This window comes from Oryctolagus cuniculus, chromosome 9 (genome assembly GCF_964237555.1).
Source record: "Oryctolagus cuniculus chromosome 9, mOryCun1.1, whole genome shotgun sequence".
In the NCBI taxonomy this organism is placed as follows: domain Eukaryota; kingdom Metazoa; phylum Chordata; class Mammalia; order Lagomorpha; family Leporidae; genus Oryctolagus; species Oryctolagus cuniculus.
In genome coordinates, this window is record NC_091440.1 from 129,318,682 (window position 1) to 129,462,860 (window position 144,179).

General features: G+C 44.2%; 1 protein-coding gene, 1 long non-coding RNA gene and 1 pseudogene across 2 annotated transcripts; 1 reads left to right on the plus strand and 2 right to left on the minus strand.

Annotated features, from left to right (window-relative positions):
- The first annotated feature begins 25,445 nt into the window (after positions 1-25,445).
- LOC138843904 (uncharacterized) lies at positions 25,446-37,920 on the plus strand. The gene is made up of 6 exons (XR_011379073.1): positions 25,446-25,557; positions 30,031-30,098; positions 31,022-31,108; positions 33,256-36,268; positions 36,761-36,998; positions 37,446-37,920. It is a non-coding gene; the product is annotated as an uncharacterized lncRNA (long non-coding RNA).
- SYT10 (synaptotagmin 10) lies at positions 34,259-104,475 on the minus strand. The gene is made up of 7 exons (XM_051850929.2): positions 104,008-104,475; positions 85,502-85,859; positions 69,079-69,646; positions 44,178-44,298; positions 40,238-40,409; positions 38,443-38,572; positions 34,259-36,272 (listed from the first exon to the last, which is right to left on the minus strand). Exons 1-7 carry the CDS (start codon positions 104,156-104,158, stop codon positions 36,201-36,203), a joined length of 1,572 nt encoding a protein of 523 aa, XP_051706889.1. The 5' UTR covers positions 104,159-104,475; the 3' UTR covers positions 34,259-36,200.
- A 39,652-nt stretch (positions 104,476-144,127) lies between these two features.
- The window catches only part of LOC100346967 (C-terminal-binding protein 2 pseudogene), a 1,068-nt pseudogene continuing 1,016 nt past the window's right edge, over positions 144,128-144,179 (minus strand).

The window sequence follows — 144,179 nt, forward strand, 5'->3', positions numbered from 1 at the left end:
ACTGGTGTGATGAGCTTCTCAGGTGCGGGGAGCCAGCCTTGCTGATGTTGTACGTGTGCCCGGCTTGTAGATTCCCAGCCAGTGTCTGAGTCATGCACTGGAGATGTGAACTCAGTGCAGGCTCCAAGAGCTGATTAAATTAAGAGCCTGTAGCTGCTGCCCAGGCCCAGAGCTCCATGAGTTGCTCTAATGTTGAGACAGTGGTTGGATATGTGTGAGTCACTTTAGCTCTATACCAGCAGGACAAATTTTCTGAGGCCACTCTCTGCTGCTCAGTGGTTTGCATTGGGTGCAGGCGCAAGTATCAAGTGAGGAACAACTCTGGCAGCTTCCATGGGAGGGGCTGAGCCCCTCTTTGTACCTGGACCAAGCGAGGCTTCTGCAGGCCAGAGAACCCAGGAAGCTGCATTAGCCTTAGCACAAAAAGCCCTGTTGGAAATCCTGCAGAGTGAGGTATTTCTGGGCCAGGCAGAACAACCAAGGAGTGCCCAGGCTCCAGGAGTATGTGCTGGATGGGGGCAGGGAGACCTGGCCACTGTTTTGGGTGGAGCAGCAGTGCAGAGTGACACCAGAGGGGGCATGGCGGGGCATCTCCAACTAGAGTCAGCTGTGGGGTGTGATGTTGGAGCCTGGTGGTGGTGTCTGGAATCCCACCTTTTCCTTGTGCCAAGGTGAACTGGTTGAGTCATAGCTCAGATTGAGCTCATGGCGTCAGTGTACTTCATCCACCCAGATGTGCCGACAGTCCGGGAGCACTGACACTCCATAGTGTGCCCTCTTGCCCCACTGTGAGAGCTGTCCCCAGGGTGTAGGGATCCCTCAGCCTCTGTGGTCAGACTGGGGAGTGCAGGGCAGTACACAGGAACCCAGCTGCAGCCTGACTTTTCAGCTCCTAGGGGCTCAGTTGCCCTGCCCCAATGACTGCCCAGCATAGAATTTTTGTGGGTCTGGGTTGACAGAGTTGCCTCGCTGAGCTGAGGTAGACTGGCCCTGCTCAGCCTGGCCTGATAAAATGCAGGGATGTCTCTTGGACCACCAGAAGGAAGACAGGCATGATTTTCTCGTGTGCTGGTTCCATCCCACGATGGTGCCTCCCCACCACTTCTTCTGCTCCGAGGAGTGCAGGGGGTCCTGCGCAGGTTTCCCGTCTGAAATCCGGGAGCCCAGAGTTTTGTAGGTAGCGCTCCTCACTGTGCTGCCGGTCTCTGGCTGCTGTCTGCCTCTCCAGACAGGATTGCCTGGGTAAGCAGTCTGTGCCATGGGCTCTACCCATGTTCTGCAGCTCACTGTCTCCCTGGCAACAGGAAATCCCCTGAGCCAGGGCCTCAAAGGCGGTGGGGAGGGACTTGTTCGTCTCCTCTCTTCAAGGTGCTGTGCTTGTTACGGATGTCTCCTTGTATTCCTGCTTCGGTCCTACTGCCCTTAGAGCTGTTGTTGCAGCACTCAGCTGCAGACATAGCTGCTTTGCAGTATCTTGATGAAGGAGGAGGCAAACACGATGCTTCCTCCACTTCCTCCACTTCCTCCTCCCCTTCCCCTCTTCTCTCCTTCTCCCCCCTCTTCTCCCAGTCCTCCTCCTCCCCTCCCTCTTTCTCCTCTCCTCCTCTTCCTCTCTCCCCCTCCTCCTCCCCTCCCCTTCTTCTCTCCTTCTCTTCCCCCTTCTCCTCTTCCTCCCCCTCTTCTCCTCCCTCTCTTCCTCTTCCTTCGCCTACTCTCCCTTCTCCTTCTCCCCCTTCTCCTCCCCTTCCTCCCCTTCTCCTCCCTCTCTTCCTCTTCCTTCCCCTACTCTCCCTCCTCCCCTTCTCCTCCTCCCTCCTCCCTCCCCCTCCTCCTTCCTCTCTTAGTCTCCCTCCCCCCTCCTCCCCATCCTCTTCTCTCTTCTCCTCTCCCTTTCTCCTCCTCTTCCTCCCTCATCCTCCGTCCCTCCACCTCTCCCTACTCCTCCCGCTCCCCCTCCTCACCTCCTCTCCTCCCCCCTTCTCCTCCTCCCCAATCTCCTCCTCCCCCTTCTCCTCCCCCTCCCTTCTCCTCCCCCTCCTCCTCTCCCCTTCCCCTTCCTCCTTCCTCTCTTAGTCTCCCTCCCCCTCCTCCTCCCCCATCCTCCCCTTTCTCTTCCTTTCCTCTTCTCCTCCTCTTCCTCCCCATCCTCCTCACCTCTTCTCCTCCCCCCTCTTCCTCTCCCCTTCCCCTCATCTTCCTTCTCTTAGTCTCCCTCCTCCTCCTTTCCTTCCCCCCTCAGGTGGTTGTTGGTTTTTGAGCTTGTGTATGAATAACGTGTTTTCTCACTCAGACAGGACCCCTGGTTGTTACTGAACAGCACCCTGACCAGCTTTTGAACCTGTCCCCCCGTGGCAGGTGGCAAAGGATCGGGCTTCACATTCGTCTTTCGAAGGTGCTAGTTCCAAGTCCAGGCTCTGAAAATTGCTCAGGAGAATTATTTACTATGGAAGCTTAGTGGTAACAGCTGTCCCTTTAAGTGCAACCTTACAGCTCTGTTCAGTTCCTCACATCCACCGCTCCCCCCATCAGCACCCCCATCGCGTTCTCCCGGTCTGCTTTTCACCTCCAGGGTTGCACCTCTGCCACCAGGGCAATTCCAGACCCCACGTCTCTTTTTCACCTGTGTCACGAGGATACTGCGTGGCTTTTCTTGCTTTAAATGTTTTATTTATTGGAGAGGGAGACAGAGTAGGTGAGCAAGGTCATTGTGATCCACTCCCCAAGTGGCTGAAGCAGAAGCCAGGAACCCAGTTCAGGGCTCCCATGTGGGTGCTGGGACCCAGTGACTGGAGCTCCCAGCACTGCTTTTCAGGGTCTGGATCAGCAGAAAGCTGGGATGAGGAACTAGACCCGGGCTGGAAAGGAGACAGTCACATGTGGGACGCAGGTGTCTTAATTGCTAGGCTAAATGCCCCCTCCCTGAGTTCTAATTTTAATTCTCATTCTCTTTTATTTATATTTTGTTATGCTTAGTACCATCTTCAAGAAAAATGCTTAATGTTAAAATGTCTGGGGCCCCCAATACACCATTTCAATCTTGGCAGACTGTTGGTGGTTCCAAAACCGGCAGCCTGTAGGAATATAAGCTGCTGAGCATTTTCAAAGCTGCCTGCGGGGAAAAATTGCAACGTCTTTGCTGGGCAGTCAGATCCATGCTTCGGATCGAACTTTCTTTTCTCTTTGCTTAAAATGCTGACCCACACTGTGATAGAAACAACTTTCCAACCAGTTGACAGCACTTGATAGAGATTTTGGCTTCCCTTTAAATACAGATCGGCAGGTGTAACCCTGCTGGAGAGCCATCAGCTGTAGCTAAGTAGTCCCTGACCTCTTTAGCTGGGTCAGTGCTATGGGGTTTAGCACAGTCCCTGGCTGACCATTTCAATCACTTATTTGCCCTGCCTGGGCCCTGTAGCCACTTGAATTTCTGACCCCCGCCATAAGGGCTGGGAAGCAGCCAGCTGGGGCGGTGTAGGACCAGTCACATGACGTGGTAACTGTGTTAAAAGGATAGAAGATTCCAGAGTTTGCACTGTGGCTCCATAGCCTTGTTCGATGCTGTGCAGGGCACTGTGTTGGACGTGACTGATGGATTACACCTGTCAAAAATCCCTACTTTACAAGCTTCTGGAACTCAGAACTGGTGTGCAGTTGGCTTCCCTAGACATCGACAGCTGTGAGGGAGGAGGCAGAGGTCTTTCTTAATCATTGTGTTTTCACATGTGGCCTGGGCTTAGCGGTTTTCCTTGTTGACTCAGTGTTCCATCCTCGCACTGCCGTTGGATTGGCCATGCTCTAGGGGGTGGTCTTTAGTGATAAGGAAGAAACGTGGAGGCCACTGCAGTTGATCAAGTGATCAAATGTACAAATGGCATCCTGCTGCCATCTTTCTTAGAACCTTCTTTGGATTCCCCGTGGGACCTCCACAGCCCTCATCTTGGCTCCTGCTGTTCCTCACCCCCACCAGCAGCTCACAGGATGGCAGCCAGAGATCTGATCTCCTGCGTGTTTTTCGCAGCCTGTTTGGGAGGTAGAGAACAGGGTTGTTGTCAAGGTAATCATGTGTCCTAGAAGGACACCTGGACCCTTCATGTCCCTCCAGCACAGTCTCTGGGGCCGCAGGGATTGGCATTTGGCATCTGTCTGCTTTCATCTGAGCTGTCTCTTGATTGGTTCCTCTCCCATCTTTCGGGCCTCAGAGGCACTGTTCTCAGCAGGGCTGCTCCGATTACCTTATTCAAAGTAGATCCACTGGTTTTCTCTTCATTACGTCACTATGTAATCTTAGTATTTACCATAATCAGGCATTATCTTTTTAATTGTCTCTCTTGACCTCAGAAATGAGTATTCTCTCTCTGACCTCTTGATCTGTCCACTTACTGATACATTTCCACCTCCTAAGCAGTGTCTGGTTGTAGAAGCCATTTGACAAAGGTGAGAAGATAAATACATATGTTCACATGTTCAGTCTTGTGACTTTGCTGTTTGTCTTCAGTAATACAGTTTGTAGACATACATTACGGCCAGCGCCGTGGCTCACTAGGCTAATCCTCCGCCTTGCGGTGCCAGCACACCAGGTTCTAGTCCCAGTCAGGGCGCCGGATTCTGTCCCGGTTGCCCCTCTTCCAGGCCAGCTCTCTGCTATGGCCCGGGAGTGCAGTGGAGGATGGCCCAAGTCCTTGGGTCCTGCACCCGCGTGGGAGACCAGGAAAAGCACCTGGCTCCTGGCTTCGGATCAGCATGATGTGCCGGCCGCGGCGGCCATTGGAGGGTGAACCAATGGCAAAAGGAAGACCTTTCTCTCTCTCTCTCTCTCACTGTCCACTCTGCCTATCAAAAAAAAAAAAGATATACATTACATTATTGGAGCATATTATGTTAATTATTTTCACCACACGTGTTAACTAACCCAAGAATGCTATAGTATCAAGAACAAGTATCATTTAATTAGATAGTTATATAATTTTCTTCAAATATGAATCAGCAGTGTCATGCACTTTGATTTCTGATAACCTCTCATGATTCTGTTTAGAGGTGACAGTAAGTTTAAAACCCACAAGAGTAACCTTTTTGGATAAGGTTGTGTCAAAACAATTTAATTTTAAGCTTGCTTATTTCAGAATTACTGTACTGTGTTAGTCGCATGAACTATAGCTTCTCAAACAACTTTTAATATATAACTAAAATTGCTTTAACTCAGTGGACTCTTAGATTATGAGGACCAATGTTTTATTTCTCTACCTTGATAGGAATTTTATATTCTAGAATTCCCAGATGCCAAGTTTATTTTTTAAATATCTCAGCCAGTTACATGTTCAGAGGATGTAAAAGCTCCTGCAGTGGCCACCTCCACTCTTCTGTAAGCACTGAGTGTGAGAGCCCCGTGACTCCACCGGGAGGGAGCTTTGCCGGCTGTGCCAGCTGCACACGCCCTCAGCAGGGAGCCAGTTGTCAGCATCATTCCCCACAGGCCCAGAGGCCCCCACGCCACTGTGGTGACAGTTGCAGCGCTCCGGGGGCTGTAGAACCCCTCAGCTGTAGCCCATCCAGCCTGTGTTTGGTGGTCCAGCCATCTCGCTGGGCCCTCCTTTGGTTGCCTTGCCCATCCTTGTTCATGCGCTGGCACTGCTGTGCGTAGTTACATGAAATGCATCCTAACCCAATTGGGCATGCAGCGCTGTCCCTAAGAAAGTTGTTCTCAATATATTGGCCCTCTGGAGTCACTATCGCATGCCTCACATTTCTCTGAAAAACACTGCAGAGGGAGACTATCAGACTCATTCTCTTTCTATTATTCACTTTGATTTTGAATCTGATTCAGAAATACAGCAGTGGAAGCTTTAGGTGCTGGTATGTTGATTTCGGTCTTCTTGTTGAGTGACTTCAGTCATTTCACCTCTAACTGACTTTCCTTCTCATTTCTGATTTTCCTAAGTCCTCAGAAATGTCATTACTGTCCTTATTTACACTCACATTGTCCAATGCAAGTTCCACGGGGGATCTGGGCTGAAATCAGACCAATACTGTCACTCCCCGTCTTCGCGGAGGAACAACACAGGACCCTGCGCTGTTCTTTTGTCTGCTCGGCCCTTCCCGGGTTTGCTGCTGGTTCTTCCCGGGTTGGCTACCGTCCCTTCCACCTCCGTGGAAGGGCAGTTCCCCCTGCCACTTTCCCCACTTCCACGGGGGAGCGGCACACCGCCGGCCGGCTCTCTCGGGGGCTTCTCAGGTGTTCCTCTTAGATGTTCCTGGTGCATGTTGTCTCTCTCCTCCTTTATAGTCCTCTTCCACCAATCCCAACTCTGCTACCCACACGCCGAGTACGCTGCTCTCCTCCAATCAGGAGCAAGTCCTACAGTTTATTAGTTGAACTGGAGGCAGCTGTGTAGAAGCTGTTTGCTCCTCTCCCAGCGCCATATTGTGGGAGAGCAGATGCATAGAATAAGTCTTAATTCCAGTAACTTAGTCTAGTCCGAGTTGCTCCCCACAAATACCAGTGCTCTCCTATGTCACAGTATCCACCTCACTTCATTACTGGTTAACTTTGGTTTCCAGTTTAGCAAATATCTACTCCTTGTGATGGTGCTATCAAGCTGGGGAGGTTATTTCTGTGATTAAAATTCCATGGCTTTTTTTTTTTTTTGCATTTACATTTTTTGCTAGAGAGAACATTGAATAGTCCCTGGAGGAAAAAAATACAGCATAACAATGTTGTGTTGCCGAAACTGGCCATTATAAATTCCAGGGAGTGCTCTTTCATTAGCTCTTTCCAGGAGAAATTGAGTCACAAGCTGCATAGCAAGAACCAGATTTGACAATTTACATTTATGACAATGAAATAATATCTGATACATACAGGATTGTTTTTAACACTGATTTTTTATATTCAGGACCAACTATAAAGCAAAAAATATGTTGACAAGTAATGTACTATGTGAAACTTTAAATCCTACATTGGGGGCCGGCACTATGGCATAGTGGGTAAAGCCACTACCTGCATCCCAAATGGGTACCGGTTCGAGTCCTGGCTGCTCCACTTCTGATCCAGCTCTCTCTGCTGTGGCCTCGGAAAGCAGTAGAAGATGGCCCACGTCTTTGGGCCCCTGCACCCATGTGGGAGACCCAGAAGAAGCTCCTGGCTTTGGATCAGTGCAGCTTCAGCTGTTGCAGCCATTTGGTAAGTGAACCAGTGGATATAAAAGCAATCTCTCTCCCTCCCCCTCGCTATAATTCTGCCTTTTAAATAAATGAGATTCAAACAGGTGCGTGGATGGGATGTTGGCCCCACATACGGTGCTTTTACCCTCTACACCATAGTGCCAGCCCCATCCATGCTTTCTTGGTCCTGCTAATACAATCATATTCTTCTTTGTTTTAAAAATAAATCATAGATTTTTGTGTGTAACTAAGAATCTTTATGTCAGTTCTTTAAGAATTGACCATACCAAATTAAGCAAACCACATTTCCTGCAACCTTGATGTGTGGCTGGTTGTATGCTGTGTTCTATGAAGAGACCATTTTGCAGTCTTGTCGAAGAAATATATAGAAACAACTTTGCAGTATATATGTGCTTAAATTCTAGTTTTTGGCTTAAAAGCTCAGACACTGAAAAACAGTTCTGTAGGTTGGAGTCTAAGGGAACACTAATCAAGAAGTGTGAGATTTTTGATTGCCCTTTAAGAGAGTCTGGGAGTTAAATTAGTGAGTGGGTGAATGTGGGAGAGGAAGAAATAGCCAAGGAGAGGTCAGCATCCATCACAGGACCTGTAAGCCCTCCCAGGGGCAGGATGTTTTTGTCCAACCTTTATATTTCCTCCTTCCTTCCTTCCTTCCTTCCTTCCTTCCTTCCTTCCTTCCTTCCTTTCTTCTTTCCTTTTTTTTTTTTTTTTCAGTTTTGATTAATTTGAGAGGTGGTACGGGGTGGAGGGAGGGGGAGAGACAGAGACTGAGAGAGCTCTCATCTGCATCACTTCCTAAGCACCGGCAGTAGCTGGGACTGAGGCAACACTGAGGCCGGTAGCCAGGAACTCAGTCCAGATCTACCTCTTAGGGCTGGAAGGAACCCAACTACTTCAGCCATCAGCTACTGACTCCCAGAGTCTACACTGGCCGGAAACTGGTGTCAGGAGCTAGATAGGGGAAACCAACGTGATTTGGGACACAGTCATCTCAACTCTCATCTTAATCACTGCACCAACACTTGCTCTGTAACTCTCTAATTTCACTGGGCCAACTCAGGACAGTGTGAGCTCTTCTCTTGAGAAATCCAGGACTCTCAGGTTTCTGGCTGTTCATAGGAATGGACAAGCTTGCTGAGGCGATGGACAGAAAGTGAGTTAGATCCAAGTCCCATTTTGCTGTTGGTGTAGCCACAGTCATAGCTCTATTATTCAGATTTTATTTCAATAATGGGAGGTTAACTGGTAAGGTCACTTTGTGATTCAGAATACGAAGACAAAATGTTCTAAGCCAGATGATGAAATACAGCTGGGCACGTGACTAAGCTGGGACTCGGGTGCTAGAATCTGAAATGTGTTTATGTTGGACAAAAACAACAACAGAATCAGGTGAAATACATCACAGACAAGAATCAACTCTGGACCTCAAGGAACAGCAAAGAATAAGGGATTATTTTTAGTATTGAGTGAAAATATTTAATGTCAGGTACCTTTGGGGCAGCCAAGAAAATTATTTTAGGCCTTTCTTATTTTGGAATTTGTTACCTCTTCACCAAAATTCCAGAGCTATGGATCCTTTCTTCTGCTACAGTGTAGATGAGAAAGAAAATGCACAATAGAAGTACAGAGGTACAAAGAAGATGCAGCTGTTAGCAGGAAGTCAGAAAAACAGAGCCAATAGGCCAATGAGGATGGGACAGGCGGGGCCGGCACCATGGTGAAGTAGGTTAATCCTCCACCTGTGGTGCCGGCATCCCATGTGGGCACCAGTTCTGCTCTCAGCTGCTCCTCTTCCGATCTGGCTGTCTGCTGTGGCCTGGGAAGGCAGTGGAGGATGGCCCCTGCGTCCACATGGGAGACCCGGAAGAAGCTCCTGGCTTCGGGTTGGCGCAGCTCTGACCGTTGCAGCTATTTGGGAAGTGAACCAATGGAAGGAAGACCTCTCTCTCTGTCTCTCCATCTCACTGTCTGTAACTCTAACTCTCAAGTAAAATAAAGAAAATCCTTAAAATAAAAAAAAAGATGATACTGGAGAGATGTAGACTGTCAGTCCCTGCCTGGGGCCAGGACCAGGGCCAGGGCTTGGATGGAATTGTGCTTCCTCCCATTAACATTCTGAGTCCTGTCTTTGTCTGTACTCTGCCACTTTCCCTGAACACCACAGATGTGGTATTTATCAAGAAAAGAGATTGATGTCTTACAATTCTGGAGGCTGGGAAACCCAAGGTCAGGGAGCCATGCCTGGTGAGAGGCTTCTAGCTGGTGGGGATCTCAGGAGAGTCCCAGGTGGATGGAGCAAGCTAGCCAGAGAAGACCAGTTCCTCAGTTACCCATTGATCCATTATTTTGTCCATCTATGAATGAATGAATCCATGTATGAGGGCAACTCTGAAAGGTCCCACATTTTTTATTTGACAGATAGAGTTAGTGAGAGAGAGAGAGAGAAAGGTCTTCTTTTCATTGTCTCACCCCCCAAATGGCCACTACGTCCGGCACTGCGCCAATCTGAAGCCAGGAGCCACATGCCTCCTCCTGGTCTCTCATGTGGTCTCCCTGGTGGCCCAAGCATTTGAGCCATCCTCCACTGCCTTCCCAGGCCACAGCCACAGCCACAGCCACAGCCACAGCCACAGCCACAGCCACAGCCACAGCCACAGCAGAGAGTTGGACTGGAAAAGGAGCAACCGGGGCTAGAACCTGGCGTCCATATGGGATGCTGGCACCGCAGGTGGAGGATTAACCAAGAGAGCCACAGCGCCAGCCCAGTCCTACATCTTAATATCTCATGCTGGGTTAAATTCCAATGTGAGTTTCAGTGGGGTTCAAGCCACAGTAAGGTCCTAATCCTCAACATGATTACATTTTTGTATACTTTGAAGGCAGAGCAATGGACACAAATGCATGTACACACACACACACACAGAGAGAGAAACTTCCATCTATTGATTCCTCAAACGCCCCGGCAGCCAGGGTTGGGCCAGCTGGAGCTGGAAGCTTGGAACTCCGTCTGTGTCCCCCTGGTGGGTGGTCAGGTCCCAGCCACTTCAGCTGTCACCTGCTGCATCCCAGGATCTAGTGGAAGCAGAGCAGCCGGGACCTGAGCTGGCATTCTGATGTGTGATGTGGACACTCCAAGTGGCAGCTTACCTGCTGTACTATAACACCTGCCTCAACAGCACTTTTACATTGTAGTCCTGTTGTAGCTAACCTAGAGATTCTTTGAAACATAAAGGAGGAGGTGTGTAGTTTTATGCAAAACTATTCCATTTTCTGTAAGGGACTTGAACATCTGTAAATTCTGATACCTTTTGGTGGATGTGAGGAGGGGTAGCGTCCTGGAACCAGTCCTCCACACATGTGGAGAGATGACTGTGGTATCATTTGAGAATTGGCTATCAACAATGGCATTGAGCCTCCGGATGTCACGTTGGGTATTTGATGGGAAAGGAGCAAGGGTGGAAAATGTTTTGTAATATTCCAAGCACAACAAGCAAATGAATTTTGTTTTAATTTTTTTAAAGAAATTTAAGTTGAAAACTAAAATATATGCCCAACATTGTCCAGTAGGTAAATAAAGCTAATTAACATCTGTATTAACACATATACTTATCTTGTGGTGATAACATGAAATCTGTTCTGCAATTGTAAATATGCAAATTATCATTAACTGCAGTCACCGTGATGTACAATAGATTTCTTCAGCTTATTCGTCCTCTTTTATGAAAATTTGTTATTGGTGCTCAGAAAATGATGAACAATACTCTGAAGTATGGCACCTTGGCGTTCTGGATGCTTTGAAATGAGGGACACGGCAGAGGACGGAGAAACAAAGTCTCTGTCTGATCTTCTGCCCTCCCTCCCCTGCTTCTCTCTTTGTCCCTTACTGCATGCCACAGCCACTACAAGTCCCATTGACTGAGCTCAGTCATGGAAAGTTGAAGCCTACTTGCCCAAATTCATCCCCGAAGCCTAGACGTAACTCTCAAGATCCTCCTTGCCCCCTTCCAACTTCCGCAGAACTGTGTTAGATCCACACATGTGAGATCATGTGATACTTATCTTTAAGTGCCTGGCTTCTTTCATTGAATATAATGGTCTCTAGGTTCATCCATGTTGCTGCAACTGACAGGATGTCCTTCTTTTAAAAGGCTAAGCTGTATCCTATTGTATATGCATACACCATTACCTTTATTCATTTCCCATTTCCATGTGTTGGCTATCATGCATCATGTGGCAAGAAATATGGGAGCACAGGCATCTGTTGGAGAGTCCGATTTCAATTCTGTTGGATGAATACCCAGAAGTGGGGTTGCCAGGTCATATAGTAGGTCCACTTTAATTGTTTTGAGAAAACCCCACATTCTTTTCTAAAATGACTGCTCTAATTGACATTTCTACCAGAGTGTACAAGGGTATTCCCTATGCAACATGGATCTTTGATTTTTTTTTTACAACAGCTAACGTTTTCTATAGGATCGTGTTGTTTCCAACAACATGTAGTCCTGCCAAACATTGAGGGATGTATCCTAAGAAATCTCAGAGATGCTTAAAACAAACCCTGCATAAGCTAGGATAAAGTTTAATTTATAAATTAGGCACAGCAAGAGATTAATAACAACTACTAATAAATTAATTGTAACATAAAATAAAATGTATGTGACTGCAGGCTCTGTCTCCCTCAGAATATTTTACTCCACTGTCTTCACCCTTCTTGGGTGATGTGAGTTGCTGCAATGCCTACCTGATGCGTGAAGTGCACTGTAGGTGTCGTGAAACAGTGTTCACTACTATGTAAGGGTCACTTGAACACAAGCAGTATGATATCATGGCAGTCAATCTAATACCTGAGATGGCCTGTAAGTGGCTATGGGCAGACAGCACACAGAATGTGGATATGCTGGACAGAGGGACCAAGTCAGTTCCTCAGGCCATGCAGAAGGGCACAGAATTTAAAACTTAGGAATTGTATATTTCTGCAATTGTCCATTTAACATTTAATATTTTAGACTGCAGTTGACTGTAAGTAACTGGAACCATAGAAAGCAAAACTGCATATAAAGGAAGCCTGCTTCTTACTTTGAGGCCTTTAGGTTTATTTCTCTTCCCTAATTGCTCTGACTAGGTCTTCTACTAGTGCGTGTGACAGCAGTGAGTCTGGGACATCCTTATCTTGTCCCTAACTTTCTTAGTGTCTTGCCATTGAATATGAATTAGCTGTAGATGGTTGTATATAATCTTTGTTGTGTTGAGGTACATTACTTCTGCAACTAATTTTTATTTATTTATTTATTTATTTAGACAGGCAGAGTGGACAGTGAGAGAGAGAGAGAGAGAAAGGTCTTCCTTTGCCATTGGTTCACCCTCCAATGGCCGCCGTGGCCGGCGCACCGCGCTGATCCGATGGCAAGAGCCAGGTACTTCTCCTGGTCTCCCATGGGGTGCAGGGCCCAAGCACTTGGGCCATCCATCCTCCACTGCATTCCTGGGCCACAGCAGAGAGCTGGACTGGAAGAGGGGCAACCGAGACAGAATCCAGCGCCCCAACCAGGACTAAAACCTGGTGTGCCGGCGCCGCAAGGCGGAGGATTAGCCTAGTGAGCCACGGCGCCGGCCTCTGCAACTCATTTGATGGGAAGTTTTTTCATGAGTAGATGTTGAAGTCAACCAGGTTATTTTTGGACATCTATTGAGAGGATTGTACTGTCCTTGATTCTGCTGGCACATCATATGTCATGACTTGTGTACTCTGAACCATCCTTGAATGAGAGGGATAAACTCCAGTTCCTTTTGATCAATGATCTTTTCAACATGCTGATGGGTTTGATTTGCTAGTATTTTGACATGAATGTTTGCCTATTGATATAAAGGGTATTGGCCTGGGATTCTTTTTTCTTAGAGTATCTGTGTCTTGCTTCAACAGCAGGGCAATTCTGGCTTTGTAACATGAGTGTGGAGTGATTTCCTGTTCAGTTTTCTAGCAGTGCTTGAGAGACTGGGCACTGGTTCTTCTATAAATGTTGAGGAGAAATCATCAGTGATGCCTTAAGGTTCTGGGTTCTTTGTTGATGGGAAACATTTTATTACTAATTGTATATGCTTATTCATTGATGACCTGATCAGATTTTTTATTTCTTCGAGATTCTGTTTTAGTAGGTTGTATGTTTCAAGGAATTTACCCATTTCTTCTTGGATGTACACTTTGGCAGTTAATAGAACATAACTTTCAATGATCAACAGAATACTCATGTCAGTAACTGACTCATCAGTGCCTGAAAGTACAACTTCTTTTTATAAAAAAATGCAGTTTTTCCATGGGTTTGAAATATATTCAGTTCTGGAAATAGCATTATTGAGGAAAGAGTTACCTTAGTTTGTTTGGAAATTGACTAAGAGTTGTCAACTACCAGGGAAATTGAGTCCTTAAGAGTAATTCTGCCAGCTGGTTTTCACCTCAGTCCAAGCTTCTGACTGCTTTATTGTATGTTATGGTCATGCCCAAACAATCCCATAGCTAAAAGACAATTCCTTTATAATAAGTAACTATCTATTGTATACTTTTATATTATAAGGGGAAGGTATTAGATAGATTTTTAAAAATACATTTCAAGAAGTTAGAGTATTTATAAGCCATGATGGGGGGAGGGAGGCATCTTAAGACCATTGTCAGGTGCAGTGATTCCCCAGAACACTGTGAACTCAGAGAAGCCGCAGGGCACAAATTAAAATCAGCAAAGACACACGGAGCAGAAGGCAGGAGGATCCAGACAGATCAGACACTCGCCTCAGTTGGTCCTTGCCCAGTGGAGGCATATGGACGGAGCTGCATTTTCCCAGTCACAGTTTGTGATAGTATGTGTGAAGTAGTGTGCCCACTGTTTTAGCTGGAGCTTGGTCATGTATCGGTGTGTGTGTGGCTGGCCGCTGTGTTTGAATGTCTGCATCCTTCCAAACTCAAGGTGAAACTTAACCCCTTTGTGGAGCTGGGCACTTTGGGGAAGCCATTAACTCTTGAAGGCTGTATCCTTTGGAATAGAATTAATGTCCTTTTAAAAGAGGCTTCCAGGAGCTGCCTGGCCCCTCTCTCCCTTCCACGGTGAGAGGAGACAAAGATACGGTATCATCGTGGAGGGAAGAGCAGGCTGTCGGAGATGCTGCATCCACTGGTGCCTCCAGTTTGCACTTCCCAGCCTCCAGGACTGAAAAATGAACTTGCGTTTACATCTTACACACTCTGGCATGTTCTGTTACAGTAGCACAGGCATGCTCGGACACTGACCTCAGCTACTCAGTCTGAATGTCCTGTGGAGCTCCGTTGGTACTGGTTGACCCAGACCTCTACCACATGTCACTGTTGTCAGCACAAACCAGCTGTTGTGGCCCCAGGCCCCAGGCAGACCAAAACACTCTAAGCAGGCCCAGTATTCCAGATGCTTCGAGATCATCTTCTTGAAACTGATCAAGGACCAAATCTGGTTAGAATGTGCAGGGTCTGGACCAGCTGAATCTATTCAGTTGATCCCTTACTGCATGCTGGGATTTATTTCAAAATACAAAAGAGGGTATTAGAAACAGTAGTTAGGAGAGGCATCAGTGGATATGTGGCAGTTAAGGATCACCCTCTTAAGACGTGAAGTGGGGTTGTGAGGCAACTGCAGCCTCCTGAAGATCTAGTGGAGTGAAATTTGTGAGATGGAATTCCTTGAGACTTGGCTGTCTGCATGAAAATCTGGCCCTACTATTTGCTGAGTATCTGATTCCGAGTGGGCTGCTGAGAGATGTTTCTTTACCTGTTTGTAATGTAGGGTTGTGAATGCCCCTACGCAGGATATAGTAAGCAATGAAGGGTTCTCCTTAAGCCCTTTATGTCTGTTAGTATTACTAACACTGTTACCTTTTCTAAGAGAAGAAATGAGGTTTCCAAAGGAGGAAAAGGAGGAGGGTTCAAGACCACTGGAAGTTTTAGATGGTGGTACTTTGTTCAGGTTTGGGCTGTAGACCACTCTGATTCTTTCAGTTTGTTGCAGGGATGGACAACTTTGAGATGCATTCTGAATGTGGAGAAAGGCCAGCTGTGTTCTCAGAGCCTTTCTGTGCTTCTAATTTAAGAACAGTAAAGCCTGGTGCGGATGGCTGGCCTAGCGGTTATAGCAGCAGTAAAGATGTTCTCATGCCACAGGGAGGGCTAGGGTTCGGTTCCCAGCTCTGGCTCCTGATTCCAGCTTCTTCCTAGTGGAGACCCCTAGAGGCAGCAGATGATGGCTTGAACAGAGGGGTCCCTGCCAGCCACATGGGAGACCTGCGTGGAGTTCCAGGCTCCTGGCTTCTGCCTGGCCTCATACCAGCCAATGAGGGCATCTGGGGAGTGAACCAGTAGACAGAGGTGTGTTTCTGTATCTCTCTCTCTCTCTTTCTCTCTCTCTCTCTCTCAAAAAGCCTAAATCAAACTTCTTTTTTATTCTTAAATTATACAAACCTGTCTGTCAAGACACAGAGGAAAGACAGACTCGGAGCAGCAGCTGGGTCCAGCGAGCAACATCTGGGCTGGAGATTTTTGGATGTTGCTGACCTTGAGGCCTGAAGGGACCACCTTTGCGAAGCTCCCCCCACAGCTCAGCAGTTACAGTCAAACTCAGCAACCGTTCTCATCCAGGGTGAGCCCGTCACCGTGGGCAAAGTGACTCAAGTGTTTTAGTCATTGCATTCCTGTTGAAGGTCAAAGTGTGGAGTGTGTGAGTGACTCATTTAGCCAAAATGGGCTGCATGAATGGACTTTGATCACAAAGCACTTGAAGGAAGAGTATCGGCTAATTGAAGACTGCACAGTGCCTGCACCGAAGGGTCTCCAGCGATGGCAGGAGGCTGCAGCACTTAGTCCACAGTGCCGTCAAGTAGCAGAGAATGAAAATGCGTAGTTTACACTGGAGAGTTTGGTTCCTGGTCCACGGGGCACAGGAGTGGCCCTTGGGAATGAAGTGCCTTACGCTCCAATCAGACAAAGCCTCTGCAAGCTGTTACCTGTTTAAGAGACTTGCAGGACAGCTGACCGTGCTGGACAATGCCCCTGGGAAACAAGCTCCCTAGGCGCTGCCCGCAGCTGTCAGATTCAGAGACTCTTCCTCTGCCCTGCTCAAAGCGCCAGGCATCCTCTCCAGACCGGGGCCTGCCCCTCGGCAGCACCCAGGGGAAATCTGCCGCCTAGCGTCCTGCCATCCTCAGACCCACCAGTCAGCCAACACTGGGGAAGCCAGGGCCCTGCCCCCGACTGCCCTTCTGCTGTACCGTGTGGTGCTCCTGTCTGCAGTCACCGCTCTCACACAGCCCCAGCCTCCCGCAAAGACTTGCCTGACGGAACGTCTTCCCGCAGCGTCTCTGCAGCAGAGGGGGTTCACCTGCTCACACCCGCTTGTCTCTGCGTCAGGAAGTGGGAAACGGCAGGATGTTAGTACCTGGGCCAGTGTGTGAGCGGGGTTTCCCAAGTGCTGGCGATTCTCCCTTCCATTGCTACATCTCGTACCTTCTGTCACTCCAAACTGCTTCGCCTCAAAATGGGCAATGCAGATGTTAGACTGAAAGGTCACAGCTTCCTACGTGTCTTGTTGGCTTATGTAGTCTATTAGCATATTGTTTTATTTTTATACTTCTGCTTTTCAGTGTCAATCTCAACTCAAGTAGCTTTCTTAAAACTGTTTCAGAATTCTCTCCATGCTCGATGCCAAATCTCCTTCTTTATCCCTTACTCTTAGCAAGCGATCTGGACTTCCCGCTGTATCTGTTTGATGTAAGAGTTTAGATGTCTCAGTTGCCTTAAAGTTAGCATGTAGAAAAATGTCTTGAACCCTCTCCTATGAAAAATGCCTTCCTTCTGTGTTCTCTACTTCTCTTTGACTCTTTGCTATCTCTGATTTGGTCACTCAGTATATTGAAACTGAAAACCTAAAGCCGTTCTGTTTGCAGGCAGCCCATAGTCCCTGTAAGAAGGCCCAGTGCTTAGCAGGCACACTGCTGCATGACCTGGGTGCTCCTTGTCTGTCTCCCCAAACTTGGCCTGTGCTGCTCCTGGCTCTGCCCATCTGTTTGCACAGCCCATACTCAGCATCTTTCTTTTCTTTAATGCACGCAGGTCTCAGAACAGACGATTGTTTTAAACATACATCTTTTAGATGCATGTTAAATCTTTCTATAATCTTTTTACATACATCTATTTAACATACAGTAACGAGCTTAGACCGTCTCATTCTTCATGCTAGAGAAACTTTACTGTCTCAGCTCTCTGCTAGAACAGGTTAGGTCTTTCTGTTACATAGCGGACTAGAAGATTGCACGTCTCAGAATAATTGATTACTGTCTCTTGCCTACCCTCAAAGTCAGTTTGTAATGTGGGTCTGGGTTCATGGCTACCACTTGGACATTCTCTGTGATACCCCTGGGAAAAGTGAAGGAATGACTTTGTGTCATTGTGTGCACTGTGTTTTACAGTCTGTAATCGTAATCTAGGTCTGTGACTCACAGTGGTATGATGGTCTCTCCTCACAGAAGACGTAAATGCAACCCACCTATTACCGTAATTTTTCCACTCTGCCTTGGATCACTGCCCCTGACCGGTACAGCTCACTCTAAGACTTCTGCTCCACTAAAACTGTGTGCCTGTGGCCCTGAAGCTGAGATCGCCTGGAGGAAACCATGTGACCAGACGGGGCGGTTCCCTCTTGGGATTCAGGGTCACAAACCACAGTTAGTAGTGACTAAGTGCCGAGGCTGCTCCCATGTGTGCTCTCTTGGTAGGGGTTCACATCTCTTCCATTTCAGACCAGGAACACTGCTCTGTTGCAAATTAAAACTCGAGTTTTGGGACACTTAGTGAAGTTATTTTATCCATCCTAAAGGCAATTTACAATGGGAAAAATGGCGCCCTACTTTTACGCTCACCATTTGAAAACTTGATCCAGACATTCTGCACCCTCTCTCTGTATCAAACTGAATAGATTCTAAACAGCAAAACAGCAAGCAATACATAGAATTAAAAAAGCAGCTTAAGGACAAGAAGAGCAATTTTTTCAAACTACATGTCTGATAAAGTTTTAAGAACTCTTAGAACTCCATAACAGAAACACAGATAATGTGATTTTTTTTTTTTTAATTTTTGACAGGCAGAGTGGACAGTGAGAGAGAGAGACAGAGAGAAAGGTCTTCCTTTTGCCGTTGGTTCACCCTCCAATGGCCGCCACGGCTGGCGCGCTGCGGCTGGCGCACCACGCTGATCCGATGGCAGGAGCCAGGAGCCAGGTGCTTTTCCTGGTCTCCCATGGGGTGCAGGGCCCAAGCACCTGGGCCATCCTCCACTGCACTCCCTGGCCACAGCAGAGGGCTGGCCTGGAAGAGGGGCAACCGGGACAGAATCCGGCGCCCCGACCGGGACTAGAACCCGGTGTGCCGGCGCCGCTAGGCGGAGGATTAGCCTAGTGAGCCACGGCGCCGGCCCCAGATAATGTGATTTTAAAAATGGGCAAATACTTGAACTGCTCCTGAGAAGTTACAAGGATACTTCAAAAGGTTTGTAGGAAATGGAATTAAAAAATACTGTTTCATTGTGTGACATTTTTGAACTTGATGCATTTGAGTATTGTGGGGAGCAACCCGGACTAGACTGTTACTGGAATTAAGACTTATTCTATGCATCTGCTCTCCCACAATATGGCGCTGGGAGAGGAGAAAACAGCTTCTACGCAGCTGCCTCTTGCCAACTTGAGTGATGACCTCCAGGAGCTGATCCTGCTCCTGATTGGAGGAGAGCAGCATACTCGGCGTGTGGGCAGCCGAGTTAGGATTGGCGGAGGAGGACTATAAAGGAGGAGAGAGAGAACATGCACCAGGAACATCTAAGGGGAACATCTATCTGAAGGAACACCTGTGCAGCCCCCGAGAGAGCCGGCCGGCGGTGTGCTGCTCCCCCGCGGAAGTGGGGAAAGTGGCAGGGGGAACTGCCCTTCCACGGAGGTGGAAGGGACAGTAGCCAACCCGGGAAGAACCAGCAGCAAACCCGGGGAGGGCCGAGCAGACAAAAGAACAGCGCAGGGTCCTGTGTCGTTCCTCCACGAAGACGGGGAGCGACAGAGTATAAAAGTTCCCAACGGGTTGATGAAAAGATGCTCAGTAGCATTAATTATCAGGGAAATGTACATTAAGGCCATGTAGGCACTGCCCCACACCTGTGAGGATGGCTGTGGTCAAAAGACAGGAGTAGGATCCGGGAGGAGGTGCAGAAAAGGCAGCCTCAACACACTACCAATGGAAATGTGGATGGGTGCAGCTCCTGTGGAAACCAATGTAGGGGTTTCTACATGCTAAGAACTAGGACCTTGTGTTAGCCAGCAGTCTCTCCTCTGGCCACGGGCCCAGGGCAGATGCAATCAGCACTGATGGTGATGGCAGCACTCCTCAGTCACTGCAGCCATCTTCACGTCAGGAGGCTAAGGACACCCCCTGGGTGTCTGCAGGAATGGACAGAGAAATGCGGCGTACCTGTATACGTCATAGTGACTTCTGAACAAGACAGCTCACCACTTACTTGGCCAAAGTCCTGCTGCTGAACATAGATGATAACTGTTTGATCTGATAGTATTTTATATAAATGTGTGGAGTTTTATCCTTCCTTTATGGTCTTATCTAATAATTGAACTTATATTTTGTCAGTTTCTAAAGTAGTTTCTGATTGTCTTTTTATGTTCTTTCTATTTATATGATTTATTTTCCCTCATCAATTTAAATGTAGTATATTTAAGTTTCATTCCATTAATACCTGTTTTTCAGTAAATATAACACTTCAGTATTGGTGTCTATTGTCTCTATGCATCATAATAATTTATTTTTTACTTCCACCTGTTTCCAGTTTCCTGTTTTAGTTGGAGAAGTGTGGAATTTAAGGCCATTGTATTTCATATTTTTACATTGTGTTTTCTCTATGTATTTTATGCTATATTAATTTTTGTTATGAATTAGTGTTTATAAAATTAATTTACTTGAAAAGTTTTATTGGAAGTAATTCTGTCATGTTATGGAATTCTCTATTTTAAAAATCTTTGAATTTTGATCCTTTGAAATATTTCTTCAAATGTATTTTACTGTGTATGCATATCCTATAATTTCTGCAAACCTGCACATCTAAAAATACTTCTTGTCCTTATAGTTGAATGCAAATTTAGCTTTGTAGAGAGTCCTTTGGATACAACTTCTTTTTGTTGTTGTTTACAACTCCATGACTACTGTTTAATTTCTTAGAATAAGGTCAGTGAGATTAGGGTTTTGGATTCTCAAACCATCCCCAAGTCAAAAGGGGGAGAAGGTGCACCTGTTGAAATGTGGTAAATTTTTCAAAAAAGTAGAAAAGCAAGGTTGAAGAGGAACCATGTTTCTCTGTACCTTGTGACAGGGTAAATAACACCATTTTCAGCCTGAAAGCAAATGGGAACAGCACAAGTGGTTCTGCGACGTCAGTCTCACTCTGGGTCACACCTGCTCAGGATGACACTGCACAGTGTTGTCAGGCAGGGTATGCAGAATCCCCTATTTTCCAGCTGTTACACGGTAGAGTTTATTCCTTGATAGTTGCAATTAGTTTTAAACAGTACAAAGGAAAAGACTATGCTAATATTTTATAATAATTTCTGGCCAGCACCATGGCTCACTTGGCTAATCCTCCGTCTGCGGCACCAGCACCCTGGGTTCTAGTCCCCGTTGGGGCACTGATTCTGTCCCGGTTGCTCCTCTTCCAGGCCAGCTCTCTGCTGTGGCCCAGCAGTGCAGTGGAGGATGGCCCAAGTGCTTGGGCCCTACACCTGTGTCAGAGACCAGGAGAAGCACCTGGCTCCTGGCTTTGCATCGGCACAGTGCCAGCCATGGTTGCCATTGGGGGAGTGAACCAACGGAAGGAAGACCTTTCTCTCTCTCTCTCACTGTCTATAACTCTCTCTATGTCTCTCTGACTGTCTAACTCTTCCTGGTAATAAATAAATAAATAAATAAATAAATAAATAACTTCTGTGAAGTCAACTCATGTGAAGCATGGGAAACCACTAAATATTTTATTATCGAAAAGTTTGCCTGTGGTTCCAATATTAAAAGGATGTATTGAACAATTTCAAGTTGTAACCATGCCTGGGATTTTAAAGTTATGGAGTAAGTACAAAATTATTTTTTTAAAGATTTATTTATTTGTTTGTAAGTCAGAATTAGACACACAGAAAGAGAGAGGTCTTCCTTCCGCTGGTTCTCTCTCCAGATGGCCACAACAGCTGGAGCTGCACTGATCCAAAGACAGGAGCCAGGAACTTCTTCTGGGTCTCCCATGTGGGATGCTGTCACTCACTGCAGGTAGTGGCTTTAGGTGATAAGCCACAGAGCCAGCCCCTGGACAAAATTGTATCAACAAAAATTTACCTCTAGAGCTGGAAATCAGAACTTAAAAATTAAAATCTTGGTTCAGATTTTTCTCATCATTTTATACACAAGAAGGGGCATTCTATTATTTATGCAATTTGTTCTAACAACAAAAATCTATTCACGAGGCCAGCACTGTGGTGCAGGGTGTTAACGCCCTGGGGTGAAGCGCTGGCATCCTGCATGGGCGCCGGTTCCAGTCCTGGCTGCTCCACTTCTGATCCAGCTCTCTGCTATGGCCTGGGAAAAGCAGTAGAAGATGGCCCAAGTTGTTGGGCCCCTGCCCCCACATGGGGGACTGGAAGAAGCTCGTGGCTCCTAGCTTCGGATCGCCACAGCTCCGGCCGTCGCAGCCAATTGGGGAGTGGACTATTGCATTGAACACCTCTCTCTCATTGGCTCTCCTCTCTCTGTGTATCTCTGACTTTTAAATAAACAAATGAATCTTTTGCAAAGAATCCATTCACAAAGAATGGTTATGAGCAACAAAAATGTGTCTGATTTAAGCAACACAGTAACAGCAACACAGCAAAAATAAGGCAGTGGATACAACTGAAGCCATCACAGTTGAGGACTGAGTGCCAGTTTCATGGGAAAGCTGTTACTGATAATTACAATCGCATAATTACAATTATAATTACATTAACCAATCGCTTACAATAGGTGAGATAAATAGAGTACATCTGAAATTCATGGGGAGCTGTATTTACTTTGACTGCCAGGTCTAATCTGTGTCGCTGTGAATACAGTCCATCGAAGCAAAACCTTTCCAAAGTCTTAATACATAATAAAAAATTTCTGCAACATTATGCAAAGTCAAAATGGAATCATAAGGATTATGCTGCTATATGACATTGGTAACTAGATCCTTTATGGTTTTTTAGCTTATGATAGAAGTATTGATTCGGGTTGGCATGATGGCTCACTTGGTTAATCCTCCACCTATGGTGCCAGCATCCCATATGGGCACCAGGTTCCAGTCCCGGTTGCTCCTTTTCCAATCCAGCTCTCTGCTGTGACCTGGGAGGGCAGTGGAGGATGGCCCAAGTGCTTGGGCACCTGCACCTGTGTCGGAGACCAGGAGGAAGCACCCGGCTCCTGGCTTTGGATCGGTGCAGCGCTGGCTGTAGTGACCATTTGGGGAGTGAACCAACGGAAGGAAGACCTTTCTCTCTGTCTCTTGCACTAACTCTGTCAAATAAATAAATAAATAAATAAAGAAGGATTGATGCATAAATGACAACTGGCAGTTCATGGAACATGGCTGGATTAAACACTGAAATACCTTTTTAAAACAAATCTTTTTAAGAGCATCTTAAATTTTAATATTGATAAACACAATGGGTGATTGCAACAGCCTAAATAGATTCTTATGATGACCTTTAAGAAACAAACACAATATTGAATAAAATCTGTACTTAAAACACTGACAAGTTTAGACTGTAAAGGTAATATAGAAAAATGCATCTTTTGGATTGAACAGAGGTGATCATTTCAATATGCACAGACTGTTGAATGTGTGTATGACACTACGCATGTTAGTGGCATTTTGTTTGCCAAATATCGGAAGAAGTCAAATACGTAACATGTAGGAAAGGATATTTGTTGAAAACACATTAAACTCTTTCTAACGCTGGGTTATTTGAAATGTTTGGGAATGCAGTGTGGCTAAGATTGGCTTCTAGATCTGGATTTTATCTTTCCCTTGAAACGTGTGTATCTCATATTCAGGGTTTGGTACTTTTCCCAAGGGTGCCCAAGTGGAAGGACTCTGAGTCCTCTCAATCCTCCCCAGATAAATATATATATATATATATATATATATATATATATATATATTTGGACAGCCAGAATGGACAGTGAGAGAGAAGGAGGTCTTCCTTTTTACTGTTGGTTCATCCTCCAATGGCCGCTGCGGCTGGCGTGCTGTGGCCGGCGCACTGCGCTGATCTGAACCCAGGAGCCAGGTACTTCCTCCTACTCTCCCATGTGGGTGCAGGACCCAAGGAGCTGGGCCATCCTCCACTGCACTCCCGGGCCATAGCAGAGAGCTGGACTGGAAGAGGAGCAACCAGGACAGAATCCGGTGCCCCAGCTGGGACTAGAACCCAGGGTACCGGCGCCACAGCAGAGGACTAGCCTATTGAGTCGCGGCACTGGCCCACATAAATAATATTTTACAATATAAGAACACGGTCCCCTATCTCTTCTCCACTCTGGTCTTGATACTATGGCTCAGCCCCTTGGCAACAACACTACTGTCACCACCTTTTTACTCCCTTGAAATGACTGAGACAGTGGTGTTGACTGAAAATAGACCAGCTGTGTCCAAAAGGGACATGAGCATGGGGTAGAGGACAGTGGGGCAGTGACCATGAACATTGGTCTGGATCCTGGCCGAAGGGAGATGTTAAGGATATCAACTCTTGTTAATGTTTGCTTTTACCACTTTTTATTTGAAAAACTCATTTATGTGCTTGAAAGGTGGTAGGTGGGGGCTGAGAGAGAGAGAGAGATCTTTGCCAAGTGCCAGTATACTCCCTAAATGCCTACTGTGGTTACACTGGGCCAGGTCAAAGCTGGGAACCAAGAACTCGGTTCAGCTCTCTGATGTGGGTGGCGGGGACCCAACTACTTGAGCTGGTGCCTACCACTGTTCAGGGGGTGCATCAGCAGGAAACTGCAGCCAGAGGTGGCAGGTGGAACTGTTACTTGAGCCTTGGCGCCAGGAGATGGGATGCTGACATTCCAAGTGGAGCCTGACTCTATGTCAAATACCCAACCCAAACATTACGATTTTTGTATTTTTAATTTTTCTAGGATACGTGTTTAGGATTTTGGAGTGGAATTACTGGTTATATGGTAACTTTATGTGTAACATTTCGAGGAAATGCCAGATAAAATTTCCTTCTTTTTTAAAGACTTATTTATTCTTATTTGAAAATCAGAGTTACAGAGAGAGAGATGGAGAGGCAGAGAGAGAGGTCTTCCATCTGCTGGTTCCCTGCCCAATTGGCCACAACAGCCAGAGTTGCACTGATCTGAAGCCAGGAGCCAGGAACCTCCTCCAGGCCTCCTACGTGGGTGCAGGGGCCCAAGCACTTGGGTCATCTTCTTCTGCTTTTCCAGGCCATAGCAGAGAGCTGGATCAGAAGTGGAACAGCTGGGACTCAAACCAGTGCCCACATGAGATGCTGGCACTGCAGGTGGCAGCTTGCAGATAGAATTTCAAAGAGGCTGCACCATTTTATATTTTTAGCAATAGTTTTTGATGGCTCAAATTTTCCACATACTTGCTGACAACTTTTATTATATAGTTTTAAAAATATATATTTATTATTTAAAAGTTAGAGCTTTGGCGAGAGGCTGATTCACTCCTCAGATGTCCTCAACAGCCAGGGCTGGGCCATACTGAAGCCAGGAGCCAGGAGCCAGGAGCTTCACTGGGGTCTCCCATATGGTTGGCAGGGGCCCAAGCATTTGGGCCATCTCCTAATACTTTTCTCAGGGCATTAGCAGGGAGCCGGATCAGAAGTGGAACAGCTGAGGCATGAATGGGCACCCATATGGGATGCTAGTGTTACAGGTGGTGGCTTCACCCGCTACACCACAGCCTCATTTGTGGTTTTTGATGTGCATTACCCTGATGACTAATGATGTTAGAAACTTTTTCCTGTGCTTTTTGGCTACCTGTACATCATTTTGGAGAAATGTCCTTCCATGTCGTTTTCTCTTTTAAACTTGCTTTGTCTTTTTATTACTGGCTTAGAAAAGTTCTTTATGTATGTAAGCACTAGTTACTCACCTGATACATGACTTGCATATATTCTTTCCCATCCAGTGGCAAGTCTTCTCACTTTGCTGATGGTATGCACTGAAGAACAAAGGTTTCTAATGCTGTTGAAGTCCTGCTTATTAGCGAGTGAAATTGCTGCTGAATCCAAGGTAATGATTTTTCCCTGGTGTTGTCCTCTAAGAGCGTTATGAGTCTAGCTTATATACTTAGGTATGTGACTTACGCGGAGCTGCTGCTTATAATTGGTGTTAGGTAGGGATGAAGCTTTATTCAGTTGTAAATGTGTATCTAGGCCGGTGCCACGGCGGTTCACTAGGCTAATCCCCCGCCTTCGGCGCCGGCACACCGGGTTCTAGTCCCGGTTGGGGCGCCGATTCTGTCCTGGTTGCTCCCTTCCAGTCCAGCTCTGGGCTGTGGCCCGGGAAGGCAGTGGAGGATGGCCCAAGTGCTTGGGCCCTGCACCCGCATGGGAGACCAGGAGAAGTACCTGACTCCTGGCTTTGGATCAGCGCAGCACAAGTGGCCACTTGGGGGGGTGAACCAATGGAAAAGGAAAACCTTTCTCTCTCTCTCTCTCTGTCTAACTCTGCCTGTCAAAAAAAAAAAAAAAAAAAAAATGTGTATCTAGCTGTCCCAGACCATGGCTGGGAAGTGTTCATTCCCCTTCAAAGTTCTTTTGACCCCTTCATCTATAAAAGTGAGCAGCTGACTTTGGGCTGCAGTTCCATGCTTTGTTCTGTGTCTCTTTTCGGTTATCACAGTCCTTGCCCCTTTCTATTTTAGTTATTTTAAATTTAAAAAATTATGTGAGGGTATAACCATATGGATCCTTTAGGGATTCAGTGGTTTCAGTCTGCATCTTCAGAAATTAATTACGAGCCGGCGCCGTGGCTCAATAGGCTAATCCTCCACCTTGCGGCGCCGGCACACCGGGTTCTAGTCCCGGTCGGGGCGCCGGATTCTGTCCCGGTTGCCCCTCTTCCAGGCCAGCTCTCTGCTATGGCCAGGGAGTGCAGTGGAGGATGGCCCAGGTGCTTGGGCCCTGCACCCCATGGGAGACCAGGAAAAGCACCTGGCTCCTGGCTCCTGCCATTGGATCAGCGCGGTGCGCCGGCTGCAGCGGCGGCCATTGGAGGGTGAACCAACGGCAAAGGAAGACCTTTCTCTCTCTGTCTCTCTCTCTCACTGTCCACTCTGCCTATCAAAAAAAAAAAAAAAAAGAAATTAATTACTACAATTTACCCATGTTGTAGGTAGTGATAATTCACTCATTCACTACTGTGTAATATTTTGTTGTAAATACCAGACTTTATTAACTCCATTTCTGTAGGACTGTGAGTCATTTTGTCAAATCATCCCCATTTTGTCCAAGTTTTTATGTAAAGTTTGCACACCTCTTTGGAGTTGGTGTTGTGAGACTGATTTCATTGATGCTAAGTAACATTATCTCACTGAAACTTTCACATTTTCTTTATTATGAGCAGAATATTTACTTATGATTCATACACATTTCCCCTTCATAAAAAATTTTGTTTTTACTCAAGATTTTAAGTTCTTCTAAATTTGTTTGCTACTAGTTTTCTTTACTAGTTATATATATTATAAATATTACCAGTTTCTAGGTTTTTCACTTTCAAAATTGTTTTGATAATCACATTTTAAGGCAATTTATTTTAGTGATATTTTGTGCTTGAACACACTTTGTGTTCTAAGAAAACATTCTGGCTGGCGCCGCGGCTCACTAGACTAATCCTCCGCCTTGCAGCGCCGGCACACCGGATTCTGTCCTGGTTGCCCCTCTTCCAGGCCAGCTCTCTGCTGTGGCCAGGGAGTGCAGTGGAGGATGGCCCAGGTGCTTGGGCCCTGCACCCCATGGGAGACCAGGAGAAGCACCTGGCTCCTGCCATCGGATCAGCGCGGTGCACTGGCTGCAGCGCGCCGGCCATGGTGGCCGTTGGAGGGTGAACCAACGGCAAAAGGAAGATCTTTCTCTCTGTCTCTCTCTCTCACTGTCCACTCTGCCTGTCAAAAAAAAAAAAAATTCTATTTATACTTCACAGAATTCTCGAAGTTTTCATCTGACCTCTGCCATGTGAGGGGAGTTTAGTACATGGACTGAAACGGTTCCCCATGTTGATACTTTTCCTGTGGTTGACTTCCAAGATTTATAGGTTTTAGATTTACGTGTAAGTTTGATATTTATACATGAAAATAAGCTTGTATATGAGGCAGCAGTGAAATCCTTTTGTGTTTTCTTACGGGTTTCCAGTGCTTCCAGTGTCAGTTTCATTTGGGGTTTCTCAGTGCAGCCGTGGGATGTTCAGATGCGCATTACCTAGAGATGGATCCGTGTAGAAGGGAGCGGCTTCTCTAAGAATCAGGAGGTTTTTAAACCACTTGGCAAGATACATAAAATGCAGGAAGAGCTTCCATAGCCCAGTCTAGAGGACAGGCAATGAGAAGACGATTCCAGATTGGGATGTGGTCAACGGGAGTCTGTAGGATCCTGCCCCTCTCTGCTTGTTGGCTCTGCTGCATCATGGGCTACCTTAGCCCCCTGGTCAGCACAGACCCTGTCTCAGGGATTTTTAAAAATATCCCAACTGTGAATTTCACTATTAGTGATGGGAAGCATAATGGTATAAAAACCAGCACTTAGTATTTGCATAAGGATTTACATATCACATAAATGGCACTGACAACTAACTGGTAGGCCAGGCAGACATAACTAAATCACTTTACTGATGAGTAGCCAGCATCAATGAGGCTTCTATTTCTTTCATCCTGGGGACTCGCCTAGAGAGGCACAGATGCCTTAAATCTCCTGTGTGACAGCATGTTGTATGCTGAGAACACATTAGTCATAAATGCACATAAATGCAATTAGTCATAAAATGCACGTGCCGTTTGCAGGCCCAAGACCAAGATTTTGAGGCTCAGCCCTACCCGACATGGCCCTGGCCTTTGATGTAGTGTCTCTTCATCACCATCACTATCTTCATTAAAAGGGGTGGTGAAATCCACATGAGTTCTACTAAGAATGTGGGGATGTAAAACAGTGTATATGAAAACAGTTTAAATTGTAGAGCTACTTATTATTTTTATATTTCATGATCTATAAAGCACAGAAGCCTAGAGTTTGGCACAAATGATCTGTGTAGGCACAGCTGTGCTCTGCCATGAACTAGCCGTGGAACCAGAGTTTTGTTTCTCTATCTTGAAAGCAGGATACGCCCCAGAGACATTACACAGATCACAGCTGAGTGTGCAAGGAGCACACTATGCGTTCTACGCATTGTAGGCAGTCTGTCCAGTTTAAAAAAAATTCCGTTCTTGACTCCAGCGTTCAGTCCCTGTTGCTGATGAAGTTAAGTGGATAGCTTTCAGTAGTGTGTAGGCCTTGTTATAGGACCAGTTAGATTGGTGTTTTGCTGGTGGTAGCATTTACTCAGACCACGGGGTGACTGATGCCTCCTGGAGCTGTGTTCTGTGGCCCGTTTGTGTCTTGTGTCCTTGGTATGACTCTACCTACTCCTTCCCTTTCTGGTTTGAGTTCCTAACACTGGATTGGGTCTAACTTCCCACTGAAGGTCACATTTTTCGTCACATACATCCTACAATTTATTTAATGACAACAACCAAAAAAAAAAAAAAGTAATTCACAACAATACAATCTAATCAGTTAAACACCAAATGCATCCGTAAGGGGAAGTATTTTTGTTCATATAATTTAAACTCACATTTGAAGCTTTAGTTTTACCTGTTTAGAGAAAAGTGGATTTTGAAAAAATCTCTAACTGAATCATGAAAATGGTATCAGTTTGTCAAGTGTCCTCTTTGTGGTTTTTCTTTAGTTTTTTTTATTTTATTCTCTGTGGAAATTAATGGATACAGCTTCCTTTTGTTTTGCTTATTCTGTGAGTGGAAAGAAAACTGTTCCAATGTGTCACCAAAAGGTTTTTGAACAATAGCATAAATAATGGATTATCCACAAAGAGGATTATTTGTACTTCTATCAGACACAGCAGTGGTTACAGCCCAAAGTCATTTTGGAAATTCTCAAGACAATTGATGCTTTTCTACAAATGATTGTTGCTTGCACTTTGCTGTACATTTATCCACACATATATTATACATAAATTCACTCATGTCTAAATTACCTATATGGATTGTAACCTAATATTATGCCTTCTGCTGTGCATAGTTTGAGAAGTAATCACAGGGAGAATTTATCTGAATTTAAAAAATCAAGAAGGCAGAAAATTCCAACAGGATAGAGGGAAAAAGACTTGAACAGTGAGACCCAAATTGCCCATAAGTATGCAAAAACTGATCAATTCCACTAGAGGGGAAAAGGAAATAGAAATTCAAACACTGATAAGTCATCATTTTTGTCACGTTAATGTTGGCAGAGATTCAAGTAATAATGCCAACTCTTCACCGGGACATTTGGAAACTGATCTGTCATTAGTGGGTATAAAAATCTTCAGTCAGTGCATGTGAATATAAACACTTTACAGGGAGAAATTTGGTGATACTACTAAGTTTGGAAAAGTGGCAACTTGATTGCTTTTTAAGATGCACGCTGGAATGCATTGAGGTTCCTTGCTTTCTGTATGCAGGGACTCAGACAAGGACACGAAAGGCGGACCCTGGGCTCTGTCCTACACTCCAGGAAGAAGAGGCACAGGTTCATTTTCTTGTTTTCTCTTAGGAGCTGTATTGTTTTTATAAGCAATTACTCCAAGTACACAGCATGTGGTTGTCAATGTCTGTGATTTCTTTGTCACTGTTTGGCTGATTGCCTAAGACTAGTTCCTATGCCTGTATTTCTTATAAAAATAACTTTGACACAAACAAGTAACCCAACTATCTGGTTTAACAGCTAAGAGCTGGATCCCCTGCTAAGCCTAGGGGTTTAGGGGCCTGGAATTCTTCTTCTTGCGGGGAGGGGGATGAGCATCAGGTAAAGCACATTTGAGTATTACGAAAGTTACATGGATTGCAAAATATTTTGCACAAAAACCTAAAGTACCACTTTGCATGAACTTTTACATGTATCTTAATTTATGTGAATACTATTGACTGCTTTTAACACTTGTTGCCTTACCTCTTAATGGAAATAATTCCAGTAATTTGATTAACTGTGACACAGACGGCTCATATAAAATGACACCCTGCAGCAGGGCACTGGGGCGTGCTCAGGGAGAGTGTCTGCAAGGGGCTCCCACGCAAAGCCTCTTCCTGACCTTCCTTCTCGTGTGCCCCCACGCAGGTCCTGCAAACCAGAACCTCACTCCTCCCGTGCCCACCCCAGGGACACAGCGAACCCTGTGTAGGAGCCGGCCACCCAGAAGCCTGCTGCTCCACCTTGTCTGTGGGTGGTCGGACCGTCCAGAGGGGCTTGCTCTGTACCACTCAGCCAGCTTGGGCTGGGTCTCCCTTGCAGTGAGTCAGCATGGCATTAGCCCCTTGTGACGAATGCCATGTGCTGTCCATCTAAGCGTCAAAGCAATGCTCTCTGGGTCTAGCAGTCTTTGTATGTGAAGCTACTCTGTCACAGTTCTTAATGAAATGAATGTCTTACATTTTCTCATTAAGCTTTCGTTACAGGAGGGCTAAGCACGATGCTTACGAAGTTACCCATCATGAAGACAGCTTCCCCTCCCTGGGCTGGATGTATCATAGGAGAGCTTTAAGGTAGATTGAGTGCTTCAGTTCAACTATTGATGAATGATTAAATCTACACAAGTAATGACTGCCAACACAAGGTCTGGCCAAGAAAAAATAACAGACCTTTCACACATAAATCAAAAACAAACAGAATTTATAATCACTTTATTTCTTTTCAAAATACATATGAAACAGTAAAATTATTTCAAGTGCTTTTCCATTTTCTTTTACAAAAGTAATCATAAACTATGCTTCTTAACAGCTTTGAGGTTTCATTGTTACATAATTCATCTGAACCTGACAAATATGTTCACACATTCTAAAGAAGACATTGTAAAAATTCTGCAGTGTGTAACATCTTTTACAGGTGGCTGCAAAAACATTTGTTCTAAGTAATACAATTATATGCTGTCAAGTTTCGCAAATGGCTGGTTACCACATACAAAAGCCAGAAACACGGATTTCAAAAGATTTTTAGAATTCTATAATACTGAAGTCAAAGATATCGATTTGAACAATGGTCAAGTATGAAGTCACAAACTGCAGTTAAAAAATCACTTTATGAACAATGAAGAGTACCAAAAATGATCAAATATTATGGACCCAAATTGTTCAGTGTGGGAAGTGAAGAAGAATTTCAGTGGCTCCTGCCAGGTAGGGAGGATGCTTCCTTTTACCACAGGACACAGTTCTGCTCTACTCGGACTTAGCTTTTGGTTCTGATGAAGGCTCCCTTCCTCGTAGTCGGTAGCTTCTCGGTATTTGGCAGTTGAGCCAGTTGCTTCTCTCAGTTGGATGGGTAATGACCAATGAATGGGAATGACCAACTGGGTTTGGAGTCTGTTCAGTACACAAACTACAAGTGTCGGTATTTAACACTAGAATTGGTCTACCTGCTTATTTTATCAAGTGACAGAATTTATGACACTATTCCTACAGGAGGGTACTGCGTTCAGTAGAAAGTTTAAGGGATATGTTGAAAGGAAAAAAAAAAAAAAATCTACAACAAGTTACACAATAATCTACATTGATTTAAACCATGCAGTTTGTACAGAGAATGAGTCTGTGACCACTTTGTACATGCAGATGATAGCTACTCATGGGTCCACAAACGTTATTCTACGGACAAATCAAAGTCAAGTGTAACTCCCGGCACTGATCTTTAGGTTAGGAGATGAACAAATTAGAAAGGGATGATCATCCAACACACTCACCTAATAATCCTGAGATTTTTTCTTAATTTTTGACACATGTCCAGAATATGCACTGATACTCAGTAAATTGTGTTAACCAAAACAATGTTCAATTGGGTAACTGAAACTTGACACTCTGAACGGTAAATAGCAGGTTCTTTCCACAGCAGGAGTAGCTCACCCTCACATTTTTGCAGAAAACTCTGTTCACATGATCAGACATAGTTCTGTTCTGTGCAGTGCTTCTATGGTTCCTTGAGTCTAGAAGTCATTTCTGATGGATCGGTGTAGGTGAACATGCAACTACGGCAGGTGCTTCCTCCTGACAGGAGTACACTGAAATCGTTGCAGGCATGAGGAAGCCTGGCTTTCCTGCTCATCAACTTCCGCTTAGCTCTTCTGTCTGCATTCAGCAAGTCATTACAGCCCCCACCCCCTGCTCCAGAGCTGGCGCTTTCTTTCCCTGTAGCATAACCCAAGCCTGCGTTATCTTCACGGTGAACAGAGTGACAATGAACCAAAGTTTTTACTCTGATGAGAAGAAAAGGTGAATTTTAATTAACTGCCACTGTTCAAATACATATCTTTTGGATTAACCATTAACGGCAGACAAGTAATTAACTTACCATTCACTTTAATTAACATTGAGTAAATATAGCAGTATCTGAATGAACGATTTCTCATCTAAAAGGGCATCGATAATGTATTGGAAACAGCATTAGGTTTAATTACTAAATTTTCCACCTGAAATATAAATTCATCTTTACAGCAGGTTCAGATGAATTGTATCCTGAGCCGTGTCGCTGAGTGTTAACTGTTCTGTACTGGGGTTTTTGAGCCAAGCAAGAGGAGTTACTTTGATTTTGCTTCTCAATAACTTTATTTCCACATGCTTCAACATGTTGGTTTCATTGTCACCTAACTATGTGGATTTTACTTCTTTATTTTACTTTGTTCTTCTGAAGCATTTTTTATTGACAGCAATTTTTTGTTAGTCTGAAGATCATGAAAGTCACCACCCTTTGGAGTACCCCAGAACACGGGCAGTTGCTACAAGAACTATTCCTTTAGATTTAGTGGGGACTGAAGGACTTTCCTAAATCCTTATTGCCCCCAGTGTTTTCCAGGTAATTAAATTACCTGGTTATAATCATAATGAAGGTGGCCCACAAGGAAAAGAAAACCTCAATTCCATGATATGCATTCTTTTAATCATAAGTAAAAGAAAAAAAGGGCCACGTGTTGAGTGTTTAGCGTATTGGGGTCCATTAAAGTTAAGACAAGAATGGAAATTTGATTTTTTTTTCATTTTTGCAGCAACTATTTATTAACTGAGAGCTATAAGAGACTGATAGCACTTTAGTCTGCAAAAAATTTTAAGTAATAACCATTTCTGGAGAATACAGTTGGAAATGTCAATCAAATTTCAAAGTTCAAAGCTATTTGCTCTGATAGAAAACCTGAGTCAGAATTGATCAGCGGTGATCTCCCTGCAGTGAGTAGAACGTGCACGCACTTGCCACAACTGCATGACAAAGTGTGTGCCTGGCTTTGCATCCCCAAATCCCCATCCAAGATCCCCTGGCACTGTTCCTATGGGTATCTGTGACTGCACAGGAGATGAATTGGATTTACATGGTGACTTGTACATAGAAAGTGTAGTACAGGAAACAGGGCTCTACAAAATTAATGTTCTTTTCATATTAACTTTGTTCATTTCTGTGCTTCTTAGTGAATGGGGCAACAATTCAGCCACTACTCCTCCAGAAAAAAAGGAAAAGAAGAGCAGTATGTTAAGTCTATAAAGCAACCCTGGCTGTTTTTGCTTAGCTCACGTTTGGGAAGTCCCTGCAGAGGACCGCACACGCTGCCAGGCCTGTGATTAACGCATAGCTGCGTCCAGCATCGCATCCTGTTTCAAATACTGCCACTAACAACACTTCTCTTCAGTCAGGAGCAGAGGAAGACTGCTCGTAAGGGTATGGACGAAGAGGAGCTGTGAAGAGTGAAGTGGTGAATTAATAGGCCCTACTAACCTTTTTAAAATATCCATGATCTGGTTTAACATTCCTGCTTGGTCATTCTTAAAAGAACGATGAGTAGGTGTGAATCTCCTTCCCTTTCTCTTTCTGGGATTAACATATATCCTGGCAGGATGAGTTTGCTCAAATTCCTAGCAGACAAATTTGTAGTTCTTTAAACTTTTAAAAATATTTATAAATATCTACAGTCTTCATATTAAATTCCCCCCATGGGCTGATGGTTCCCATTTTTCCATCACAAGCCCTGGCTTTTCCTAGTTATGAAACAGACACTTCTAGAGATGAGTAAGGTCTTTAAAATGTGTGTTGGGGTAAAAATAATTAGTACACTTTAACTTTGGTCCTCCCAATCGGCAGAGGAGTGTCACTCCCTGATGCTGCCCGGCCCAGTGGCAGCCACGTACCTGCAGACAGCTTCCTCCTATAGTTTTATGGAAGAGAGGGTAGCGAGGAATACTTGTCTTCACCAAGATGCTAGAGGAGGTTTGAAAACTCTGAAGGAGAACTGTTTGCCTTCCAGATGTTCACCAATAAAATATTTGCATGTTTACAACAGTAATTCCATCACTGTAAGCCATGCCGACAGATACAATTTCAAGGCTTAAATTTTGTTAATGTTTAGAAAGAGGGCATTTTATGAAAAATGCGTAATTTCCAGTAACATTTTCTGTTCCTGATTGCACGTGTTTCTATATTCTAAATCTTCTGGCCTTTTTGTTAACTTTGTATCTTAGCTCATGCCTGTTTCAAGCATATTCTATGTACCACACATCTCAAAAGTTAACACTATAGTAACTTGAGATTTTTTCCAACAGGGCCTGGACCGGAAATGATACAAAGTTCTGCCTCTTGAAAATATTTGCATAGTTTGACAGCGTGGGGCCGGTCCCTGTCTTCATAAAGACTGCTGCCTTCCCTGGGGGCAGACAGAGTTTGCTGATATTCCTTAAATGTTGCAGCTGCACTACGTACTGGGCCTTCCTGTAGTCTCTCATCCTTTGCTGAAAAAAACAGCCAGTTGCAGGGATGAGCATCTGACGTGGTCTGAGTCACCATTCCCACGTACAATGAAAAAGAGGCGCACAGTTCTGTGTACCTTTGGTGTAGAATATAAAACATAGCATACACGTGATGGCTCGTGTCACAACACGCACACGCCACACTACAATCATGCAAAAATGAACTTCTGTTTCAGTTCACTTAGAAATATCAATGCTACACTGGAAATTAACTGGCATTTTTAAACTTGCGAATAAACTGCAACAGGTATCTGAGCTCATGTAAGTGAGAGTATAAAAAACTGTAGCCAAAATGGCTCAACCCGTTTTTCCCAGCTGCTAAACACCACTCCTTTAAGTTAGTATTCAAAGTGATTCTGTAAGTTTATAGTTCTCCCTGTGAGTTTTAAAAACCAAGCTTCAGAGAGTTCTGAGTTTGGCAGAACCAAATTTCATCTAGGAAAGAATGCGCAAGGATTTAACACTGTGTAAGTTAAGTTCAAAGTCTCCACTAATGATTATGTATAACCATGGGCACAACTGGAAATACACACACTTGTAACAAAATCAAAACAGCAGCATGAGCATGGATTCCTTAAAAAAGACTTCTTTGTGCAAAGATTTACACCATCTTCAAACACTGTGCTAATAGGCAAATGCCATGAAAGATAAAACGCCTTAGCTAACTAAGGACTACCTGTATTCAAGTAAAAATGTATACAATGTTCAAAGTGACACACACACACACACACACACTCCCATGGAAAAACTGCACAATAAGATTGTTCATCGACATATGTAAATGAGCAAATCAAACCTCCCATTCATTTTCTCGTCCAGTGAGCGCACAATCGCCGGTTCCTGTTTCAAGGTCTTGCTGGAGGCATTACGGTGTGGAAGGTGGTTTGGGAGAAGAACAGGATCCTTGACTATCAAAACTGGTGGCCCGGCCAGGTAACTGAAAGACAGTATTTTCACAGTAACCGATCGGCCACAGTGGGGAACGGCTGCTCCCTTGCAGTAGGGTTCACGTACCCACAATATTCAGGTTGCTGAAGAGAACACACGGCCCCCACCCCTCACAGCTGAGCCTCCCAGGGAGCAGGAGCGGACAGGGCACGGCAGGCGTGTGCAGAGATGGCACCGATGCCTGCTTGGGACTGAAGCAGTCACTGGTGAGCAGCACTAAGCAGCTCTGGACATCAGCTACTGCACCCCAGCTGCACCAAGGCAGGTGTTGAGTTGTAGGACAGTTAATGGGAGGAGGAAGATTGCGATAGGTGGAGAGTTTTAAAATACTTGAGTTACAGGAAAACAAACTCTCCTTATGCAGTAGTACCTGCTTTAGGTTCAACTTACCTTGTCTCCAACGATGCATCCCTTCCCTAGCAAGTACAGACAATGACAGATGTTTTTCCTACACTTAAAAACCTAACGAATTCCTAGGTTTCCAGTCCAATATGCTATTTGGCTACAAGGATAATGCGGCAGGGGTGAGAGACTGTATTTTCTCCAGCAAAGAGTTTTCTGAGACGCACCTGGACCTTGCTGCTCGTCTCCAGGAAGCATCTGGGATCTTGGGCTGCTGCCCACACGGTGGCTGATGTGCTTTTGCATCTTGTGACTGAAACATGCTCACAGGTTCTCACAGACACCTACCTCCTCCTCAGCTCCTCTCCATCAGGTAAGTCCCTAACTGCTTCCTAAGTGTAGCTATAAATACACCCTGACCCACACAGCATCTTCCCTCTCCCAGTTAGTTTCTTCCTCCCATGATGTCACCCCTGGACGTCACAGGTGCAGCCAGTCATATTTCTACTACACACGAGAAGTGCTGTTGTCTACAGCAAGTGACCTGTGCAGGATTAGCTCAGGGAGCAGGGGTTAGAGCCCACAGGTCTGGTCAGTCTAGCACAACTTTATTTCTAAGAATCTGGAAAGAAGAGTAAAGTTTCCTTTTCAAACTTCAATAGAAAAAAAGCTGGGAAAATATACAGTAAGAAGTAGGGTATATTTTACACAGTACCACTGTGAATAAAAGTTTCCAGGACTTGTTGAGTGTTTAGAACTGGTGTTTGTACTTCTTCAATACTCATGGGTATCTCTATCTTGTACGATTTATATTACAAAGTCCGACAGAGAGTTGGAACACGCTTCTGTCAACAGTCACACAGCCAAGTCAGCCCTTCTGTCATCTGAACAAGCAGCGTCCACGCACCCAGTTACTCCAGCGTTCAGGTAACAGTGAAGGTCACGTTTTTGCAACTAAGCCGAGATCAGAGTCTGGTACCCCTGATACTTAGTGAATTGCACTACGCAACCTCTCCCATTCTTCACGCCGAGCCCTGGTACCAGGACCAAAAGCGGAGTCTTATCTGCATGGCAGACGAATCATTCAATGACCATGCAGTAACACTGCTCTTTTTATTGGTTTGCCAAAAACCCACTTGTTACACGTCCTTTTGTGAACTGCATTATCTTTTAACAAATGACGTCACATAAATCATGTACTCAGACTCTGCGAGGGGCCCTAGCAATTGCCTTTGGGAGATAACAACTAGCAAGCTGCAGTGTGCCCAGTGGGCTGACACCTGCCTACCTCCTCTGGCTACTGCAATCATTAGCAATGGTTATGTTAACAGCAAACATTGTCCCATGACCTGCTGAACACCTAATAGCTGGCAATTATTAGTTTTTGTGATGTGTTGGCTACGATTGTACAGTCTTCAGGGAGAAGGGATTTGCTGCAGAATGCATAACATCTCAAGAGTTCGATTTCCCAAGCAGTGTTCAGGGACACAGACCTGACCCCTCTGACGGAAGAGCTGTACTGGGGGACGGCAGCTCTAAAGAAGGCAGCTGTAGCAGAAGAGAAGCACTGAAATCCAGTTTCAAGTTAGTAATAAACTCACTAGATTGCTCCACAACTCCCTGATGGGAGGTTCCAGGCTCAGTGAAATAGACAGACTTGCAGGTTTTATGGGCATACTGTCTGAAGAGGTATGAAACCCAGAAGTCTGGTGGCTTTTGAAAATCCCACGGGGCAGAAAGAAGGTTGAACACTCCAAGATGCTAGAGACAAAAGTGAGAGCAACTGTTGGCAAAGTGCAACAGAGCCGCACACTCACCTCCAGCAAGGGGTGCCAGTGGGTGATTGGTTTCCGGTGATAGGCCAGCATCTCGTTCCAGTGGTCTCGGCCGAGGCCCTCGGCATCCAGGCCGGTGCGACACACGCCTATGACCTCGTTGTGCCCCACCCTGCAAGTGACAGAGAGGGCAACGGAAATGCACACCACGTGGAGTTTTCAACACTAGAATCTGCCTGCCAGGATTAAGTCCCTCCTCACCCCCGGCTTTGCTTTCTGTGGTTTTGGGTATCCATGGTCAACCACAGCCCCTGGCTGTTAAATAAGAAATTGTAGAAGTAAGCAATAACGACGTTAATAATTTGTTCCAGGACATTGCTGTCATGGTTCTGTTTATCATTATAGATCAAGGACAGAAGACAACAATAGCTGAACTTCACCACAGGTATACGTGTGAAGGAGTAACACAGGAGATGCGAGGCTTCAGTTCTCTCTCCGGTCTCGGGCACACCTGTGTGCTGTGCAGGGCAGACTACTGGACAGTGCTTCTGATCACCTGGCCATGCTCACCCCAGTGGAACCTGACTAGCAGCAGCATGCAGAAGTCAGCGTGTTCCAGGAGCCCACGCAAACCACTCTGATACTGTGCAACTTGCAGACAGCTCTGCACAGGGGGGATGGGGAGGCATGTGATGCACTCAGATTTGAGGGGTGCCAGTCTGATCCTGCCCTTATCATACAGCTTACTGCTTTATCGTGGTGTTTGCATTCCCACCCAGAGCACATGATTTACTACTGTGTGGCACAGAGGAGGGCAGATGACATGCCTGTTTCCTATTTGGGTCCTGCTCTCTCAGCAACCAATCAAAAGATTAACAGTAACTGTGAGCTCACTGTGTGCCACTATTTTAAGTAGCTGAAATGCACAGGCCCACTTCACCCTCACAGCTGGAGCAGGAGTAACTGTCACCCTTTTATGGATACCTAAGCCAGATGCCCCGATATTAGGAACTGGCCTGACTTCCCCTGGTTACTGAGCAGGAGGCATACGCCAACTCCCGGCAGCGCTAAGAGGCTTCCCGCGAACAGAAAGCAGTCCGAAGGGATTTCCATAGGGTTGCTGGGACATTATCTTTAAAGAAACTTCAGGAACATTTCAGCTACTTGAAAGGAAGAGTGAGAGGGAGGGAGAGAGAGACTGATCCATCTTCCACCCACTGGTTCACTCCCCAGACCACCACAGCAGCTGGGAATACGACCGAAGTCCCCCATGTGGGCAGCAGGGACCCAAGTGCTTGAGCCGCCATCTGCTGCCCAGAGTTTGTGATGGCAGGAAGTCAGAACTGAGGGTGGACCAGGGACTACAAACCAGGCATCCCAAGTGCAGTCTTAAGTGCTGCACAGAATGCCTGATCCTCTTGCAAGCAAACCACACTGTCACCCAGGACACAGATTTGTGAATGAAGCATTTCTCCCTCCCAGTTAAAAGGAAAACCGTCACAGCAGTAAATAACCTGAAAAGCTGATCGGGACCTGCACCTGGCTGGACATGGCTGCTGCTTTCCATTTTTTACTTTCATATTTTATTTAAAATGCAGAGAGAGAGGGAGAGACAGAGATCTCCCGTCTGGTGGTTCACTTCCCCAGAAGTCTCCCATCACTGGGGCTGGCCCAGGTCAAAGGCAGGATGGCAGGTGCTTGCGCCATCTGCTGCCTCCCAGGGTACACATCAGAGGGAGCAGAGTGCGCACTTGCACCCAGGCCTCCCAGAGGTGTCCCTGCCACACCACAGGCCAGCCCGACTGTTCTGCAGAGAGTGAAGAGACCCCGCACGTACCTGTCGTAATCCATGACCGCAATGGAGAGGCTGACCTGATCCACGTTCTCCGGAGGGATGTCAAAAATGATGGCCTCGTTGTATACGGGGTTCAGCGTGTTCTTCTTGGTGGTGGTTTTGCGCTTCTTTAGCCTCCGACCCTCACACATCAGGGACACTTTGACGTAAGGGTCTAGGAGTGCGAAAATAATTTTAAAGATCAAGGCATTCATTCAAAGCCTAAAGAGAACTCGTTCGTTTTCACTTTATATGGAAAGGAGCGTATTGAACATCGTTACTGAATTATCTGGGAGCAAGATTCAAGACTTCTTATGTTAAACAATTTATATGGAATAAACTGGAAAAGGATGAACTTGATTTCACTAGTAAAATCTTTAAAGATTTATTTGAAAGAGTTACATAGAGAAGGAGAGGAAGAGAGACGTCTTCTAACCCAGTTGGCCACAATGGCTGCAGCTGTGCCCATCCAAAACCAGGAGCCAGGAGCTTCCTCCTGGTCTCCCACATGGGTGCAGGGGCCTAAGGACGTGGGCCATCTTCCACTGTTTTCCCAGGCCACAGCAGAGCTACATGGGAAGTGGAGCAGCCAGGACTCAAACCAGCACCCACGTGGCATGCCAGCTCTGCAGGCAGAGGCTTAACTCACTATGCCACAGTGCCAGTCCCAACTTTAAAAAGTGATACCAGTGAGCACGAACTCCCATCTGCTTGTTCATTCATGCAATGTCCCCATGGCCAGGGCTGGGGCAGTGTGGAAGCTGGGAGCAGGGAACTCAATCCAGGTCTCCCACGTGGGTGGTAAGGATCCACTCACATGCGCCATCACTGCTGCTTCCCAGAGTCTGTTTTAGCAGGAAGCTGGAGTCAGGAGCCAGAGCCAGGAACCCAACTGAGGTACTTGGATGTAAAACACAGCTACCTTAACAGCCAGGCTGAACACTCACTCCCTGACTTCACTATCTTAACAAGGGAGTGTATCCAAAAGTTCATGAAAATTAGAAATGCAAGCTAAGTTTGTTTTGGTGCAAAACAAAAGTTGAAATTCAAGGACTTTTTTTTCTTCATAATTGGTGTCTGCCTCAGACTGTGGAGAAGTCACTGTAAAGGGGAAACACAGAGCCTGCTGAGGCTCTTCATCCCAGGACGCTTTTCACTCCAAGTGTTTTGTAGGAAAGGCACCGTAACGGGCTCCGTACATTAGGATTAGCATCCTTCGGAAGACTCAGACAAAACTTGTGAAAGATTTAGGAACACACTATCTGGACAACTACATATAATCAGGGTGGGTAGAAATCAACCAACATCTACGTTCTCCTTGGAATTGTTGGCAGCTACTGGGAAAGGTGCTAAAATGGGAAGTATCATGCTATTGGTTAAGGAGTGAGGTTTGAGGATACGGTCACAGTCATTTACTACACACTCGGCAATGTATGGTAAACAGGTGATGTTTTGTTTACAGACGGCCACAGGAAGACTGCTGATGCGACTGTCAGTACGATGCTAGCTGCACCCAGAGAAGTCTGTCAAGGCTGTAGCTCCTGGGCCAAAGGGATCAAATCACTACCAAGTTCTGCCCCAGCTGATGTGGTCCTTGCCCTCCCACCCCACCCATGACTTTATTATCAACAATTATACCAGCTTCTATAAAGCTCCACAGTTGAATCTGTTCATTCAAAGGAGGCATAGCCTGGAAGGTAGTGTTGACATCCGGTGACCAAGTGACAGTGGAAATCATATCTGCTCTGTCATTTTCCTTCAGGTCAAGCTCCAACTGCACCATCACCACCTCTTATGCTTTGCTTCCATATGATAAATTAATTTCCTTAGAAGAAGCCCAAAATGATGTCCAATTATATTTGAGCAGGTGCAATTATATTTGCAATTGAGGAAGCATATGAAGGAGTGTATTTCAGAAAACATAAAAGAACAAGGCAGAGGGAGACAAAGTTACAAGGTAACCTGGAGCATGTTTCACAAATACTTTTGAATTTTCTGGTGTTTTCTAGAATGTTGTCAGTAAGAACTGTGATGCACTTTTGTGTTTGAGCCACAGGCCCAGGCCTTCTTGTCAGCACCATGAGGAAGCACACTTTATCCTGTGTGATCCCCACATCTTGGCTGCATGGCTCTGCCTGTGACAAGGATAATTTACGGGCTCCTTGGCTGATTCGCAGCCTGTTGTGAGGATTAATGAGGAGGTGCTCCCAAAGCCTGCGCTCCTCCGATGAAAAGCCCAGAGAAAGAAAAAGAAATCTCGCACTTAATTACAACTCGGAGGCTGTTTGCTTGTCTCAGGATCTGATCTCTCTTCATACATGGTAGAAAGTGTACAATAAATAGTAATTTGCAGAGTGCATTGTTTACCCTGAGTTCTTCAACACTTATTGACCCTGGAGTTTTTCACTTGCTCTTCAACCTTCATATCACATCATGTGATATAAAGGGGGGAAAAAGGGGCGGGATATGACAGAGTTCAAAAGTCACGATGTTGAGAGATACAGCAAGGAGCCACCTGGTCCTCATGCCTCTTAGCCCTTCGTTTTCCTGCACCCTCCCATCCTTTCTGTGCAAACTTTGGCAACACAAGTGTACGTTCTCAAATTCCCCATGCTTACACAGTTGTGAGCACACTATCCATATTTGGTTTTATGCCTTCTAGAAAGATTTATTGATGTAGTTATTGGAAAGGAAGTGTAACAGAGTGAGGAAGGGGAGGTCAGGGAGAGAAAAAGCACAGGCATTAGATCTTCCATCTGCTGATTCCCTCCCTAAATGGCTATGACAGTCAGAATGGGGCTGGGCCAAAGCCAGGAGCCTGCAACTCCTTCCTGGTCTCCCATATGGGCAGCAGGTGCATTAGCAAGGAGCAGAAGTGGAGAAGCCAGGACTCAAACTGGCACTCTGATGTTAAGTGTTGGCATTGCAGGCACAGGTTTAACCTGCCATGCTGGTTTTGTTTTTGTTTGTTTTTTTTTGACAGGCAGAGTGGACAGTGAGAGAGAGACAGAGAGAAAGGTCTTCCTTTTCCATTGGTTCACCCCACAATGGCCACTGCGGCTGGTGCACCGTGCTCATCCAAAGCCAGGAGCCAGGTGCTTCTCCTGGTCTCCCATGCGGGTGCAGGGCCCAAGCACCTGGGCCATCCTCCACTGCACTCCTGGGCCACAGCAGAGAGCTGAACTGGAAGAGGGGCAACTGGGACAGAATCCGGCACCTTGACCAGGACTAGCACCTGGTGTGCCGGCACTGCAAGCGAAGGATTAGCCATGGCACCGGCCAACCTGCCATACTGTTAACACTGGTCCCTTGTGTCTTTTATGGTTTGTCTGCTTTAATTGACTTGTGTGTTCTAGAGCTCATTCCATACCAGAATTAAGACCTTCTTCCTCTTTCTGAAATGCTATTTGCTTTTTTTCCTGAGGAACTGCAAACTATGGATGCCTCCACTGTGATACTCTTTACTCTCTCTCAACTTATTTCTCATTTGCATTTAATTCAACAGGCAGTTACTGATCTCCCCACTCTTACCATTTGTCTCCCACATCCTTTTCTGCCAACAGTCACCTATCAGGTTATAAATCATCTCCCAGAACTGCAGTGACTTAAGGAGTAAAGGAGTGTGGTATGGCTCATCTCTCTCTGCTGTCACAGTACAAGAGAAATGTCCTTCGAGAATTTCTTCAAGAACTCCAGGAAGCAATGCTATACTTCATTAGTTCCTCCAGTCCCTCAGGCAGCCGGCAAGGATGCAAGTTCAAGTCTAACAGTGATTAGTGATTTAGTGATTTCATAGTGATAATGAGAACAGAGAGGTGACTGGGACACTGCACTTGGTCACCTCTCTACTTTTAAAAAAACAAGTTACTGATCATTCAATAGCCAAATATAATTTTACACACAGGCTAGTTTATTTGGGAATGTGCCCTTGATGTGAGCTTACCTGACGAGCCCGTGACATCCATGGCCTTGAGGTTTCTGCACTTGATGACCGTCAGTGTCATGCGCCCAGCAGTGGGTAGGTAACACAGGGAGAACATGATTTCCCCCAGGTCTACGCTCTCCTGGAACAGCAACAGGGAACGTTAATACCAACGTCACTTCAAACTGTTTTGTGCAGCATGCAGGAAACGTGGAGGACAGCTGTCCCAGATGAGGCAGTGGGCAAAGGACACCTCCAGCTACTCACCTGGCACCCGCGCTTGTGTTAGTAACAGCCTCAGGCTCAGCACAAGGAAATCCAGACTGACTCCACCCATTTTCCATCACGTTCAAATGCCATTCCACAGTGGCATCACAACTTACCCAGAAAAGCAAAGCTGAACACTGATCAGTCATTTCTGTTCTTCCATTTCCTTCACTCCTGCAGGCAACCCCCTTGAGGGTCTTGTCCACAAGATCTACAGAATGTACCCTACATCATAGCTTTCTTTGCTCTCTCCTACTTCCATTCAACCATCTCTTCTTCCCAGGACCATTCCATTGGCCTCTAAAACTGATCTCCGACTCCAGATGTTAATGTTCACAAAGCTGTCACTTCAGGAGACATCCATGAAGCTTAAATCGTATCATACCATTCTCCTACTTAAGACTATCTGAGGGCTCACAGCAGTCCTGGAATAAAACTCACACATCTTACCTTGGTGGTGGAATAACTACACCTGCTGTCCTGCTGTCCTTAAGAACAGCACCCCCTCTGCTCTTGAAACTGTCTGTGTCTGGGCAGTGCCCACAAGGCCATGCACCTGACACTCACCTCATCTGGACCTGACCTCTTGAACTTCATCCCCTAACTCCCATACCCAGCTCTCATGCACACACAAAAGCAGTCTTTCTTTATTCAAACAAATGACATTTTTATCTTGCTTTTGGAACTTTGTGTTTTCTCTTCTCTTCGACAGTGCTTCTCCCCCTTCATTTTCTGGCTTCTTCTTGTCCAGGGAACTCAGCCTGACAGCATCTCTTCAGAGAGGTCTGCCCAGTCATGTCATTTGAAGCTAGCACCTTGTTCCTACTGTAGACCTACCCTCTCCTATCTACACCTACACACACACACGTGTATACATACCTGCATATACCCACAGGTACATCCGACTCCCGTAGCAGTGACCACTGTCTGAAATCTTCCTTAGTAATCTTTTCACTTGTTCTATTATGTTTTTCTCATGCTCATGCAGGGCTCCTGGCTGTCTGGCTTTCCACATCCTCCTCACATGCTTGGTGAACATGTATTTATTGAAAGAATAAATTAACCTGCACAGAAACCAACATGTTTTCTTTTGTAAAGTGGAACTGTCCGTGGTACTGGACACAGATTTCTGCATTGCCTTTGCGTGGGTGGTAGACAAAAGAAAACGAATGCAGGCAATGGATGGCTTAGGATGCTTCTCAGAGAGCTGGTCACAGGGTTCCATAAATCATTCCTGGTCAGACATCTGTGTTAGGTTTAATTCAGGGAGGGGGAGAAGAGCTGCTGAGCGTGCACTCAGGCCCACAGAACAAGTCATTACAAGTTCATGACAGGATAGGTATCTGGTGCAGCAGCTAAGATGCTCCTTGGGATGTCTACATCCCACTCTGGAGTGCCTGATTCCAGCTTCTTGCTAATGCACACAGACTGTAGGTGATGGTCTAGTACTTGGGTCCCAGTCACCCACATGGGGGACCCAGATTAAGTTCCAGAATCCTGGTTTCTGCCTTGCCCAATTCTGGCTATTGTAGGCACTTATGGGATCAACCAGTGGATAGGAAACTCTGTATTTGTTTCTCTGCCCTTCAAATAAAAACTTCTTCATGATGAACTATTAGCATTTAACAATGACTGGATTTATTCACACAGCTCACATTCTGATATATGTAATTTCTATTTCTTTATTCATGGACTAGAAGTAGAAGAGCACAGTAATTAAGAGCACAGACTATGGAGTTAAACTTGAACTTGACTTTGAATTTTCTACTTCTAAGCTGTGAGATCCTGGAAAATTTAATCTTTGCATCTCTGAAACTTCATTTTCCAATTTAGGACAACACCCACTCCAGAGGTATTGTGAGCACTGAAGTTCTGTGATAAGAGATGTTTGTTCACAGTTGCGTGGCTGGCATATGGAGCCAAATTTTACACATATAAGTATGGGGTAAGTGAAAAAAATCACTAAATGGGGGCAGTTATTTTTCTAAGACAATTAATGAAAGTAAGTGCTATTACACAGAGGTCTATCTATCCAACTACATCTCCTCGGGGCAGTTGCATTGCTGCAGACTGAAAACAGTTACCAGGAGTCCACAGAAGAGGACTAAGTAAAAGCAGGGTGAGGACAGCCTCCTGCTGGGATGATGTCACCCTTGTCACCATGGCTGAGCACTATTTGCTGGGCGAGGATGAAGGAGCTGCACACAATGAAACACACAAGTGTGTGTGAGTGTGCCCTTGCAGCCTTCAGTACAGCAGGAAGACAGCAGGGTAACAGGGCTAAGAAAATAAATCCCAAATGCACAGTTACCCCTTTCTTACTCTTTCTCCCAGGATTCCTTTAGGTTCAGCCTAAGGGCTGTTGTTTTCCATCTGACAGCCATGTCTCCTTCCATCTCTGCTATTTCTCCTTTCAGTTGCTATCAGAAAATGTAGGCATTTTTGTTTGTTTCCAGTTGGCCAAATTAAGAGACCTCTCCAAGAACGTAGGACAGTATACAAAGTTCCGCTATTAATATGGGTGGGTTCGGAGGTTGATGAAGAATCCAGGAAGAAAATGGGAGACAGGACCTTAGGTAGGTCAAGCTTAGAACCCTACAGCAAATGTCCCAAATGGACACAGGAAGAAAGCACATAGAGTCATCTAAAAGTATTAAACTATTTTAACCTGAATCATACAATTTTACCTTTATGTATTAATCTGTGAATGTTTCATTTCCATTTCTCATATGCTTGTTGCCAGCAAGTTCCAATCAGCTGTCATTACTCAAAGACATCCTGTGGACTCAGTTTCCACAGAACGGTAGCCGTCTCTTACTATAACAAGTTCATGAGCATAGACAAGGTAAACTAAGGAGCTGACCAAGCATCAACCCAATAAACTAAAATCAAAGGGCATCTTCCAGCACCTGGGTTCTAAGCTAGTTGAGGTGGCACAGAAGGATAAGACACCACCTACAACACTGGCATCCCCTCCTGGATCACTGGTTTGAGTTCTGGTTCTCTGCTTCCAAACCAGCTCCCCACTGATGCACCTGGGAAAGGGGCAGGTGATAATTCAAGTACTCAGGCCCCTGCCACCCACTTGGGAGACCCAAATGGAGTCCCTGGCTCCTGGCTTTGGCCTGGCCCAGCCTCGGCCATTGTGGCCATGTAGGAAGTGAACCACGAGATGGAAGATCTCTGTCTCTCCCTTTCTCTGTCACCCTGCTTTCCAAATAAATAAAATCTTTAAAAATGAAAGACAATTGGGGCTGGTGCTGTGGCATAGTGGGTAAAGCTGCCACCTGCAGTGCCGGCATCCCATATGGACATTGGTTTGAGTCCTGGCTGCTCTACTTCCAATCCAGTGGCTGCTATGGCCTGGGAAAGCAGTAGAAGATGGCCCAAGGCCTTGGGCCCCTGCACCTGCATGGGAGACCTGGATGAGGCTCCTGGCTTCCGATGGGTGCAGCTCTGGCTGTTGCAGCCATTTGGTGAGTGAACCAGTGGATGGAAGACAGACCTCCCTCCCTCCCTCCCTCTCTCTTTCTCTCTTTCTCTCTCTCTCTGCCTCTCCTTTTCTCTGTGTAACTCTGACTTTCAAACAAATCAATGAATCTTAAAAAAAAATGAAGACAGTTGGCTCTCTGCCTACTGCAGCGGTAAGAACTCACTTCAGTACTGACTTACCACATGGCATGGCATCTTAAGGAAACTGGAATGAACTGGGAGGTAAGAGTCAATGCATGTATGTACACGCGGCAACTGCACTGAGGTTGACTTTCTCTTAGACTATGGTTTTCTCTCAGGAGGTATGTACATGAATACACACAGAAAATGGCAGGATGCTCTCTAAGGTGAACACCAATAATCTTCAACTTTTGAATTCTGGAAGTGATGTGAGAGGTCCAAGTGAGAAAATGAACTTAATGAAGGCGAGTGGTCCAATGACCTTAACAAAGGTCTCGGAACAGATGTGATGCACAACTCCGGGCTTAGCTACAGCGCTCTGAGCTGCAAGTCCTCAACACTAACTCTGTCTCCGTCCTTGGCACACAACTCAAATGAATAAATACAGATTTTGTTTTTAAAGTATTTCTTTACTTGAAATGCAGAGTTAGGGAGAGAGGGAGATAGAGACAGAAACAGATCTTCCATCCACTGGTTCACTCTCCAAATGGTCACAAACCCTGGGGCTCGGCCAGACCAAAGCCAGGAGGCTAGAACTCTGTCTGGGTCCTCCAAGTGACTGATGGCAGCCCAGACACTTGAGCCACCTTCCGCTGCTTTCCCAGGCTCATTAGCAGGGAACTTTGGAAGAAGCACAGCCAGGTCTCAAACTGCCACTCACATGGGATTCTGGCATCTCAGGCAGTGGCTTACCCATCTGGGCCAGGACGCCAGCCTCATTGTTTGAAAGATTAGGTAGGGTTTTAACTGCTTCCTCTTTGCCATCTGCCCCATCCCACTCAGCTACACTCAGCACTGCAAATAGGAATTCTTAGCTACCAGCTAAGAAACAGCAAACAAGGTGAAAGGCCTCTGAACATAAAATAGTCAGAAAATTAGACACTAAAGTTCTTTTGTCTTCAGAAGACTTTGTCATTTCTTACTTAACACTATTATTTTTAACAACATTGTAACAAGAATGCTTGTTTGCTCTATTGATCCACAGGAGGCCAGAGGCACACATGAAATGAAAAGAGAAATTAACAGCATGTCTCGGGAAGGCAGCGGTAAATGGCAGTTACAGAAACACAAGGCAGAGAAGAGAGAACCAACTATTACAACAGGGATGGCCAACTGCAATTGTTCTGCGCTAAGGAGAATTAACCCTAATAATGCCTCAGTAACTCACAATCGAACAGTCTGCACAGATGTGAATAGTAATTAATGCTCAAACCTTGAGTCATCAAGATAAAGAATTCCATCCTTTATGTTCTCTTCAAGGAGCTGGAGAACTATCCACTGTTGTTCCAGGTTATTTGTATCCAAAAGGCTTAAAATATTTTTTGACAGGCAGAGTGGACAGAGAGAGACACAGAGACAGAAAGTTTTCCCTTTACCATTGGTTCACCCTCCAATGGCCGCTGCGGCCGGCGCACTGCGCTGATCCAATGGCAGGAGCCAGGTACTTCTCCTGGTCTCCCATGGGGTGCAGGGCCCAAGCACCTGGGCCATCCTCCACTGCACTCCCGGGCCACAGCAGAGAGCTGGCCTGGAAGAGGGGCAACCAGGACAGAATCCAGTGCCCCGACCGGGACTAGAACCCGGTGTGCCGGCGCCGCAGGTGGAGGATTAGCCTATTGAGCCACGGTACTGGCCTGGCTTAAAATATTTAAAGTGGTCATTTTGGCTTCTGAGGTTCTGAAAATGTTCCTCATGTGTGAATCAGGTTCTACCATTTTACATGCACACAAGTTTCTTGTATTACCCTCTGAAAACCTCTTTTATCATTGGGCAGAGTGCCAGTGGAAGGGCTACTCTGAAGCCCTGGATACACTGACCCTCAGGCTTTCTGTAAGGGGCACAGTCTTCACATCACACACGCTAACTGATTTGCCTGAGCATCAGGAATGAGGGCCACGTGAGTCCACCCTTGGAAAAGGGGCACAGGAACACAGGCTGCCTGGAGACGGGGTCAGCAGTCGCACACGTGACTGCTTCACTAATACGTAGACAAGTAAAGGCAATTTTCTGATAAATGGCCACAATCACCTCACAGACAGTCACAGTTATAAACTCTCTCCCATGTACACTTCTCCAAAAATAAAAACAGGAGGCATGGGAAACATGCAATGGTCAACATCCCACATCAGGGCTACTTGAACCAGAAGTCAAAGTAAGCTGTAGTAATGGGGTGTAAGGGATGGACGGGGCACAGTAAAGGCCCCCTGACCACGGGGGTCAGCACCAAGGACAGCACTCCTGGAGAGAAATGACCACTGTGCAGGGGCTTCCAGCACTGCAGACATGGGGCTCCCCCAGAGAAGAAAAGGAATGGTGTTGGATGGAGTGCTGTGTTAAGTTCCAGACATAACAGAAGGAAATGATGTCGAGAGGGATTCTGGTCACATGTTAAAGGGGGTTCAGCCGGATGCACTGCGGTGGCTTCCATGGGCAACAGAGATCCACAGGTCCTGGTGGCTCGAAGAAGTCTGGCCAAGAGGCGAGAGCACGGCATATTGGGTTAGAGCAACTGGAGTGCAAACCCCGTGTTCCACATAGTAGCTCCCAGGCACACAGCACCAACATGGACCTCCCTCAACCTCCTCTTCATCTCAGGAGAAGTGGCATGTCTACCTTGCACCCAGAACGTCTGGCATACACGGACACCCCGAATTACAACGGTGTGGATGGAAACAGGCTGTGAGAAACACTTCTTCCGCTAGAGTAGGCTGGATGAGGGTGGCAAAGACACAACGCAGGTAATGCGGTAAAGCAGGTGTGGGGCGGTGCTGGTGGAGAGGCGGCTGGGAGCCAGGGCACACTGGAACTGAGAATCATTAAGACTTACTAAAAAAGAGAGCAGCTGAAACACGCGGTCGGTTGCTGTGGTGACGGCAGTCACCACTTCCACTTAGCACCCTAAATGCAGCCTGCCTCCCCCATTTCCTCGAGGGTAAGAAAACAGATGGTTTTCTTCACACTGAAGAAAAGCAAGAGGGGTTATTCGAGCAGAGGAGCTGCGGCATAGACTTCCTGGGCCCTCGCCCGCTGCTCACGCAAGGTAGCAGAGGAAGACGCAGGCTCAGAGCGGGTCTGCACCGTCGGGAGAGCAGCACCGTCTGTCTTCCTCCCTGACCCACGCCCCTCAGTCCCCGGGGAAATCACTGAGTTCAACCCTGAGCTATCCACGGAGCCTTACTTGACCATTTATCAAAGACATGAACCTGCCTGTCTTTCGAGTGTGAGGTCTTGTACTTTGTACTTTGAAGCACTGGTAACAGTGAGATCTGCATTGGGGCTGCCATGGCTGGGCTTCCAGGCCAAGGACAGATGGTCACAGACAATGGCTATCACTGAAACTCTCCAGTAACGCGCGAGAGGTCCATGAGCCCCGTTCTCGGGGCACCGAGCATCAGGGTTGAAATAACTGGGGATTCCCAAGGGAAGGCCACAAGGGATCGTGTCTTTGATGCTATCTCCTGGTTCTGCTTAAAATCTCCAAAGCTTCTCTGATGCATGTGGGACACACAGGCTTACACGCGAAGCTGCAACTGTGACATGACACATGTGGGACACATACACACATGCAGCTGCAACTGTGACACGACACATGTGGAACACACAGGCTTACACGTGAAGCCACAACTCTGACATGACACATGTGGGACACACAGGCCTAACATGCAAAGTCACAAATCTGACATGACACATGTGGGACACACAGGCTTACACATGGAACTGCGACTCTGACAGGACACACGTGGCTCCTAGTAATCTAGTGCCTTCATACTTTGCTACCTTCGTTTCATAAATTTCTTGTTGTGCTCCTGGAACCCCCAAACTCCAGCTCTATCAAATGCCATATCACGCTCCAACCATTCACTCCTTCCCGAGCGTGCTCCTGCCCCTAACACAGGGCAGCCTTCTGGTCCCTGGGGAACACTGCTGACCGGCACACACGTTTCTCCCCCAGGGGGCCCATAGGCAGTGTACTTTAAAGGGGATACATCCTGATCTGGTGTTTTAAGAACTTCTGCAGGGATTCTTGGGTTTTAATTATGGCACCAGTGATGAAAGGCATCTTATTCTTCCCCGAGTAGCTACAGGGCTCAGCGATGAGTCAGGGTTAAACTCACCCTTTAAGACTGAGAACAGGTGCAACTGCAACTAAAGAGGCTGAGAGCCAAGGCCTGCAAAGGCCCACAACTCACTGGGCCCGCGAGGCCGGGTGTAATCTGAATGGCAACACAGTGACCTCATCCTGAACAGCCCTGATCACGCTAACCTCCTCTGTTGACAGGAGACGGAAGCCAGGGTCACAGCTCAGAATGATGATCAGAAGGGGCTGCAGCTTGACTTAAAAGGGATTATAGAAATGTATGCTATGTGCCGGTTTATAGCCTGACATGGTAGATGCTAAAAAATAGGTTTTTTTTCCATAAAAATTCCTCCTGGGGTCCATTGACTGGCATAGGACAGATGCTTAACTAAAATCTCATGGAATGAATAAATGATTAAATCCCATCTGGAATGCATCAGCCAGGCCATGGTTTCAGTTGCAGATGAGGCACAGACTGCTCAAGGGAGTGAGGACCACCCAGTAAGCAGAGAACAAGTGAGCCAAGATGCCCCTGATGGCGTCCTGGTTGGTGTGCGTGAAGCCCCTTCCAGTAGCACAGGGGCTGGCCCACGTACGGTGGCTCAGAGGATACAGTGAACGAACGGCCCTAACACTTTTGAGCCATTTAGAGATACGTATAGTGTTTCAGGAGTGACAGTTATAACTACTTCCTAGTTTTATTCAACTTTATACATTTTGCTAGTCCAGTGTGATCATGTTAGCCACTGAAATTTCAAAGTCAAGGGTGTCCAGGTCTATGAATTGCTTTTCTCTGTGCACACCTGGCCATCACCCCCAGCCAGCCAGCATGAGCACCCTGGTGACTACACGGACAAGGATGGGGCAGCCGGTGATGGGAGACAGTCAGGCCCCGTCATTAACACTACAATCCTCCAGCTGCTGGCCCACTTCCGCCCTTTCCTTTCAAAGAACCACAATTTCTCCTACTGCGTCCTCACTGCCCTTCCTCCTCCTCCCAGTCATTTTAATTAAAGCCAGATTTCATCACTTTCAGAAAGAAGTATGAGAAAGCAAAGCGAGGGAAAGCCTCTACCACAAAATGTAGTAAGATTCCTGGAACTTCACAGCCTCTTCTCACTGTGGATTCTGTCTTGCTATACTTGCAGACAGAAAATGCTCACAAGGTGCGCTCAGAGGACGACCCTGCACTTCTGCACGGAGGGCGGAATACATTCTCTATTAAGCACATTTTTTTTTACTTTGCTAAGTTTTTATTTTTAAAATAAATTTCACCATGTATTTTGTGATTTGATTTGATTTGGTCTACATATTGATAGACAGGGATTAGGCACATATTTTTTTTAAGATTTATTTTATTTGAAAGGCAGAGTTACATAAACACAGAAAGATCTTACATCTGCTGGTTCATTCCGCAAATGGCTGCAACACCTGAAGCTGAGCCGATCTGAATCCAGGAGCTTCTTCTGGGTCTCCCACATGGGTACAGGGGCCCAAATACTTGAGCCATCCTCTGCTGCTTTCCCAGGCACATTAGCAGGAGCTGGGTTGGAAGTAGAGCAGCCAGGACTTGAACCGGCGCCCACAGAGGACGCTGGCACTGCAGGCAGCAGCTTTATTCACTACGCCACAGCACTTGCCCCTAGGCACATAATCTTAAGTGCTGAGCTTGACAGTGGCACAAAACCCAGGTGAAAATTGACTAAGGTCAGAGCAGCAACAGGGCATGGTTAGGACAGTCACAAGCCCCACTGGAAACTGTGATTTTTTTAAGATTTATTTTATTTATCTGAAAGAGTTACACACAGAGAGAAGGAGAGGCAGAGAGAGACAGAGACACAGAGAGAGAGAGAACGGAAGCCTTAAAACAACAAATGCAATCTGCAAACAACTGTGTACTAAGCTTGCCGGAGCCCAGAGGGAATGATCCAAACATGCTGGGACAAGAGCAACTTGGGAAGGGAAAAGAAAATACAAACTTGGTGAGGACTTAGCTCCCCATCAGACTGGTTAGAAATATTATCAGAAGTGAAAACGAATCGTGATGAAGAATGGGATGGGAGAGGGAGTGGGAGATGGGATGATTGCAGGTGGGAGGGAGGTTATGGGGGGAAAAGCTGCTAGAATTCAAAAGTTGTACTTTGGAAATTTATATTCATTAAATAAAAGCTGAAAAAAAAAAGTATTACAGTTTTTTTTTGTTTTTTTTGTTTTTGTTTTTGTTTTTTTTTGGTTTTTTTTTTTTTTTGGACAGGCAGTTAGAGAGAGAGAGAGAGAGAGAGAGAGAGAGAGAGAGAGAGAGAGAGAGGAGAAAGGTCTTCCTTTGTCGTTGGTTCACCCCTCCAATGGCCGCTGCGGCCGGTGCACCGCACTGATCCAAAGCCAGGAACCAGGTGCTTCTCCTGGTCTCCCATGCGGGTGCAGGGCCCAAGCACCTGGGCCATCCTCCACTGCACTCCTAGGCCACAACAGAGAGCTGGACTGGAAGAGGAACAACTGGGACAGAATCCGACGCCCCAACCAGGAGTAGAACCCATTGTGCTGGTGCCGCAGGCCGAGGATTAGCCAAGTGAGCCGCAGCACCGGCCTTTATTATCAGCTTTTTACTGAAAAGAACGGAAGACTTAATTCTGGGAAGGAGACAGAAACCTGTGCAACACATTGTACGTAGCTTGCGTCTGAATGTTTGTGCTCTTAAATACTCTTACAAAACTCCTATTTAAATATTCCTGCAGGTAGACACGGTGACGCCAAGAGCATGGCTTCAGTACTTTAAGTACTTCCTTACATTAATTCACACAGTTCTACTCCAGCCCCTCAGAGTGTAATGTCCATCTGATGGGCAGAGATCACACTCAGTCTGTCAGTGACTGGGGCTCACTGCTGAACACCATCACTGGCCTCTTTTTTTTTTTTTTTGACATGTAGAGTTATAGATAGTGAGAAAGAGACAGAAAGGTCTTCCTTCCGTTGGTTCACTCCCCCAAATGGCCACTATGGCCGGCACTTTGCTGATCCAAAGCCAGGAGCCAGGCATCTCCTCCTGGTCTCCCATGCAGGTGCAGGGGCCCAAGCACTTGGACCATCCTCCACTGCCCTCCCGGGCCACAGCAGAGAGCTGGACTGGAAGAGGAGCAACCCGGACTAGTACCCAGCGCCACATGGGATGCTAGCACCACAGGCAGAGGATTAACCAAGTGAGCCATAGCGCCAGTCCCATGAACACCATCAATGGTCTCTTAAATCACTCAGTGTAAAACCCAAAGTTCTTTCTATGGCCTGTAGGCACTAGATGGTCTGACCCTCAGCTCCGATTCTTATTCACTGAAAGGTGGCAATCAAAAATGGCAGCCAAATCTACACTGTGGACCAAACAGATCTAACTAATACTTACAGAACCTTTCATCCCACAGTTGCAGAATACACATTCTTTTAATCAGTGCATGCAAGTTTTTCCAGACTATGCCAGGACATAAAGCAAGTCTCAGAAAATAAAAAAAAAAAAATGAAATACATCTTTTCTGACCACCATGGAATGAAGCTGGAAATTAACAGAAGAACAATCTCTAGAAAATATGCAAACACATGGATACCAAACAACACGCTCCTGAATGAATACTGAGTCATAGAAGAAATCACAAGGGAAATAAAAATTGCTGGAAACAGAAGAAGATGACAACACAACATATCAAAACTTAGGGGATACCACAAATGCAATGTTAGAGGGAAGTTTATAGCAATTGGTACCTACGTCAAGAAACTGGAAAGACACCAAATAAATTAACAATGTGTGTCCAAGACTTAGAAAAACAACAACAACAAATAAGACCCAAAATTAGTAGAAGGGAAGAAATAATTAAAATTAGAGAAGAAATAAAATTGAAACAACAACAACAAAAAAACACACAAAAGCAAAGTGAAGGGGCCAGTGCTGTGGTATAGTAGGTTAAGCCTCTGCCTGTAGCACCAACATCCCATATGGGCACCAGTTAATGACCCCATTGTTCCTCTTACAATCCAGCTCTCTGCTTATTGCCTGGGACAGCAGTGGAAGATGGTCCAAGGGCTTAGCCCCTGCAGTCACATGGGAGACTTGGAAGAAGCTCCTGCCTTCAGATCAGCCCAGCTTCAGCTGTTGCAGCCATTTCAGGAGTGAACCAGCAGATGAAAACTTTCTCTCTGTCTCTCCCTCTGTCTTCAACTCTGTCTCTCAAATTAATAAATTTTTTTTTTTTTTTTTTTTTTTTTTGACAGGCAGAGTGGACAGTGAGAGAGAGACAGAGAGAGAAAGGTCTTCCTTTGCCGCTGGTTCACCCTCCAATGGCCGCCGCTGCAGCCGGCGCACCGCGCTGATCCTGGCAGGAGCCAGGAGCCAGGTGCTTTTCCTGGTCTCCCATGGGGTGCAGGGCCCAAGCACCTGGGCCATCCTCCACTGCACTCCCTGGCCATAGCAGAGAGCTGGCCTGGAAGAGGGGCAACCGGGACAGAATCCGGCGCCCCAACCGGGACTAGAACCCGGTGTGCCGGCGCCGCAAGGTGGAGGATTAGCCTATTGAGCCACGGCGCCGGCTTCAAATTAATAAATATTTTTTTAAAAACGTGAAATGAAGAGCTGTTTTTTCAAAAAATAAAAAAACTGGCATGCCACTGGCCCAACTAACCATAAAAACAAAAGAGGGAGAAAACAGAGAGCAATAAAATTACAGATGATAAAGTAAAAGTAACAACAGTTATCACAGAAATAAAAGAAATCATCAGAAATTGGTACAAAGAGCTGTATGTCAACAAACTGGGAAACCTAGAAGAAATGGATGGATTCCGGACACACACAACCTACCTAAAGTGAGCCATGAAGACAGAAAACCTAAACAGACCAACAACCAAGATGAAACTGAATCAGTAGTAAAGATCCTCCCAACAAAGAAAAACCCAGGACCAGACGGCTTCACTGCTGAATTCCACCAGACATTTAAAGAACCAACTCTAATTCTTCTCAAGCTATCCCAAACAACTGAAAGTGAGGGAATCCTCCCAAACTCCTTCTAGGAAGCCAGCCTCACCTCAATTCCTAAACCTGAAAAAGATACAACAGAGAAAGAGAACCACAGACCAATTTCTCTGATGAACATAGATGCAAAAATCCTCAACAAAGTATTAGTCAATTGAAACCAACATCTCAGAAAGATCATTCATGTGGACCAAGTGGGGTTTATCCCTGGTATGAAGGGAAGGCTCAATATCTGCAAATCAATCAATGTGATACATCACATTAAAACCAAACAAAATATATGATTATTTTAATAGACACAAACAAAGCACTTGATAAAATTCAACATCTTTTCCATTAGCCAAATTGGGTATAGAAGGAACATTCCTCAACACAATCAAGGCTATTTATGATAAACTCAAGGCCAGCATCTTATTGAATGGGGAAAAGTTGGAAGCATTCCCACCGAGATCAGGAACCAAACAAGGAGGTTCACTGTCACCAATGCTATTCAATATAGTCCTGCAGTTTCAGCCAGAGACATTAGGGAAGAAAAAGCCATCAAAGGGGTAGAAATCAGAGAGAATGAAGTCAAATCATCCCTATTAGCGGATGACATGATTCTATATAAGGGGGAACTGAAAGACTCCACTAAGAGACTATTGGAACCCATAGAACAGTTTAGTAAAATGGCAGGATATAAAATCAATACACAAAAATCAATAGCCTTTGTATATTCAAGACAATGCCATGGTTGAGAAAACAACTTCTAATATCAATTCTATTCAAAATTGCTACAAAAAATTAATTACCTTGGAATACATTTATCCAAGGAGGTAGAAGAGATCTATGATGAAAATTTCAAAACATTAAGAATTCAATAGAAGAAGATATAAAAAATGGAAGAGTCCTGCAGGTTTGCAGATTGGAAGAATTAATAAAATGTCCACACTATTGAAAGCAATTTACAGATGCAATGTGATTCCAATCAAAATACCAGTGATATTATTCTCCAATCCAGAAAAAAACTATGCTAAAATTCCTATGCAAGCAGAAGAGACCTGGAGAGCTAAAGCAATCTTAAACAATAAAAACGAAGCCATAGGCATTACAATACCAGATTTCAAGACATTTCACAGGCAGTTATAATCACAACAGCCTGGTACTGACACAAAAATAGACATGCAGAACACCAATCCATCCATGCATCTACAACCAACTGATCTTTGACAAAGGAGGTAAAATCACACCCTGGGGAAAACACAGTCTCTTCAACAAATGGCACCGGGGCAACTAGATCTCCACATGCAAAAATATGAAACAAAACCCCTACCTTACACCTCGTGCAAAAATCAGCTCAAAATGGATCAAGGATCTAAACCTATGACCTGATGCCATCAAATTACTAGAGGCGAACACAGTAAACTCTGCAAACATGGGCACAAAGGCTTCTTGGAGCTGGCCCCAAAAGCACAGGTAATTCAAGCCACTGCACTATTTTAATAGGTAATTTACCTGTGAAATGCAAATGCTATGACAATGGGCTTAAAAGACAATAAAATCTTGTTTTCTAAATGTATATAATGTTTTCCTAATTAAAATATAATAAACTATGGTGATGATAAACAATTTCTTCTGACAGTCTGAATTGGGTACGAGTCAGGCCAAGAAGAATACACTTTGAGAACTCTTATACTCTTCTAAAAATCTATGATAGACTATCATTTTAAGCGTAATTTCAATTTAACAGAATTTTGTATGGCAGTATAGATGTGAACTATCAATTTTTGCAAAATGGCTTAAAGGCCATACAGATAGGTTGTGGCATTCACTTGTATAATTGGGGTTAATCAATAATTAAACCACAGTTGTCCCTTAGCAGACACACAATCTGTAACACCCCAGGGCCAGTATTACTAAAGAGATGAAACAGAAAACCAGGACTGCTCAGAAGGGAGAAGACATGGTTCATGATCCCAATCTCCAACCGATGGCCACAGCATGCCCTGCTACACCCTGGGAACATCTGTGAGACAGGCAGCCCCCTACTTGAGACATCTGCCCCCTACTTGCCCTGCCTTCCATCATACCTTTTTCTTTATAATGAGGTTGGAATTTTGCCATTCTTTAAAACATTCCTAGCTAACACAATATTCCACATTTAACAGACTTCAGAATTCACTGACACTTAAATAAATAAATAAAAAAAGGTATTACTTTGTTCCTGAAATAGATTCAGGACAATTATGGGCAGAATTAAAGTATGTCACTAAAAATAAAAAAAATAAATTCAGAAATTGTTAAATGCAGACATTTTAGTAATGCACAATAAGATAACTCACATTACTTCAGAGCCAGCAGGGATTTTTGGCCATGTGAATGACACACATTGAATCCAGCAGCTCCTTTGTGTTTTTCATGTCAAGGCCTACCCTTTCCAACACTTGAAAGAGACTTAGTAAAAAAATAGATAAAAATTTTTACAGCTGTAAAACAGGTCAACATCATATGCACACACACAACTTCCTTTCTTGTGAAAACCTTTAAGTGTCTAAAACAAAGTTGCTAAATAAAGATGGAAAATGAAGTTTTCTTCAGATCAAAACAGGGCCATCTTTTGGTATCTCATACTTCCAGTGGTTGCTGGTCTTTAGACATTACTTTCTGAATAAAAGGCAAAGCTCTGAAAAACAATAGAGACATGCTTTAAAAAAAATTAAAGTAGTACGTTACAACACGTTTCCTTCCCAAATCAGTGTCAACTACTTTGCCAACAGGTAACTAGTCACTATTAAGTTCTTGTGTGTGATGACACAGATTCTTCATATGCATGGACTAGAATGTGAATATATATTCCCTTTCCCATGACAGGAGGAGCAGCATAGGGAACACACAGTACAACGTCTTCAGTGTGCTTATTTCCTAAGTTGGGGACATTGCTGCTACTCCAAGAAATGATTTGCTTCCCTTATTTCTGATGTAAAAAGTAATCCTAAAGTGAAAATTATATTTTTGTGCATCATAAAGATACAGCCTTGTTTCTGTCATTCAACCTTAATTCTTAAAAAGTGGTCATTTTCTGATAAAATATTAATTTTTACAGAAATATAAATAATTTAATAAAATCATGAATGTAAAATGTGTGACTTATTTCAACCAGATGTAACTATTAATACAGAGGATTCCAAGGTGGGGGAACAGGGAGGGAGCTTATTGCTCTAGTCCAGGGAAGAAAGTTAAAGCAAAACAAACAAAAAGGTGGAGAGAGTCCAATTTCTGCGAACAGTTAGGGAGAAAGTGGCAGAGGAAACTCCATGCAAATTAGAAGGACACTGTGGACCTATGTGCAGAGTGTGGACACGTACAACTCAGGACCCCAGCAGCCGAAAGCCTCAGCACCAGCTTTGGAGAGTGACATGAGACCAGACTGCAGCAGCCCAAGACACTGGCAATCAAACTTCAGAAACAGACTGGCCTGAGTCAGAGGACTATGTGCCTGCCACCCTAGAGGGAAAAAGAGGGGACCTATTTCTCTCTCCCCAAACACCTGGTACCTGCATCCTTAACTAGCCATGAGAGGTCTGGCACCATTTTGGACATATGTAACAGCTGCCCTAGCTCAAGTCTACATGCCCAGCTACCAACCAAGAAACACCTGAGTCTGGCTTGGAGAACTGACCAGAGAATGGGTTCTGATGATGGAGGGAGCCTTGTAAGGTAAGACTCTGAAAACGATGTGGCAGTGGGTGTGACTGGGTCTTTGGGCAGTCACTGTGGCTGGCTCCACATGCTTGGAGATCTCTCATTCTCTGGTGAGGGTCATTGCTGCATGGTATGTGCTCACACCAAGGACTGACCTGATCCTTTGTGCAGCTCTTGTGGCAGTGTGGATAAATACCGTATCCACTCAGGCTAGCACCCAGACAGTGGTCTCCTCAGAGGAGAGGAGGTGACCATGAGACTATGCCAACAAAGCTGATCAAACCTCCTTGTGATTAAAAAAAAAAAAAAAAAAGTTACCATGCCCAACGTGGGTGTCAGCTTGGACACTCCCCTCACCCTGGAGCACTGAGCAGAGCTCCCTGCCCACAGCCAGCACAAGCCTCTAGGTATTCACTGAAGGAGCAGACACACCGCTAAGCCACAGAAACATAGTCCAAAGAGAAAAGCCACCACAAGGGGAAAAAACAAGTATCTCCACAAACACCTAAAAATAAATGCAGAAATTCCAGAAGCAATAAGGAAGACAACATGAAGCCCCCAAAGGAACACTTCAATACTACAGTGTGAAGGTGAAGAGACTGAAGAAATGCCAGAAATGGAATTCAGAAAATAGATTGCAGGATTACCAAAAAGTAATCAGAAGCAAATCCACAAATTAAAGAAATCCGTACATGACAGGAATGAAAATTTTTCCCATGAAATTAACATTTTAAAGAAAAATCAAAATGAAATATTGGAAATGAAGAATAGATTAAATAAAAACTGCTGTGGAAAGCCTCAACAGCAGAGTTGATGATGCAGAACAAAAAATATCTGAGTCAGAGAGCAAATCTCTGGAAATTTTACCATCAGGCCAAAAAAAAAAAAAAAAAAAAGGAAGAAAAAATTAGAAAACTAAAATATAGTGTTGAAGACTTAAGGGATACTATCAACTGTCCTAATATAAGGGCCTTAGGGGTTTCTGAAGGTATGGAAAGAGAATGGGAAAATTCCCTAGTTTGGAGAAATCATCACAGAAAAATTCCATAATTTGGAGAAATAAAGGGATATCCAAGTACAGGAAGCACACATGACCAGAAAAGATCACCTCAACACATTGTAATCAAACTCTCCATGATACAACATCAAGAAAAGATTCTAAAATATGCACAAGACAAATGCCAGATTACTTTCAGAGGATCTCCAATTAGACTCACAGCTGATTTCTCATTAGAAAGTCTACAGACTAGAAGAGAATGGTAAGATATAGTCCAAGTTTCAAGAGGAAAAAAAAACCTGTCAATCCAGAATATTGCACCCTGCAAAGCTCTCATTTATTAATGAAGATGAAATAAAGAACTTCCATAACAAACAAAGTGAAAGAATTTGTCACCACTCATCCAGCATTACAAAAGATGATTAAGGATGTGCTACACACAGAAACACAGAAACATGGTCATCAATATGAAAGAAGGTGAAGGCAGAAAATCTCCCAGTAAGAGTACAAAGGAAATCTGAAGTAAATTATAGGAATATTTATGGAAAAATGGCAGGGCCAATTCATTACTTATCAATAGTCACCATGAATGTAAATGGCCTTGGCTCTCCAGTTAAGATACAGACTGGCTGAATGGATTAAAGAACAAACCCCATCTATTTTCTGCCTACAAGAAACACATCTCACCAGCAAAGATGCATGCAGAATTGAAGTGAAAGGATGGAAAAAGATATTACATGCTAACAGAAACCAAAAATTGGCCGGTGTAGCCATCCTAATATCAGACACAAAAACTGTTAAAAGAGACAAAGAAAGGAACTATGTAATGATTACGGTATCAGTTCAACAGGAAGATGTAACTATTATAAATGTGCACCTAATTACAGGGCACTGGCTATTTAAAAGAAATGTTAATAGATCTAAAGGGAGGCATAAACTCCATTTAATAGTAATGGGGGACTTCAATACCCCACTTTCATCAATGGACAGATCAACCAGACAAGTCAGCAGGGAAACACAGCATTAATCAACACTACAGACAAAATGGACCTAATGGCTATCTATAGAACTTTGCATCCCACAGTTGAAGAATACACACTGTTCTCACCAAAGAATGGAACTTTCTCTAGAACAGACCACATGCTAGGCCATAATAAAATTAAATCCTGTCATTTGCGACAAAATGGATGAAACTGGTAAACATCCTACTTAGTGAAATCAGCCAGTACCAACAACATCACATGTTCTCCCCAATCTGTGGTAACTAACAGAACATCTAAAAGCTAATCTATAGAAGTGAAATTGACACTTTGAGATACATTGACTTGGAACAGCCATTGTTTCTACTGTTAATAGGTTATTTTTCATGTGTATTTATTGAACCTTTACTTAGCATAGAGTTAATCTTAAGTGTATGAAGTTAATTGAAAGTGGATCTTAGTAAAAAAAAAAAAAGAAAGGGAATAGGAGAGGGAAGAAAAAGAAGGGTGGGAGTATGGGTACAGTGGCAAAAATCACCACATTCCACTAGTTGTACTTATGAAATGCATAAAGCTTTAATATATTAAATAAAAGGTTTCTGGGGGAAAAAGGAATTACTGACAGCAAACTTACAATATCCCTGATTGATTCTACATATGACTGTATAAATTTTTTTTGTTTGTTTACAGAAAGTAGCCAATGCTAACAAAACGTAACCAAGCATATACTACTGGGTACTGCTCTCAGGCAGTGGTAGATTTGTATGTAAATGGATTCTACACTTGGCCTGATAAAAAAAATTCTTTAAGTTATTCATTCAATAGTATTTGCTGACTGACTACTAAGCACTCCTATGCTATGGAGCACGCAGGAGGTCACAAGGTAGTTTCTGCCTTCCAGAAGCTCAGAGGCAAGGGGCAGACACAGAAGTCCAGTGTTTGCAGCACATTTAAATAAAGCAACAGACAATGCTTCCTTGGCATGCATTCCCTCCCTTCCATTCCCATCACTGCAGACTCAACCAGGCTTCCAATCACTTCAGTGGATGGGGGTGTCACAGGCCTATCTGGGGGTGGGTTTTGTGGCACAGGTGAAGCTGCTGCCTGCAACGTCAGCATCCTCTATCAGGAAGTGCTTCAAGTTCCAGTTTCTCTGCTTCCCATCTGCCTTCCAGCTAATGTGCCCGGGAAAGCAGCAGATAAAGGCCCAAGTGCTTGGAGCTCTGCTACCCCTATGGGCAGCCTCGATAGAATTCCAGGTCCCTGGACTCAACCTGGCCCAGCCCTGGTCATTGCAGCCCTTTAGGAAGTGAACCTGGGGATAGAGGACCTCTGTGTCTCTCCCTCTGTCACTCTGCCTTTCAAATAGCTAAATAAATCTTTTTTTAAAAAACTAAGAATCCTATCTGACTCCTCCATTTCACAGTCCTCCACTCCATCCACTGCACACATCAAGGTATCAGGAGATCATAGTTCCAGCAATTTTGGTATCCTGATAAAAACAAGTGAAGCGGATTTTCCTGGCACTGAACACTCTCCTGACTGCAGCTTACACACAGCCTTCTAGTTTGGGTTTCCTGTGCTCTCTTCTGCACCTTACGTTTTCATGGACAACACTTTACAGCCTTCTTTCCTCTCTCATGATGCCTTATAGTCCAAGACCCCTCAACCCTCCCCAATTCCCTCATCCAAAGCCAACCTCAAACACTATGTTCACATGACATACAGTCTACACCATGAACTCCAAGACCACATCTCAGGAGTTTATCACAAATACACAGTAGTTTATACCCTAACATAAACTTAGTTATTTCCCCTGTGAGACTGAAGCCCTTGACTAAAATTTGCATTTTTTAAAGATTTATTTATTTGTTTGAAAGGTAGGTACAGACAGGGAGAGGCAAAGGCAGAGGCAGAGAGAAGTCATCCATCCATTGTTTCACTCCCCAAATGTCCACAATGGCCAGGGTTGGGTCAGACCAGTCAGGTGCCAATAACTGCTTCTGGGCTTGCCATGTGGATTCAGGGGACCAAGGATTTTGGCAATCTTCTGCCACTTTCCCAGGTGCATTAGCAAGGAGCTGGATCATATGCGGAAAAGCCAGGACCCAAACTGGCACCCACTTTGAGATACATTGACGCCGGCACTGCAGACAGTGGCTTAACCTGCTGTGCCACAGCACCGGCCCCTAAAACTAGGATTTTACTTGTTTACTTTTTCTAGTAGACTAGTCTTTCCTCCACTTGACAAGTAAATATAAACCCTGAACACACAAAGTTCACAGTAAATATTTTTTTTTAATCAAGTGCTATAGGGGGAAAAAGTCAATTTCACGGTGTGAGCTGGCCAGGAAGAATTTTTGGATGAGGCTTGGACATCAGGCCTTCAAGTGTATGTAACACATATGAGAGAGACTGCGTGATAGAAACTGCTTCAGATGAGACACTTAGACACAGGCCTTGTGGCACGGTGGGCTGAGTACTGCTTGGGACACCCATACCCCATAATAGAATGCCTGAGCCTTGCTCCTGTGCTGCTGATCCAGATCCCTGAAAACACACCCTAGGAGGCAGCAGGTGTTGGCTCAAGTATCTGGGTCCCTGCCACCAACGTGGAACACCAGGATTGCATTTTGGGCTCCTGGTTCCAACCTGGTCCAGCTCTGGTTGTTGAAGGCATTTGGGCATGAACAAGTAGAAGATCTCTGTCTCTGTCTCCTTCACTTGTCTTTCAAGTAGATGAAAATAAGTGCACAATAAAAAATAAAAAATGAAGAACAGAAAACAGCAAAGTCCTATCTCCAACAATTTTAAGATTAATTGGCATTAGAGAGTAAAAAATTCAGACATTTACATAAAAATGACAGTAAACAAACACTTAATGAAGCCGAAAGAATCACTAAATATCAGAAGTCCACCAGCTAGTGGTTTTCACACTGCTAAAAAAATGCTCTTTATCCCATTAGATGCTGGACTAAACAACATTGGACATTTGCAGTTGGTTATATAAAAGCATTTTTTAAAACTCATATATGCTCAATTCAAATAAAAACCTTAAATTACTAGGATTCTCATAAATATTAAATTATATAATTACACACTTTTATAAGTATAAAATTACATGTGATTATAAAAATGTAACAATTGTAACAATATTTGTCTTTGTCATGCATCTCTTCTAATAGGATAGCTAATCTTTATTTTTTTATTTGAAAGGCAGAATGACAGAGAAAGGCAGAAAAACAGAGAAAAGAGATCTTGCATCCACTGGTTCACTCCCTAAACTGCTACAACAGACTGGTTGCACCAGGCCAAAGCCAGGAGCCAGAACCCCCATTCAGGGCTCCCACATGGGTGCAAGGGCCCAAGTACTTGGGCCATCTTCTGCTGCTTTCCCAGACACATTACCAGGGAACTGGATCAGAAGGGGAGCAGCTGGGACTCAAACCAGCACTCCCATAAAGGAGGCTGGTGATGTAGGTGGCAGCTTACCCAGCAGTGCCACAACCCCATAACCCTGATAGCTAATCTTTTAATTAATTGTTTTAACTGTTACATAAAATGTTTTTTCAAATCTGTGTTTGCACAGATGGACCACCTGGAAAGTTTTTGTAGCCCTTATTTAAATGAGAGCCTATGCATGGACCTCAAAATTGCTCCAAAACAAACATCTTTCAATTCTACTTCCATGAAATTCTAAAGTACATCCAAATACTGTATTTCTATTTAGTTCTTTTCTATAAAACTATAATTTCTATTTAACATTAAAGATGTGTGAATAGGAAACAGTTTCCCAAGAGAATTTCAACCCACATCATTTGCATTGTTACAAGAAAACAAAAATTGCTTAATGCTCACTCAAAAGCTGAGTGGAGGTTTTAATTGCATATTACTCAGCCAGAAAGATGGCACTAGTGTACTCTGTGAGCTCTGCCGAAACAGTCTAGAAATGCAAGTTTCAGCACTATGTTCCCCCGAGTAGCCTTCAGTATCTTGAGAGAGTGTGACTCCACAGTTGAGTTAAAGGCAAGTTACCACTTTACTGCAATCACTCCGTAATGAACTCCATTTTCCCCTACTTTTCTGTTGTGAGTTGAAAATGTCCACATGTGTGGGAGGCAGAAGGAAGTCACTGTCCCCGGAGACGGCACCTGCTATTGCCCCGACTCTGTGGATGGACTCCTAAGATTGCTCAAAAGCCTTCATAGACACTGAGATGTGAAGAGTTTCCTGATTCCCCACAGGGGCCCAATCCAGGCCCAGGGAGCACTGCAGCCTCTGGAACCCAGCAAAGCTGGGAAGGAATGGGGGTCGCCAAGAGCGCCAGGGAGCAGTACAGGTCTACCACACTAGGTCAGCTCCCGAGACCCACATCAGACTCCTGACCCAACCGTGCGATGCTTCAGTTGCTGTAAGACACTGCACATGTAATTATGCAGAAGTAGACAACACACCAGGCATGTGAACGAGTTGAAAATCAAACAGAATTAATATTTAGCAAGTGAGGCTGTATTATCAGCAATCCACAGGGATTCCTACTCCTCTCTAAACAGTAAGTTAGAATAAAAAAAAGTATGAATGTTAGATTAAAAAAAAATTCTGCTAATCTCCTAGCAATTCATACTACGTTTTATATTTCATTTGTGGATTACTGACCTCTGAATCTTACTACTAAAATAGAACACGTTTCAAAACACTTTTCAATGCAATGTGCTTGTTCTATCCCTAATACCTAGAGCATACCAAAAACCTAGCAGGCAGTCGCTAAATATTTGCTGAAATCAATTAAAGAAGTAATCACACAAGACTGAGCAATCAAGAGAACCAGCAAGTAGCTCCTGTTTGCATTTACAGATTCCTCACTGTTGTATTTTTAAACACAGTAAAAACCACTGCCAACCACATTTCCCATTTAGAAATATAAACCTCAGAGTAAAAACTAAGGTGAAATCAAAGTAACTCATCAACATGAAAGCTGACCCCATCTCACAACTCCTTCTCAGTTCCCTTGCAGAACACAGCAGTGACTATGAATTGAAAACCCAGGAACTGAAAACGTTATGATGCTGTATGTTAATATGATGACATATATCTTCTTAAGATTCTCAGAATTTATAATGACAGTATGAGCATCCTAAATATGGACTATAATTAGCAAAATATCGACAAGGGAGAAAATAAAAAATGAGCCAATATGAGTCGAAAAAAAATTTTTTTAAATATGTCCTTATCTATTCAAGGGTTATCTATATGCAACATGTAAAACTTATAATTTTTAGTTTAACAAAAGTTCATAAATACACATACACCTAGTGGTAAAGAATCTAATGCATCTATCTAAAAACTCATAAACTCAAACAACTTTTCAGTCTAACCTAAGAGACCAGTTCTTAATTTTCTCTCTCTACCCAGGATGAATCATCTGTAAGTTTTTTTAAAAAATTTTATGAAAAACCTCAATTTTTACTATAACAGAATATGAGCCCAATATGCCTAACAATAAGATGAGGTTAAGTGGATCATGCATTTAAGCATACTGGACTACAACAAATACACCACCAAAGAAACTCAGTGTGAAAACAGACCGTAACTGTTTTAAGACATGCATAGCAAAAAACTGGAAAATATGCCAAAATATATACAACAGCATTGTTAGCCATTTTCGTTTTGTGCTACGATTTCCCTCTACTCCAAATTTTCAACACTGCAGTTGACATCTGGATCAGAAGGAGCATTGGCAGTAAGCAAGCTCTGCTATGAATAGTCTCTTCCTGATGACACATCTCACTCTCCTCCCCTCACTGTGCACGCGCCTCCACGGCTTCTGGAGTAATGGGCTGCCTCCCATCAAAGCCACGGCTTTCCCAGATAGCATCAAAGCTCACTTTGGGTTTGATCTGAGGACAAACTCACCTTAAATAATCAGTCAATATAGACCAAGAAGACCAAGAAGCTGAGTGCTGTAGATGGGTTCCAGATAATATTTAACAAGAGAGAGAACTAAGTTATCTCAGTAACTTATTTTCCCCCTTTGACTATAACCACTAACGCTATCTTACAGTGTAAAGTTTCCAAATTATTACCAAAAAATCAAATCCTACCTTTTTGCAGGTTCTTAGGACGTCAGTTCCAGAACTCCGTAGAATTTATTCTGATTATCTGGGTAATATCTAGCCTTATATACCACTGCAGGTCAAATAAAAAAAAAAAAACAATATATTGGTGGGATTACTACTTACTGTAGTGGCACAGTGAATGTCTTTCCACACCGTGGCTTCTCTGGAGAGATCAGAGACTTCAAACAAATTATCCAGGATCACTTCTCCAATCATGTCGTGTCTAGAAAATCTGTCAAAGTCATACAGGCTGAAGTGCAGCTTCCGGTTGCTCAGCTGGTCATATGCTACTGGAAACTGGAACGTTTCCTCAAACAGCGGATTCAAGGTCTTTCTGTGCACACGGGTCTGGAACTTCTTCTTCCTGTCCGGCAGCAGATACATCTTGACATAAGGGTCAGAGGTCCCTGTGAAGTCTTTAGCGGGGAGGTCTAAGGCCTTGATGATTTTCACCACGAGAAGTTCATTTTCGTAATCGTACTGCAGGGTGAAGTTCAGCTTCCCGCAGGTTTTGACATCTTCCTGTCTGTTTCCCTCCGAGTCGACGGATTTCTGTTTGTAGAGCTCTGGTTTGATCCTCCCGATGCTGGTGGTGGTTTCGCCTCTTTGTAACACGGGCTCTGCGCCCATGCTGAAATCCACACTGGAGACCTGCATCTGCCGTGGCAGATGCCTCCGGAAGGAATTGTGGCTGCACACACACACACACACACACACACACAGAGTCATTTAAGCAGGCCATCCTCCCGACAGTGACACCCATGGGCAGCAAGCCCTCCCCGACTCCCAGGGTAATAAAACAATATCCGTACCTATTCCCTATGTATCGATACAAACACGCACACCCCACAGCCAAAGATCCACTTTGGACAACAACAGGAATGTGATACAAGAGTACGTCTATTTCTACAAGACAAATGCCTCGAATAAAAAGTGAAGTTTAGTTTGGTGCCTCAACTTTGAACTCTATTCATGGTTGTTTCCTGAATGGACATTTTCAAGGCACTTTTTTTGAATACTGAAGACCTGTCATCTGGATGGGCTTTAAATTTCTTCTGAACCAAAATAAGCCTAGCTTTTAATGCCATTTTACACAAACTTCCTGAAGTACACTTGTATTGAAATAAAAATGTCTAAAACTCCAGAAACACCTGAAACACAGAAAACATAAATTTTCACAAACTTTTAGAATTCTATAATCTCAAGCCTAAGTGTATAATTACACACAATTGTAGATAAACAGGATCCCGGGTATTCCAGAAACCACTATGAACGTCACTGCTGTAGTCTGGGTATGTTTCGGGTGTCCCACAGGGTCCCAGTGTTGGCAGCTTGGTGCCCACAGTGGTGGTCTAGGAGGTGGTGGGACCTTTAAGAGGTGGGGTCTGATGGAAAGCCAAGGCTCAGTGGCAAAAATGGTTTTCCATGAAGGATCTCTGTGAGTGAGACCCCAGTGCAAAGAAGCGGCCATCAAAGAAGGAGGTACTTTTCTCTGAAGGGAGGAGAGAACTTCTATTTTGCTTATGGCCTTGTCTAAAAACTGATGGAGTTTGTGAACTCAAAAGGCTTCCACCTTGGCAGCTCATGACAAAAGCCTTGGGTGATTACTGACATCATAAATAAGAGTGTCAGTTGTTAATTCAACATCAGGAGTCACTGTGCACCTACTCCCCATGTAGGACCTCTGTCCTTAATGAGTTGTACTATGAGAATTAATGGTAAAACTTGTCTTCAAACAGTACTTTATACTTTGTGTGTCTGTGTGGGTGCAAACAGTTGAAATCTCTCTTTAGTATAAAGTTTGTCTTTTCTATATAAAGACAATTAAAAATGAATCTTAAAGAAGAATGGGATGAGAGAGGGAGTAGGAGGTGGGATGGAAGGACGAGAATGGGTGGAAGAAACACTATCACTAAAAGCTGTATATAAGAAAATTTGTATTCATTAAGTAAAAACCTTCAAAAAAATGAATAAAACCATGGTGCTGCTTGGCTGGGCTCCCTGATCCTGCAACATTGGTCGGCCTTCAGAACATCTGAACCTGCTTTCCTTTGCTCATTCTAAATAAATATGTAAATTTTAGCCCCCTCAAAAAAAAGAGGTGTGGCCTGGCAGGAGGTTCTTTTATCTTGCTGAAGGCACCACCCACAGAGGAGATTAAGGGCCTTGTCCCAAGACTCCTTGGGGGATCTCCAGAGACAACTGCTATAAAAGGGGCAAGACCCTCCTCAAGACACAGTCCCTTCCCCCATAGACATTCCCACCATGAGGTGACACACCCACTGCCGGGCCCCCATCCAGAGGATGCCCCAGAACTATGAACCAAACCGACCTCCTGTCCTCCTACGTGAGCCTGTCTCAGACACTGTGTTACAGCAACGCAAAGCTGACTAACACAGTTATCACGTGGGTATGCCTAGGTGTGAGCATTACACCAGGGTTTCGTGAATTCCATGTTTTGGCCATCACATCATTAAAATAAAATACGACAGTCCCTGCATTTTTAGAATCTATTAATTACTTCTAATACTCAAGGTAACCAAACGAGGAAGGACTTTTAAAGATACTGGTTCTGACAGTCAAAATGAGTACAGCTTCCTTTTTCCAGCATATATTGGGCCTCAGAAGCTCTAAAGGTTAAAAAACAAAAAGCAGAATTTTAGAACCGGGGGCCAACACCGGGTTTTATAATTCAAGCTGAACTGCCTGTGTTCACGGTTACTATTCACCTAAGTCAACATTTCCTGAAGATAAGCACCATCAGTTCTCTCATGTCTCCTAAATGGGTCGCCATGAAGTTACGCTACTTTCTATACTTTCTCCATCAGCTCTGGAATGAGCTCCGCCCACCTCTATGTGTTTCCCAGCCTCAGTGCCAACACTTGTTCCTGTTCCTCTGCATCAGGCCATCAGTCTGGTTCTTGGGATGTAATTATTATTACATTATTATTACCCCAAATATGCCACAGCTATGGAGACTTTTAGTCCAACACCTGCCAGACTCTGAGAAAGATTTCTAAACAGGTGTCCTATTTTTACCCCAAACTCAAGCAAATTCATTGTATTTTCTCCCATTTAGTCTTCAGCCAACTCTCTCTCCCACAGTCTGTGACCACAGGGCCAGCCTTTTCACCTGTCACTCATGCTTGGCAATACTCATGGACTTTGTTCCTTCCCTTCATCCATGAGACTTGCTCCATTTCCTACAACCTGCTTATGCTTCCTTTGAAACCTCTAACGTAATTATCCATTCTGCTCCTGGTCCACAGCCTCACAGTCCAGACCCGCATCACTGCAGGCTTTGCTTTCTCCGGCAACCTACAGCTGTCTTCCCATCTTCTGGTTTTTACATTCACTCAGAACACTGTCAAGGCACTCACTTCAAAAATCCCTTACTCACTCTGTTGTCCACTGCATCGGGTCTGCACCTTCTGTGGCATAAAGTAATACTTGAGGACACTGCTTAGTTAGTATCAGATTCACTGGTGCCCATATGAAGATTTAATAGGGATGAAAAAAATCTAGCGAACATCCAAGAGTGGCACGCCTACGCACAACAGCACTCAAGGGGCAGGTAGGGGACTCACTCTACATGGTTCTTCAAGGGATCTTTTTGGGTCTAAATGTTCATAATGGCATTACAATGTGCATTAATAAAGTGAAGTCTGTTGAAATCAGAATTATAATCTGAAGTGTTTCTAAGTTCATTCTCTTACAATTAGCTTATTTTCCCAACCTGGAGTGAAATATTAAAGTTATTCAGTGAGTAGCATATAACATTCTTAAGAACTATACTGAAACAAATTAAGCCTCTCTAAATATTCCCCTTTTCTAAATTTAAGAAAGATAATTCAAAACACATTGTGGGAAAGTGTACCTGACATGTTCAGGTTACTAAAACATACATTTTAAAAGAAATAATAGTTCAGTACTTATTATATTCAAGAGAAAGATGGAGACAGGCAAATTTGTGGGGCAGGAGCAGTGCCTTGTGTAGACCAACACCACGGAGGTCCAAAGCCTCTTCCTCTGCCCAGACACTGCAGCAGCTTGGGAGGCCACCCTGGCTGGCACAGAGAATTTTCTGGAGGAAAAAGACAGCTCACGGACGAAAGCAATAGTCCAGGTTCATGTCCGTGCTATGAAACATCCGGAGTTAGAATAGGAGGGAAGATCATGCCATGGTAACTTTGGATAATAGAAAAGAGGAGAATAAATCAAAACACACAATGTCACATTTTCACAGTGAACAGATGTAGTAGGTCCCTGATCCTCGGGTTTTGCCCGTCAAGGCTAACAATGAGAATTTAGGATGTGCCAGGAACATGTTAGGCGGTACCTACCACTGTGCTCTCCAGTTCACCACGGAGGGCAACGAAGTCTCAAAGGATGTAACTTAGCCAGACCCTAAACCCGAGAGCTCTGACAAGAGTCTGGGTTTAGTGGCCACACTCTGGACCACTGTTCTGCACTGCTGTGTTCATGGTTATCCCACTTAATGAAGTCGTCTCATAATGTACTCCTTGTGCTGACCATTCAAATATTTAGAATTATGTATATATTCCTTTATATAACTTTTCCCACTGAAATGTTATCTGCAACATAATTTTCATTTCCTAAGATCCAAACTCTACTCGGGGGCCCCAGCTTGACATATGTTTTTATGGATGTTTTAACTTGTTTGACTCATTATCAAGAACTGAAAGGGAGCAAAGATGCTTGCTGGTAAAATTATTATCAAGCATCATGTACAAGATTTTTTTTTTTTTTTTGACAGGCAGAGTTAGACAGTGAGAGAGAGAGACAGAGAGAAAGGTCTTCCTTTTTCCTTTAGTTCACCCCCCAAATGTCTGCCACAGCCTGCGCGCTGCGCCGATCCGAAGCCAGGTGCCAAGTGCTTCCTCCTAGTCTCCCATGTGGGTGCAGGGCCCAAGGACCTGGGACATCCTTCACTGCCTTCCCAGGCCACAGCAGAGAGCTAGACTAGAAGAGCAATGGGACAGAATCCGCTGCCCCAACCGGGACTAGAACCTGGGGTGCCGGAGCCGCAGGTGGAGGATTAGCCTTGTGAGCTGCAGCGCCAGCTGATGTACAAGATTCTAATACCTAGTTAGAATAATTTTATAGGGGCCAGTGCTATAGCGCAGTGGGTTAAAGCCCTGGCCTGAAGCACCAGCATCCTATATGGGCGCCAGTTCTAGTCGCAGCTGCTCCTCTTCCAATCCAGCTCTCTGCTATGGCCTGGGAAAACAGTAGAAGATGACCCAAGTCCTTGGGCCCTTGCACCCATGTGGGAGACCCAGAAGAAACTCCTGGCTTCAGATGAGTGAAGCTCTGGTCATTGCAGCCATCTGGGGAGTGAACCAGTGGATGGAAGACCTCTATCTGTCTCTGCCTCTCTCTGTAACTCTTTCAAATAAATAAAATACATCTTTAAAAAAAATTTTATAGAAAAGGACATGGTTTGAAAATAATAAGTAGAAAAGTAAAATTTGTAATTCAATTCATGCTATATTCTATATAGTCCCAAACCATTAAAATTTGACTACAAAAACACCATTTCTGTATAAACATGCCAGGACTGTTTTTATCCCAGGTCAGAAAATTGACTCCTAATGAAAACTATACCAGAGAGGGAAGAGCAAGAGGGGCTGAAGTATGGGTAGGAGGACAGGCACTGTGGCAGCATCACCATGTTCCTAAAGTTAGAATTATGAAGTGTATGAAGTTTGTAACTGTAAAGCTGTATGGTTCTGCTTACACTTCTATGGACTTACTTCTAAGGGTACAGTTTAAATACTTGCCATGGGACCCCAAATCCCTTTAAGCTGGGTGGTAAAAATACCATATTAAGTGTTAAAGTGATCATATGGATAGGATAAAGTGTCTGATAATAACAGATAGAGGGGGCCAGCACGCGGCCCGGGAGGTTAAAGCCCCAATCTGCAGTGCATCCCATATGGGTTCCAGTTAGAGTTCCAGCTGCTCCACTTCCAATCCAGCTGTTATGGCATGGGAAAGCAGCTAATGATGGCCCAAGTCTTTCAGCCTAGGCACCCACATGGGAGACCCAGAAGAAGCTCCTGGTTCCTGGCTTTGGATCAGCTCAGCTCTGGCCATTGCAGCCATCTGAGGAGAGAATCAGCAAATGGAAGACCTCTCTCTCTCTCTCTCTCTCTCTCTCTCTCTCTCTCTCTCTGCCTCTGCCTCTCTGTAACTCTGCCTCTCAAATATTTTTAAAAAACAAAATTAAAAAGGAGTGAATCCTCCAACAAGGAAAGCAGTCCACGTAGCAGACTCAAAGAACAACAATCACTTTAAGTAGCACTCTGCCTTCAGAATCAGCCCTTAAGGCATTCTGGTCTGGCTGAAAAGTCCACAAGAGCATTTCAGGCATGAAAAGCCAAGACACTCTGGCACCCCAGTGGATACAAGTGGTCATCAAAGGAGGCAGTACTTTCCTCTGAAGGGAAGAGAGAACTTCCATTTTGCTTATGGCCTTGTCTAAATACTGACAGACTTTGTAGATTCAAAAGCCTTCCATAGCCTAGACAGCTCATGTCAAGAGCCTCAGGTGATCACTGATGTCATACCTAAGAGTGTTAATTGTTAAATTAACAACAGGAGTCACTGTGCACTAACTCCCCATGCAGGACTCCGTCCTCAATGAGTTGTATTATAATTATACCTAAGTGCTTGCAAAAGATGTATCATTCTTGGGTGCTTCTTTAAAGTTAAGTAAGTGAAATTAACTTCCAGATACAATGACTTTCAACAGCCCTCATCTGGACTGTTGAGGAACAGGTTTTTGTTTTTGTTTTTGTTTTTGTTTTTGTTTTTTTTCCATGAAAATTGTGGCACTCTTAGTATAGAGTTGGAATTCTGTGTATAAAGTTAATTGAAAATGGATCTTAGTGGAGAATGGGACTAGGAATAGGAGAGGGAGTAGGAGGAGGGGTGTCAGTGTGGGTGGGAGAGTGGATATGGTGAGAACAATCACTATATTCCTAAAGTTGTACTTATGCAATACATGAAGTTCATAAAAGGCTTCTTTGGGGGGAAAAATAAGGTTCATTGAAAATTAAAAAAAAAAACAAAAAAACAAAAAAAAAACCTGTACTGAGTCTAGAACTCAGTGTTGTGGAGTGTGTACCTGTGAGAATCCCTGTAAGAGCTTTTACTAACTTAGCTCTTGATTTGGTCTCTTCCTCAATCGGTCCCATCGCCTTACACGAAGCAGGACCTGAGCTGTGCTCTGACTCTTCTTCCACCCTAGATCTACAGAGCTAGAAGCACCAAGTAGGGTCAAGAAAGGTCTGAGGGAATTTATGAAAATGGCAAGGACTTTTAAGAAGGAATCCAGGTAATAAACGTCATTATGAAGTATTAAAGGATTCTGGTATAATCCAGTTTGTGTATTATGTGTTCCTGTAGGAATCACTGTGACACATGAATCCCTGAGAAGTTAGTCCTATTATTTAAAACAGAATCATTCTACAATTTCACTTAGGCTTTTAAATACTAATTTTAATCTTCCTTTCCTCCCCTCCAAATTAGCAACGTCTCCATGTGCCTCTGAATGTAATTTGTGCAGCTGTAAAGAGCCCCTTCTAACAGAAATCAAACATCGTAGTGCTTTTCTTCTTGTAAGCCAGTGTCCTAATTACAGGGTAAACAGTGCATACTCTATGCCACACTTTATCTCGTCAGTTAAGAAGAACTTATTTATTACAATGTTAAGCTATTGCCATGGCAACAGAGATCTTCTTTTCCTTGTTTTTTTCTCCTTCAGAATGACAGTGATTAGTGGCTATATGGTCTCACACAAACACCCAGCCAATCACAGTACAAGCCATCTGCCTGTTACTAATCCCATTCTTATCCTGCATCCTTGAAGGACCGCAGCCAGGCTTGGGCTCCGGGAAAGGCACTGCAATCCGTCTGGTCCCAAGGTCCCTGGGTAGTGAGGGCAGCAGTGGACAACTCACCCCACCTGAGATTTACTCTCGTCACCCTTTTTAGGACCAAATCAGATCCCGTAGGTAACTTTGAACACCTGTTTTTTTATACTGGTATTAATAGTTGCCTGTAGTACTCAGGACACAAGGAGTTGCAGTGCAACGTCACAATGAGCTCTTTTCTACCAGTTCAGATCCAGGACAGCTTCTGCAGAGTCATCCCTACACGAGCTGAGCTGCACCACTGCCCTGGACCAGGGAGAAGTTCTGACTCCCCTGCATCTCTCTGTCCTCAAGTGGGAAACCTACCTACGTGTGCAGTGTCTTCCCCAGCCATTAAGCTCATCTTAACAATGTAATGTTACTTAGCTAAGTAAGATTCTGGTCAACAAAGTGTCCATTCTCTGTTTCCTATTTTCTTCCATCCAATTTGCAGCAAGGACAAGAGTGATTCATTCATTACCACTAAAGCTGAGTGTACACAAGTAAGGCACTATATATATCGTGGCCTTACTGCTCTGCAGAGACCTGGACGGTCTCCAGGATTTCAGCCATGACCCAGTTGCGACTCAACACCTCCACTGAGATTACTCAAATTCAACAGGACCAGAACTTACTAACTCCAGACTACAGGGCTCCACTCCACTCTGGATCCTCAGGACCACATCTTGAGGTCACCTCTCCCCCATTTACCACTCACATGCCCCAGTGAAAGTGTCCGGGAATTCTGCTTGCTCTACTTGTAAAACAGACCCTGGGTCCAGTCAGTCCTCGCTTCCCTTAACTCTGACGCACCACTGCCTCCTGCCTAGGTGACTGCCTGCTCTGTGATCTCTCACTGCGTCTCCCTCAATGTCCATTCTCAAAACAACACATGAAGCTGTGGTCAACACACATGCCACTCTGAAACCCTCAGAGGCTTCCAGTGTTACTCAAAGCCAAAAGCAGTTCAGCACCCACCACCTCGCCCCTTCCTCCTGGAATTCTCCTTCACTCTCTCCTGGCTGCACCTGTGCTGGGAACACGTGATGCAGGCTGTGCCTTCAGGTGCATTGCGACCTTCTCCCCCGACACTGCATGGTCCAACATGCTGCTTGCTGACTTCGCTCAGCTGTCACCTTAGCAAGACCCACCCCAACCACCATGCTTGAAACTGCAACACTGCCCCCACCCAGACCTGCCAGTTCTACAGAGCTTACGACATGCTACTACACCATATATTTACTTGCTAATGTATTATCTAATCTACAGGAACGTAGGTGTGGATTTTTGACAGTTCTATCACATGTGTCAAGAGTTCAGTAAGTACTGCTGAAGAAATAAATGAGTATTTTCCCTTGAAAAACTTGGGCTCTATGACTAAATAAAAATCCAGTAATAAGAATCAATAAGACAAATGGTTCTCTTCTCAGATATGCAATGCTATGGTTCAAGACCACTTAAGTGACACCTCTTCTATTCTTCAAATAATTTGCAGGCAATTTGGTCTTGAGTAGATGCTAATGAAAAATAAGTTATTCTGAAAGTACTTCCCTTGACCTCTCTCTACGTTAAAAAGGTACAAATTTCATAAAAAGGAGCGACAAGCAATAACTTTTGATCTAGCAGAGACAAAAAGGAATGCATATGAAGTAATTAGGTTGGAAAATATTCCTTGGTAGTATTTGATGTGCAAATAAATTCCGAGAACATATTACTTATTATAAGAAAATGCAGAATGAGCACTAAATAACTTCTTAAATACAACTGGTAAAAAACGGCAAGTCTACAGGCTTATTCTTTAGTATGACTAGATCCCTAACAGGTCATCTGACTGTGACATTTAAGTTCCTTCTACATTTCTATTCTTGGTGTGCCACTCTAACTCCCTTTACTTTGGATTGTTTCTGACCATGGTGAGCGCACCCTCTGGTGAGCTCAGCTAGGTTTTGGAGAAAAATGCTGATGTCCCTGCACGTGAGCTCCCCTGTACCTTCAGTGACCCTTGTGTGCGTCCACACAGGCGTGAGCAAAAGTGCACTGAAATTCTGTTCCAGACCTGTCATCTCTTCCCAGCCCTTTCACCAGGTTGTGGTCTACATGATGCATACAGCAAGTGTGATTCATGTTTTCATGCACTGTATCACAAACATACATGGGACAAAGGAAATGTCAGAGTTCCCATGAAAACAACTTATGATCCCAACATCAAACGTCCAAAGCACTATTAGTACTGTTGAAAAAAGGGGCCCAATCAATTTACAATTAGTACTTCTATTGATAATATTTCTAAGTACAGAAAACAAAACTCTTCATGTCTGAATCTACTTTGTAAGGTTTTGTCTTTGGCCTTGTTCAAAGAAGCGCCCCATTTAGTTCAAAGAAGTATCCTACTTCCAAAAGCAATCAAGTGTACACATCAAATACACATCCTTCATAAAGGGGATCATTTAATGACCCTAAGTTCCTGCAAACATGTTTTATATACTTTTAAGGAGAGAGAACTAGTTTTTCGATTCTTCTGGGTAAGCACTGATTCATGATATCCTAGATAGTAATGGAAAAGGTATACAGCTAACAGTAAGATTTTAAATTCTGCTGTCTTTTGAAAGGGATGTAATTTTTACAAAGTTTTTACAGTGAACAAAAGCAAGCAATCCCATTTTATGTATTTTCATATATTCACTTTTCTTATAATAATGTACATTGAAAATTCTTTGAGAGTGCTCATGATGGTTTTAAGAATTACTTTTCTAACCAACCAAAGCTAATGGAAAATACTATGAATCCATCAGCACAGAGGAGTTGATAACTCCTTCCATGGGTCTCCTCCTCCTCCAGTTCACGTTCCATGGGGTCTGCCCTCAAGTGTCTATTTTCAGTGGGCACTTGGGATCCTAACAGAGGCAAACCTGCACGAGTCCTCCTCAGCAAATTATTTTGCCACTACTCATCTCATCTTTCTAACATTAACAGAAGCAAAGAAAATTAGCTCTCACATTGATCCTTGTGACTGTACCACCATCAGCCTTCTAGGCACAATGCAATGTTGAGGGAGGCAGGCATATAGGCTAAAATCGATTAGGTTTGAGAGCTGGAAGTCCACGCCTTCGTCATGCCCCTGTGTGACCTCAAGCCCTACCTGATACCTTTGCCACGCCCTTGTGTGACCTCATGCCCCTACCTGGCCACACCTGGGTGCCCACCAGCCAATCAGGTTAATTAACCACTCCCCTTTGGAAGTGGGTTAAAAGCAGGGGACTTGGTGTGTCCGGCCCTTCTCTTTTCCTTGGCCTCTCGCCAGGAGGGGGCTGGCTGCAGCCTTGTGCCTCCAGGGCTCATGGCCTTCGGGCCACCTGCCCTAGGCTTCCTGGCCAAGATGCTCCTCCACATGGCTGGTTCCTGGTGCTCAGTATGAACCAAGATTTACCTCTCTCTCAGATAAAGCTCACTCTCCTGTGCATCTTTCTCACTAAATAAAAGCCTAAAATGTTCCATGCTGCCTTGTTTATCTGTGCCGGTATTTAGAATTCTTCTCTAAGTATTAGGCAAGATTGGGCTTATTAATATTGGCAATTTATTAATAAGCATATGGTGATATCATATGGCACCCCAGATGGGACTTCTGGGGAACTCTAAGGGGCCACATTTCCGTATAGCTTTTAGGGGGTCATCTCCGATATCAATGTCACTCTCTGTTGATGTCTTCAGCCAGAGAACAATGAAGCGAGCAGACCAACCAATCAACAGCATTCACTGCACACTTGCTATGCACCTGCTCAGCCTGGAAATTAAAAGGGCATACAAGTAGGTTATCTGCCTTATTCTCTGAGAATGTAGTGTTTAGCCTGGCAAACAGCCAGAGGTCAATATGAAGATCATTAACTGCTGGGTTCTAAGTACAGTTTATGAATAACAAAGGTCAACAGCTTATACTTGGATTGAGAAAGTAGACGCTCAGATGTATTTTCCTTAAAGATTTACTCAATAGAAATGAAGTCATCATTCTGGACAAAGGAATCCATGGGAGTAAATGCACAGAGAGCCAGTGTTCAGATCTTCGCTGGAGGGTAGGGGCATAACCAGACCAGGCACTCATCCAGTGGGCAACACAAAAGACCCATGTGGGTAGGAACAACAACAAGTGTGCCCTAAGTTTCTCTAGTGCTTTGTCAATGCATCAAAAAGCAATATAGATGTAAACCTAGCAGATTTTCTGTTTAAGGAAACAGCATAGAGCTATCTGTGTGGCCACAAATGGTGCCAAAAAGGCTAAAATGTTACCTTTGTACAGTTAGTTTATAACAGCCTTGAATTGGGTTTTTGCAAAGGCTTGGATTAACACAGAAAGACAGATGTGCCACTTCATCAAGAATTCTTAGGTCTTCCTGTACCATCTTCCTTAGGTTCCTTTCTCTGGTTGTTGTTTGCTGCCTGATTTTTGTTATGCCAAAGCATTACATTAATTTCAAAATAGATGTCATCCCCTACAGTCTGGCCTGTAAGTTTTGCCAAGTTAATTATCGCCAAACAGCACTGTTTCCCAAAGGACTCTCCTGCTACAATATTCTTGAACACCTTCACTGTGATTTCAAGGCCTCCCTACTCTTCAATTTCAGCATCCTTTATCTTCCTAAACAAGGTAGCGTACCTGCTATTTTCCTAGCAAGACTTCCTGTGTTGCGATTTTCACATCAAGTGTTTCTCTCTGGGGTGCCCATCTTTCCCCAACTGCCATGTGCGTGAATTCCTCGTTTTCTTTCGTCTCTGGTTAACAACTCTTCTCTGTGGCTCAGCTGCAAATATTCTCCTCCACACAGTGGTTACCTACAATTCCTTATAGCTGGCACGCACGTCTTACTGCCACACTGCTTCTTCTATTTCTTCACAGCTTCTTGGAGCTTCAGAGTGGGGAGAGTGTGCAGAACACAGTGACCACATCCAGAGAGCAACATATGTTGATTCCAGTTATCGTAATAACTGTAATGGCCAGCTCATCAAGAGGGGTCCCATAAGAACAGCAGTAATGAGGACATGCACAATTGGTAGCACATTCGGCTGCCTGGCAGACGGATGCTGTCAAACGTCCATGTATTTCAAAAAGGAGATGAGAATGTGGGAAAGGGGGCAGCTCCCCATAAGACTGCCCCCTTCTGGACCTATCAGGATGTTAGTTACGCACAGAGACAGATAAAGCCTGAGAAGGTATTGTGTTACCTATCACTGACATCCCAACAGCAGACTAAAGGAGGTGTTTAGCAGACTAAAGCAACACCCAAAAGAGGTGGCAACCAAGTCAAACCTTTTTCTTTGTGTGTGCATCCGTTGTACATGTAGACTTGACTTTGCCATAGCTCAGAGAAACGCTCACCTCTGAGAACAATGTGATTTCTAATAATGCACCCTCGATCTCCGTGTCCCAGTGGATTACATAATGAACTCTGCAACTTTTTCTTCCTCTCCAAATAAAGGTAATTTCTAGTATAAAGGTAATTCATGTGGGAATGATTTTTCAAACTAGGAGTAACTATGTTTTGTGCAAAGAATTCATCCCAAGGCCAAACAGATTAAAATCCTGACTCCAGTCATTCACATGAACGAGACAGCTCCCAACTTCTAACTGAGTAGATTGAGCAGGAAGATGCTCCAACCCCCCCAACTCCCAACTAGCTGTCCTCAGCCAACTGCAGCCAACCAACAGCTCTGTTTGCAAAACAACCACATCCCCTTGGCTTCCACGTATGAATCCAGGTAAATTCAAACTCTTTTGCCAGCTGCATGACTTCAGGCAATTCTTTAAATCTCTCTGGGTTTCATTTGACTCACAAGTAATGGGGACAATTAATACTAGCAGGTTCATGCCAGTTAGTGGCTTGCCACAGGACTCAATGCCAAGAGCTCAAAAACAATCCATTTGTTCTTCCTTCCCCAGCCACTAGTGCGTGCAAGGCAACTCAAAGAGGCAGGTGAAATGGTATCAAAGCTGTAGCAAAACTGTCAGTTTGTGTTGTACTTTTTCTCTTAGAGAACACTGAGTATAAACCAATTTTTATTTTTCAGGTTGAGATAAAACATTTTCTTCCCTACTGAATTCACTTGATACGTGATAAATCCAGGATGGGAATGCTATCTATTATTTCCAGAAACCAGGTCTGCATCCAAAGCGAACTCTGCATACCTGTGTTTTCAGGCTTTGGTCTGTCATCCTCCCCTAAAGAAGTTAGTGATCTCTTTGTAGTCAATAGCTAACATTTTGGAGACAGAATTTTTTTTTTTTAATCTGTGGTTTCCAAAACATGCAGATCACTTCAATTTGTCTCCATGAATTGAGTGTTTGAATGTTTCGCATACTTATCAACTCACAGAGTTGAACAATTCTGTATCTTGAGCTGATGTATATTCATAGCTGTTGCTCTGGTCCCCACTGTCTTATGACTTTGCTGTCAGGAGTTCCAGTTACCTGTGGTCAACCAGTGTCTGACAACTTTTCCAGAAACAAACAATTCACATGTTTTAGATTGTGCACCAAACTGAGAAGTGTGATGAAATCATGCATAGTCCGGCTCCATTCTACGCTGGACAGGAGTCGTTACTCCATCTGGTGTATCCACACTGTACTACTTGGCCCCTCAGTTGTGGAGTCAACACCTGGGTTATCTGGTCAACCATCACAGTAGGCAGCTTATCTTCAAGTAACCCTGAGGCAATATGTAGCCTAACATCACATAACAATAGCCATGACATTCACCTCACTTCATCAATATCATCAATGAAGGATGTAAATAGTATAGTGAAATATTTTGTGAGAGATAGAGAATGTGTAAAAGTGAGTTCTCTATCACTGTTTCATCTTATTAGTCATTATTGTTAATCTCTTACTGTGTCTAATTTTCAATTAAACTTTATCATAGTTATGTATGTATAGGATTAAACACAGTATACCTGAACACAGTGTCAGGTACCACACACAGTTGCTGGCATGCACTTGGAGTTCTACAATTAAGTAGGATCCTCTTGTATTTTAAAAGGTTTTACAGAATGCCTGAACATTTTTCGTCCATCTCTTGAGTATCTCAAGGCCTCATACACATTAAATATCATATCTGGCCACAGTTTTCTGAGATGGTTCTAGTGATAACCAAGTGACATATCACATCAATTTAAAGCAGTTTTCCCTATAGATACACTAGGACCAATGGTATAGGGGCAAGAAAAAAGAAGTTCCATGAAAGGCATTTTTTTCCATTTTTAAAAAAAATGTAAAAAAGAAGTCTATTGGGTATTTATTTTACAGCTAAATACCCAGAATAAATTAAAAGTTAAAATGAATATTGCATTATCTTACATAAAAATCACAAATAAGGAAATTTAAAATGACCCCAAATTCCACTGCTTAGGAAATCTCTTCAAAATGCTAATGAACGTGAGGCACAACTTGGCTGTCAAGATTTAAGTAGCAGGGAACACTGTCAATGCGGAAGATGCCGGCACCCTGCCTCTGTCCTGGGCCTGCTAATCACAAAGCTGACAGGTACTCCTGCTCACACTGGAACATACTTCACGAAGAGGTGGACTTTGCAGACACACCCTGTCTACTTTCACCAACAGTGTCTTCAACAGTTGTCTTGTCATGTCTCAATCCTAGTGCAAACATGACCCCGTTTTTCAATCTGAAAGTTTTCTGAACTCACAGAAGTGTGTCTAGGCACAAAGCACAGATGCACCCTACAGAAGTGGGAAGGTGAGATCAGGAGGTAAACCAGTTGCCTGCGCGAAGAGCCGGTACTTCCCAGAATTACTGAATCCACCCTGTTGTAGTCTAAGATTCAGGGTCACTTAAGGGGACCAGAGAGAAACTGCTACCATCATTCATCATTTGTTTCAAGAACTGATGACTCCACTTAACAGAACAAAAGCCTCTCCATGACAGTCTCTTTTTCCTGCAGCTAATGTAATGTGAACATGCTGGGGCAAGCTATTTTATTCAACCTGTCACTCACTTCCCCAGGCTTAGCCAAGATGTGTTTCCTCAAAGAAGCCTGTTCCCCTGGGTGGGTGAACACCCCGTGATGTGAAACTCACAGGGTGAAGCTCTTGTGAAACTCACCTGACCGTGACACACTTGAGGATTTGGGGTATCTGGGGACAAAGTAACCAAATCCCCCAGTGGCTGCACACTTATGGCGTAGGCGCTAAACAACTGTCACTGTGAACTTGGAGGTGATGCCCGATACTCTGTGCCTGCATCCCACACGTTCATGTGGCTGTTTCTCCTTCAGTGGCTGGATTACACCAAACCCAAACACTACAGGCAGCCGCTTTCAGGCAAGGACATTTCAAAGCATTGAGTCCAGAGTGACGCACAGTTGTGCGATTTTAATGAGACTGCAGACCCCACTGTGCCCCCACGATGGGACCTCTCCCTGTCTCGCTTCTTGGTCCTCAACTTCCCTCTCCCTGTCTTCACATAAGGACATTTCCCCCGTCTTTCCCACCCCGCCATTTCTCTTTTCTGCTCCCTCTTCTCCTCTAAGCTTCGCTGTCCTGTGAAACCACACCACACACACATTCACACACGTATCAGCTTTACTGACGCGATCTCTCCTTACCGGGATGAAGACGTGGGCTCCGTGGTTTGTCTCTGCACGCGTGCATGCTTAATTAAATGTTCCTTCAAGGCAGTCTGGACTTCTGCCGGGATGTCTGGGGAAGTGTGGCTGATTTTTATCGCGGGCTCCATAGCTTTGAGAGCTGGCTTTCCGTTCTCTTTAACCTCTTTTTTCTCTTCAGCCTCAAAGACTTCAGTGGGAGCACTGGAAACGCTCTGGGGAACGGCAGTGACATTGGGGGTCACGGGTTTGCTCTTCCAGCACGGCCAGCACAGCTTCCAGAAAACAAAAAGCGAGACGACCAGCAAGGCCAGCCCACAAAAGCTCACGACGACCGCCAACAGGCTGACGGAAATATCTGGAAGAAAGGTCAAGGTAGAGAGATCTTACTATGTCACGTCTAAGGGCAGGAAGGAGAATTTCATACTATGTCTCATTTACAGTTTCCTGATTTAGTTGCAAAAAATCACTTTTCAGTTATCTTTATTGGGAGGAAAGATGGAAAACCACGTCTGGAAATTCACACATGACACACGTGCCAAGTTCCACTCCAGGGCAATCGTACAGCTCCGAGGAAAAGCACGATGCAGACGTGTCGCTTCTCAGCACAGCCCAGATGGCTCACATGCCGCAGATGAGGCCACAGCCTGCACTCTGCTGAGAACCCAGGAACCTCGGAAACTCCCTCCACAGGAAGTGCTCCTGTGGCTCAACTCCGACCTAACGAATGTAGCCCTCTCCCTCTCCAAGCAGGGCTCAACCTCAAATACTGGTGTTGCCCGCTTTCTGTAATCTTCGGGAAAATAAAACATGGCTATTTGACAATGGCTGCTGTCAGTGACATCTGCGAACTCATGAGGTGCTGATAACTTGGCATGTTCCTAATTTCTTCAGTCCTTAATGAGTCTACATATTCTGGAGTGGTGTCAAAATGTGTGTGTCCTCAAACTCTGATGCCGAGGTTCTCACGCCTACCATGACGGCACTGGGGCCCCTGGGAAGATGACCAGGTCACAAGGGTGGCACCTCCATGGATGGGATTAGTGCTCCTGCAAAGGACATCAGAGGGGCTCTCCTGCCCTTCCACCAAGTGACGACACAGCAAGGCGGTGTCATCTGTGACCCAGGAAATGCAACCTCACCCAACTCCGAAAACCACATTTGTTATTTGTAACCTATCCTGTTTATAGTATTTTGAGACAGCAACTCAAATAGTCTGAATTCTTATCCAGACAATGGTCAATGCTAATATGCTTATTACATAAAATTATTCAAAAGACTATGACTCAAAAGTTGGTCAGACGGAGGTAGCATGTAATGGGCAGCAGTGACATTGTCCCTTCAGCTGGTTCTAGGTAAGGCAGGCAGATCCTGCACCCTGAGCAGGGGGTGTGCAACTCCCCGCTTCTGAGCACACTCAGACCTGGTGCACAGCAACGTCCTGCCCAGGAGCTCCGTGCCCAGTGGGCTGCCTTCACAACGGAAGCACCACGGTGACACCCAGGCGGCGAGCCACGGCGGGAGCGTGCATGCTTAGGACTGTGTACTGAAACACCAGACTGTGCTGTTCTTCCCCTCCAAACCATAAACCCAAACTACTCACCAGCAAGTATCAGGAAAGATTTCAACAGGGCGACATTTTACAAAATACCCAACCAGTACTCAAAGCTGCCCAAGTCTTCCCAAAAAGGCCAAGTCTGAAAAACTGTCACATTCAGTAAGTGCCTACGGAGACAACTACAGACACCAGGCTGGCACCCTGGCCGGGAACTTAAACACCAGAAGGCTATGAGGGGGAAAACTAAAGCTATATGAACAGGCGCATGAGTTGTGGTGCAGCAGGTGAAGCCCGCCAGGGCAGGAGTTAGTTTCCTGGCTGTTCCACTACCTCCACCCCCCTGCTAATGGCCTGGGACCAGCAGCAGAGGATGGCCCAAGTACTTGGAAGACCCAGCCAGAGTTCCTGGCTCCTAGCTTCAAGCTAGCCCCGCTCCAGCCATCGTGGCCATCGGGGGAGTGAACCAGTGGACAGAAGAGAGCTCTCATTTTTCTCTTTCAAATCAATAAATCAATCTTTAAAAAGAAGAAAATCTGAAGAAATTGTGGACTTTAATAATGTACCAATAGTGGTGTATGCATGATAACGAACGTAAGATACATAAATACGAGGAGAAACGGGGTACTGGGTTTCTGGGAATACTGTGGTAGTTAATTTTTCTAGTAAATCTGAAACTGCTCTAAGAAGTCAGTAAAAAGGGTAATAATGTCTCCCTGTCCACTTCCATTTCTACCACCATAACATAACCAGTGTGATCAATATGGTACCACAAAATTATTCAAGATCTGAATAACAAGTAGATTTCATGTGGAAAACCCCTTTATATTTGAATTACCTTTGAATTTTCTGTTACAACTCTGTTTAACATCAAATTTGAATCCAGCTTCTTTTGCCTGTCAAAATAAACATGCTGTGAGCATGTTACAGGCTTGACAGTGCCCGTTTCTCTCCTCCTCTCCCAATTCGCATTCTGAAGTCCTTTCCTGCACCTGGAACGTGAGTGCACTTGGCAATAAGCCCTTTAGATGCGTAAATAAGATACAGTGAGGTCACACAGGGTTGGCCCTCACCCAAAGAAATGGGTGTCCTGCAGAAGAGCCAATGAGGGCACAGCCTGGCACAGAGGAAAACCCCGGGAGGACCCAGGGAGAAGACGGCGACTGCCATAGAGGGCAGGGGCAGTGGAAGCCCCAGCCTGGCCAGCGCTTGGACCCCCTCCCCATCCCTATCTCCCACTCCCCATCCCACCATCTGTGCTCCAGAACTGCAAGCGGCAAAGTTTTGTTGTGTAAGCCACTGGTCGTGGGTACGTTGTTATGGCAGCTTCTGCACACCCACAGAGGGTAAGCCTAATTTCCTGTAACTACCGTTCTAAATCTCGGAGTCCTACCCCTCCCCAGAGATGAGCATGGGTACCAGCTGAGTATAGGCGTATCTGTCCAGCCCTGGTACTACACCAAAAAATGTCTTAAAAATCCATATGCATATGCAGTGGCTCACTGCATATTTCTTCCTTCAGTTTGCTTTTTTTTTTTTTTTTCATTCAATGGTATTTGAAGTTTTTTTTTTAATTTTATTTATTTGAAAGGCAGTTACAGAGAGATGTAAGGAGGGAGGGAGGGAGGCAGGGAGACAGACAGAGAGATAGGTCTTCCATCTGCTGGTTCACTCCCCAATTGGCTGCAATGGCCGGAGCTGGACCAATCTGAAGTCAGGAGCTTCCTCCAGGTCTCCCACTCAGGTACAGGGGCCAAGGACTTGCACCATCTTCTACTGCTTTCCCGGGCCATAGCAGAGAGCTGGATCGGCAGTGGAATCGCCGGGACTCAAACCGACGCCCATGTGGGATGCTGGTGCTGCAGGTGGAGGCTTTACCTGCTATGCCACGGCACTGGCTCCTGAAGTTTAGCTTCATGCCACAGCATATTCCCCAGTACCCCATCATGATGCATATGGCCAATCTCAGACTGCAGCATAGCGACCCTGAGCATCCTGGCACCATTCTTCATGTGCTTGTATTTGTGATTGTTCCTCCAAGACAGATATCAAGAATAGAACTGCTGGGGCCGGCGCTGCAGCGCAGCAGGTTAACGCCTCGGCCTGAAGCGCCAGCATCCCATATCGGCGCCGGTTCTAGTCCCAACTGCTCTTCTTCCCATCCAGCTCTCTGCTATAGCCTGGGAGAGCAGGAGAAGATGGCACAAGTTCTTGGGCCCCTGCACCCACATAGGAGACCTTGAAGAAACTCCTGGCTCCTGGCTTTGGATCAGTGCAGCTCCGGCTGTTGCAGCCATGTCGGGGAGTGAACCAGCGGATGGAAGACCCCTCTCTCTGTCTCTACCTCTCTCTGTAACTCTGTTTTTCAAGTAAATAAAATAAATCTTGTAGCAGTTCTATTCCTTTTTTTTTTGAAAGGGTACAAGTTGTATACATATTTAGGTTTCCACATTTATGAACAAAAACATCCTATGCATTTGCCAATCTCTTCCATTTCACAGAAATGTTATGCTATAATTTTCATTCGTCTAATGGGGAAATGATCCCTCATTTTAATTTCCACTTTCCACTCAGAAATTTAAGTAATTCCAAGTTTTTATTTGAAAGAGAGAGAGAGAAATAGAGAGATTGACTAGGATCTCATCCCCCAGTTCACTCCCCAAATCCCTGAGCAGCCAGGACTGGAGTGGGCTGAAGCCAGAAGCTGGGAGCCCAATCCATGTCTCTCACAAGGTTGGAAGGGACCCATCTACTTGAGCCATCACCACTGCTTCCCAGGGCCTAGTAGGAGCTGGGGTCAGGAGCCGGAGCCAGAACCAGGAATCGAACCCAGGGACTCCACTGTGGGATGTGGGCGTCTCAACCACTAGGCTAAGCTACCAGCTCCTTTTGTTTTTTTTTTTTACTTTTTATTATTCATTGTAACTAACTTGAGAAGAGAAAAAGTTAATATGCGCGCTGGACTACTATGTAAAAATGGGTAAGTACAACTGTAGCTTTCACTATGGTCTGAATGTGTTACTCCAAATTTTATGGGTTGGAAACTTCCTTCCAATGCCCTAGTGTGGCGCTGTGGGGCCCAGGGAGATGTGATTAAATACAGGAGCTTGACCCCTGTTTATGGCTAGGCTGAGGGTTGTCAGGACGGTATCGAGTCCAGCCTCTCCTGATCTCCTCTGGCCCTCCTGCCTTCTGTCATGCAATGCCCCAACGGGAAGGTCCTCTCCGGAAGCCAGCACCTTCAAAGTGGGCTTCCCGACTTCACAAACTGGGAGAAATCACTTCCTTTGATCAGTTATGCCGTTTATAGTATCCTGCTACAGCCACGCTGAATAGGCTAGGATAACACCACAGTTTGCAGTCCCTGTCCCTGTTTCTTTTCTGTGTATTTTAACTCCGCTTCCTCAACAGGGTGCGTCCACCAGTTGGAGGGCAAAGCCAAGACTAAGAAAACAGCAGGGCGGTGTGAGATAGGGGGAGGACGCAGGCAGTTTCCAGTCTCCAGCTTTTCAGTCTCAGGGGTCAGCCTTGATAGAAACCTCTGCCACATCCGCAGCGTTTTAGACAACTCCTCATGGCACTACTGCTACACAGCCGCCGACATCTCACCAAGGAGCCCCCTGGAAATCTCTAAGCCTGTTTCTACTTTCTCCACTGGTAAAAATTCTCTTTTTGACGTTGGCATCTCGTCCTACCATTTCATCCAAATCAAGACATGTGTGAAAGGGAAAGGTCATGCCATGAGTAACAGCAGCGTAGCAGGAGAAACCGACTCCCCACAGTGCTCAGCCATTCCTACCTTGTGGGGCACTGCTAGACACCTCTGTGACTTGAGCCCCGCTGCTGGTGCAGCTTCCCTCTCCAGCCACCCGTCCCCTATGTGCCCTCCTCTCCTGTGACTGTTACACCTAGCTCTAGGGCAGCTTCTCCTCCTGTTTGGCTCCCTAGCAAATCTGTATTCAACCTTCAACCATCAGGTCTGAGCACAGCTCTCCTCAGAAGCCCTCTCCGCCTCTTCCATTCATCCCATAAGATTCCTGAAGACCACTCCCCCCTTGAACACAGCATTGTGCCCGATGCACCTGTCACCCTTTTACCCCATCTCTGGAGACACGATGTGTTGCAAGGCTCGAATATGATAAAGCTAACATGGTACCCATTATCGGGGCTGACAGCCACTATCCAAATACATCACTCTATGTAACTGAATGCACACACTGGTCATACTCCATGTGATCACTGAATGGCAATAGTAACATACGCTCATAGTTATTTCATTTTAAAAATAATTTTATTTTATTGGAGAGGGAAGGGGAAAGACAGTGTGGGAGAGCACAAGAGAGCTCCAATCCACGGGTTCACTCCAACAAATAGCTACAATGAGTCAAACTGTGTTTGTCTAAGAAATAATTGTTTGCTAGAAACATTTGCTAAAGTACAAAGTAGTCTATAATGACAACTGTTCGGTACATTTGTATTTTTGGTTACAGCCCACTTTTTGTAAATATTCTCAAAGAAGCTAGATAATAAAATGTATTTCTACATACAAAAAAAAAAAAAACCATGTCTACAATGGCCAAGTTTGGGCCAGGGACAGAACCAAACACTGGAATCCAATCCAGGTCTCACACATGGTGGGGGGGGGGGGCAGAAACCCAACCACTGGAGTCATCACTACTGCCTCCCAGGGTCCACATTAGGGGAAGCTGGAATCAGTAACCAGAACCAGGAATCAAATCCAGACACTTTGACAGTGTTGGCCCCAAACTGCCACAATTTACAAAATAACCTGCAGTTTTCGGAGGGTTTGGAGTTTCATCACAGTGTGTAAGGGGTAATGGAATTGATGGTCACCTCTTACTCATGCACTCAACTCCCTGATCCTTCAGAGCAGGAACAAAATTCACTCACCATTTTACTGTCTACCATAGAGTTCACATGGCAAGGCACATTTGTGGATCCAATGATCACATATTTTTGTAGTTATTTCGAATGATATTGAAATGTCTAATGAAAAGTTGGTGATTTGAAGAATCTGCAGAAAGCCTACAAGGAAGACAGCAAATCCTGGAGTGGAACCATTTAGGTCCGGGTTCAAATGTTAACTCCAACACAGGGACTCTGAGAAGTTGTTTACATCGTTAAGAGTCTCAGTAAATCAAGAGTAGTTACATTTACAACAATACTACAACAAGTTCCTTTTGGTGCAAGAAATGCATGGAAAACATATAGAAGTTTTTTTCCTAATATGTGTTTCCATGGGCCATTCTGAAGGCTCCATCTTTCATAGAACCATGGCAAGTCACAAATAAGGAAGACAATGTTGAGTATGCAGTTGGCAAGGAGTGGCTACCACTATCAACCATTTTTCAGGCAGTGCGTCTAGGAGAGGAGAGGCATAGGTAAGGACTAGGAAAAACTGAATGGTAGTTGTACAGATGGGCAGGTACCCTCTGATGATATTTAATACTCAAAGGACTGTATTTATAACAGAAACTAAAATTTCTGTATTCAATTTAAACAAGCGCTCACAAGTGAAAAATAACAAGTAGGTCCTCGGCAAACTGGTAAGACAACTGAAGCAGAGGCTGTGTTGACCGGCTTAATGTGGTGTAACAAAGGAGTGGGAGTGAGCAAGTAGGCTCTGTGAGTGTAGCTAATCTCCAGAAACTATCCTTAGGTAGCAGGAAGGGAGCAATAAATTGAATATTATCAATGGACTTAATGAAGCTTTTTAAGAATTAAAATACACAATATTTCAGCAGGCTTGAGGCAATTCATGAACAGGAACAGATACAAAGTAAACCCTAACCCTAACCCTAACCAAAGGTGACAGCAGACATGTCTGAAGCAAAGGTCCAAGCACTGAAGTACTTTCTCTTTTCTAAGCAAAGGAGGATCATTCCGGATGCTGGTGAATTTACAAATCTGGGGGCAGAAGGTCAAGGGGACTCTCACTTATGACTGGCATTTGTTTTCCCCAAAGGAGGACACTTTCAGTCAAAAATCACCTGTCCATTACTTTGGGGAATAGTTTGTATTTTTTAAAAGCTGCAATCTTTAAAAGTTTGTTAAATTTTAAAAGAGGAAGTCTGAAATAGGAACTGTATAAAACAGAAGAAAATTGAATAGGAAAACACAGGATGCAGTGGTAATAGTGGACTGGGGTTAAAAATCTTCTCCAAAATGCTCAGTGCTTTGGCGTAGGCACAGGAATAGATGGACTTATCCATGAGGGATGCTGGTTGTTTTTTTCTCCAGGAGAAAATGGCAAAGCACAAAGAAAGTGAAGGCAGTGAGGAAATGGTACATCTCAGGCATGGGACTCCCCTTACTGACGGCCGTTACAGCCAAGAGCAAAAGTTAACAGACTGGAGTTCCCAAGACGGAATGAACACACGGAGTTTTGGTTGGGGATTGCAATGTCCAGGCTGAGAAATCCAAGACAGCATCACTGACCAGAACGACAACTGCCTAGGCCAGTTCATGCCAGAGAGGAGGCAGAGAATTGCACTCCAAGGGCCAGGGGTCACTGATATGAACAGCTGCCCTGTGCTACAGACTCCCAAGCTACCCAGCACAATGGGCAAAGTGATGACTAGCATTGCTAGCTCAAGCTTTCAGTGGAAAATTAATTTTTTTTTTAACATTCTTTGTATCTAGGTAAGATTAGGAGTTAATGAATTTTCAGAAGTTATACCCTCAGCTGTTTCAATTTGCTCACAAAATGCAGGCACATTGCTGTACCACTATCTCATCTGCATATCTTTTTTTTTTTTTTTTTTTTTTTTGACAAGCAGAGTGGACAGTGAGAGAGAGAGAGAGAGAAAGGTCTTCCTTTGCCGTTGGTTCACCCTCCAATGGCTGCCACGGCTGTTGCGCTGCGGCCGGCACACCACGCTGATCTGATGGCAGGAGCCAGGTACTTATCCTGGTCTCCCATGGGGTGCAGGGCCCAAGCACTTGGGCCATCCTCCACTGCACTCCCGGGCCACAGCAGAGAGCTGGCCTGGAAGAGGGGCAACCGGGACTAGAACCCGGTGTGCTGGTGCCGCAAGGAGGAGGATTAGCTTAGTGAGTCGCAGCGCCGGCTCATCTGTATATCTTTAACTCTTTTCTGCTACGTGAATTTTCCTCTTGTATCATGTCTTAACATCAACATAAAACAACCTCATTCTTAAACCTGAGCAAAGATCACTCTTGTCAGAAGACACAGTAATCCCTAAAATGCTAATTTCTCAGAAACTTTTAGAAACTCATCTTTGCTGAAGTCTGTGTCACCAGACCGTAGCACCTGCATGATCCCATTCTCTGCAGCTTCCGGGTACTGCTGACTCTCATTACCACCACCCCTCCTGTCCACTGCTCACTCTCATTACCACCACCCCTGCAGTGGAGCCCAGAGCAAGCATTAGGATCTCCACTCCAATTACCACCGCCTCCACGGAGAACTGTCACTTCCATATTATTATGGTAACATTCTGGTTCATGTTTCATTTTCCAAAATGTACCAGAGTAATTTCTCATCATTAATAAATTACAACAGGGTTCACTGATATTCTAAACCTTTTGTTTCCTTGGTTCCTCCTGTTGCTGCTGACCACAGACTGAAATTCTGTTCATGGCACCATTCTGTAGAGGAAGAGGGGAAACACACTCACACCAGGAACTCTGGCTCAAAGACAGCCGAGGTGCCTGCCTCTAAGATGAAAACGTGGGATCATCTTTGAAGCTAACTTACTTATATGACCTTGACAGAGTTAGGAAATAGCTCTCGTGGTCACAACAAGACATCAAATTAACGGTGACCTTAACAACACAGCCGACTTCTTTCTCACGTAGATCAAGACTTTCCCGGCATGCTCAGGGCCGATATATCAGCTCCAAGGTGCCTGATATTTTGGTTACTTCTACATTTTTGCTCCTATATTCAAAGTATTTTGCTGCTTCTTAAAATTCTGAGCTGGTAAGCTACCACGTCCATGTTCCAGGGACCAGGATGGACTATAACAACATGAGCAAAGGGAAGGGTGCTCTGTTCTTACCACAGATCAGGGAGGACATAGGGTATTTGTGCTTTAGGGTCTGGGTTAGTTCACTAACTATATGGTTTCCAGTTGCATCCATTTTGTTGCAAATAACAGGATTTCATTTTTTTTCAACCACTCTAGTATTCCATGGCGTACATATCCCATAATTTCTTTTTAGTCTTCAGTTGATAAACATTTGGGTTGATGCTATAACTGTAAGTAATAGAGCACCTAAAAGCTCATCTATAGAAGTCAAATTGACACTTTGAGATGCAATGACTTTGAACAGACCTGTCTTGACTGTTGAGGAACAACTTTTTTTGGCTTTCAAAGTACTTGAATTCTTACTTAGTATAGTCTTATGTGTATAAAGTTAATTGAAAATAGATCTTAGTTGGGACCAGTGCTGTGGTGTAGTGGGTAAAGCCACCACGTGCGGTGCAGGCATCCCATATGGGCACTGGTTGAAGTCTCGGCTGCTCCACTTTTGATCCAGCTCTCCACCATTACCTAGGAAAGCAGTAGAAGATGGCCCAAGACCTTTGGTCCCTGCACCTGCATGGGAGACCTGTAAGAAGCTCCTGGCTTTGGATTAGTGCAGCTCTGGCCTTGTTGTCAACTGGGGAGTGAGCCAGCAGATGGAAGACCTCTTTCTCTCTGCCTCTCCTTCTCTGTCTAACTCTTTCAAATAAATAAATAAATCTTAAAAAATAAAACAAATATATAAGCATCATAGTAAAAAGTAAAAATGGGAACAGGAGAGGGAGGAGTAAGATGGGTAGTAGTGTGGGCAGAGTGGGAGGAATCACTCTGTTCCTAAAATTGAATTTATGAAATGCATGGAGTTTGTATTCCATAACTAAAAGGTTTCTGGGGGTAAAAGCCAAGGCCAAGAGGAACACAGACTGGTCCATTTTAAGGGCACCATCCTAAAGCTGCATACATTCCAGCTGTCAACTCCAAGAGGCAAGAGCTCAGTCACGTGTCCACACCACATTGAAAACAGACAGAAAAGGCTAAGGTTCTTGAGAATTCCTTGTTAGTACCTTGGTATTTACTATGGACTGTAATTCTCAGATAAATGACTACAAAACCTGCAAGAGAAGCCCATGTCAGATTCAATGAAAATGAGAATCCTGCAGAGGGTCTTGCCTGAAGTTGACTGACAGGTGCTTGCAGTTTCAGTGTACTGTGATGTAACAAGGACAAGGTGCTCTTTAACTTCCATCTCTTTGGTCCATATTGCTTTTCTCCAACTTGACTAATGGATCCACATGAAATTGTCTGTCTGAATATTAATTTAATGAACTTGTTACCTATTTTTGCTAGAAATGTTATTAATGTAATACATGTCAATGTGGGGGATTAAAAAATACAAATATCATCCTTTTCTTTAAATGTTATTTTATGCTGCCACACACCCCACTAAAAGATCTTACTGCTGTGCAGAAGGGGGAATGAACACTGGGACGAAGCTAGCAGTTCTACTGCAAATCCAATATACAACATCCCCCCAGCTGCAGGCCCACTCCCCAGATAACTCCAGTGGCCATGGCTGGGTTGAATGGAAGCCAGGAAAACAACCCAAGTCTCCCACATAACTGGCAGGAAATCTACTTCTTGAGCCATCGCCAATTCCTCCCAGGGTCTGCATTAGCACGAAGCTGGAGTCAGGAGCCTGGGCTAGGAACCAACACAAAGCACTTCCAAGTGGGACAGAGGTGTCTCAACTGGTGTCTTAGCCACTAACCCAAGTATCTGCTCCCAAATGCATATTTAAGAACATTTTATGTTCCTTAAATCAGCATCCATCTTAGTATCAATGGTTTATTACAATCATGGATAGCCAGGCAGTAACTGTGTCACCTTTCCCCTGCTGGTTTATCACCTTAAAGCAAACTGACAACACCCAAATGCATAGTGCAGTCCAAGTGGCTTGAAGAAAACGCTGCAGCACACCCTTAACCCTGTAAGCCACAGCTGTGATGGGAACGGCTGGGGACGGTAGTGAGGCCACTGGGTCTGGTGACAATGCCAGCACTCCAGCGCCAATGGTCTTTTCACCTTTTCTGAAGTCTTTGAGGGAAGCAAACACAGAACATTAATTTTCTCGACGGTAGAGTCTGACAACAAAGCAAAGTCAAAGGCATCGTCAATTCTGAATCAAAAAATCCTAAGAACCAAACTCCACATTTTTTTCTATGTTTTCCTTTTTAATGATATTCCAGAGTAACCTATGATTTTTAAAACTGTGTCTACTTAGGCCAGTGCTGCGGCTCACTAGGCTAATCCTCCGCCTTGCAGCGCCGGCACACCGGGTTCTAGTCCCGGTCGGGGCGCCGGATTCTATCCCGGTTGCCCCTCTTCCAGGCCAGCTCTCTGCTGTGGCCAGGGAGTGCAGTGGAGGATGGCCCAAGTGCTTGGGCCCTGCACCCCATGGGAGACCAGGAGAAGCACCTGGCTCCTGCCATCGGATCAGCATGGTGCGCCGGCCACAGCTCACCGGCCGCAGTGGCCATTGGAGGGTGAACCAATGGCAAAGGAAGACCTTTCTCTCTGTCTCTCTCTCTCACTGTCCACTCTGCCTGTCAAAAAAATAATAAAAAATAAATTAAAAAACTGTGTCTACTTAAGTTTTAAAGAGATCTTTCCATGAGCACAACATGTTCCTTCTTCTTGGCTCCACCCACGGCAAAGGTGCACCTCATCAACAGTGACAAACTGCAGTCAACCAAATGAGCAACCAATACGGAATTCAAATATCCAAATTGATTTAAAATGGGTATTAACTCAACATTTATGTTAGCTCAAACAACCACACAAATAATGGCTTCCACTTAGGAAGTCCCAATAAACATCTTGAATAAAAGCATAATCTAAAGCCGCCTCCAGACACATTAACACCCCACAATGTCACAGAAGCACTAATAAGCTTCAGAATTCCATTCTGTCCATCACTTCTGTAAATCTCTAACTACTCAAAGTGTCCGTATTTAACAGTGGAGTAACGCACTAGAGAACAGACCCTACCGAACCTCAAGATCTACCTAAAGGGAAAAAAACATAGTGCTATCAGTCCCTTTCTTCCCCCCACTAGAGCAATTCCACCCTTCTGACTCCAACGCCATCACAGCACAATTCTATGTGTGTAAAATATTTTATTTTTCCTGCTAATCATTTTAATACCATTTTAATACCAGCTCTTACAGCTTCTGAGCTCCTTAAGGTACAGCAAGCATTATGAAGAGAAAGAAACCACCCTGCAAGATAAAGCCAGGAAGCCACCTCTTCCTTGGGGATTCTCTAAGCTTACTAAGCACTGGGTACTCCTGCAACAGGATAAATCGGCCTTGACAAGTCAGAGCTCTCAGCTCTTCTCCACTGTCATATGTGGTTATCCAATGCTTCATAGTACCGATTCTTAACAAAACAGGCTGTCAATTGTTTAACTTAGCCAAAATATGGGAGAAATATAAGAAAACCAATTTTTTAAAACGTAATTACAAATCAACACAAACAACTCAACTGGTGCATTAATATCAATTTTCAGTGTAGGCTAATTTACGAACTACGTAACAGGAGTTGTATCTGGGATCATAGGAGTTTAAAGCTGCACATTTCAAACTAGAATCTCAGTTGATTGCTGCAATGTCAATTTAATATGGCCAGGAATTTGAGTTAACAAATACTTGTGAACACTTCAGTGTACATGCACGCATAAACTCATCTAAGAGAACATGTAAGAGAAAGGAACATTGCATGTGATGTTTGGATAACAGCAAATCTAGTAAATGACTGAGGATTTGGGTCACAATTGTGCACTGGTAAGTTTTACTGACTTCATCCAATATGCCAGTAATGAGGGCAGACAGTACTCAGAGTTCAGAGCTGGGCTTCACAATCACTAGTTCCAGCGTGCTACAGCACTAAGGAGGTCATTTTTTTTAAAAAAAAAAAAAAAGATATATTTATTATGAAAAAGACATAAAGAGAGAGAATGAACCTTTCAACCACTGGTTCACTCCCCAGATGGCCTCATTGGCCAGCAGTGGGCCAGGTTAAAGCCAGGAGCTTTTTCCGAATCTCCAACATGAGCAGCAGGGGCCCAAACACTTGGTGCATCCTCCCATGCTTTCCCAGGCCATTAGCAGGGAGCAGGGTCAGAAGCCGAGCAGCTGGGACGTGAGCAGTGTCCACATGCGATGCAGCAGTCACAGGTGGTAGCTTTGAGCCCTTCACCACAACCTTGGCCCCTGGAGGCCACTTCTTATCCCTACTCTTCAACCAAACTCATCCCAGTGCCATCACCAACAAGCTGTGATTTGGGGGAGGCAAATACCTACCAGACAGTGTTTACCACTGGGTCTCTGGAGTGAGCTACTGCAATCTGAATAATGCTGGTTTGTTTTTTTTTTTCCCCATGCCACTTTCTGCTTAAACAAATTAAGATGTTTTCCTTTTACTGCCATAAATGAATGTATTCAACATTATTTTCCCATTTTGTAGAACTTCAAAAAACTCACTGCTTTTAAGGCAACACTTGTAAATGCAGCATGGAGTCACAGGTCTACCCAAACACACTCTCAGATCAACATGGGCAGCATTCACACACTGTTAAGTGCTTTTAAATCCCCTAAACGCTATAATTTCTGTCATTGCGTTAATTCAGGCCTTTCTTACGCCAACCTACTTTGATACAGTATCAAACAGTAGAGACACAAACATACAAGTATAATGGGGTCTTCAAAAGTACATGGAAAATATGAATTTTTTTTGACAGGCATAGTGGACAGTGAGAGAGACAGACAGACAGAGAGAAAGGTCTTCCTTTACCACTGGTTCACCCTCTAATGGCCTCCGCAGCTGGCGCACTACGCCCATCTGAAGCCAGGAGCCAGGTGCTTCCTCCTGGTCTTCCTTGCAGGTGCAGGGCCCAAGGACTTGGGCCATCCTCCACTGCACTCCCGGGCCACAGCAGAGAGCTGGCCTGGAAGAGGGGCAACCGGGACAGAATCTAGCACCCCACCCAGGACTAGAACCTGGGGTGCTGGCGCCGCAGGCGGAGGATTAGCCTATTGAGCCACAGTGCTGGCCAAATGTGAATTATTTTAAAAAGATGTGCAGACTTCTATTTTTGGGAGATACCAAATTAAACTTATAATTCTACTTTTCCATGAACTTCTTGAAGACCTCCCCTCCTCATATACAATTCATTTTTGCATCAGACTTTGAGATTATTAAGTAGAGCTCATTATTTCACAAAGAAGGAAGCTAAGAGTTCTAGAGGACAGATTCTCTGGGCCATTTATATATTCACTCAATCAACAAACATTCTCTGAGCCTCTAGGAGGGCTCTCAGGTTTTCTAGGCACTGAGAACAAAATGGTATCAAGCCCAACCTTCCAGGAACTTCTATTCTATTAATGTAATATGCTCAGCATTGGTGGAATAAAATGTAGATCAGGAAAAAGCCAATTCTATTTTCTATATATAGATAATGTCTTCTGCCAGAATTTTATATCAAAAAATCTTTTGAAATAAATGCAGAAAGATCTCCCCAAAACAGACAGTTTTGTTCATACAATCAAAATTAAAATGAAGTCTGTAATTTGAATGAAATGGACAGGTATATATTTGTAAGTAGTTAATACAAAGAAGTGCAGATCTTTCCAACAATAAAAATTGAAAGGTTAAGACAAACCAAGCAACCAGCCACTATCCTGCCAGTTCTGCCAAACACAGTGATGTCCAGAATGAAGAAAAACAGATGTTTGTCAGGAACTGCTTGACCTTTAAAGATAATCGCCCCTGCCCCTGGGAGCCAAGCAACACTGAACTGATGAGCATGGACAGTACGAATGGAAACACAAGCTGGCCACTCCTCAAACTGGGACCAGATGGAGCGAGGAATACATCTTCCTTCACATCCTGAGTTCACTGTGTTTCAGCGACTCTTGTTCAGACCTACAAATCTCAAGGGAAAACTTCCACTGTATCATCTGGATGTGTAAAACCCCAAAATAACCACATACAAAAATCGTTACTCAAATAACTGGGGAGTGTTTCATCTGTACCTGGAGAGAAAAACCTATGAAGTCCCCCCTCTGACTTTAAGCCCTTAGCACAGAATCAAAACGCCATTTAACTCAGACCACGACTGAGCAATTTTATTTGGTACTCCCTTTCCTTATTAGGTAAGTACTCCAACGAAATTTTTTTACCATATATCTACTCATTGTCCCTACTACTAAGAAACTGAAGAAAGTTTTACAATTTTTGATTCTAGAGTTTTTAGTGGGAATTGTTCAAAAGTGCAAAATTAAGACACTGTGAATTAAATGCTTGTTAAAATATCTGCTATAATTAGGGTTATATAACTGTGACATGAGTTGAAGTACCTGCAAACTGAAGTGGGTAGTTGCTGTTGGTGAGGTCTGCCTTCAAAGCATCCTATCAGTTATCTTGATGAGCATTTGAGCAGTGATTAAAAAAACAGACACCTGAAAACAGGTTCAAGACTGAATGCATATTCAATTAGGCATACTGTATCTGAAAAGTAACATCTGAGAACATTATACTGCTATTTGTTCTCTCTGAACATTTTAGTATTAAATTTTACTGTATGTTCAATGAATTCAGTGGTTAGCATACTGATTCTGGGAAGAGGAGGAAGAAAAGCAATTTTCTACAAACTGCACACCACGACGTTTCTAGTGTACCAGCAGTGTTGATGCGTATAATGGCTGGAATACACTACCTCAAAAAAAAGTCATGCAGTGTTAGCAGCTGCAGGCACAAAATTTTACTCAGAGACCGGTCAACTGGATTAAAAAACAGTAGGATAACACTTCCATGTGTGATTCTCAGCTCAGTTCGGACGCTTGTACTTGTCCCAGCAGTGCTGGAAAAACTGACAGTACCTGGGCTGTGCTGGGTAACTCAGGACCTCCCTAAGCCCTGGACCACTCAACATGGCGGATGCGCTCCGCCAAGGGCTTCTCAGCCATCAAGCAGCAGGGTGTCAGGAGGGGCTTTTCAGCTTGGAGCTGACAGTACAGGGCACGAGGGGGCAGGTGGCAAGAAAACCGACTCCGAAAAACCACGTGAAGCTGAGGGGGCACTTAATACAACCGAGGATCCAGTAAGCAGTCTCTGAGCCCAGTTCACAGCTATCTACCAACAGCGGGAATCTATCTGCGCGTTGATGAATTTCACTTCTGACTGTCCCAAGGATTTGCCAAGGGCAAACATGAACCAATCTTGCTCATCTTTCTAAGCCATACGCAGTCTAGAAGATGATCTTCCCACTGCAATACACGCACATCCATTTACTAAGTCAAATATCTTACTTGAATACTACGTATTTTTGCTCAACAGCATGCGATTCTTTAAACTGTCCCCCTATTTTTGTTCCCAAGGGACCATCCGAAAGGGATTAGGAGGCCAACTTCAAGCGCTCAGCAAAAGCCGGCGGACAGCGTTTTCACCTTGGGCTACCCCAGGATGGATGGATTTGGAAGCTGTTACCATATTTAGTTTCCAATCTGCACATTACCAGCCAACATGACACCTAGGAAACCATCATTTGAAATTTCCTGACAGGAAGCGGGAAGAGCCGGTAGGGCAATGCACAGTACCTTGAAATCACCAAAACGCAGGTCTTTAAGCATAACGCCCCCTCCTCTCCTGCTCCGCACGCGTCCCCTCCTCCGACCTCCAACGGCGGGTCACCAGGGCCCCAGCAGAGGCGACCGCTCAGGACCACCCGGCCCACGCAGGCCATGCTGTCCTGGTGCGCACCTCCCGGGGGGCAGCCACATCCGGCAAGGGCTGTTCCCCCAACGCCTCCCCGTTCGCTGCGTTGCACACCCGCCGAGGAATTGCACAACCGCTGCGAACAGGGAAAAGAGCTGTGTTCACGCGTTCTGGGAACGCTCACACAATGCCAAGCGCGCAGGGCCGGAGCGGCTCCAAGTCCTCGGTGGTGCTCCGGGCGCAGACAGAAGCCCCTCTAGACTCATGCTACCAGGATCAGAGAATCCGAAATACCTGTCCATGGTCCGTGGAGACCACCGCGGGCGAGCGGGTCCGCCGCCACCCGCGCCCTTCGCCGCCGGCTCCCCACGTGCGCGCGCGCTCGCGCCTTCCCCGCGCGCTCCGCTTCCACTCGCGCGCGTTGTCCTGGCGACCTCCAGCCCCGAAACCCCGCGGGCCACCGTGCCAACAAACCCTACCGGGGACCCCATGCTTTCGGGCCCGATCCCAGATCCGCCGCGAATCCAGCGTCTGCTCCTGGCGCAACAGGTGCCGGCGGCGCCGCAGCCGGACCACCCAACACCTTTGCTCTGGGGCTGACCCAACGGGTCTGATTTCGTCTCCAGCACCCGAGCCTGCAGAGAAAGCAGTGTCCTTTGGGACACTGTCCATGGCCACAAACCTGATGGCCGGAGCCCTCTTGCGCCCCCAACTCCATTTTCTTCCAAGTTTCGTATACGCTCAGGGAGGGTTGGGAAAGGGTCCTCTCCCCTCTCCTCCGCTTCCTCCCCGTGAGCCCCGGGCCTTGGGTGTGGCCCAGGCACCCACGCGGTCCCGCACAATCGCCCCGATTATGTGGGCTCGAAAACTCAAACGCACCACCAGTTGCGGCCGCCGGGCAGCCCCGCGGGGACGGTGCACCACAGCCCTCAAGTGCGTGGCGGCTCGTGGCGTCCACGCACGGGTTCCGCGCCGGACCCGTGGGCCAACGAGGGCAGCCAGGGCCCACGGAAGAAGCGAACCCCAAACTCCGCACGCTCCAAGTCCCGGGGCGCCTGGCGGGAGGAAAGGCGCGCCTCCCCGAACGTGCCCCGGAGCTGTCCGCCCGGCGCGGCGCAGCGCCGCGGGCGCACGACCCGAGTTCGCAGCGGAGCGCGCCGCCCTACCTGTGCTGCCTCCGCCCGGGGTGCGGCGGTCCGGAGGGAAGATGCCGGAGCACTTCTCCCACTCCACCTGGCCCGCGAAGCAGAGCTCGGTGACGATGTGCAGCGCCTTCTGGCACAGGCTGCTCACGCCGTCCTCCTTGCGGAAACTCATCGTACGGCTCGCCGGCGCCTTCGCCCCGTGACCTGGAGGCCGGCCCCGGTGCGCCCTAGGTCATAGCCTGCCCGTGGGGACGCTGGCCCGAGCGCGCGCCGCCGGCCCGCAACTCTTTAGGGGCCCCGCGGTGGCCCCATGGCAGAAGCGGCCGGCGCAGACGGAGACGGCGAAGCCGGGGCTGCTGTCCACGCGACGACGCGCCGGCGAGGTTGGCGCCGACTCTCCCGCGACGCGCGCCAGCCGAGGCCAGTGGGAGCAGGGCAGCCGGCATGGAGCGCCGAGGGGCGGGAGCCGCTAAGAAGCCGAGGCCCGCGCCTCGCGGAGACGCCCCCCTCCCGGCGTTCGCTCGCGCGCCCGCTTCCCCGCCGGGCCTGGCGGCGGCGCGGCCAATCGCAGCGCGGCGCGGCGCGGGGAGCGGGCGCGGGAGGGAGCCACGCGCGCCCCGCCGCGCGGGGAGGGGCCGTCCTCGTTTCCCCCGGGCTCCGCGGGCCCCGGCGCCCCACCCCGGCCGGCTCCGTCTCCAACTTCTCAGCGGACGGATGCGTTTTTCGCTCCCTGTCTGCGTCTGTCCTGCTGTTCCGGCTGGATTGGGCACTCCAATGCCAGAAAACACGGGGAAAGTTAAATGACAAAAGGAGCAGGCAGGGTCCCGCAGGAATGCCACTCAGCGCGCGGCGGGTGCGTCTCCTGTGCACCGAGGCCAGGTCTTCACGCACGAGGACTGCCAGCACGCACATTTTCACCTGCTGCCTCTAATTTTTAAGGCTAGTCCACCTGTTTATATATTAATGCATTCTGGGAAATCAGTTACACAGAGAGTTTCCATCCGCCCGTTCACTCCCCGAGTGGCCAGGGGCTTCATCCCGCTCTCCCAGGTAGTTCACAGGGACCCAAGCGCCGGGGCCATCTTCTCCCACTTTTCCCGGGCCCTGAACAGGGGCCTGGGTGGGCAGTGGAGACTCCAACCTGCGCTCCACCTGGGTTGGCAGCCTGGAAGGTGCTGGCTTAACCAGCTGCGCCACAACACCGCTTCCTGCCGTTGGCTGTTTTAGACCCTCTGCGAGCACAGAACACCGTGTATTAGTTGTATTAACACGCAGTTCAGTTCTGTTGATTCGGGCGCCCAAGGAGGCTCCTCTGGTCTCTGGCTAGCGGCTTAAATGCTGCAAAGGCAACGCAGGGCTGCCAAGGGGAGCGAGGGTGGGCGCGCACTTGTCACAGACTCCTGCTTAACCTGAGTTTTTTCTCGGTGCTTAGAGTGAGGGGCTCTGATTCCGCTGTCTTGAATTCTCCTTTCTTATGAGTATCCCATGCAAACGAATGCAAATCACTAGTGAGGCCAGAAGTTACAAATAAATGCATCGAGATGGTTTTTCCATCGTTTCTCCCGCAGTTTGTTCAGACATCGGAACCTGAGAATCCATTGGAAGTTCCTCAGGTGGAGGGCTCTGTACCCTTGAGGGGGAATCTCCTGAGCTAGTTGGTGCGTCCCTGCTCGTGGAAAGAGCCGCCTTGTTTTAAACTGTTCTTCAGTTCATGCTACATTGTTCCCTTTGTATGAACACCACTTCCAGCTCACCATGAATGTGAGGCGCAGCACCCCAGTAGGTAAGCATTCATCAGTGAATCATTTTGGCCTGATTCATGGAAGTCTAACTATTTTTACCAGGAATTACAACAAAGTAAAATCGGCAGGCTCCCTCTGATTTTGGCTTTCATGCACATTCGATTTCGGTGGTTGCTAGATCAGATTGCCTGAAGAAGTAACTTCACTGTTAAGGTGCTGTGTCCCCCAAATGCCCGCACGTGGAGGAGACTTGATGCCATTATGCAGCTAGCAGGTGGTCAGCGTGTCAGCGAGGACCTGCGCTCAACAAGTGGTGGGTCCTGGAGCCAGATTGGCTCAGCTGTTCCCACTGAGCTTCCCGGCTCCCCCGTCGTCATTTTTCAGCCACCCTCTGTTCTCCTGGGATGCCTGGAACCAATAGGGCCACCTGATCCTGGACTGCAGATCTCTAAACTGTGAGCCACCCTAAGCCTTCCTCTTCCCTAAGTCGCCTCTCTCTCTCAGGTATTTCCGTTAAAGTCCCCTGAAGCTGACTGATACTGCTGTGGCTTTACTCCACAGGTGCGGTATGCAGGGAGCTGATGCCTTTCAGTGAGGCCTCTGGGGTTGTCCTTGCCCTCCTGTCTGGTCTAGTTAGACCCCTGACATAACCTGCAGGCTCAGGCTGTGTGTGGGAGCTTGGCCCTGCTCTCTGTCCAGGCTGTCACTGCTCCAGTGGAGTGAGGCAGAGGTCTTGCTGATGACCGCTTGTTTTTGAGCGTTAAATGTTAAACACATTCTGAAAATCACTTTCCTGTTGTTTGTTGCCTGTTGCTCATCTTTCATCTGTTTTTCCACAGCAAGCAGAGTTAATTTCACTTGGATTTTTTTTTTTTGCAAATTTGTCCAAATTGGGTTTTTCTTTCCTCTAAAATGAATACTGCCAGGTTCTGATTTGTTGTCTTTGTTTCTCCAACTGGCTAAAGCTCAGTAACAGGTGAATCAAAACTTCTCACTGACTAACAGCTCAGGTTAGATTTGTTAATTGTTTCCCTAATGCTAAAGGAGAGCGTAATCAAAATGTCAATTCACAGTCTTAAAAATCCTGCCGACTGCACCAGCAACCAGAAACTTAACAGCAGAGCAGCTTGGAAGGGAAGGGAGCAGTCTGACCCTGAAGGAAGGGCTCCAGCGGTGCGAGGAGCGGGGAGACGGACGTTTGCTGTGCTCTGTACTGTAGGTGGTATCGTTAACTAGAAACACTGGCTGCGGCTGCGGTGCTTTCCGTCAGCTTCCTTCCTTCGCAATGACCTTGGCCTAGAGGACGAATTGGTTTGGATCCTAAGAGATATGGGGACTAAGCGCACCTCTGGGCAGCCAATTATGAAGGGTGAGCCCAGTGAATTCCCGACTCCCTCAACCCTCCCCAAGTCCTTCTTCCCCATCCCATGCCACCTCCCCCAGGAGGGAGAGTTGTAATGAGAACTTGGGAATCACGGGCAAGTCATACGCTCCAGCTCCAGTGGTATTTGACCCCACAGAGGGACTCGGAGAGTGGGTCACTGAAGAGACATCGGAGCAGCTAGGCTGAGCCTGGATGATGACTTGTCACTCTATGCAGCTTCCCAACTCTGCCTTCTGTGCTCTGCAGGCCTCTCAGACTCTCATAGCTGCACTTGGCCTGCCCCTGCCTTCCTTAATCCAGAAAATGGCATGGCCACTCACTCCTGGCAGATAAAAATGAGCAGACTTCTGATTTGCCTCCAGGGGTCCCCACCCAGCTGCATTCCGATGCTTGAGCTTTTTAATAGAAGGGCACTTGGGCAAATTTGTGGCCAATGAATTGCAAAGATGTTTGCTTAGGGGCTAGTGTTGACACGCAGAAGGTTAAACTGCTGCTTGGGATGCCCACTGTCCATATCAGCAGAGTGCCTGGGATCAAGCCCACCTGCTTTTACTTAATTCTCATTTTCCAGCTGTGAGCCTCTGCCCCCCGCCCCTTTTAAGGGGAGGGTTGGAATCTAGGATCTAGAGCCTTCCAACTCTACAATCTCCAGGGAAAACCTCTTTTCACATTCCGTGAAGGGAACTCGTTGACCACAGGCAATGTGGACACCTGAGTCTCTAGGCACCTACCTGAAGAATCCAGTAACCCCTAACCCCTGCCTCTGTCCCCATCCCCTTCCCCTTCCCGTCCTGCAGAGCCAGCAGCAGGTGCCTCCAGTGGTGTTTTCCTGAGATGCAGTGGAATCCCTGGCTTCTCCCTGCTGTAGGCTTCTCCAGGGTGAAGCCCCTCTGCTCAGCCACTGCTGCTTCCCCTGCTTCCACACTGAAAATCAGTTAGATAGGCCGGCGCCACGGCTCACTAGGCTAATCCTCCGCCTTGCGGCGCCAGCACACCGGGTTCTAGTTCCGGTCGGGGCGCCGGATTCTGTCCCGGATGCCCCTCTTCCAGGCCAGCTCTCTGCTGTGGCCAGGGAGTGCAGTGGAGGATGGCCCATGTGCTTGGGCCCTGCACCCCATGGGAGAGCAGGAGAAGCACCTGGCTCCTGCCATCGGATCAGCACGGTGCGCAGGCTGCGGTGGCCATTGGAGGGTGAACCAACGGCAAAAGGAAGACCTTTCTCTCGTCTCTCTCTCTCATTGTCCACTCTGCCTGTCAAAAAAAAAAAAAAAAAAAAAATCAGATCTTGGGTGTGCTCCTGTGCCTTGCCCTCCTGCTTTGTCCTTTGGGCTTCCTAGATTTTTTAGCACTGTGCTGTCATTTCTGGCAGGCAGGGACATGAGCACACACATCTTCAGATCATGATATTTAGCTGTTGAAAGAGGCAGTTCAGATCATGCCACTGCTGGAACGTTCCACCAGGCTCCCCTTGTGTTTTCAATGTAGACAGAACCTTCTGTGAGCTCCTCGAAACTCCACCTGACCTGGCTTCTGCATATTTCCTTTGTTCTTTTTGGAGTTCTCTGTGTGCTTTCTCTTCACCTTCTATTTCTGCTTTGTAGCACAAATCATAATTAAAGTAAGATAATTAGTTTTAAATGCTGGAAGAAAGGGAACATTTCTTCCTTCCTCAGTCTCTTTGAAGTACCTTCCATGATGCCAGCTGCCATAGTTAGTCAAGAAATATTTTCTGAATGAAGATATTAACACTCTGTTAACTCTCTTTATCTCTAATTACCATTCAAAATAAGAGCCTTTGGCTACTTGTTACAGAAACATGAGGATACATAAAAAGAACTGTACATGTAGTACAGAAATGCAGGGGGAGCACCCTGCATCTGAAAAATTTTGAGTGCTAACATGATTGATGGCACATGTGGCAGATTCCACACCCGACCTCATGAGACCGGTTATAGTCAAAACGCAAGCACATTAAAAATAGTGTCTAAAATAAGCTTCAGGCTATGTGTGCAATGGGTACAAATTTCTTGCTTGAGTATGGTTCTAATTCCCAAAGCATCACATTTATGTTTCTGCAAAAATTCTAAAATCAGTGTTCTGCTGACCCCAGTCAGAAATCCAGAACACTTCTGGTTTTAAGCTCTTCAAGTAAGGGATACAGAACTTACAAGTCTATGGAGAAGCAGAGAGGTGGTCATTTGTATCTTAGGAATAGACACTAACTTTTGAATACTTGTGCCTGTGTGTTCCACGCTTTCCATTCCTGCCTTTGAAAGTTTTATATATATATATTTATACATGTAACTTTGGAAAGTTAATTATTATAATAATGATGTTAACTCCTTTAGAACAATTCCAGACATGGTTCTAAGCTCTTTATATATATTATTGAATTCTCATGACAAATTTATGAGATAGGGTGCTATTATCGTTCTCATTGGTAATTGAGGAAGTGAGCCACAGAAAGGTTTAGTAGACTTTCTTAGGCTCTGCAGCCATTGGTAGTAGCGTCTGGGTTTGGTACAAGACCCTCAGTTCACAGAGTTTAAGCTCTAACTATTGAGATATACTGCTGCTTCTCAGTGTTCATGGGAGATACCTGTGGAATAGAGATTGAGACTAAAGCCCCATTCAGCCTCCCAGCTGACTTGATAAAAACGTGTAATGATGCAAGCCTGGCCTTTATCTAGTCTGCCATTCAGATATCAACAATCATTCCTGTTCCCCAGTGGCTATATGGTATGTGTGTCATCATATTCTTTTCTTCTCTCATAGTCCAAGAAACAAAATGATCATTGCATGTATAAACAGGTATTCTGTCTGTTTTCCAAAAAAGATGAAGTTCTTAGCCAACTGGGTCTTAAAAATCCCTCCATTTAATGTGATGGAGCTTGAGCTAATTAGTTTTTTCTATTTTTTTTTTTTTGAGGTATAATTAACAAATAAGAATGGTATAAATTGATGTATAAAGTGTGATGATTCTGTGTGCATGTATATTGTAAAGTGATAATCACAGTCAAATAAAGCAACCCATCCACCACCCCACACAGGTCCCGTTTCATGTGGCTGTGTGGGCAGAGCTGGTGAGGACACTTCAGCTCTTCTCTCTGAGCAGATTCCAAGTAAACAACACAATATTGTTTATCATGCTCACCATGCATGCATGCATGCCAGAGTGACTAATTATTTTTAATTACTTTAATTTTTTCAATGTAATATACCATACTTTATTCAGGCACTTCACTGTATATGAGAATTCATATTATTTTAGCTATTCTCTACCATACCCCACATTACAATAAGCTTCCTTGTAATGTTTGTTTATATATTTATATCACTTCTATCATTCTGATTTCTAAGGAAAATAATCAGTTGTATAAAATATCATTCCATTTCACATTTCTACCCTAAATATATGATAGTATACTTTTCTTTACACCTCTCAATTATAAGAATAGGAATTCTTGATGTTGTTATGAGTACACAAGTTTCAGATTAACTTTCCTAACTTTGTATGAAGTGATATCTACACAGTTATACAAATTATTTTCCTTTTTTATTTCAGCAGTGGCCAAATGTTTATAATGCATGTGTGTGAATGAGGCTAAAATTCAAGTTTAAAACACAAGGGTTTCTAACTTAAAAAAAAAAAAAAAAAACAGAAGTCATGAGGTCGCCATTACTTATTTTCTAAACTAAGGACTTCAGACATTTGTATATATCAGAATCTGCTGGAGAATTTGTTGAAACATAAATTTCTAGACCCCACTCCCACAGATTCTGATTCAGGGGATCTGAGATAATCAGGTGGATTATCAAGTGCTACTGAGATGGCTGGTCCAGGAGCCACACTGTGAAAACCTCTGTTCTAAGTAGACTGTAAGATTTTACACCAGAAGGAAGTTCCCTGATGTGGACAGCCGGTCAATTGAAATTGACAATCAAAAATGTCAAGATTGGAACATTGATTAAGTAATAAGAAAAACACTGAAACTACGGTTGTGAATTGCATCATCTGCCACCTGGATGGTGAGTGCCTTACTCAGATGCTTTGCCCCTAATTTTTCTTTTAATTTAAAATAATATTGCATCAGACTTCCTGTATAGGACTGTTCTGAGGCTCAGACAATATGATGATTTGGAAAGTGCTCAAAAAGTACTTTACAAAGTGCTGTACAAAGAGAAGTTGTGTCTGCGTTTTGGGAATTAGGATGACTTGAGTGAACCACTTAGGTCCCGCCCTTACTAGTTCACATGCAGACTTTTCTCAGACTGACATCTCCATGCGTAAGTAAAATAACAGAGATCCATGGGAGCCTTAGAAAATAGGGGTGTACCTTACTCTAGGGGCAGTAACTGAGGAGTCACCTCTCACTACATACCTCGAACCTCCCTGTAGTTCTCCCCCAATTTCCCCTCACTGAAGAAGTTCCAGTCATTCTAAATCGTCTTAGAATATCCCGTTATCTCTATAGCAGTGGCCTCTCTCCGAAATTATCATGTTGGTTTTTTAATACGTTTACAGTCTGTCTCCTTCATGCTAGATTACCAACTCCCTAACAGCCAGATGTCTCTGACTTGTTCACCATTGCATCTGAGAACCAACAATAATTATGACACATTGGAGGAATTAAACCATAAATTAGCTTTTATAGTGACTAAGCGAAACTTACAATAACTTATGAATAGTTCTTATCTAGGATTGACAGGTTTGAATTAGGAAGTAGCGCTGTGTCAATTTCTAAACATCAGAAACACATGAACATTACTGGCTATTTGAGGAAGCCCAATAGAGATCACATTTTGATCAAAAAGATTTGTAAAGCACTATGACTACGGTTTTTAATTCATTAAACATTCATATCATTTATACAAATTAATATAAACAATATGTAACTTCCCAAGAACATATTTTTTTCAAGCTCTTTCTTATTAGAAATCTGGTCTAGCATGAAACAATTCTAACTTCATGGATTAGAACCAGTTCTCCTGCTACCAAGTACTCTTTTCCCATTAGGAGAGAAGACAAAGTTGTGTTCTCCTCTTGAGAGCAGGACTGGAGTAACTGGTGTAACAGGAGGCAATTTTGGCTAACTCTCAAAAACAAATTCCTGAGAAGGATTGTCAGTCTCAAAGTGTTTCAGTCGTGATTGTAGAGTAAGTTTTCTGCAGAAACATTGAGAATACTTTGGTTCCAAGCATTAAAGAGTAACTGGTAGAGTATGAAATGTGCCTATGAAATAGAGCGCATTGTCTTTCTGAATAGTTCCTTTCCTAGGCTTATCTGTAATTCCAGCAGTCTTACCTTGACTCAAAGTACATTTAGAAGTACTTCTTTTGGAATTCACTTCTGAGCAGATTTACATGCAACCGAGAAAACCATAGAGCTCTAGAATGACACAGTTATTTACCCTAAATTGAAAGTTTATAATTCAATTCAATACATTATTCACCAATTTTGAATGCTGGCTATTAGGTTTAGACTTTAAAAACAAATGGGTTCATAATGGGTGTATATATTAAATATGGCTTAAAAATTTCTGGGCCATTTATGCCAGCTGGAATTCTTTTTTTTTGGGGGGTGGGGATCATGTACCCTTTTTTATTTATGTAAGGTGAACAAGTTTCATGTATTTCACATATATAGATTTAGGAACATAGTGATGCTTCCTACACTACCACCCTCATTCTTCCTTTCTTATTCTTTTAATTTTTATAATGACTTACTTCCGTTTATTTTGTAATCATAATATTAACCCTCCACTAAGTAGAGAATTCAACAAATAGTAGGAAGAAAAAAAAACACTGTTCCTCAACAGTAGGGACAAGAACTGTAAACAATAATTAATATATAATATATATATATTATATGTAGTTTTTTCTTTATCCACTCATTGGTTGATGGGCATCTGGGTTGAGTCTAAATCTTAGCTATTGTGAATTGAGCTGCAAGAAACATGGGGATAAAGATCCCCCCTTGTTATGCTGATGGCATTTCCTTTAGATACATTCCTAGGAGTGGGATGGCTGGGTCACATGGTAGATCTATTTTCAGATTTCTGAGCAATCGCCATTCTGTTTTCCACAATGACTGTACCAGCTTGCATTCCCACCAGTAGTGGATTGGGGTACCTTTTTCCTCACATCCTTGAGAATATTTATTGTCTGATGATTTCTGTATGAGGGCCATTCTAACTGGGTGTGGTCAAAGCTCATTGTGGTTTTGATCTGCATTTCCCTGATGGCTAGTGATCCTGAGCATTTTTTCATACATCTGTTGGCCACTTGAACTCCTTTTTTGAGAAATGTCTGTTCAAGTCCTTTGCCCATTTCTTACCTGGATTGTTTGTTTTGTTGCTGTTGAGTTTCTTGAGCTCTTTCTAGATTCTAGATATTATTCCTTTTTCAGTTGCAGAGTTTGCAGATAATTCCTTCCATTATGTCAGTTGCCTCTTTGCTTTGCTGTTTCCTTTGTAGTGCAGAGCTTCTTAGCTTGATGTATTCCTGTTTGTTTTTGTTTTGATTTCCTATATATTTGGGTTCTTTTCCAAGAAGTCTTTGCCTATGCCAATGTCTTGCAGAGTTTCCCCAATGTTTTCCTTTAGTAATTTGATGTTATCAGGTTATAGATTTAAATTTTTGATATATTTTGATTTTTGTATAAGGTGTAAACTAGGAGTCTTATTTAATACTTCTGTACATGAAGATCCAATTTCCCAGCACCATTTGTTGAAGAGACTGTTCTTTATCCAGGCATTGACTTTAGCTCCTTTATCAAAGATCAGTTAGTAGTAGATGTGTGGATTGATTTCTGGTGTTTGTTCTCTTCCATTTGTCTACATGTCTATTTTTCTGCCAGTGTCAGGGTTTTTTTTTTACTATCTTAGTATGTCTCGAAATCTTCTGTTGTGATGCCTCTGGCTTTGTTTTTGCTGTTTAAGTTTACTTTAGCTATTTGGGTCTCCTGTGTTTCCATGTGAATTTTAGCACCGTTTTTTCTAGATCTCAGAAAAATATTGCCATTTTGATTGGGATTGCGTTGAATTTGTAAGTTGTCTTCAGTAATATGAACATTTATGTTTTCAAGTAATGGGAGGGAAAACGCAGCATAATTTTGCCTTCTCTTGTTGAGGCACTGTCATTTAAACATAAACCTGGAGTGCTCCAAGTAGGATTCATGTTTGCAAGACGTAAGCACGGCAAGAAGTGTCAAATGAAAGTGGAAACATGTTTCTGAAAAGTAAAAATCCCATAAAGGCAAACACAAGTGGCATGTTTTACCATCTTGTTTGGTGAAAGAGCTGCAGTTGAAAATTTTTTAAAGTAGCAATTACAATGAATATTGTCACAAACTGTAAATTTTGAAGTGTTGTGGGTGCTGATTCCTAGTAGTGTAAAAATACATTCAGGATTTTTTTTAAAAGATTTATTTATTTATTTGAAACACAGAATTACAGAGAGGCAGAGAGAGAGAGAGAGAGGGAGGTCAGTCTTCCATCCACTGGGTCACTCCCCAGATGGCTGCAGCGGCCGGAGCTGGGCTGATCCGAAGCCAGGAGCCAGGAGCTTCTTTGGGGTCTCCTATGCAGGTAGGACTTGGGCCATCTTCCATTGCTTTCCAAAGCCATAGCAGAGCGCTAGATCAGAGGTGCAGGCCCATATGGGATGTCGGCAATGCAGGGCATGGCTTTACCTGCTAGGCCACAGAGCCGGCCCCTCGGGATTGTTTGGATACCTGTATTTATGATTAAACAATGGGAGGAAGTCAATGAATTGCTGTTAAAAGCTGATCCTGTGTGTTAGGTATAATAGATATGGAAAATATTTGTTTATAGTCTGTTTAACAAATCACACATTTAAGTGAAGTCAACCAAAAAAATAGTGTATGGATATTTGCATTTAGATTAAAATTAGTCCTAAAATGTAAATAAATGTGCTCAGAAATAATTTTTTTTACATAAATAAGACTGAGAGCCTAAAAAACAAAATAAAACAAAAGGATTTGTGATAAAAATATTCAACCTGATAAAGGGCGTCTACAGAAAACAGCCTCAGCCAGCGCCGTTCTGAATGGTGAAAGCCTACAGCTCTATCTCCAGGACCGGGAAGTGAGAAGGATGTCCACTGTTGCCTCCTCTGATCTCCATTGCACTGAACATTGCAGCCGGGGCAGTCAGGCAGTAGAATGCAATAAAAGGCATCCAGACTGGAAAAGAAGAAGTAAAACTGTCTCTTTTCTAAAGGCTATGACTTTGTATAAAATAGTTTTAGGAATTCCCTATCAAAACCACCACAGCTGATAAATCAGCCTAACAAGATTCCAGAATTCAAAATCAATATAAAATACTGTATTGCGCAGTAATGGGCAATAGCAATTCCAATAAGCAATCCAAAATGAAATTAAGTAAGGAATTATAAAGTTAACAAAAAAGTGCAAAAATCTTTTACTCTGAAAACTACAAACTATTGTTGAAAGAAATTAAAGGTCTTAGGAAATGAAAGGTATACCATGTTAGTAAATCAAAACATGGTTGTTAGGACTCCAAAACTGCTATGCAATTCATAAGAAAATCCCATCTGTCCTTTTAAAAAATGAAATTGATGGAATGGCTCTACAATTCAAATGAAACTGCAAAACACCCAGTATAACCAAAATAAGCGTAAAAAAGATGGATGACTCCCATGCCTCTCCTTTTCAAATGTACCACAAAGTTTTACATAATCCAGCCAGTGATATGCTGGTATAGGGATAGATAAACCGATCAACGACAGTCCAGCAATAAAATTGTATTTATGGGCAACTGACTTCCTAAATAAAAGTACCCACAAATTTCAGTAAAGGAAAGAATAGTGCTTTCGTCACATGGTTCTAGAACAACTGGGATCCACTGCAAAAGAAGTAAGTGAATTCTCTTCCTCATACCTTAGTGAGGACTGAATAAAGTACATCATGGACCTAAATGTCAGACTTAAAAGTAAGAATGTTTAAAGGGAAGGTGTTGTGGTGCAAGGGTAAAGGTGGCGGCCAGCGCCATGGCTCACTAGGCTAATCCTCCGCCTGCGGCGCCGGCACACCGGGTTCTAGTCCTCGTTGGGGCACTGGATTCTGTCCCAGTTGCTCCTCTTCCAGTCCAGCTTCTGCTGTGGCCCGGGAAGGCAGTGGAGGATGGCCCAAGTGCTGGGGCCCCGCACCCGTATGGGAGACCAGCAGGAAGCACCTGGCTCCTGGCTTCGGATCGGCACAACACACCGGCCGTAGCAGCCACTTGGGGGGTGAACCAACAGAAAAAGGAAGACCCTTCTCTGTCTCTCTCTCTCATTAACTCGGCCTGTCCTAAATAAATAAATAAATAAAGGTGGCCAGTGGGCTGCCTGTACCCCATATTACAGTGCCAGTTGCATTCAGCCATCCTGAGCTTCCAGTCCAGTTTCCTGCTAATGTACTTAAGAGGCAGCACATGACGGTTCAGGTATGTGGGTCCCTGCCAGCTGCAGAGAAGACCTGGGTCGCATTCCTGGCACCCGCCTTCAGCCTGCCACAGCCCTGGCTGTTGCTAGTGTTTGGAGAGTGAATGGGTAGTGAGAAGATAGCTCTCCCTCCCCTGTCTGTCACACTGCCTTCTAAGTAAACAAATAAGTGTTTTTCAAAAGTTACTTTTTAGGAGAAAACAGAAGTATGTCATGATCTTGGGTTACCGAATGATTTCTTACATACAGCACCAAAAGCTGGATAGACAAAAATAAAACAGTGGGTAAATTGAATGTCACGGAAACTCAAACTTTTGTGCTTCAAAGGAAACAAGAAATTGAAAAGCTGACCCTCAGCTTCAGAAAAAATATTGCAAAAACGCACATAAGGGATTTTTACCCAGAAACTGAATAATTCTTACAACTCAGCAGTAAATAAATGTAACTCATTTTAAAAATAGGCAAGAGGAGTGGGCATCTTACACGACAGCTGAGACTGTTTGGGATACACACGTCCCATGGTGGAGAACATAGATTTGAGTCTCGCACCTCTCCTGATTCCAGCTTCCTGCTCACTTAGGCACGGGGAGGGCAGCAGGTGACGGCTCACGTAATTGAATCCCTGTCCCCTATGTGGGAGACCTGAATCAGATTCCCAACTCTTGGGCGTTTGGTGGGTAAACCAGAGGACAGAAGGGTTCTGTGTGCAGGTGCCTTTGTACATCTGTCTCTTCCCCCCTTACAAATGAAATGGGAAAAATTTGTAAAAATGGGCGAAGGATTTGGACAAACACTTCTCTAAAGAAAATACACAAATGGCCACTAAGTACATAGAAAGAAGCACATCAGTAATCATTAGGGAAATGCAAATTGAAAGCACAGTAACACTAAAAACAGTGTGCTGAATAAAGTGAACCAGCCACAGAAAATTACATATTGTATGGGCCAAGATATATGAAATGTCCATGGTATATAAAACCTAGCAGGTAGAAAATAGATACGCAGTTTTTCATATGGGAAGAACCAGCAAAAAGGGACTGTTCACTTGGGAGTCTAGGGTTTCTTTTGTTTCTTTTTGGTGTAATAAAATGTTGCAAATTTACATGCTGCTTATGTTGGTATAACTCTGAGGCTACACTGAAGGCACTGAATTATACACTTTAAAAGGGTAAACGAGGAGGCCAGCTTAAGCTACTGCCTGTGATGCCAGCACCCCAGATGAGCACTGTTTTGCGAGCCATCTGCTCTACTTCCAATCCAGAAAGTAGCTACCTGGCCCAAGTGCTGGGCCAGCCACGTAGGAGACCCAGATGGAGTTACAGGCTCCTGGCTTTGGCCTGGCCCAGCCCAGCACTGTGGTCATATATGAAGTGAACCACCACAACAAGATGTCTCCCTCTTTCTCTCTCTGTAACTATGCCTTTCAAATAAATAAATGAATTTTTAAAGGGTAAATATTATGTGAATATTATCATTATATTTTTTAAGTTAAAAACAAATGCTGGTGTATCACTATATAGCTCATATAATTTTGAATGCTTTAAATATTTAAAATTCACAAGTAAAAGTTGCTTTTAGACAATTTTGAATATAAAAATTGAAACCATAACATAAGACAAAAACATACTAAAAAATAGCAAAAAAATGAACTGAGAAAAATGTGTGTGGCATGTATGCAAATAATAGACTAGTTAAACAGAATGATATCTCAATCATAAAAGAACTCATGCATTAAGGCTATAATTTAGTAGTAAAGTGAGCAAAAGAACTTTTCGAACCCTGTAAGTGTTTGTTATTGTACCTCCTGTGACTGCTGCAAACCCTTCTCCTTTTGGCTGAAGTGATTTCCAGAGAACTTAATGGATTAGTTCTCCTCCCCTCCCCTCCCTCCGTGATTTTTCTTCTGTCCCCTTTTATGAGTCAGACGTCATAGAGAAAACTGGAAGGTGACTGAACCTGCACCTGCCTAAGGGAAAGTGTAACCAGAGAAAATGCCAGGAGAACTGTTGGTCCTTGTCACAAAGAGAACAGAGCACATTTAAACACAAACAGTAAGTCAAAGCAGTGTCAGAGAAGCAGAAAGCAAACCCCGGAGAATGGGGGGGAAGCTCGATTTCCAGAGTTACCGCATTATTGAAGTCAAATGTCCAGATTGTCACAAAAATCAAAAGGCATAAAAAGGAACAGGTACAGGCTGACCCTGCACCTGGGCCTCTGCCTGCAGTGCAGGCATCACATATGGGTGCCGACTCGTGTCCTAGCTGATTCTCCTCTTATCCAGCTCTCTTGCTATGGCCTGGGTAAGCAGTAGAAGATGGCCCAAGTCCTTGGACCCTGCACCCGCGTGGGAAGCCGGGAAGAAGCACCTGGTTCCTGGCTTGGGATTGGCTCAGCACTGGCTGTTGCAGCCATTGGGGAGTAAACCAGTGGATGAAGACCTTTCTCTGCCTCTCCCTCTCTCTGTGATTCTACCTCTCAAATAAATAGTCTTGGGAAGAAAAAAAAAACAAAAAACAAAAAACAAAAAAAACAAATAACTATGACTTATTCAAAGGGAAAAAAACGGCCGGCCGGCGCCTCGGCTCACTAGGCTAATCTTCCGCCTGTGGCTCCGGCACCCTGGGTTCTAGTCCTGGTTGGGATGCCGGATTCTGTGCCAGTTGCTCTTCTTCCAGGCCAGCTCTCTGCTGTGGCCCGGGAAGGCAGTGGAGGATGGCACAAGTCCTTGGGCCCTGCACCCACATGGGAGACCAGGAGAAGCACCTGGCTCCTGGCTTCGGATCAGCACGGTGCGCCAGCCGCAGTGGCTATTGTGGGGTGAACCAACGGAAAAGGAAGACCTTTTTCTCTGTCTCTCTCTCTCACTGTCCACTCTGCCTGTCCAAAAAAAAAACCCGGGGGTGGGGGGTGGGGTGGGGACAAATCAGCAGAAATTGTTGCTGAAAAGGCTGTGATGGCACATTAACTGGAGAGACCCTTTGAAAGTATCATCTGAAATATGGTCAAAGAACTAAAAGAAGATGTGGACAAAGTCAGGAAACTGATGTATGAATAAATGTGTATTCATGCTGTAGAATATAATTAAAGGTAAGGAAAATATTATAGAATATTAATGATGAGAATATATAAATTGCTTTAAACAAGAAAGTATTATTGAGTTGAAAATTATAATAACAGAAATGAAAAATTCACTGGAAGAATTCAAAGATTTCAGAAGGCAGAATAGCAAACTTGAAGTTAGAACGATGGAAATGACCCGTTCTGAGGAACAGAAAGGAAAAAAAAAAAACTGAAGAAAAGTGAGCAGGGCTTATAGGATTTTAGGAACACAACCAACCCACATGTGCACTGTGGGAGTTCCAGAAAGAGGGGAGGGAGATAGGAAAGAGGAAATTTTTGGAGACACAATGGCTGAAATCTTGCAAATTTGATGAAAGAAATGAGTCATCTTTCTTTGGTTTTGGTATGAAGGTGATGCTGGCCTTATAGAAAGAGTTTGGCAGAGTTTGAACCTGCTCAATATTTTGAAATAGTTCAAAAAGCTTTGGAGTCATTTCCTCTTTGAATATTTTGTAGAATTCATTAGCAAAGACATCATTTTCCTTGATGGAGACTTGATTACTGCTTCAATCTCATTGCTTGCTATGGATATGTTTAGATTGTTTGTATCTTCTTGATTTAATCTTGGTAGACTGTATGTATCCAGGAGTTTATCCATTTCTTTGAGGTTCCCCAGCTTATTATCATATGCTTCTTTCTCCATTTTAAAGATCATTTATTTGAAAGGCAGAGTTACAGAGAAGGAGGGAGAGAGGGAGAGAATGATTTTCCATCCACTGGTTCACTCCACAAATAGCTGTTATGTCTTCTTGTTGAATGGAACCACTTCTCAAAATATAATGACATTCTTTATATCTTTTTATAGTTTTTGACTTAAGGTCTGTTTTACTTGATATCAGGATAGCTACTTTTGCTCATTTTTGGCTTCCATTTGCCTGATGTTTCTTTTTTCAGCCCTTCACTTTTCAGTCTGTCTGTATCTTTATTTGCAAAGTGAGTTTGTTTTAGGCAGCCTATAGGGAGGTCTTTTTTTTTTTTTTTTTTAATCCATTTGGCCAACCTAAGTCTTTTGGCTGGAGTATTCAATCAATTTAATCCATTTATTCAAGTTTAAAATTGATAGATAAGAACTAACATCTGTCATTTTGTTGGTTGATATTGATTGTATTTGCTCTATTAGTTAATTTGGTGGTGTCATGTGTTTACATGATGATTAATCTTATTTTAAGATTTACTTGTTTATTTTAAAGGCAAAGTTTCAGAGAGAGAGAGAGAGGGATCTCCCATCCACTGGTTCACTCCCCAGATGGCTGCAGTAGTCGGGGCTCTGTCAAGCTGAAGCCAGGAGCTTCATCTGGGTCTCCCACACAGGTGCAGAGGTCCAAAGACTTGGGCCTTCCCCTGCTTCTTTGCCAGGTGTGTTAGCAGGGAGTTGGATTGGAGGTGAAGCTGCCAGAACTTGAATCAGTGCCCTTATTGGATTGCAGGGAGCAGTTTAACCTATTTTGAGACAATGCCAGCCCCCCTTCACTTTTAAAATATAACTTTGGTGGATATAATATTCTTGGTTGGAAGTTTTTTTAAGACCATGAAATCATCATCCCATTCTGTTTGGGCCTATAGTGTTTCCACTGAGAAATCTGGTACTAATGTAGTTGGATTTTTTTTTTTTTTTTTGCATGTAACTTTAAGCTTTTCTCTTACTCTCTTTGGGATTTCTCTTTGTCTTTAACTTTTAACAATTTGACTACAGTATGCCTTGGAGAACATCATTTTTATGACTGAGTATGCTTGGGGTCCTTTGAATATCTTGTATCTGGATGTCCATGTGTCTTTCAAGACCTGGGAAACTGTTAACTATTCTTTCACTTAGCAGGTTCTGAACACCCGTTTCCTTTTCCTTCTTCAAGGTTATCTATAATATGAATATGTGGTTGTTTAATTGTATCCAATATTTCATGTAGAATTTCCTCATTCTTTTTTAATCTTTCTCTTAGGTTTTGTCTGACTGGATTATTTCAGTAGCATTGTCCTCTAGGTCAAATTCTCTTCACTGGTTCTATTCTGCTGTTAAAGCTCACAGCCATATTTTTGTTTCCCTGATTGAAGATTTCATCTCCAAAATTTGTATTTGGTTCTTCTTATGGAGAGTTCTATGTCTTTAGTAATATTTTCATTCATTGATTTTCTCATTTCTTTAATCTGTTTATCTGTATTGTCTTGTATTTCACTGAGTTTCCTTACAATCATTATTTTGAATTCTGTATCTGGCATTTCATAGATTTCCTTCAGTTCAGGGTGTAATTCGGGAGGATCACTGTGTTCTGTGGGAGGCATCAGGCTGCCTTGCCTCCTCATGTCTCCTGTGTCCCTGTGTCGACATCTGCACATCTGGTGTAATTGTCCCTTCTTCACTACAGAGTACGTTTGATTGGAAAAGAATTTATAGTTTAGTGGAAAGCAAGGTATCACTTTGCTTTTTGCTTTGGCGTTGGATCTAGGTGAGCCCAAGAGTGTAATTTCGGAGTGACTTCTTTTGTCTTAGTATCACTTGTGTTTGTTGGTGACACAGTGGTCTTGTCTGCTGTAGTCAATAGGGAGAGAAGTGTGGCTTTGAGATGAATATGGGCTTCCTAGGGTGTTCGGTGCCTAGAGTTCAGTGACAGTGCCCCTGGTGACTATGATAGCTGGGGTATTGTTCTTGGTCCTGAAGGAGACAGGGGGCTGACCCCTTGTCTTGCTGGCAAGCCTGAGTGATGCCAAGGTTTGTGGCACCAGTTGCTGTGGATCTTGGTAAGATGGTAGCTCACAGCCAGCAGCTGGCTGCACCGTGTGGCTGCCGATCATGCTGTCTCTGTCTTCCCTTGTCTTGGGATAAATCTTCATTTTTTTTCTTCATTGTATTTTCACTTCTTGGCTGAAAATTCCCATTGTCCATGCTGCTGGACATGTGGTCCTTTCTTTGTTCTTTTCACATCCCAAGGCAGCTGAAGTTAGCATGGCTGGACCCTAGTCAGCCATCTTGGATCCCTGGTCCTTGCACATTCAGAAGGTGCAGAGGAGGCAGTTGCTCTACTTCTGTTACGGCCGCCATTTCTGTTAGCAAGCATAGTCACGAAAGCATTTGGTCTTTGCTGGAGCACCACGAAAATTCAGTGACATGGAATGTGGTTTTCTTTAACCTGTATGCAGAACACCATTGTAATACGTGAGGCTCCAGGTAGATGGTGGGGTAGTTCAGGCTCCCTGCAGTGAGGACATGATTTTCAGTGCTCACATTCAGTCACAGAGCAATCCGTAGATTCCTGTGGTATGGGTCTTGGATCCTTTTCTGGAAGGACCATCTAGCATCTGTGTTGTTCCTCTTAAAACTTTTATGTAAATCATTGGGTACTTAGAAAAGTCTCTTTTAGTTTACATGACTTATTTTAAAACTCTTTTAGTGTGTATATATCATCTAAATTCTGTGTAACAATCATGTATTACTATTGTCATATGCAAAAGTTCCTTAATAATAGTTTGAGAAAATCTGAAGTATAGAAAGCGACTTCCTGGGGTCAGCATGGCCACAAAGTGGCTTAAGCACAGGCATACAGTCCTGGCATCCCATACAGGTGCCAGTTCAAGTCCCCACTGCTCCTCTTCCAATCTGCCTCTCTGCTAATGCTCCTGGGAAAACTGCAGAAGCTGACCCAAGTCCCTGGGCCCCTGCACCCATGTGGGAGACTCTGATTAAACTTCTACTTCCTGGCTTCAGCTTGGTTCAGGGCTGGCCATTGCAACCATATAGGGGAGTGAACCAATAGATAGAAGCCTTCTCTCTGTCTCTCCTTCTCTCCCTAATTCTGCCTTTCAGATAAATAAAATAAATCTTTATATAAAAAAATCTCAAACTGTCACTCTCTATCTCTACTTCTCTCCCTCTGTAACTCTGCCTTTCAAATAAATAAATAAATTGGAGAAAAGGGGGGAGGCTTCCTTTGAAATTCCAGGTCTTCTTAAAACAAGGTGTCCCAGTCTGTTGGGACTTCTGTACACAGTGCAGTAAGCTAGGTAGCCTGCACAATACAGAAAGTTACTTCCCAGTTTCAGAGGTGGGAAGCCCAAAGTCATTTCCTGGCTTCCTGGAGCACTGTTTTCACACTGCATCCTCACATGGCAGGAGGCCCACATGTGCTGCCAGGGACTTCTGTATAAGGCTCAGCCCCCTCCCACATCCTAGTATCATGATATTGGGGGTTAGGACCTCAAAATATGAATCTTGGGGAGACACAGGAGCAGTGCTGTACTTGTTTAATAGTGAGGAGCTTGGGCTCTGGAGTCAGACCGCACAGACTCAACTACTGTTCTGAAACCCCAACCATTGTCTGTGCATTTAAGATTCCTACTTTACAGCAGTGTAGTAAGTCATCGTCGCCTCTCATTTCCCCTCTAAACTTTCGGAGTTCCCGTTTCTCAGTCTTGACCCTACCAACAGCCGTGCGTGTTCTATGTAAGTGATCTGCTTTGAACTGCATTTCATTAGACTACACCAAAATAAATGGCAAATATCCTAATCTCATGTAAGTTAGGTGCAAAGAACATCTTGAAAATGTTAAATGAAAATTGTTTGTCTATGTAAGCTTGTATTTCATTATCATGGACATTACTTAAGAAAATAAATTCTAGTTTAGATAATGGTGATTTAGAATTTTTTTCAGTTTGCTAATTATTTCAAATTGAAACAGGCTCCAACCTGGTGTTCAAAATACAGCAACACATTAAAATCTGATAATTAAAGAGTCAAGAGTCAATGCTTACATGAATTCACAAGCATAATTGTTAATAGAAAAGGATTATGTATAATAAATTTGATAGGAATTTAAAAGAAGAACATGCAGTGTATGCCTTTGGCTGGGGGTTAAGATGTCTACATCTCAGATTGGAGTACGTGGGTTCGGCTCCTGGTTCTGACTCCTGACTTCAGCTTTCTGCTGATGTCACCCTGCGATGCAGCAGGTGATGGATTAAGTGATGGTAGTATTCCAATCCACCAGGTTGCATCCTTGCAACCTGGCTCCTAGTTTCATCCTAGCAAAGTGCCAACAGCTGCAGGCATTTGGGGAATGAGCCAGTTGTTGGAAGCCCTCCTCCTTCCCCTCCTCCTCCTTTTCCCAAATAAACTAAATCTATAAAATATTAATATGCTTATGAATTGCTTCCAAGTATCCAGAATAATAGGAAATACACTAAAGGCACATCTTCATATTCTGCACTTAAAATCCGTGTGATTGCAGATACATCACTGAAAACTCTCAGTGACCTGAACACCTTCTCCAGTAGGTCTAATGGTTTCTTCTGATCTTGTTGCAGTTGTCACTTTTTTTCCTTTGCAGTGCTAAGTTTCTTTGAGGGGCAGAGATGCAATATGTGACCAATGCATAGATAGAAGGAAAATCACATTTTGCAGGGTTCAAGAAGGAAAATCACTTTTTACAGGGTTCAAACTATCACTTTGGTTTTATTAGCATTGCATACTAAGCAACTGAGTTGATTTGATTCAAATATAAATAAACCTTATATATATATATACACACACAGCCACTGGCTGCCCCACACCGGGCTTTACCAAGAGCAGTGCCGTGAAACCAGGAAGAGGGCTCTGCTCTCACTGTGCCCTGCAGCCCTCTACGTCGACACAGCTGAATGAAGTGTCAGCTAGGGAGTCTCCCCTCCATTCCAGCGTAGCAGGAAACAAAGGGGGTGAGTGTGTGTTCAGCCGAGAGACAGTAAGTTGGTAACTAGCATACTATTATAATAAAGTGAATTTACATCAAATAGCTTATGCAAAGATCTCTGACTGTGATAATGGCCTCCATATTAATTCATATGATTACTTGTCATTTTGGTTTGTGATATTATCTCTAGTCATTGGAGCTAGAAAATTTCTTAGAATAAAAAAAGCCTCATTTAAAGATATTCTTTAGAAATATAATAATGAATCTTAAATTACCTTAAGATACATTATTAGCAATAAGCATGTCTTTGCATTCAGACTCCCAGATGCTAATAATGATTTTCAAATGGAGTTTATGCAAGGTGCTTGTATACATAGTAGGATGACAGGCAGTTGTATCACGACATACACCAAAGTAAACATTTCTTTTCTTTTCTTTTTTTTTTCTTTTTTTTGAAAGGCAGAGTAGACAGTGAGAGAGAGAGAGACAGAGAGAAAGATCTTCCCTTTTCTACTGCTTCACCCACCAATGGCTGCTACGGCCGGCACGCTGTGCCAATCCGAAGCCAGGAGCCAGGTGCTTCTTCCTGGTCTGCCATGCGGGTGCAGGGCCCTAGTGCATCCTCCACTGCCTTCCCGGGCCACAGCAGAGAGCTGGCCTGGAAGAGGGGCAACCAGGACAGAATCTGTCGCCCCGACTGGGACTAGAACCTGGGGTGCCGGCACCACAGGCAGAGGATTAGCCTAGTGAGCCGCGGCGCAGGCCAAAAGTAAAGATTTCTAAACTGTTAAAAATAAAAAGAACCAGATTCTGCTCAAATTGAAGAACCATAATGTTAACTATTGCAGCCACAAATAGCCATTAAGACACAATTATAGCTTCCCTATAAATAAAATGGTTATTTTTTCTAGCATTTCTTAGAGCAAGGTATAACATATCAGAAATACATTATTGCACTAGACATTTTTTAAAGGTTGTTATTTTATGGAATAAAAATTCTTGTCTCAACTTTGACATTCGCTTTTGAAAAATAGACTTCATTTCAACATTTATACAGCAGCGGGAGACCATTATCTTATGACAACACTTCATTGCATTGACATTATCTGTTAATTATCTTTGCCACCACTAATTTTGAGCCTGGTGTGCTGTACATTCTGTAGCAGTTGTGTGACTGATCTTTTCTTCCTCACTGATGAGTCTGGAAAAGATACAAAGCTTAATTAAAAGTGAAACCCAGACAAAGGTGAGACTGCACGGAGGGCTCCGGAGGCACTGTGATCCTATGGAATGGTTCCAAAGAGCCTTCAGGCGCTCATGCTGGCCTCCAACGTGCAGGTCTGTGTTGTGTTCTGTTCTTCCTGTCCCTCGACACAGTGGCGCTTTCTAGTCACCTCTCAGTGCAATTCCACACAGTCCCTCTTCATACCTACCTGTGCATTTGTGCTATGAAAATGGAATCAAATGTAGGTCATTTTGGGGGGTGTAGCAGAGCAGGAGACCATATTGAAAACAGAAAACTGGGTGGGAAAGATCCTTCCTCATGGAATGCACAGACTTGTAGAAGAGACGTGTCTGCAAACTGTTGCAATAAACACCTGTGCTGTTTAGACCTAGCCACTAGCTTCAGGCAGCTTCAAGTTCAACTCTTCAGCTTTGTCTCCCTCTCCCTATCCAGAGAGATTTTGTAACACTTCCCCGCCTGTTAGTTCAGATCTTGCTGTGCACCTTACAGGGGAATCTCTGCCTCCTTTCACCTGTTGTTGTCTCTGAAATGGAACATGTGGTGCAGGGCTCCTGTTTTCCCTCTAGACCATGGCCACTTCCACTCTGCTCTGCTGCAGATGGTCGGTCTTGGTGCTCCACTTCTCATCTCAAGGGCAGGGAACATGGCTCTGAGCCCAGCCTTCCATTTGCCAGTGTCTTCACAGACACTGTGCCCTGCCTCTTAGCTTCAATTGACCACGACTGTCTGCTTCTCATAATTCCATCTCATCTCAGTTCCACTGTCCCTGCCTAAAAGAGGTACTCCCCAAGAAGACCATCTTATGTAGATTGCTTCCCTGACCTCAAGTTTTAATCCCTGCATTCTCATTCGGATTTGCATTCTTTACAATAATTAGGATGCTCTGAAATGATTGTATCTTCTCAAATACCTGCTGATGGAAGTCTGTGTCCCTCTGTTACCATGTCAGCTCCACAGAAGGAGAACTTGTTACTGCTTTCTTCCTACCACCCCGAATTGGACTTTCTTCTGATTGACGTTGACACTGGCTGTCGCCTCCAGGGACACAATCCCAGCATAGTCAGCAGTGCAGTACCTAGCCCAAGTGGCCATACACACTTACAGGATTCCTTTAAGGTGCTTGGAATTCCTCTGCCTAGTTGTTCTCTCTGAAGACAGCATCTGTTATCCTATGGTACTTTGGGAAAACCAGCAGGATGAAGGCTGCTGAGGACGGGGGGGGAGGGGGTAGGGAACATATACAGCCGTCTATGTAGGGTGCCCTGGCAGGAAGCAGTGTGTGGTGGAGTGGATTCATCAATTGGGTTTATTCCTGTGGTGTTTCCGGTGCTGAACCATTTAAATATTTCAATATTCCTAAACTACATTCATGCTCACTTCCTTGTTCTTTTTTTTTAAATATTTATTTATTTGAAAGAGTTACACAGAGAGAGGAAAGGCAGAGAGAGAGAGAGAGAGAGAGAGAGAGAAAGAGGGGTCTTCCATCCGCTGGTTCACTCCCCATTTGGCCGCAACAGTCGGAGTTGCACCGATCTGAAGCAAGAAGCCAGAAGCTTCCTCTGGGTCTCACACATGGGTGCAGGGGCCCAAGGACTTGGGCCATTTCCCACTGCCCTCCCAGGCCATAGCAGAGAGGTAGATCAGAGGTGGAACGGCTGGGACTCAAACTGGTGCTCACATGGGATGCCGGTGCTTCAGGCCAGGACGTTAACCTGCTGCACCACAGCGCCAGCTCCAACACTTCTTGTTCTAACCATATATTGTTCTAAATGTAAAGACAGTGTACAATTATAGAACACATGATTTTTAGGAAACCCAGCTCTTTTCTCATTATGTGACTCCCATTGGTAGTTCTAAAAACAAGATTCAGGGTTGGAGGTTTGGCACTGTATTTAAGATGCTGCCTGGGATACCTGCATCCTATATTTGGAGTGCCCAAGTTTGAGCCCTGGCTCTTTTTCTGATGCAGAGTCCAGGTAATGCACGTCCTGGGAGCTAGCAGATGGTGGCTCAAGTGCCTCGGTTCCTGATAACCTCATAGATCTTCATGGAATTCCAGGCTCCCGGCTTTGACCTAGCCCAGCTCTGGCTTTTGTGAGCAACTGGGGAATGAACCAGTGGATGGACGATCTCCATCTGTCTCTGTCTCTGTATCTCTGCTTCTTAAGTAAAATGAGAATAAACAGATGAAAATATAAGGCAGTAGCCTGATTTTCATATCCTATTTTTGACTTTCCTGCATGCTTTTTTTTTTTTTTTTTTTTTGACAGGCAGAGTGGACAGTGAGAGAGACAGAGAGAATGGTCTTCCTTTGCTGTTGGTTCACCCTCCAATGGCCGCTGCAGCCAGCGCATTGCGGCTGGTGCACCGCGCTGATCTGATGGCAGGAGCCAGGTGCTTCTCCTGGTCTCCCATGGGGTGCAGGGCCCAAGCACTTGGGCCATCCTCCACTGCACTCCCTGGCCACAGCAGAGAGCTGGCCTGGAAGAGGGGCAACCGGGACAGAATCTGGTGCCCCGACCGGGACTAGAACCCGGTGTGCCCACGCCGCAAGGCGGAGGATTAGCCTAGTGAGCCGCGGCGCCAGCTTCCTGCATGCTTTCTTTAAGGAAAAGCTGAACTGTCAGCCTCCCTAGGTAGGTAGGATCCCCACAATGTGTCTTTTTCAGACCTCTGTGAAGACACTGTCCCTAGGTCTGCAGCATCCTGGTCTGATGTCCGATCTCACACACCCTGTGCTGCCTATGTTCTGAGAACCTGTTCTGAACCCTGCTCTTCATGCGTCTGTGGTGAGCGTGGTGTTGGAAAGTCAGTGTGCTACTGGAGGAAGCAAGAATGAAGTTGGCAGGAAGAGGCTTATCATACTCACAGGTCCCAGAGACAGGGCACTGCATGCCTTCAAGGGCACCAGGGAGATGCCAGTCTTTGCCAGGAGGCAGAAGACAGGAGTGGGTTGAGTCCAAGTCAGAGCCAATGGATTGGAGTTCCTGTAGGAGAAGCAAGGAGGGGCCCAGGAAGGTGTCTGAGATGGGCTCCTTGGAATCATTGCGGCTACCTGCAGCGGGCTCTGTGATGGTTCAACCCGCAGAAAGCATGGGCTCTGTGTGTGACGGAGATGAGGTGGCTGGGGCTATTGATTTGGGGTTGATTAACAGATGAAAGGTCTTTGACTCTTTGCTGTCTCTTAAAATGGGCCAGCTCTTGCAGGAGCAATCTCTCTCAGGCCAGCAAGCTTTATGAGATGCTGAAACACTGTAAGCAGAAAATATAAAGCCCATGATTAGTACATGACAGTTTTACAGTTAATTTTGCATTTAATAATAAGGACTATATTTTAACTATTTCTGGCATAAAGGGATGGTATGAACTACGTGGACAGGTTTGAATCTGAAAAGTAATATTTGAAGGATAACACTTAATTACTGTTACACAACATCTCCTAGCAAACGAGGAAAATTGTCAATACAGTAATAAAATCCAGCACTGATGGGTAGTGTGAAAGATTTATTTTTGTAGACAAGTAGATCAATAAAGTCCTGGAGATAAGCCCATCAGTTACTGGCGTTATTAAATTGTCCTTCTATCAGTGTCCTCATTACTTGGGACCATTTTTTAAGAGGTACTTGTAAACTCTCTGTGTGTGTGTGTGTGCAAAATCCTTTTGATAAAGAACAAAAATAGTATTGAAAGCTGACTTTTGCTGACTCACATGTCTTACTATAGGCTACTTGTATAATATGGTAGGGTTTTTTCCTTATGCTTACCCAGGCTTTTTTTCCCCCAAAGAAAAAGTCATAAACTAGTATACCTCAAAAATTTATAATCCTAACAAGCAACTCCGGAGACCACTGCCTTCTAAAGATGAAGGTTTTGGGGGAAAAGGAAAATACAGCAACCTCCCCAAGGGGTCATACGTGTTGGGATTATACATAGTCAGTGTATACAGTGTGTAGCTTAGGATCTGACCAGGGTAAATGATCAATGATTATTGGACTTAGAAAAAATACCAATAATCTACTGACTATTTTTGGGTTTCTTTCTTGACTTTTTTTTGAAATATTTTAATAGTATATGTTTTTACATAACACATTCTTTTAAATTTGAGAATCAGAGAAAAAGAAATGGACAGAAGGACAGACAGAAAACTCCTGTGGACTGGTTTACTCCACAAATGCTGACAATAGACCAGGTGCTCTGGGGCCAGAGCTGGGGTCTAGAAACTCGGAAACACAAACTCAACACAAGTCTGTAGCTTGTGTGCAAGGACCTGGTGACCTGAGCCATCACCCGCTGCCTCTGAGGGTCTGCACTGGCTGGACACTGGAATCCAGAGTAAAAACTTGGCATCAAATCCAGGCAGGTTGATAAGGAACATAGGTGTCTTGATCTCTAGACCAGATACCTGCCCATGGTATATGTTTTTATGTGTGCATAACTGTGTTTGTCCATTTCTGTCACATCCTATGCAAAGTTTTCGTTTTGTTTCAATATTAAGATGGAATAAACAGAAGAGTCCAACATTCATCTCCTCTCTATCGTTAAATGTAAAAGGGGCCCAGTTTTTTCTAACCAGACTTTATGTAGACTTGAAGGGGTGAAGAGGTGGGAATGAGCTCATGCCACCAACATTATACTTTCACTCAAAAAATAATATTTGAACATCATATCACCATAAAAAAGTGTTGTAAATCAAAAGCATTAGTAAGAAATATCAAATATGGGGCTGGCACGGTGGCACAGTGGGTAAAGGCACCGCCTGCAGTGCTGGCATCCCAAATGGGCACTGGTTTGAGACCCAGCTGCTCCACTTCTGATCCAGCTCTCTGCTGTGGCCTGGGAAAGCAGTAGAAGATGGCCCAAGTCCTTGGGGCCCTGCACCCACGTGGGAGATCTGGAAGAAGTTCCTGGCTGCTGGCTTTGGATTGGCTCAGCTCTGGCTGTTGTGACCAATTGGGGAGTGAACCAGTGGATGGAAGCCCTCTCTCTCTCTCTGCCACTCTTCTCTCTATGTAACTCTGACCTTCAAATAAATCTTCAAAAAAAAAAAAAAAAGAAATATCATATATGTCAGTATGTTCAGACTTCAGTGAACATGATTACATCTGAACATTAAGTTTTTAATAGCACAACTCCAGGAACTTAGAATATGTGCAAAAATTGACGTAAACCTCGATGGACAAGTAAACCAGGACCCAACCACCGCCCCCGTGGGATGCTGGCACTGCAGATGGTGGCCTTACCCACTACGCCACAGCATGGATGCATGTATTTCTTTTTATCTTCAATGGATTGTGCTGAAATGCAGTTACATATTTTGAGATTAAATTCTCCAGACTTGGCCTGTGACAGTGCTTTGGAACTGGACCTCTGTTCTTTCAGCATTTTTCCCCCTTAGTTTTTGGCCACATTCTTACTTGTTGTCTCAGCAAGACCCTCCGAATTTTCTTTTACTTTCTTTTCTCCATTCTTAGAAATAGTCAATTTTTGAGGAGTCTTACTCTGTCTCAGAGAAATATTTTATCCTCAGAGCACAAATTCTCACACTTCATCTCAAACATTATATTGAAATTTCTAGTTCAATGTTCTTATCGGCTTATATGGCATCTGGGTTTGTGTGCTGAACCAAGAAAAGCCCAGAACAAGACAGTATCACTAGTGAATTCTACCAAACATTTAAAGATGAATTAAAATGAATCTTTCTCAAACTCTTTCAAAAATTGTAGGAAAGGAAGTACTTTCAAAACCATTCCAGTAGGAAAGATTTATTCCAATACAAAGCCATAAAAGAGTACTAAAAACAAAGAAAATCAGAGCCCAGGATCCTTGATAAAATTACATGCCAAAATGCTCAAGAGTACATTCAGTGCCTCATCCAGTAGGATCAAGAGGTGTTTATTCCTAGTTGGCAAGGATGAATCAAATCAACATACATACACCAACAAACATGATATACTAAATTAACAGAATAATAAAAATTCCCGTGATCATCCCCATAAATGCAGAAAAAGTATTTGACATAATTCAAGATTCTTTCATGATAAAAAGTTCTTAGCAAATTAAGTATAAAATGAATCTACTTCAGCACAATAAAGGCCATATACTCATATGACACGTGCATGCTAACATCATACTCAATGGTGAAAAATAAAGTTTTTCCTCTAAGATTAAGAGCAAGGCAATGATGCACACTCTCTCTGTCACAATATTGGAAGTCTTAGCCAGAGCAATTTTACAAGAAAAAGGAATGCATCAAAATCAGAAAGAAAGAAGTAAAATTGTTTGTTGATGTCATCACCTTACCTATGCAGAACCATAAAGATTCTGCCAGAGATTTTAAGAACTAATAAATTCAACAAAGCAAGAAACCAAATCAATGCACAGAAGTCATTTATACTTCTATACATTAATAAAAAGCATCTGAAAAGGAAATTTAAAAACGAATCCAATTTCAAACAGCATAAAAAAGGAAAAAAATCCTTGGGCATACATTTAACCAAACAGGGAAAATATGTATACACTGATAACTATAATACAAGACAGAAAGAAGTGGAAACATAGCCTGTGTTCATGGATTGGAAAAATTAATCTTGTTAAAATGTCCATAGTACCCAAAGTGAATGTAAGAGTCATTGTCAGCCGGCGCTGCGGCTCACTAGGCTAATCCTCCGCCTGCGGCGCCGGCACACCGGGTTCTAGTCCCGGTTAGGGCGCCAGATTCTGTCCTGGTTGCTCCTCTTCCAGGCCAGCTCTCTGCTGTGGCCAGGGAGTGCAGTGGAGGATGGCCCAGGTGCTTGGGCCCTGCACCCGCATGGGAGACCAGGAGAAGCACCTGGCTCCTGGCTTCAGATCAGCGCGGTGCGCCAGCCGCAGCACGCCAGCCGCGGCGGCCATTGGAGGGTGAACCAACGGCAAAAGGAAGACCTTTCTCTCTCTCTCTCTCTCTCTCTCTCACTGACCACTCTGCCTGTCAAAAAGAAAAAAAGTCATTGTCGTCATCTTCAAAATTCTAATGGCAGTTTTTAAAAAATTGAATAAGTAATGCTAAAACTCATATAGAACCACAAAAATTTCAGAATAGCAAGAGAAATTGGCTTAATAAAGAAAAAAGCTAGAAGCATTATATTTGATTTAAAATTAAATGGCACATTCTGATTAGATGTTATAGAATGTACACATGTAATGAAACGACACATGGCACCCCAGAAACAATGCAATCGTTATATAGCTTACATTTTTTCTTTTAAAAATATGAAAGGCAAATAAAAAATAAAATTGCATTACAAACTTGTAGTAATCAAATCAATGTGCTACTTACATCAAAACAGTGATGTGGAACAATGAAAGAGTATACAGAGCCTGACATGACCCCACTCATACAGTGCTAAGAATATATGGGACACATAGAAAGGATAATGTTTTCAATAAACAGAGGTTGGAAAACTGGATATCGTCATCCAAAAGTGAAATTAGATGATTATCTTACACCATACCCAGTAATCAACTTAAAATGAATTAAGGATGTGAACGTAAGGCTTGAATCCATAAAACTCCTAAAAGAAGATATGAGGAAAAAAAGCTTCGTATCAATGATCTTGACAGTGATTTTGGGATATAACAAGAAAGGCAAGGCAACAAAGACAAAAATAAGCATGAGGGATTAAATCAAAGTCAAAATCTTCTGCACAGCTATGGTAACAATTGACAAAATGAAAAACAAAATCAACCTGTGGAATGGCAAAAAGGATATCTGGCTTGCAAAGTCCAAAAAATACAGAGAACCCATACGACTAGATAGCAGGGGGAATGTAATTGGATTTAAAAAGTGGGCAAAAAATCTGAGTCACTAGATAGTTATACAACAAAGACATACAAATGGCCAGCAGGTATATGAAAAGGTGTTCAACGTCATTATGCAAACCAAAGCCATGATGAAGTATGCTGTGTCAGTTTCATTTCTAGGTATATATAGAAAGTAAGTAAATCACTATCTTGAAGAGAAATATGCATTCTCATGTTCACTGAGGCATAGTTTCTGTTGGTTAAATGGATAAAGAAACTGTGGTATAAATAAACAATGGAATATTATTCAGCATTAAAAAAGAAGGAACTCCTGTCCTTTGCCACAGTATAGACCTGGAGAACATCAGGTTGAGTGAAATAAGCCAGCCATAGAAAGGCAAACATTGAATAAGCTCACTTAGTCTTTTATGTGGAATCCAAGATACATAACCTCAGAGAAGTAGATAACAATATGATGGTCTCCAGTGGCTGGGGATGAGTGGGAGGAGCAAAGGGTGAGCTTGTAGTTATACCACGTGGTATGTGAGGGCGCTTCAAACAGCTCGTGGAAAATGGAATTAAAAGATGTTATTTTAATACAAAAGTATTTGAAACACATGCATAGTTTCTTGGTAATACACATTTTTCATGAACCTTTTGAAGATCCCTTGCATATGTGATTTCAATTTTTTTTGGGGGGGCAAGTATTTAGATTTTTCGTGTTCTTAGTGAAACAAAACCAACGAAACTAGAAATCAAGGTGACAAGAAACCTGGGGAGGTGATGGACATATCCATGGCTTGATGGTGGTAATGGCTGTATGGGTGTATACTTATTCCCCAGGTCATCAAGAGGGATACATTAGATGGATACAGCTATTTATATGTCCATCAAACTGCCATAAAGTGATTTTTTGAAAAAATAATGAGTTCAATAAGAGTTTCACATTTTAGTGATAAATCAAACAATGAACTAGTATATAATATGCTTTAGGCAGGAACAGGACTATTTCTTCTATCCTGGACATATGCAGCCGGTTTTCTTGTTTTAAAAATGAGGCATGCAGAGTGAATGATTGCAGAAGTCAAAAATAGAACATTTTATTTGAACTTCAAGAAATCACATCCTATCTGGACCTGGCAAGGCCATGTTGATATTCAGACTGAGTGGCCTGTCTGTGTCAGTCAGTTGATAGGTGATTAAGCCAAGATTGTGGACAGGGTCATCAGTGATCACATTCGGGAGCTTGTTAAACAAGTCCTGTCTCTAGGGGACTGAATTTCTGTATTCCTGTGATTTTAGGATATCTTATTCATTTGTTCTCTAGTATCTTCATTCATGAGCTCACCCATTCCCTCAGCATGACTTTATTGACCCCCTGGTAGGGGATGCATTGTTTGGTCAATGATCACTAGCACTGAAGATCTGCATTCGATATGAAGCACAGACTAGGACATCAAGGAGACACCCACTGCGTCCATAAGATGGGGAGATGTGGAGGAGAGAGGTTTGGGCGTGGCAGCCCCTGATGCCCCTTCTTTCTCTGTAACACCATAGTTGTTACAGAGTTGAATACAAGAGTCTCAGACTTCCCATTGACAATCTAAAAAGGAGACAAGAAAATGACACTTAGGAGAGCAGATAACTCTGGTGTTTGAACATAGAATCAGGCAGCTGGTTCTGAAACCTCCAAGGGAAGGTAGGATGGACTTCAGGTCTGGAGTCTTGAGTGTCCAAGGGATGCCTGCTAGTGAAATCACAGGACTTTTTAGGGCGTAATGTAGAATGTTAACTTGTTCATTCATGAGTTCCAGTCATGTGGATGTGCATCTCTTAGACCACAAACACTGCAGAGGAAGCTAGACTATCAGCGGACTGTTTTTCTCTTTGCTTCTTTGCCTTTTTTTTTTTTTTTTGACAGGGAGAGTTATACAGAGAGAAAGGTCTTGCTTCCACTGGTTCACCCCCAAAATGACCACCACAGCTGGCGCACTGTACCGATCCGAAGCCAGGAACCAGGTGCTTCTCCTGGTCTCCCATGGGGTGCAGGGTCCAAGCACTTGGGCCATCCTCCACTACCTTCCCGGGCCACAGCAGAGAGCTGGCCTGGAAGAGGGACAACTGGGGCAGAACTGGCACCCCAACTGGGACTAGAACCCGGGGCGCTGGCACTGCAGGCGCCTAGTAAGCCTAGTGAGCTGTGGTGCCAGCCTGCTTTTGTTTTTAATAGGAGAATTCACATAACTTCCAAGCAATGGGAGCTATCAATAGGGTTTTATATTTAGTAGATGAGAACCCATACCCTGAATCATCCAAGCCAATGAAATGAGATAGTCTGAGAGGAAGCCGGGACCTCACCAGTGCCATCATACTGACTCTGGCTATCTAGATTCCAGGCTGACCAGCCTTGTTCACAGAGACATTGTCTCTTCAGATACACTGAGCAGTTCAGTGTACAACAGTCCTATTGCTTCTTGCTGGTCTCTGCTATCAGTCAGTGTGTAGGTAACAGTAGTCATCCATGTCCAAGGATTTGGGAGACAAGTGATAACATTTCTTGAAACCTTTTAAAGTACAATCATGAAATACTTATTTTGGTTATTTCTATACTGGTTGAATGTTTGAGTCACTAACCTGAGTGATCTCTGTTCTCTTTCTTTATGAAAATTGCTTAAATCTTAGATTTCAAAATGTTTGTTTCTATGATAGATTATTCAGTTTAAGAAATGATTGATGGACTCCAAGATAATAAATCACATTGTTATAATTCAAAGGCTTTTCCCTAGATTTCTGTAATTTATAAAATATCCACTGATTTAATTATAGCAGTACCAGTTGTTTTACAGTATAATGTATTTTCAAATTATGTACTCTCTGGAATTAAATTCATTTTAATTGAATCAGTCTGATAGTTACTGTTCAGTAGGCTAACCACACTGTCACACTTTGGTACAGTTTGTGAAAGTTTTCCTGCGCTATTATTTCGGTAGGTTTGCTTGGCCTGCATTGCCAAGGAATGTTGGTCCCATTTCTACAGAAGGGTTAACTGTTACCCCTGCTGCAAATCCATCTTCTGTCCTTTGCACATTAACAGGAAGCTGGAATCAGGAATGGAGCCAGGACTTGAAACCAGGCACTCCGATGTGGGGTGCAGACAGCCCAAGCATTCCTCCCAAGACCTGCCACCATTTTTTTCTAAAAATAGCCTCTAGCAGAGCCAGCACTGTGGCATAGTAGGTTAAGTCTCCACCTGCAGCATTCCATTTGGATGCCTGTTGGAGTCCCAGCTGCTCCACTTCTGATCCACTCTCTGCTTATGGCCTGGGAAAGCAGTGGGAGATGGCCAAAATGATTGGGTCCCTGCACCTATGTGGGAGACCCAGAAGAAGCTCCTGGTTCCCGGCTTAAGATAGGCCCAGCTCTGGCACTTTGGGCCATTTGAGGAGTGAACCAGAGATGGAAGATCTCTCTTTGTGTGTCTCCCTCTGTGACTCTATCTTTCAAATAAATAAATCTTTTTTTAAAAAAATTAGAATACTCAGACTATTTTCTCAGTGTAGAACTATTTGAGAGAGATGCTTTAAAAGTTGACACAAATGATTTCAAAGCACTAAAACCCTAAGATCTTAAGAGGACAAATTTCTGTAAGTCAAATAATTTAAAGCCAATTTGTAATTATTTATTTTATGAAAAATGCATATGGTTGAACATTTGTTCCTGATGAGGAATAATGCACAGAGTTGCACAGACACCAAATTCTTTGGGAGAGAAAGATAATATAACAGATAAGTAAAGTATCTATCAAGCGATGACAGGCACTTCTTGTATGATGAATGCTACTTCTTTTCTAGCAAAATCCCTTAAGGCATTAGCAGCATTTGCACGATTATCCAGCCAACAAGATAAAGTTATGATGGTTACAGTTCAAGTGCATTTTACCTCTGTACATTGCATAACCAGCAGCTTCACCTGAGTGTTCAGTAGAGGGCACTGGAACACACCATCGAATAGAATAACGGGACAATAGATCAATGCACAGGAAGAGTGCTGTAAAATACCCTAGCTTTTGTAAGTGGGCAATTGACAAACTTGTCAACAATTTTTAAGTTAGTATTTTACACTGTATCACATTGTGGGAACTTCTGTTCCTCTTGCAGTCCTCAACATATCTACTTTATTCTATTAGTGTGGTGACAGTATGGCTTACTCATTTATATGAAGTATTTAGATAGGATAAAAGATTTAACAGCTCCTTAATAAACCAAGTCTTTCTGTCTCTACACATAATAAATGGATTTGTCAAGACTTAGAATGTCACACTTTTTTTTCTGTACAAGTTCATTAAACTATGTATGGATATGAAAATATCCTTGTTTTGTTGCTGCAGTGAGCTGGATAAGGAAGATAAAACCACTTTACATCATTAGATTTAACAGAGATGGCAAGACTTCTAATGGGTTTAATAACAAGTCTTTATGAGTATTCAATAAAGGAAATAACCTTTTGACTTTAGCAAGACAATTGTAATAGTTATATAATATTATCATATTGAGGCAAAAGTTCTTAGGAAGACTTTAGCTTCAACTGGAGGCAAAAATGGATGATTCTTTTAAAAAAGACAACACAACGAGGAGATTGAGTAACTGTTGTGAATTTCCTGTTGTTCACATTAACGTAGTTTAGATGGAGGAAAGCAGCTCACTATTCTAGTTTTACTTCTGCTTCAATGTTTTGTTATGCTTTTAAAAATGTTTGATTTTTTTATCAGTTCATATTAGATGTAAGAATTAGTAATAATTAGCAAATAACATGTTTAGAGATTTATTTTCTTAAACCACAGGGTTGGGGGTGGGGAGAGGGAGAGAGAGAGACAGAGACAGCACTCTTTCTTCTGCTGCTTTATTCCTCTAATGGCCTCAAAAGCCCTGGGTGGGGTAGGCTGAATGCGGGAGCCAGGACTCCATCCTGGTCACCCACAAGGGTGGCAGTGGCCCAAGCACCTGGGCCATCATCCACTGCCTTCCCAGATGTGCTAACAGGGAGCTGGGTCATAAGTGGAGTGGCTAGGACTCGAAGCAGGCTCATATGGGATGGTGGCGTCACAGGTAGCACCTCCACCTGCTGTACAACAAGACTGGCCTCATGAAATAATAATTTATAGTAAAAATTGTACTATAGTTTCAGAATTCTAACTTTTATTGATTTTACCATCAGTGTATACTTCATACTTTATTGTCCTTTGGTGGAGAAAGAATAGCTTTTATGTTCTTACTACTTGAGAAGATGAGCATTTATAAATGCAGAATGATGAGTCACACATTTAATTAAATCAAATCTCTGCATATTTAGAACTACAGCCAACAAATTTGCCTTTTGAAGAAATTATCCAATTTATGAAAAATATATATAGTACAGGAAAGTATACAGTGACAAGTTTTAAGCGTTATTTTTGCTTTGCATAACGATACACTGTAATGAAAATAGACCGCATCATCATATTAAGCCAGGTTGCTCACATATTTCTTACTTTCTCCATGGGAACAAGTTGCTAACTAGATAGCAAAGAGAAGAGCCAAAGCAAAGAGGGTACATTTTTTAAAACAGTTACTAGTTCCAGCCTAAAGTTAACAACACTTATGTAACAGAAATGTAGTTCGTAACTGTCCTCTCCCAAGACTGAAGGTGTTTTCTGGCACTTTGATATTCCGTGGAAATAAAAGGTGGCAGACACCCCGAAATTTCACAATTGCATCAGGAATTCTGGGGTCAGGCAAGATGATATCCTAGCCAGCCAGACTCTTCCAGCATGAGCTGTGTGGAGTTAGGATGTCCCTTCCTTGCACAAATCATCTTTTCCAATGGCCTTGGATGTGATAGTTGGTAGCAGTATTTACATTCCCATTTGCTCAGATTTTTTTTTTTTTTTTTTGGGTGCTGTATAGCTTTTGCAATGCTTTGCAATAAGATGACAACCATTGTTCACTTTTATAGATGGGGCAACTAAGGTATGAAAAATTTTAAATAGGTAGAAAAGAAAGGATAAGTCGACAAGTTTAGAAAAAGTGAGGTTCTTTTTTTTCTAACTTAGTGACAAAAAAAAAAAAAAAAAAAAAAAAAAAAAACCAGCCCTGCAGAACTAATTACACTGCAGTGATACTCATCCCAGGTTACTGTGTTGTTGCTTTAAGAATTTTATCCTGGCCTGTGGTTGAGTTATATTCAAAAGGAGCCAAGGTTATTTCTGTAGTAGGAGTATACCTCAGGCATACAGAAAAGAAATCTTTGAGCTTTTAGTAATATCCCCTGCACAGATAACCATGGCAGGGTCTTTAGAAGTATGTAGATGTGGCTGGGAAAATAGTTTTCACTTCCTTCTTTTTCTAGCTTGCCTTTTTTCTTCCCCGGCTCAATACACAGAAAAATAAACATTTGCCAGGGGCCCATAAACTCTGAGTTATCTACAAAACATAAAACAACACACACACACACACAAAAAGTCAAACCAACGTGAGACAGAAAAGAGACTGAAAAGCATTTAAAATTTTTTCTTTAGGTGTGCTGACTCATTCTCATTAGGACTACCTTCTCATTTTTAATAAGGCTAGTATAATTTTCTTTTAAGCTGTGTGCAGGTGATCCAGTATTTATTTTTATAGCCAATGTGCAGTGTTTCTTAGGATTCTCAAGGCAGATTTTAAGTTGGTGCTAATTTACAAAATATCAGGTTTGGAGGAAAACAGAGAAGTGATCCCGAAATAGTTGGTACCGACTGGGAGTTGTCTTATTCGATTCCTAATATTAATGCTTAATTTCCATGGAATGAAGGAGAGAGCAGTATCAAAAGGAGAGTGTTTTGAAATTGTAAGCTCTTTCATCCCAGTGACTTAATACACTTACTTCATTCTTGGGGAAAATATATTTATTCCCAAAGTGCACATTTAGCTGGAATGGAATAAATCCACTGTTTCGTTTCTTTTCACCTTCCGAGCTTTACTCTGACCGTTCAACCAGAGGAGGATGAATGTGTTCAGGAACTCCAAGAAGAGCCATCTTTACCTTCTGCCCACACGTGGCACCAGTCTCTGATGTCATAACACAGAGTTGCTAGAGGAAAAAAAATTCCTTACTTTGTCATCACGTAGATGTAAGTTGGCTCAGCGCCAGTGAACTTGTCCTGGTTCTCTGAGACCTCCTGTCTGGGAACTTAGTATCAGAATGCAGTGTTTGCACCTGCTCCTGTCCCTCTGTTTGCTTTCTCTCTTGATGTGTGCAGGGTCAAAGTCACCCAGCTGATAGATGGGAAGCAGAAAAGGTGTGAGCGCCTGAAGCCACAGAAGTGGATGCACTGTCAGAATCCCTTCCCGTGGTTGGTTCTTCCTCACCTCTCTGTGTCTTGGGCTGCAAAGTTCCTCCTGACTTTGCTGAAGCCTGACCTTGTTCCGATTCCATCCTGATGTTGAACTCTTTAACTTTTTGCCTCTTTTCTCTTTTGTACAAATCTCAGCATAACCTTAGATGAGAAAGAAATGAAATATAATTTGGATTTAGGCTTCAGGGAAAATTACTGAGAGCATCGCAGTCAAGTGAAGTTGTAATAAACTTTCCATCTTCACACTAACATGTTGATATTTCTGTTTGCCTTTGCCTGTCTCAGGCTTCTTCCCTAACGTGTCTGTTGATGTTTATTGCCTTAACTCTCACCCGGCTGAAGGATACTTGTGGACCCTGGCTTCCCCTCTGGACTCTGCGACCCGCATTGTATGTCATGACTGTTCCCAGAGTTCCCCAGTCTCCCTTAGGGTGCCGATGGCCTGTAGTCCATCTTCACTTGTTTTACTCAGTGATGAGTGGACCTCCTTCCATTGCGTTCTTTGTGGCACTACTTTCTTGTCACTCTTGGCCCTCTCTGGTGACACCTCGGCATCTTCTCCTTTCTTCTCATTGTTCCCACATCTCACACTTAAGCCCTCTGCTCTTGCTGCTGACAGGCAATTTGTCCTGTGACCGCTGAGAAACTGGGGAACATCACACTGTGCTGGAAAGATGTGGGAATTAACGTCACACACTGAGAGTTCTGATTCAGGCTTTTATGCCATCCCACACAAATCAGTGTTTCTCGCCTTAACTTTCTCATATTTTAAAATAAAATGATGGTAAAAGTTCTTTTTTTTCTGTGAAATTCATAGAATTTGTGATATGTTAAAAGGATCAAAAGGCTATGGTTTTTTGAGTGGAAGTGCCTTGAGTACAGGGACCATGACTTAGGTTTTTACATTAATGTGCCAAACCAGACTTACTTATAAGTGGAGTTGTGACTTCATTTTTTAAAGGATGGCATGATTTACTGATGGTCTTGATTTTTCCATTAAATGCCCTGCTGTTAGGTCATTGTCAGCATTTGAGTGTGGTAATGGAACAAGCAAATGCAACCCAAGAGTAACAGTTGTTGGAGACTGGCTGATGGACAATGCATTTGCTTGCTAACAACTCAAGCAGAGAACTTTTTACATTGGTGAGATGTACTTGAATTTCAGAACAGAAATTTTTGTTGAAAACTGCACTGAATGGTAAATTTCCACCTTTACAATAAACCAATACAGTAACAGCAACCCACACTAAAACAAAACAATTTCTGATAGCCATTAATTTTCTGTTTGGGACAATTTTCAAGTTTTTCTTTCGTCATAAGAACAGGTATATACCTATGCAATGGCTCAGAACAGGCCATCTTTCAACAAAAAGACTATGAGTACAGCATGTAACTAGTTGATACAAAGCAAATAGGATTTATTAAAATTCATCACATGCATGAACACATCTGAAGCATTCTTGCACAGAATATCACATGAAGACTTTATATTGATAAATGTCTGGACAAGTGCATTTGTTGATGGACAGTCTGACAAGTTACCATAAACAGTGTTTCCTGAGACAGAGGGAAATGCAAGATCATTCTGCTTGAACCCTTTCATCTCAAGACTTTCCACTCAATAAAACAGCTGAGGATCTGAAAGTGAGAACGTATATTTGAGTACAAACAACTTGTGAAAGTTAATACTTTTTTTTCTTTTTGCATCATCAGAGGGTATTACTGAATTTATAACCGACTTGCCAGCTCAGTCTACAGTTCACATGAGAGAGCCGCTTCTCTGTACAGGAGCCTACACTGTCTCCCTATGCGTGCAGATGTCTAGCACAGGCAGTCTTCTCCCATTCTCTAGGGATTTAATCTTTCTGTTAGCATAAGAGAGGTAAGGAGCCCCTGTAGGCCAAAGGGACTAGAGTCACAGGATGGGATTTCCTGAACTCTTGATGCAACATCCTAGAGCAAGGTGCTCAGGGCCTGCCGTGCCCAAGGGACTGAGGGAGGTAGAAGCTCTATATATTCTTTGTGATTTGATGCACAGGTGGAAAACTTCACATACAATAACGGAAGTGGGTCAAGTCACCTGCTGGTCTTTTCAGCGCTTCCCTGAGCAGACAGCATCTTCAGTCTTCTAGCTCTTGGCGTCTTAATACTGCTGTTACTGTATTGGTTTATTGTAAAGGTGGAAATTTAGCGTTCAGTGCAGTTTTCAACAAAAAAGTAACTAAAATTTCTGTTCTAAAATTCAAGTACATCTCACCAGTGCAAAATGATGCACACGTCCAGGATCAGTTGAGAAGAGTCAAATTTCTTCTTTCTCAGTTCATCTCTCTTTCACTGTCTCTTGGTATCTGGGTGATCACGGTTTTGGATTCTACACTACTGCTTGTTGGGGTGCTCCTGATGGTCCCCGCGTTCTCTGGGCCGCTGG

Bases quoted from the DNA above. Each gene is read 5' to 3' on its own strand.
- SYT10 (XM_051850929.2), bottom strand. From the start codon at position 104,158: ATGAGTTTCCGCAAGGAGGACGGCGTGAGCAGCCTGTGCCAGAAGGCG. The intron at 44,299-69,078 runs GTAAGTAGTAAT...TTGCTGTTCCAG, and splicing joins ACATTCACTGTGCCACTACA to GAGAGCGTAGACCTGGGGGA. The intron at 40,410-44,177 runs GTAAGCTCACAT...TCGCACTCCTAG, and splicing joins GGATGTCACGGGCTCGTCAG to ACCCTTACGTCAAAGTGTCC.